The 134,166-nt window shown below is 42.7% G+C and overlaps 1 protein-coding gene across 2 annotated transcripts; it reads right to left on the bottom strand.

The window, feature by feature from the left end:
* Window positions 1-40,894: 40,894 nt before the first annotated feature.
* Window positions 40,895-128,275, bottom strand: LOC125450022 (cardiomyopathy-associated protein 5-like). Of its 2 annotated transcripts, XM_048525956.2 has the most exons (13): window positions 127,670-128,275; window positions 97,210-101,923; window positions 93,853-93,948; window positions 88,363-88,593; window positions 74,560-74,582; window positions 71,856-71,977; window positions 64,954-65,103; window positions 59,167-59,316; window positions 57,488-57,635; window positions 52,716-52,849; window positions 48,793-48,907; window positions 44,771-44,947; window positions 40,895-42,886 (listed from the first exon to the last, which is right to left on the bottom strand). In XM_048525956.2, the coding sequence occupies exons 1-13, from the start codon at window positions 127,798-127,800 to the stop codon at window positions 42,634-42,636; spliced, it is 6,444 nt and encodes a 2,147-aa protein (XP_048381913.1). In that variant the 5' UTR covers window positions 127,801-128,275; the 3' UTR covers window positions 40,895-42,633. The 2 variants fall into 2 exon arrangements, with proteins under 2 accessions (XP_048381913.1, XP_048381923.1); XM_048525966.2 differs by lacking the exon at window positions 64,954-65,103.
* Between the last annotated feature and the right edge of the window lie 5,891 nt (window positions 128,276-134,166).

The following is a 134,166-nucleotide window of genomic DNA, read 5'->3' as shown; positions in this document are numbered from 1 at the left end:
CAATTTTGTAGCATTTGACTTGAAGATCTATGATTAACAACATGGGCTATTTTTGTGATGGTTGCAAAAGGTACTTACACCTTAAATGATTGATCGGGAGCTGCCAGCATGCCTGGGTCCTGCTCCCATACTGTAACCTCGGTGAAGTTGAGGCACAGCTGTTTGTGCCAAAGCCACATCTGTTCATTAAATTTACTTGTCTGTCTCCATAAATTATGTGGGCACTACTCATAAGATTGTAAGAAATTCCCTTTCAGTTCATTGATCCTCTCCTGCCATTCAGGAAGATCATGGCTGATCTGATGGTGGTGTTAACTTCTCTTCTTGCCTATCCCCATTACCGTTGACTACTGTGTCAATCAAAAATCTGTCCAGCTTGGAGAGACCCAGCATCCTCTGCTGTCCAAAGGCTCCTGACCCTCTGAAAGGGGGCATTCTTCCCTTTCTGCAACTTAAATGGGAGACCCCTTATGTATAAACTTTGCCATCTAGTTCTAGGTTCCTTGAGGAGCCAATATCCTATCTGCAAGCCCTCGCAGAATCTTATTTCAAAAATACCAAACCTCACTTTCTTTTAAACTCCAACTTTCAATCTGCACAAACTTTCCTCCTAAGATGGCCCTTTCATCCAGTAATCAGCCGAGTGAACCTTCTGTAAATTGCTTTCAATGTCAGTGTTTCCTTCCTTAAGTAAGGAGACCAGACTGTCTGCAGTACCTCGGGTACAGGCTCACCAATTCCCCTTACAGCTGTAGCAAGAATTCCTTATTGTACTCCTATCCCACTTGTAATAAAGGCCCACCTTCCATTTTCCTGCATAATAATTGCTGTGCTAGCATACTACATGATTGAGATTCATGTGCCAGGATATTCAAATCCCTTCATACCTAAAACATTCTGTGGTATCTCGCAATTAAATATTCTGCTTTTCTATGCTTCCTGCTCAAGTGGGCAACCTCACATTTTCCCATGTTAAACTACATCTGCCAACTGTTTGCCCACTCACATTATCCATCTGCTTTTGCGGACTTTGTAGCCTCCTCACGTATTGGTTTTCTACCTGCCTTCATGTTGTCACAAAATGTGGTTACAACATAATTGGCCCCTTCATTAAAGTCATGAATATGGATTATATGTCGTTAAGAGACCACCCCACCACTTGGAGCTGTACATATGCATTCACATAGGCACACATATTCAGCATTTGTCTGTATCTCAAGCAAATTATTATCCATCCCTAGTTGCCTGAGTGGGTGGAAGTGAATCACCACTTTAAACCATTGGTCATACATTATGATGCTTACTGTTCCTTTATCGCGATTTGACGCAACGGAGTGGATTGCTTTGAGTTTGAATTCACATTCTCAAACTGCCACGTTGGGATTAGTCCAGGTCTCTGGATTTTATTCCATTAACAACTACTACTGAGCCCATATATTCTCTCTCCAACAGGATAACATGATAGGCAGTGCACTGTTATCTCAATTGTTTTAGTAGTATTATGGGCCTTGGATATGTTTAAAATGTCATAAGAGGTCTTGTGTGAAAGATCTGGAGAGCCAAAGATTTCCATATTAAAAGCCTGCATTGTAGGTGCAATAGCTTGAAGTTGAATTTTTTTAAAAATGTCATTAATGTGGTAGAGGGCAAATAGTAAAATACTAAAATTAATTATTTAGCTTTAGTAGAAAGATAACAAGTATTTTGATTGTAACAGTCTTCTAGTTGTGAATTGTTGTCAACTCTTTGAGTAATGTTTCTTAGATTTAGGCACTTAGGGTGCATTAACATTCTACAGGAGCCTATTTGAATATGGAGGGTGGATCAGATAATTTCTCAGTTTTGTTACTGTGGAGTATCAACAATTGAAGCTGCCGTTGATCATATCAAGTAAGTCAAGGGGCGGTGGTGCAGAGGGATTGACAGCCTTCTGAATTCCCTCTGAGCAGCAGAAAAATAAGAAATTGTAGCAGACGTGCTAAGTCACAGAATGATGCAGTGCAGAATGAGGCTATTAAGCCTCTTTAAAAGAGCTTCTCCATTAGACCCATTCCCAACCTTGCTTCCCCATCAACCAATGCATTAATGGATGACACATCTAACTCCTAAGCTGAATTTGCAGGATTGTGTTGTCCTGCATTTCTGCTGAAAGTGGGCTTGTATCCATTTCAAGTTTGAATAAAGCCCCGGTGAGATCAATCTGAGTTGAGTTTCTCTTGGGTTCATGAACAATTAGAAATCTCAACCCAAGTAAGATGCCTGGCTTGGTTTTTATTTAAAAAGTTGCTTCAAATCACAGGTCCTTGTGGCATATTTCCTTACTATTTCTCTGTTTATTTCAAGTACGTGCAACTCCTTGTAAGTCAGAGCATATGGTAATGACAACTTTATTTCATGTCAGACTGTGGGCCAGCGTTTCCTGGTGAGCCACTGGTTTAGTGGAATAAGGGAGGCTGGGACTGGGACTGAGCCGTGATCCCATTGTACTGCTTGGAAGCCAGGAATTTTAGCATTTGAACCTATAGATTTCAGAAATTTTTTCATTAGTGTCTTCAATTTTGCATTTTCCCACTTGGACATGAGATTTACAATTTTTTTTCTCTCCCATGAGATGTTGGCAAGAATAACTATTGTCCATGCCCTCTGATCATTGTGATACAAGTCCAGATCCACACAATCAATGATCATAAGGGACGTCATGACACTGAGTTAGTAATAAGAACCCGAGGTTAATGTTCGAGGGACGTGGGTTTGAATTCCACTCCAGCAGATGGTGAAATTTGAATTGTTTAAATATCTGCATAAAAAAGCTAGCATTAAGGTGACCAGGTAACCAGTGCAAATTGCTGTAAAAACCTATCTATTATCTTACGTCCTTCAGGGAAGGAAGTCTGCCATCTTTACCTGGTCTGGCCTGCACGTGGCTCCAGACCGCAGCAATCTGGTTGACTCTTAACTGCCCTCTGGGCAATCAGTGATGGCCAATAAATGGGGCCTAGCTGGCGACTCCTAATTCGTGTGAATAAATGAAAGAAACTTTTATGGCCATCACTACTGAGACTAGCTATTTTTGTTAATGAGACCCAGTTTTATTTATTAGTCAAAATTAAATCCCACCTGCTATGGCTGTGAACCCTTTTCCCAAGGCATTTTTGTGGTCTTTTGGATTAGTCCATTGACATTGCCACTATCTCACCATCTCCTTAATGACGCTACTTGGCTCAGAAGCTTTTATCAAGATGGACACCCTCTCATATCCTTTCTTATGTTAATATATTGTGCATAAAATTATGCATTTAATAATTTGCAGTTATTGGTTTTCTCATACAACCCTACTTTTATTTTAGGTGCCATTTTGTTTTTTCACTAAAATTTATAAACCATTCAACGCTAATACAGTAGTCAACTTTCCCAGAATAGCTGGAATTAGCATCAATCTCTTAGTAGCTAAAGAAAGCATTCTGGGCATGGTAAACAGGACAGCTTGTATTCTTCCACTGTTTTTCAGAGTTTGCACATGCTGATGGCAGAGTTTTTATCTCTGTCCATTTGTTCTGTCTGCACCACTTTTAATGCTGGGAGGGGATACAGCATGTAGGGGGCCCTGCTCCCTCAGTGCTTGTTGTTTTAACAATTGCAGCCCCCTTAGAACGTGCATGTAACACACCGTCTATCTGTGATGTCACTTCCACTCACATCTCCTGGAATATGTCCAGCCGGAGTTGGCAACCCTTTTCACTAACTTGCCGTTCATCAATTTCACTATTCAGCTGGTGGCAATGGGCAGAAATTTAAAATAGTTGGCAAAACAACCAGATTGGAGGGGTGTTTTTAGCACAGCAAGTTACTTTGATCTGGAACACACTTCTGCTGTGAAGGAGGTGGAAGGAGGTTGGCAACTTTCAAATGGGACAGGACAAATATTTGAAAAGGTACGAGCAGAGGGCTAATTGGATAGATCATTCAAAGAGCTGACAAAGAACACAAGAAACTCTATGGCCTCTTCCTGTGCTGCAACATTCTATGATAACTGTGTCAATAACAGTGCTCATTCAGGAAACTTTGTTTTGTTTGCAACTTTGGAATGTAAACTGTTTTTGAAGGTTGCACTTCTTATTATAACGTATTTTTCTAAGCCTCCTCAGCAATTGCAATATTGAATGTACAAAAAAGTCACAACCAAATAAAGATTTCAAGTCTTTTTTTCCTGTGTGTGTGTGTGTAACTTGTCACTTCCGATGCTTGTTATTATTGCTACGCTTCTGACATTTATTCATTGATGCAGACTTTAAAAAGCCCCCTAGAGAATCCACACTGGGCCCAATAAAGGCCAGTATAATAGACAATGATCTACATTCTTCTGATAGTTCTTTGCCCAGCGAGAGTTACAACAAACTTTCACCCACCACCGCCAACTAAAGGAGGTAGGTTCCAGCGGGATCTCTTCCACCGAGATGGAGCTTCCTGCTGTGAGGGATCAAAGGGTAGCTGTAGCAGGTCCGCCTTCAGAACTAACCGGAGAGGAGGAGGAGACCCCTTTCAAGAGAAAGGAAGAAATCATGGCATGCTGTCCCTGAGCTAAGGGGCCTCCATCAGGAATGTGAGGCCTTTAAGAGAGGGATAGTAGCCCTTTCTCAAAACTTCCCTGTGTGGACCTGCCAGCACTGATTCCCGGTGGGATGGTTGGCAATTTTAGTCTAAGGCAGGATTATTGTCTCTAACCTGTGAATATATACCCACTATTATTTGTATACAAGAGTTGGCAAAGTACTACAGTTGGCAAGGGTTGAGGGATCTATTGCAGCATTGATTGAGATTGTGATGTGGTGTAGGTCACCCACCTGATTTCTGTCGTTCTCTTGCCTAGTATTTGGGAAATAAAATTACAAGATATTTACTGCAATCGATCAAGAATGAGCAGAACTACAGGAGCTTGTCTTATATTTATACAGGTGGCCTTAATGTATCAGATTAAATCAAATTTTCTAGAAATGTCTTAGTCTGAAAAAAGTATGAGCCCACAAAATTTAATAGAAGGTCAAATGCATGCAAAAGACAAAGTGCTTTTAAAATGTATATACTATTAGATGTATTTATAATTTATAGACTTCTTTTCATTGAATTACTACACTGTTGGTTTGGCTAACAGTAACGTCGACTAGCTTGTTTTTCTTTTAAGAAAAGGCAATTTAATTGGTCATTATTTAATTGCTGCTTGTGGGATCATGTCATGCACAAATGGGCAGTTGCATTTGCCTGGAAAAGTGGCAGCTCTTCAGAAGAGTCCCACTGGCCGTGAAACACTTTGAGGCACACTGAAAACATGGAAAGCATTCTGTATAGATGAAGAAAAGTCCTCATGGCGATGTACAGTCATTAATTCACTGGTAATTTATTTTTAACCAAACCTATTGAGCCAGGGGTGGTTTTCAGATGTTTCATGTGGAATGTACCCTTCTGAGAAACAGGTCTGGAATCTTTGTTCATGTGTACTACTTGCCATCCATGATGTGTCTAGAACAACGTGCATGATTTTCCTACTGGGCATGCTTCTGTTCTGACACTACACTTAATTGGCAGTTGTTAGTTCTGTGATATGGGACAAAAGTAGAGTACAGATGTTTAATTTTATTTTTTTTAGACCCTTTTAAAAGTCAATTTATAACTAATTGCACAACAGGAGCAAAAATAATAATTTACTCATAGGGAGATAGCAAGAACTGCAGATACTGGAGTCAGAGAATAACACAATATGGAGCTGGAGAAACACAGTAGGCCAGGCAGCATCAGATGAGCAGGAAAGTTGATGTTTTGGGTGAGGATCCTCCTCCCCATTTCTGAAGAAGGGTCCCGACCGGAAACGTCAACTTGCATGCTCATCAGATGCTGCCTGGCCTGTTGTGTTCTTCCAGCTCCACACCTTGTTATAATTTACTCATATGGTCCACTGTCTCACATAAAGGGTAAATGATGAAAAGTGGACACAATTTAATTAAAATAAGGCTGTCTAGTATGCCACACTTACATGGCATTTGACAGGGATAATTGTCTATCTGTTGATTCCTTCATCTTGAACAGAGTATGGTTAATTGCAGCTTAAATAAACTTAAAATGCCTGACAGTTGATTCTTGTGTTTCATAACTCAGCATAGGGTGTTTGAGGTGGAAGGTTAACAACAGGCATCTGCTGGATGACATTTTTCAATACTCAGCCCTCTTGACTGCTTTCCAAAATTAAAAGAGGTATGTTTAACATACATGCATCGTAACGGCTCATTTAACCAGGTGAGGGGCTGCTGAAGAAAACACAGGAAAAAGATAATTGGTTAGAATTACAGAATCCAAACCACCCTTTAATAAAATTGACCTGATGGATTGAATATCCATACTAGCTTGGTGTGTCTGCCCAGAAGTGTGTGCCTGCAAAGGTGGGATTTTCATTCCTGGAGTGGGAAGGCACTGATGGTAAGGATGGGTGTGTGCTGACTGGAATTGGGCCTGCAGCCACCTGGAAGAGTTCAAAGGTAAAAGGGGTGTTGGGGCAGATGCATTAAAAAGCCTGCTTCAATGCTCAAGGACTTAGCCCCAGTAGAAGTAAAAGCAGTAAAGGAGAAAGCAGTCCTCCAGCCCTCACCCTACACACCCGTGTTTGTCACGTGGCTCATCATATCAGCTCCAACTGTGCCCACGGCCCATTGCTTCTTCATTGCCAACCTATGACAATCCATACCTAATTACCCAAAATACACACTGCACTGAGTAAATTAACAGTAATTAACAGTTAAAAAGTTTCAAAAAAAGCTTGCTTCCAAAGAAAACATGTCACTACAGCCGTTTAACAGTGTCAATCAACCAGACATTTAAGCTATCGATAGCAGAAAACGTTATTCCTTGGCATCTCTGTTTTGTTAAACATGACATCAAATTATTAAGAAATAAATCCAATGGGAAAAGCTATCAATAAAACAATGAGGAGATAGTAGGAACTGCCAATGCTGGAGAAACTGAGATGACAGGGTATTCCGAATTAAATAGAGAGAAGTGGGGAGGCTGATGGAAGATGGGTAAAGGAGCAGATGGGTGGCGACGAGATAGACAGGTCAAAGAGGCGGGGATGGAGCCAGTAAAGGTGAGTGTAGGTGGGGAGTTAGGGTGGGGGTTGGTCAGTCTACGGAAGATGGACAGGTCAAGGACGTGGGGATGAGGTTGGTAGGTGAGAGGAGTGAATAGACAGGAGAAAGGGCGGACAGGTTAGGGAGGCGGGGACGAGGTGGGCTGATTTCGGGATGAGGTTGAGGGAGGGGAGATTTTGAAGTTTGTGAAGTCCACATTGATACCATTGGGCTGCAGGGTTCCCAGGCGAAATATGACGTGCTGCTCCTGCAACCTTCAGGTGGCATCGTTGTGGCACTACAGGAGGCCCAGGATGAATATGTCGTCCAAGGAGTGGGAGTGGGAGTTGAAGTGGTTTGCGACTGGGAGGTGCAGTTGTTTGTCGCAAACCAAGTGTAGATGCTCCACAGAGTGGTCTCCAAGCCTCTGCTTGGTTTCCCCAATGTAGAGGAGGCCACATCGGGAACAGCAGATAGAGTATACGACATTAGCAGATGTGCAGGTGAACATCTGTTTGATGTGGAAGGTCTTCTTGGGGTCTGGGATGGGGGGTGAGGGGGGAGGTGTAGGTGCAGGTGTAGCACTTCATGCGGTTGCAGGGAAAAGTGCTGGGGGTGTTGGGGCCAGCCTCTGCACATCTAATGTTGTATACTGTATCCGCTGTTCCTAATTTGGCGTCCTCTACATCGGGGAAACCAAGCAGAGGCTTGGAGACCACTGTGTGGAACATCTACACTCGGTTCGCGACAAATAACTGCACCTCCCAGTCGCGAACCACTTCAAACCCCCCTCCCACTCCTTGGATGACATGTCCATCCTGGGCCTCCTGCAGTGCCACAATGATGCCACCCGAAGGTTGCAGGAACAGCAACTCATATTTAGCTTGGGAACCCTGCAGCCCAATGGTATCAATGTGGACATCACAAGCTTCGAAATCTCCCCTCCCCAACCACATTCCAAAACCAACCCAGCTCGAACCTGCCTCCCTAACTTGTCCGTCCTTTCTCCCATCTATCCACTCCTCCCACCTCAAGTCCAACCCCCACCTCTAACCTAATAGCCTCATCCCTGCCTCCTTGACCTGTCCATCTTCCCTGGTCTTTATCCTCCCTAAGTCCCCACCTACTTTCACCTTTACTGGCTCCAAACTCACCTCCTTGACCTGTCCATCTTCTCTCCACCTATCTTCTCCTTCATCCATCTTCCATCCACCTACCCCCCTCTATTTATTTCAGAAACCCCTTCCCCTCCCTCGTTTCTGAAGAAAGGTCTGGACCCAAAACGTCAGCCTTCCTGCTCCTCTTGATGCTACTTGGCCTGCTCTGTTCGTCCAGCTCTACACCTTGTTATCTCAATAAAACAATGAGCTGGATTTGCCCCTTTATTTAAACTGTTATTTTCAGTGACTTTCATGGAGTTTCCCACTGTGGCACATAGTGAATTTTCTCATGTCATCTTTCACTGCTAACATGATTAATTATGGATTTGGACTCCATGTCATCCTTCTTGTTCAATCTTGTGGTCGAGGTGGAGTTGCTCACTGCTGCTAGGCCCCACCTGTCTTCATACCATGGCTGTTCTATATATATGTTAGCTATGTGCCACCTTAAGCTCTGCAAGCCAGGAATTACACCTTATACTGTGTTGCTCAACTTCATTGCTAAGGAGATGGCCCAGGAAGGGAATCTGACACCCTCCTTCCGTGAAGGGAGGTGCTGCTGGGTGGGGTGGTGGAGGGGGCAGCTGTTTGTTTTTCCGTGCATCAGCAAAGAAGAATGCCATTTTTCTAGACACAGCCAGAGTGGACTCAGCTAGTTTTTGGGTCAATGTTTTATCTCACATTATGAGGATTCCTGCACAGCAGCACCACAAAAAAGGATAATGATCTAATGTACTTGACAATGGTAAGTCTTAGTGTCTTCTCTCTGCTATATTACACTCACTCTGACTCTGTCCATAAACTTATAAGATGTCAGAGCTGAAATAAGCCATTCGCCCCATCGAGTCTGCTCTGGCATTCAACACTATGCTACTGCCTTCTCCACGTAACCTTTGATCCCATTACTAATCAAGAACTTACCTATCTCTGCCTTAAAGGCTTGGCCTCCTCAGCCTTCTACAGGAATGACTTCCATGGATTCACCATCTCCAGCTGAAGAAATTCCTCCTCATGTCAGTTCTAAAAGGTCATCCTTTCACTCTGCGGCTGTGCTGTTGGGTCGTAGTCTCTCCTTTTCGTGGAGATATCTTTTGCAGATCCATTCCAATCCAATTCAGGCCTCTCAGTATTCTGTTAAATTTCAATCAATCCTTCTAAAGTCCATCAAGTATGGACCTAGAGTACTTAACTGCTCCTCATATGACCATCCCTTCATCTCAGGAATCATTCTCATAAACCTCCTCCAGACCCTCTCAAAGGACAGTGCATCCTTCTTTAGATACAGGGCCCTAAACTGCTCACAATATTCCAAATATGGTCTTATACAACCTCAACTGTATGTCTGAGATAATGGGAACTGCAGACGCTGGAGAATCCGAGATAACAAAGTATGGAGCTGGATGAACACAGCAGGCCAAGCAGCATCTCAGGAGCAGAAAAGCTGATGTTTCGGGCCTAGACCCTTCATCAGAAAACGTCAGCTTTTGTGCTCCTGAGATGCTGCTTGACCTGCTGTGTTCATCCAGCCCCACACTTTATTACCTTAACTGTATGTCTCTTCTCTTGTGTTCTTGCCCTATTGAAATGAATACCAAGATTGCATTTGCCTTCCTAACTGCCAACTGAACCTGCATGTTAACCTTAAGAGTATCCTAAACTAGGACTCTGAAGTCCCTTTGTCCTTCGGACTTCCAAAGCCATTCCCCATTTTAGAAAATAGTTCATCCCTCTATTCTTCCCATCAAAGTGCAATTTCATCTGTCACTTCTTTGCCCACTTTCCTAGCCTGTCCAAATCCTTCTGCTGTCTCCCTGCCTCCTCAACACCGCCTGTCCTTCCTTTGTGTCATCTGCAAACTTAGCAAAAATGTTTGTTCACTCAGATCATTAATGGATAACGTGATTAGTTGTGGTCCCTGAACCCTGTAGAACTCCACTAATCATCAGCTGTCATCCTGTAAAGGATCCTTTTTATCCTCGCTCTCTGTCTTCTGACAGCCAGCCAATCCTCTATCCATGCCAGTACTTTACTCCTAACACTATGGGCTCTTATTTTATTTAGCAGCTTCCTCTGCAGCACCTCGTCAAAGACCTTCTGGAAATCCAAGCTGATCACATCCACTGGCTCTCCTTTGTCTAACTTGCTCATTACAGCCTCAAAGAATTCTAACAGATTTGCCAAGCATGACACCGCATTGACGAAGCTGTGCTGACTCAGCCTGATTTTGCCATACATATTTATCTCCTTCAGAACTCTGGGCGTAGTCCTTCTGGTCCAGGTGATTTATCCACCCTCAAACCTTTCAGCTTCCACGGCATCTTCTCCTTTGCGATGGCTACCACACCCACCTCTGGTCCTGACTCTCTTGGAGTTCTGGTATGCTGCTAGTGACTTCCAAGGTGAAAACTGATGCAAAGTACCTATTCAGTTCTTTCACCATTTCTTAATTCACCATTATTACTTATCCAACTTCACTTTTCAGTGGCCCAATGTCCTGTCTTGCCTCTTTCTTGTCTTTTGTATATTTAAAACAAGCCCTTGCAACCTTATTTTATATTATTAACTAGATTACCCTCATTTTCATCTTCTCCCTCACGCTTTTTTCAATTATCCTCTGCTAGTTTTTAAAGGCTAGCCCATCTCTGGCTTCCCAATAATCTTCACTACATTGTGTGCTTTTTCTTCTGCTTCTATGCTGTCCCTGACTTTCCTTGTCAGCCCTGGTTGCCTCACCCTCCCCTTAGTATGTTTCTTCTTCCTTGGGATGAATTTCTGCCTTGCATTCCAAAATACCCCAGAAATTTCTGCCTTTGCTGCTCTACCATCCTTCCTGCTAGGCTCTCCTTCCAATCAACTCTGTCCAACTCTGCCCTCACATCTCTGTAGTAACCTTTACTCAGATGTAATACCGTTACATCTGAACCAATTTCTCCCTCTCAAACTGCAGGGTGAATTTTATCATCTTAGTGACACTGCCCCCTAGGGTTCCTTCATTATATGCTCCCTAATCAAGTCTGTCTCATTACACAGCTACTCAAGGATCATTACACATCACCAAATCCAGAATTGCCTATTCCCTAGAATCATAGAATCCCTACAGTGTGAAAACAGGCCCTTCAGCCCAGCAAGTCCACACCAAACCTCAGAGCATCTCTCCCTGACCCATCCCCCTTTAAACCACCTAATCAAACCTCCCTGAACACTCTGGGTAATTTAGCATGGCCAATCCACCTAACCTGCACATCTTTGGACTGTGGGACAAAATTGTAACACCCAAAGAAAACCCACACAGACACAGGGAGAGTGTGCAAACTCAACACAGACAGTCACCCGAGGCTGGAGTCAAACACGGGTCCCTGGCGCTGTGAGGTGACAGTGCTAACCACTGAGCCACCGTGCCGCCCATAGTGGGCTCTACCACAAGATGTTTCAAAAAAATCATCTTGTAGATTATCCATGAATTTCTTTTCCTGGGCTCTGATACCAAACTGATTCTCCAGTTCACTTGCATATTGAATTCCCCAAGATTATTATAATTATGCCTTTCTTACTCGCTTTTTGTACCTTTTTAATTATTTTCTTCCCCAAATTCTGATTACTGCTAGGAGGCGTATACACAATTTTGATCATGATCCTTTTTCTTTTGCTATTCATCAACTCTGCCACCCAGATTCTATGCCTTCCAACTCTATATCTCTTCTTGCTATCAATTTAATTTCATTTTTTACAAACAGGGAAGCCCACACCCCCTTTGCCCATCTGTCTGTCCTTTCGATAGGATGGGCATCCTTTAGTTCCCATCCCTCATCCCCTTGCAGCTACATCTCTGTGATAGCCACTAAATCATACCTCCCACTTGTAATGTGTCCCCCCCACCTCTGAGCCAGATGGCCAAGGTTTAAGTCCCCTCTGTTTCAGAGATTTGTTATACTAGCAGCAGCCACCTCAGGGCTAATGCTCTTCAGGAGAGCAGACAGTCTCTCTCTATTGGCCAGCAGGATCTCTCAGTGAAAGGAACTTCCCAGGGATGGCCATCCACCTTCCTATGAAGTGGCATGAGGAGTGGTGAACTCAGTGGGACTTGCCTAAAAGATGTGACAGTGATCTTTCACCAGTTCTTTAGCCATCAGGCAAGACTCCCACTGCTTCCATTAAATACCAGGCATTGTCTCCAAAGACCAGTTTTGAATTTATTCTCACTTTAAATGCATACCATGTCATTCCTGTTCTTGGTACAAATTAGAAAAGCTTGTCATGGTCCATGTTATTAAGTCTTAGATTCCTGAAAGCAGCTGTTCTATCACCTCTCATTCCCCTTCTCAATGAGGTACCTATGCATTTTTCCTTCCACTGAGCAAAGTCTTACATCTGCCCACACAGAAAGGACACAAACCACTTAGCAGATAATTGCAGTGTACAGTCTGCTACATTTCCTGATTCTCACCTCTAAAAGCACAGAATGCCATCCTAGTTAATATTTTAAAGCAGCAGAAGAACTTGTTGCTCTGATAACAATAACGTGAGACCTAAGACTGAAGATCAGGCTGGAGAATATTACTCAACCAGAGTCAAACCTAGTCACACAACAATTCAGTACTATGGGACTTCTCAAACAGGAGAAATTTCCAGAAAAGTAGCCATGAAATAATGGGAATGTCAGGAAGTGTTACAATCTTTAAGGGTCTTGCAGGGAATGTTTTTCATATGAACTAATAGTCATATAGTCGATACAATGATGCAATCTGGTATTCATTTGACACAGTAAAAGTAAACCTTCCAGAATTTCAGTTATTCAATCCCAATTCAGAACTCCCAAACACATGGAAAAAGCATTGAGACTGCCCTAGTTATTAGCTCATGGTTCTAGTGAGACGGATTGCATTCAGCTCCTACATTTGTTGTGAATAAATTGGGCATTAGGCACCTGTAAGTTTTCAATAGAATTATCATCTGGCTTTTAGATAAAAATGGGCTAATGTAGTTTTGTTGAAGTATTAAAATTGACTGTTAAAAAGCATTGGATTTTACACAGTACAAACCTCACTCGTCAAAAAGGTACATTTCAATCCCAAGCTTTGTTGAATCAGCCTTTTGGGTGGCAAAAGGCGCATTTTGGAATTCTTTTTCACTGCTGTTTTAGTGCACTCATTACTCCATATAGCTGTCGGTTTTGCTGGACGATTTTCAAATTATCATTTTGTTTTTGTCTTCCACTTATATTTTTCTTATCACTTTTAGCTTTGATGTTCTTCAAAGAGATGTGGCTGGATATACTTTTGCTAATTTCCTGCATTTTCCATAACTTTCACAAAAAAGCTACATTTGTTGGGGTTGAGAATGTGCGGAAGCAAAGACTCTTCAGGATCTTGGTGATACTAATCTAGGACAGGTTCCTGGGCATTTCACAGGAAAACTGCTCTCTCCATCTCAATCCATAGTTATTATGCACCAGAGATAGCAGGGAAAATTTGGTAAAGCAGTTAGCAGAATGGATTCCATCAGTTTCCTTCAGGTGGATTGGGTTTAAATCCCCCTCTGGTTACCATCTGAGGTAATGGTTTATTGTTACAGTACTGGGCTGCAGTTTGACAGCTGATTAAAATATAGTGCTGTGACGTATTCAAGCTGACTTTTCCTATTCCAACACCAGGTAAACTGAAATAGATATTATAACTGCAGTTGGTGGGATTATTCTTTAATTTTGTTTCCCAGTAGCCTGTTCGTTCTTGGTCATATCCATAAGACCATAAGACCATAAGACACAGGAGTGAAAGTAGGGCCATTCGGCCCATCGGGTCCACTCCACCATTTAATCATGGCTGATGGGCATTTCAACTCCACCTACCCGCACTCTCCCCGTAGCCCTTAATTCCTTGTGAGATTAAGAATTTATCAATCTCTGCCTTGAAGACATTTAACATCCCGGCCTCCACTGCACTCCGTGGCAATGAATTCCACAGGCCCACCACTCTCTGGCTGAAGAAATGTCTCCTCGTTTCCATTCTAAATTGACCCCCTCTAATTCTAAGGCTGTGGCCATGGGTCAAATATCATTCAATTCCTTTCATGTTGGACAGACCTTGAGGAGTCTAGTGGAGCATTACTTACTGCAAAATTACTAGCTTCTGATCTATGCTTATTGTTATTCTTGCTGTGAGTGTCACTGAAATTGTCAGAATTTATTTCCTAGCCATTGTTGCCTTTGAGAAAGTACTGATGGAGTTTCTTCTTGAACTACTTCAGTTTATGTGGTGAAAGAGCTTGCAGAGATAAGGTAGGGGTTCCACGTTCAGACCAGCAACAATGACAGAATAGTGATACTTATCTAAGTCCAAATAGAGTGTCATATGCAACAAAAATGAAGTTTCTGGGAAAGCTCAGCAGGTCTGGCAGCGTCTGTGAAGGCAAAAATAGAGTTAACATTTCGGGTCTGGTGACCCTTCCTCAGAACTGGAACTTGCAGATCTGAGGAAGGGTCACTGGCCCCGAAACGTTAACTCTGTTTTCTCCTTCACAAATGCTGCCAGACCTGCTCAGCTTTTCCAGCAACTTTGTTTACGTTCCTAATTTACAGCATCCGCAGTTCTTTCGGTTTTTTTATAGAGTGTCATACAGATAGGATCCTGCATGTGTTACTGATCCCATTTTCCCACTTCCCTTGTAGAAATTTATGGATGTGTAAAGTGCTCGAGGAATACAGTTACAGTCATGGTGAACATTTAGAAATAGAAAGAATCTTCTGGAGTAATACATACCAGTAAAAAGCAAGTTCAGGACTGATCTTTAAAAGCACTTCTCGACACAGAAAGTGATTAACATTGAATGTCCTACCAAGTAGGGTGGGGAAGGCACTAGCTCTGGAATCAGTGAAGGGACACTAGGAACCAAAGTTTTTATTGGAACCCTGAAATCCTCATGATCATTTGTGATCAGCGGTATGCCAAAAGGATCAATGCTGGGTCCACTGCTTTTTATCACTTAGGTAAATAATTTGGATGTGAATGTAAGAGGCATGATTAGTAAATTTGCAGATGACACTAAAATTGGCGGAGTAGTGGGCAGCAAAGAAGATTACCTCAGAATACAATGGGATCTTGATCAGATGGGCCGAGGAGTGGCAGATGGAATTTAATTTAGATAAATGCGAGGTGTTGCATTTTGGTAAGGCAAACGAGGGCAGGACTTATATAGTTAATGTTAGGGCCCTGCGGAGTAATGCTGAACAAAGAAGCTAGGGGTGCAGATGTATAGTTCCTTGAATGTGGAGTTGCAGGTAGACAGGATGGTGAAGAAAGCATTTGCCATGCCTGTCTTCACCAGATAGAACATCAAATGCAGGAGGTGGGACATTATGCTGTGGCTGTACTGCGTGCCATTGAGGCTACTTTTAGAATACTGTGGACAATTCTGTCTCCCTGCTACAGGAAGGATGTTGTTAAACTTGAGAGGCTGCAGAAAAGATTTACAAGGATGTTGCTGGGACTGGAGTTTTTGAGGCATAGGGAGAGACTGAATAGGCAGGGTTTTCTTCCCTGGAGTGTCAGTGCCTGAGGAGTGACATATAGAGGTTTATAAAAGCAGTAAGGGGATGGTGAGGGTGAGTAGCCAAAGTCCTGTTCCTAGGGTGGGGGAGTCCAAAACTGGAGGGCATAGGTTAAAGGTGAGGGGAAAGATTTAAAAAGGACCTTAGGGTTAACTTTTTTGGCACAGAGGGTGGTGCAAGTAGCCAGAGGAAGTGGTGGAGGTGGGTACAATTAAAACATTTATAAGATATTTGGATGGGTACATGAATAGGAAGGGTCTACAGGAATACAGGCCAAATGCTGGCAATGGGATCAGATCAGATTGGGATTTCTAGTTGGCAAGGATGAGTGGGACTGAAAGTCTGTTTTCTTGCTGTATGACTCATCTTTCTATTCATTCTCTCAATAACCTTGTTATGCCTGCCAATGATCAACTATCAAATTATATACTTAATTAAGTACATTTACATTTTATGTGACATGGCTAGGATTTGCCTATTCCCCTTTAGTTCACTTGAGTGGGCAGGTCAGCATTACCTGGTGCATGCGTAAATAGAGGACCTATAATATGTCGCAGAATCTCTAAATATCGCCGTGCACTTCTATGCTGCACAAAAACACAAACAAATGATATAGGAGTAGAAATAGACAATTTGGTCCCTTGTGTGAAATCCACCATTCAATAACCATTGCAATCAATCTGTTTGTGAATTCCACATTCCCATCTACTCCCATAAACGCTTGATTCCCTGAGTCTACCATCTTCTGAAGCAGAGAGTTTCAAAGTCACTGAACCCTTTGAGAGAAAATGTTTCTACTCATTGCTGCCACAAAGGGCAAGCCTGAATTTTAAAACAATGCCCTAACCTCACTCTTCAAAAGTCTAGTGGAAACAGTCTCACATCTAGTCTAAGCTGTCTCCACAAGACAACCTATTCATTCCAGGTTCATATTCTGCCTTGGAAGCCTATAACCCAATGGTCTCAATCTGGACTTCACTAGCTTCAAGATCTCCCCACCCCCGTCCCTATCCCAAGACCAGCCCACCACTCATCACTACCTCCTTGACCTGTCCGTCTTCTCTCCCATCTATCCACTCCACGATCTACCTGCTATCACCACCCCTCCTCTCTCTATTTATTTCAGAGCCCCCTTCCCCTCCCCCATTTCTGAAGAAGGGTCCTGGCCCAAAACGTCAGCTTTCCTGCTCCTCTGATGCTGCCCTAGCCTGCTGTGTTCCTCCAGCTTCTCCTACTCATTCCAGGTGTTAATTTAGTGAATCTCCCTTGAACTGTCCCCAATACATTTACATTCTTTCACCAAAACTGCACCCAGTATTTAAGACGTTTTCCCACCATTACCCTGAATAAGCATAACATCCTGATTTTTAGGTTCAATTACTCTCATAATAAAGGATAGCATTGCAATAGCTTTCTTGATTGCGTGCTGTACCTACATGAGACTCATGTGCCTCAGTCACCTGTAGTCATTCTCCAATTAAGTAATAGGTTTTATTTAAGTGTGTAGCAATATGCTCTTTAATGATCAATTCTAATATCTTCCATGGCAGATGCAGGCTAAATGGTGTGTGGTGTTCTGTTTTCTCCCTCCCTCCCTTCTTGAATAGAGGTGTTATTTTTCTGGTCTTAACTGTCCGATGGAAGCTTTCCTGAATTGAGGGAAGTTTGGAAAACTAACACCAATGCTTCCGTAAGGGGAGGCAATGGCCTAGTGGTATTATCGTTGGACTGTTAATCCAAAGATCTGGAAAACATTCTGGGTTTGAATCCCGCCACGGCAGATGGTGGAATTTGAATTCAATAAAATATCTGGAATTTAGAACCTAATGACGATCATGAATCCGTTGTCGATTGTCGGGAAAAACCCACCTGGTTCACTAATGCCCTTTAGGGAAGGAAACTGTCATCCTTGCCTGGTCTGGCCTACATGTGACTCCTGATCCACAGTAATGTGGTTGACTCTGAACTGCCCTCTGGGCAATTAGGAATGGGCAATAACGCCTGCCTGACCAGCGACACCCTCATCCTTTTAACGAATAAAGGAAAAAAAATTTAACCACCTCTTTCAAGGCCCTACAATAAAATCCACCTGGAGACCTGTCAGTTTGATTAGTATTAATTACTCAGCGAATGTACTATTACTAACTTACTCCCTCCTAATTTACAGCTATTACTGAAATTATTTTGCGTCCTTTGCCTGAAGACCCTTCCTGTGTGAAATCTGTTCTTGTCTGGTTATTTATTTCTGTGGCGAGATTCTTCCAGTGTCTTATATTTGGTGTGAAGCTTTTCAGATGTGCAACATTGGAGAGGCATAAAAACAAAAAAACTGGAGGAACAGCACCTCATTTTCCGCTTGGGGACCCTACAGCCTTCCGGACTCAATATTGAGTTCAATAATTTTAGGGCCTAATCTCCTCATGTCCCAGTCCCCCTCCCCATACACCAGGCCTTGTTATCACATAGCCTGCCACTACAAACCCCCCATTGTTAGTCACTAACAGTCCCCATTAACAACTATTCACCCTCCCAGCCTGGGAGCAACTCCTTTGTCTGTCCAACTGTCTTTCTCTCTCTTTGGGCTCTATCCTATCGCTTACTCCCTACCCCACCCACCTCCCTGTTTTCTGCATATAAACTGACGTTTTCCCAGCCACCGTCAGCTCTGAGGAAAGGTCACAGGACCTGAAACGTTAACTCTGTTTCCTCCTTCACAGATGCTGCCAGACCTGCTGAGCTTTTCCAGCAACTTTGTTTTTGTTCCTGATTTACAGCATCCGCAGTTCTTTTGGTTTTTATTGGAGAGGCATATCTGGGGTTGGTATTTTCCCTCCTGCAGCGCTGTGCTTATTTCACACATGGCAGAATATCAATACAGAGGAGTAGCTTCATAGCGTGGAACAACATAAGGCAACTCATCTGTCTTCATTGTTGCTGTCTATGCCACTCCAGGGAGTTCAACACAGGCTATAAGACCTTACATACTTGAGTAATTTATCACACCTTTGTCTCAGTTGACCCAATACAGCCTTACTTTCCGAACATTGTTCAGTGTTTTGAATCTCATTTCTTTCTTTTTGTGCTGTCTTGTGTATCCGTCACTAATTCTTGTATTAGAAGAGCCATTAAGTAGCCTGTTAATCTTTCATAGTTTCCAGTCTGGGCAGCAGTCCATTAAAGCAGCTGTCAGGAAGGAACCACATGAAGCTTTTGGTGTATAAAGTCAGGATTGTTAGGTTTCTCCATGGTGGGTACTGTGTCAGCTGTCTGCAGACTGTTTATGACAACCTGTTAAAAACACTAACCAGTCTGGGGGCAATATCCCCATTACACCTCCATTCCATTCAACAACGCTGCTCAGCAATCGATAGCATGGAACATTTTAAAAAGTCTGGTCTTACAAAGGAATAGTTTATGTAAAACCATGCAAATTCCTTGAAATATTGGAGAATTAAAAATAGAAAATGCATAAATTAAATGCCTATCCAGTGAGCAAAACTCAGACATGGTCAGACTTACAAGAATGTCTCTGTTACGTGTAACTAATTTAGAACATTTTAATTGCTGCATTACATCAAAGAAAGGCAATTAGAGTTGAAAGCTTACGTAGCTGTGGCATGACCTCCCCAATCAGAAACACATGGAACAGTAGTCTTTTTATTAAAATGGCATCAGGTAAAACGTTCTGCTTGTATTACAGTTATCAGCACCGGAACAGCTGGATGATCTCTGATCAAAGAAACCAGAGCTCATTAGCTAGGTGGGGGACGAACACAGAACAAAAGGCACAATTTTAACACTGATCATTAAAAGACTCCCAGTGTTTGATGTTGGATGGAGTCTGCAGAGAGAATTTGTTATTGTGTGATAGAATGCAGGATCATCAGAACAAAACAGAACTGTAATAACTCCTATTCTAATGGTACCCTGATTGTAGTTACACCCACAAGGACTGCATTGGATTCGAAATTGGCCCAGCCACACCTATTCAAGGCAGTGAGGGATGCTAATGTCACATGAATGAATAAATATGATCTGTTTACCATAAAAATACGTCAAATTCTCTGTCCTTTCAATATTAGCAATAAAGAAGGTCTTAACTAAAGCAGTGTTCTTTATCTTTTTCTCTAAATATCCCCATTTTGAATCTATTTAGATACATTTGCTACTGAAAAATCAGCTGCACAGCCCACATGACTATGGCCCAGCCTTTTAACTTGAGACAATAGATCATCCATGAAATTTAGTATGAATGAGAAAGAGAACAGATTGGTGTGAGGAATTACATGCTGCTCAACTGTAGATGTATATAACACAGTTTCTTTCCCGAGAGTGTTGGTTCAGTGTTTTAAACGATGTGCAAGATCACAATGGCTAATAGGAACTTTCAGTGCAGAATGCCATATAGGTCTCACAGGCAACTGCATCATCCCAGGGCAGAATGATGGCATGACTGGCCTCTAAGTTGTTGCAAAGCTCTGTGCATTAAGCTCATTTTAATAAAGCTGTACAGAGAAAAACGTACAAGTTCTAAACAATCAATAACTGGAGATCCACAGCATCTTGTACAAATTGTGTATGAGCGGAGTCGCATAATTATAGATGATCCATCTTACAGAAATCATTCAGATAAAGCTTGTAGACTTCAGTGTGGAGCTGGATGAACACAGCAGGCCAAGCAGCATCTCAGGAGCACAAAAGAAGACGTTTCGGGTGATCTTCTCTGATGAAGGGTCTAGGCCCGAAACGTCAGCTGTTGTGCTCCTGAGATGCTGCTTGGCCTGCTGTGTTCATCCAGCTCCACACTTTGTTATCTTGAATTTTCCAGCATCTGCAGTTCCCGTTATCATTGTAGACTTCAGTGTTTGGCGAATGTGATGTCTAGTAATGTTCATATTCACTAAAGCAGCTGTACCATTATCTCATGATCTACAGACTTGATGCCAAAGAGATAATCAGATTAACACTGTCTGAATCTACAGACAAAAGTTGCTTTCTTGCCATGTTTGGATTCAACCTGCTAAAACAAATTTGACAGCCAGCTGAACTAATCATTTTAAGTGAAGTAATGGTAATAGTTAGATCAACATACACACCATTTGTATCTGCAGATTATCTGTAATATGGCGCAATATGTTTTGCAATGAAATGCATTTATTTTTCTTTGTATATATTCATTCATGGGATTTGGATGTGACTGGCCTGGCCATGACAAATTGCCCCTATGGCAGTTAATTGGCAACCGTGTGTACGTGTATCTGTCAAAAGATTTGAATTGGTTGTGTCTTAACTGCAAATTAAAAGCTTCCCCACCCTTATTAGAGAGTTCAATAAACAGAGGGGCACAATTTTAAGTTAAGGAAGGGCATAGTGATTAAAAGAAAAACATTTCAATCCTGGGGGTGGTGGGTATATGGAACTCACTGCCTAAAAGGGTGGGAACCCTCAAGACATTTATGTAGTATTTAAGTGACCACTTGAAATATCATAGCATACCAGGCAACAGGCCAAGTGCTGGGAAATACAATTGGAATAGCTAGATGCTTGATGCATCACACGTGGGAACACCTCCCACATAGTATATGGTAGACGCCATGACAACGGGATGAATGGACACCGTGTAACAATCACTGGACAGGAATGTTCCCTTCCAGTCGGGAGGAACACTTCAGCGGTCAAGGACAGTCAACTTCTGATCTTCGGGCAAGCATCCTCCAAGGCAGACTTTGAGATACACAACAACACAGAATCACTGAGCAGATGCTGATAGCCAAGTTCCATCTCCATAAAGATGGCCTAAATCATGATCTTGGGTTCAAGTTGTGCTACGTGAGCCCTCCACACTGCTCTGATTCTGTAAAACTACCCCTACTGTCCTGTTTTGTCACCATCGCCTCGATAAATTGTTATGATCTCTCTACCTTAATTACTTTGTGCAGTTTTGAATTATTTATTACTTGGTGTCAAGGTCTGTCTGCATTTGGCTTGTGCTGTATAGATGTTTCAGAGATAGTAGGAACTGCAGATGCTGGAGAATCTGAGAAAACAAGGTGTAGAGCTGGATGAACACAGCAGGCCAAGCAGCTTCAGAGGAGCAGGAAGGCTGATGTTTCAGGCCTGGGCCCTTCTTCAGACCTGTTGTGTTCATCCAGCTCTACACCTTGTTATCTCTTATCGCTGTATAGATGTGTTGTCCCAGGCGAATTTGCGTCCTTCTTTGTCTGTGTGTATTGAGACATGTGAGAATTGGTCGTGTTGCTTGGTGGCTAGTTGGTGTTCACGTATCCTTATCATCAGTAGTTTCTTGTTTTTAACGAGAGGAACATTACATAGGCCAAACTGGAAGAAAACTGATATTACACATGGACACAGAAGGGACAAATTCAACAAGGACAACCCAGTCATATTAACACAAGTCAAACAGAGACATGTCAGGGAATTCCAGGAGGCCTAGCATTCCAACCAGAACTCCACCAACAAATACTGAACTGGACCCCATATATAAACCACTGAAAAACCGAACTGGATGTGATGCCAGCCACCCCAGCAAACTGAGGCATATAGATTACAAGTGGAACAGAACACCAACGCTGCACTGAAGGCGCACTGATGATGTTACCTAGCAGGGTAACGAAATGTCTGCAATCAAACACACCGACTCAGTGAGTAAATCTAAAACTATAAAATGTGTAGGAACACGCTTAAGAGGGAAATCAGAAGAGCAAAAAGAGGGAATGAGATGGATCTGGCAGATAAGGTTAAAGACAATCTCAAGAGGTTCTATAGCTACATTAAGAATAGGCCCCCTTAAAGATCTGATAGCTCTCTAAGTGGGGAGCCGCAGGAGATGGGGGAGATTTTTAATGAACATTTCCTCCCAGTAATACTGAGGAGCGAATCATGGATGCTAAGTAAATAATGGAAACAAGTGAGGACATTTTAGACCATAAGACCATAAGACATAGGAGTGGAAGTAAGGCCATTTGGCCCATCAAGTCCACTCCGCCATTTAAATCATGGCTGATGGGCATTTCAACTTCACTTCCCTGCACTCTCCCCGTAGCCCTTGATTCCTTGTGAGATCAAGAATTTGTCGATCTCTGCCTTGAAGGCATCCAATGTCCCGGCCTCCACTGCACTGCGTGGCAATGAATTCCACAATCCCACCACTCCCTGACTGAAGAAATGTCATCTCATTTCCGTTTTAAATTTACCCCCTCTAATTTTAAGGCTGTGCCCATGGGTCCTAGTCTCCCCGCCTAACGGAAACAACTTCCTAGCGTCCACCCCGTCTAAGCCACACATTATCTTGGACCATATATTTTGGACCACAAACACATTACCTGAGAGTAGGTGTTTGCAGCCTTAAAGCGCATTAAGATGGGTAAATCCCCTGGGCCTGATCAAGTCCATCCTTGGACATTGTGGGAGGCTAGGGAAGAAATTGCAGAGGCCCTTGCAGAAATTTTTGCTTCATCTTTAGCCACCGGTGAAGTTCTAGAAGACTGGAGCGTGGCTGACGTTGTTCCATTGTTTAAGGAAGGTAGCAAAGACAAACCAGGGAACTAAAGGCCAGTGAGCCTGATGTCAATGGTGAGCAAGTTATTGGAGAGGATACTAATCAACATTTGGATAGTCAAGGTCTGACTGGGGATAGTCAGTATGGATTTGTGCATGGGAAGTCATGTCTGACAAATCTTTCAGATTTTTTCGAAGAGGTAGCCAAGATTTTGGATGAGAGTAGTGGATGTTGTCGATATGAAACTTAATGAAGCCCTCGACAAGGTCCCACACAGCAGGCTAGTCATGAAATTTAGGTCACATGGGATCCAGGGAGAGCTGGCTAATCGGATTCAAAATTGGCTCGATGGTAGGAAGCAGAGGGTGATGGTTGAAGGTTGTTTCTCGGATTTTGGAGGCGTGTGACTAGTGGTGTGCCACAGGGGTCAGTGCTGGGACCTTTGTTATTCATTATTTACATAAATTATCTGGATGTGAATGTACAAGGCATGATTAGTAAGTTTGCGGATGATGCAAAATGAGGAGGTATTGTTGATAGCAAAGAAGGTTATTGAAAATTACAGAGAGATTGTGATCTGATGGGGAAGTGGGCTGAGGATTGGCAAATGCAATTCAATACAGATAAATGTGAGGTGTCGCGCTTTGGAAAGTCAAACCAAGGTAGGACTTATACAGTAAATGGTAAAGCCCTGAGGAGTGTTGTGGAACAGAGGGACCTAGGATTACAAGTGCATAGTTTCGTAAAAAAACACCGTCACAGGTAGACAGGGTGGTGAACAAGATATTGAGCCTTCATCAGTCGAGGCATTGAGTATAGGGATTGGGACATTACATTACAGTTGTATAAGTCGTTGGTGAGGCCGTACTTGGAGTATTGTGTAAAGTTTTCGTCACTCTATTATAAGAAAGACATAGTTAAACTGGAAAGTATGCAAAGAAGATTTATGAGGATGTAGCCAGGACTAGTAGGCCTGTGTTGTGGTGAGAATTTGGCCAGGAGAGGACTTTATTCCTTGGGACATAGGAGAATCTTATTGAGGTGTATAAATCATGAGGGAAAGATAGGGTGAATGCATATAGCCTATTTTCCAGGGTTGGGGAAGTGAAAACTAGAAGGCATAGGTTAAAGGTGAGAGGGTTGGATTTAAGAAGGACCTGAGGGGCACAGAGAGAACACAGAGAACAGCGCGTATATAGCATGAGCTGCCACAGAAAGTGGTTGAGGAAGGTACAATAGCAACATTTTTTAAAAAAAAGTTTGTATAGGTATTTGGATGGGAAGGGTTTAGAAGGATATGGACCAAATGCAGGCAACTGGAACTAGCTGAGTGGGCACCAAGATCAGCATGGACCAGTTTGGGCCAAAGGGCCTGTTTTCACACTGTATTACTCTAAAGCTCTATGAATTTACTTTGGTTAGAGCCCCAGCATGCGACTCTTATATCTATCATGTTGTTCCAGTCATTTACTTTGTCTCCAGCACCATCTTATTTTTAATTTTTTGTAATTATCTCTCTGTCGCGTTTAATCAGATTGTAGGTCATCCCTTCACTTGTTTTTCAGATGTTGACACTTTACTCACCACCTAAAACTCTTGGTCACCTACTGAGACTTGTTATTCGACACTCCACTCACACCAGTTGGATGATCTTTTGATCTCTCTGCCCTTTATCTCTCTGCGCATAAATTCTGAGCCGGTGTGCTCTTCTCTCTCATTTTACCGAACCAAAGGGCTATGCTCCAAAAGCTTGTGATTTCAAATAGAGATGATGTCATGTGGCATCTAAAATTCTAACTTTTAACAGAGGCAACGCTGCTGGAAAAACTTGTAAGTACATTACTACTGTCATAATGCTGGATTCTCTTAACTTCCTGCAGGTGTCTGGAGAAACAAGAACAAACTGCTGCAGCTAGGCAATTGAACAAAGTTTTCATCAAACATATGAAAAAATAGTCCAATTATTCAAATGCATAGCTTGAGATGCAGAGGAATAAATGTCTGCAATAGAATAGGGAAGTAAACATTACTCTCTGCTTGGGAAGAGGTATTGATTGGCTGGTAAGTGGGCTGTGATTGGTAGAGGTATTACCATGGCAAAAGCACAGGCATTTGTAATTCACTGCCAAGCTTTTCTTAAGATTCACCTTCAAAATGCATTGTTCCTCTTCCTTCGTGTGAAAAGTGCCCGGTCCAACTCAGGTTACCATGAGTGACCCACATAAGGTATCTCAAAAATGTGAACATGTCAAGCTAGCCATTTCATGCAGACACTCTGCAGCATGAGTGGTATTCTCCACAAGCTGGATGCTGCTGTCAAGGCAAAAGTGTGTTCTGCTTACCACACAATTGAAGTATTTAGATGTATAGTTGTGATGCCAAAACAGACAAGGCTATGGGCCAAGTGATGTCAAATGGGATTAAAATAGTTATGAACAACACAGGCTCAATGGGTCTAAGGGCCTTTGTCTATGCTGCGAACCCTCTATGGCTTCATAACCAATCCTTGGTCCATTCCCTGTGGCAATTTCTTAACCAATCAGTAACATCCTGCCTACTTGAGTTTAAATAATAGCTTGGCACTTTACTGCTCCCTAGTGCATTCTCCATGGCAGCCCTTCTAAACGTTGGAGTCCACTTGCCAACCAATCGGCAATCTCTTCTATTGCAGAATAGATTAGTGTTCCCTTTGAGATTTGATACTCTGGCAATTCTGTCCCAAAGAGTGCAAGATGTAGAGCTCCCACAGCTACTCTCTTGCCTCCGCAACACTCAAGCTCTGTATCACCAGGAAACCCAACATCACAGATCTTATTGGGGAGGGCTAGGATACTAAGTTATTAGGCTGAATTTTTCCAGCCTCTAAACAATGTGAGCAATGGTCAGTGAGTTGGAAAACTATTGCGAGATCAGAAAAATTAGATTCTCAATGTTGAGAAAGGCTCATGGTATTTCTAACTTGTCTTGATGGTTTGTATAGACATGTGGAAGCTCAGAACTGATCGGGTCAACAGGAAGAAATGAATGTGTAGATTGGAGGGGACCCTAAATTATCAGCCTGAGACTGTGACACACGCTGCTGGGTGTGAATTGTGTTGGTCATCTATCACTATCTATACTGCAATTTGCAATATAAATTAAATGTGGCTGCTGGAGTACGTATTTATTATCTGAGCACTAGGGGCTCAACTTATAAGTGATGTAAGGGCCTTAGAATAGCAATTGCATTGGCCAAGCGATTTCACAGTGCAGGTTGTAAACATCAGTAATCATAGTACCCCTGTGTATGAAACCCATTCAATATAAGTAACAAACCATGGCCTCAAACAATTTTGACCATGTGATTCATCATTATTAATTAATCGCAGGCATTTCTGTGAAGCAGAATTTAGCAGCAATCACCTTAAAAATGGTATCTGTGGCCACGTATTCATTCAGGGAATGTGGGAATCACTGGCTAAACCAGCATTACTTGTCCAACCCCTAATTGCCTTTAGGGCAGTTAAGAGTCCACCATATTGTTATGGATTTGGAGTCACATGTACATCAAGGTAAGGATGATAAGTTTCCTGCCCTAAATAGAGAGTGGAGCTGGCGAAGGTAGGTGGGATGGTGATAGTTGAGTGCAGATAGGGAGTGGTGGGGATTGGTCAGTGGGAAGGATGGGGTGGATAGGTGGGAGAAAAGGTGGACAGGTTGTGACAGGTCGTGGAGGCGGGGATGAGAGGGAGGGGTGGAGATAGGATGAGGCACATATATAACAATTGACAGCAGTTAAAAGGCTATTATCAGACCAACTTTTTGATTCCAGATTTTTATTGGATTCAAATTTCATCATCTGCCATGATGGGATTTGGTCCCATGTACTCCAAGGTATCAAATTACTCATTGAGTAGCGTTACCACTAGACTAACCACCTCCCCATAAATTTCTTCCTGCCTCGAACTGTAAAAGATCACCAAAATGCTGGTCTACGCTTTACTGCCTTTCTTGTGTGATTTATGCAGTGGGATCTGGGCTGCACAAGGCATCAGTAATCTACATGCACAGTCACTGACTCTGCATGTGTGACACAGTAGATCGTATTCAGGCAATGCCAGAGCTCGATAGCCCTTCTTGCTGGTGTCCTCTCTATGTTGTGTGATATGCAGGACTTTGCTAAACTGTCGTTTGTGACTGAAGTAAATGCTCAAGGCCTCCGCCAGTGACACACTGACACCACCTGAAAACTGGAGGAGAAACACCTCATATTCTGCCTCAGGAGCCTATGTCCCGACGGCCTAAACATGGAATTCACCAGCTTTAAAATCTGCCCACCCCTGGCCTCATCCTATCTCCACCCCTCCCTCTCATCCCCACCTCCACGACCTGTCACAACCTGTCCACCTTTTCTCCCACCTATCCACCCCATCCTTCCCACTGACCAATCCCCACCACTCCCTATCTGCACTCAACTATCACCATCCCACCTACCTTCGCCAGCTCCACCCCTACTCTCTATTTATGTCCCATATCCCTATCCCCTCCCCCATTTCTGAAGAAGGGTCCCTACCCGAAACGTCAACTTCCTGCTCTTCTGATGCTGCCTGGCTTGCTGTGTTCCTCCAGCTCCACATGCTGTCGTTACTAAGGGCCTGTTCTGTTTGTGATATTCCCTACACACATGCAATGTAGCTGTGAAGAATGGATTCGGCCTGTGTCACTATGATCATGGTGAACAAATCCGTGGAGAATTTGAGGAGCAACAGATGCAACAGATGGTAGATGCACGGCATGTGGTAGAATTTAAATTTTACGAGAACAATCTGGAATTAAGAATCTAATGCTGATCCTGAAACCATTGCCAATTGTTGGAAAGATCCATCTGGTCCACTAATGTCCTTTAGGGAAGGAAACTGCCATCCTTACCTGGTCTGGACTACATGTGACTCCAGACCCACAGCAATGTGGTTGACCATTAAATGCCCTCTGGGCAATTAAGTATGGTCAATAAATGCTGGCCTGGCCAGTGATGCCCACAACCTGTGAAGGAATAGAAGCACAAGGATGGCCTGCATAATGAAGAAGTCATAGCTAAGGCCCTCTCTGGGATGTGCAGGAGGCACAGAGGGCCAAGGACAGTCGAGAGGCCTTGAGTCCATTTTCTCTGGATAAGTCGGGTGCATTGTCAGCTCAGACTGATGTTATCCCAGGACTTGGTCACAGAACATCGCCCTCTGCTGGAGCTGAACCTGAAGGGACCGCTGACCATCCTATCCCAGCAGCCATCAAGGCAACAGATGCTCGAAATTTTTATGGAACAGGCTGCTTCCAAAGATTCACAGGGCACCTGCATGGGATCTCACAAACCTCAATGGCTACTGATGCAATTTGTGACAGATCACACTGCTTCACCTTTTCTCTCTGTGCTGAAGCCACTGCTGCAGATTTCAGCAGCATTGCTGGTTTCTCTCAGCCACAGTGCGCTCCAGACTGTATGCACATCGCATTAAGAACACCTCAGTGACATCGTCATCGAGACTGTGGCAGCAGCAGAGCCAGGGGGCACCCGGTTGCTGGGTGAGCATGGGTCCAGCATGAGACTTGGCATCAGCGGCTCATTGGCAACATGTGCCTAACCATGTAGAGATGATGACTCTGACATTGGTGGGCCTGGCGCAGGCAATGGTGGTGAGGGGTGAAGGAGGGATAGAGGCGTAGGTGTCACTGGTAAGCCAGTCCAGGGCTCATGGCCGAGGGGACAGAATGAAGATGGACTTTCTTTTAGGCATATCCTTTTATTCTTAAACTATTCAAAATGGTGCCAGTTTGTGGCTTTTCACTGTCTTTTATTGTGTTCATTGTGGTGTACAAGTGACAATAAATTATCATTCATCATAATGCAGCAGATGTCATTGAGGAAAGGGTTGTCTCATTTTGCTGTTTCAGGGTACAGATGCCTCAGAAACATGATGACAGGGAGACAAGGAGCAACTTTCTGAAACCACAACTGATGATTCCATTAAGCAAGCCCCTGTCTGAGGCTGAATGTGCATATAATGTAGCTCATTCTTCCCCTAACGCCAGCATGGAGCAGACTATCGTTTTCATGTATTGAATTAAAGCGGGCAAAGAGATGATGCCATGGATGTTGAAGAGCTGAAAGAATGGCAGCAATCTCTTGAAGATGAAGATGAAGGTATTGCTCAGGAAGCACATTTCCTTCAGTACGATACAGCAGTGCAGCACTGGGTGCAATTAGCCAGACAGGACTTAATTAACGACAGAAGCACAAGTTGCTGGAAAAGCTCAGCAGGTCTGGCAGCATCTGTGAAGAAAAAATCAGGGTTAACGTTTCGGGTCCGGTGACCCTTCCCCAGAACTGGTAGATGGGAAAACATTGGTTTATATGCAGAAAATAGGGAGGAGGATGGGGTGGGGCATAAACAATAGGATAGAGCCCAAAGGGAGAGAAGAGGCTATTTTCTGCACATAAACCGGCATTTTCCCAGCTTCCAGTTCTGAGGAAGGGTCCCCGGACCCGAAACATTAACTCTGATCTTTTCTTCATAGATGCTGCCAGGCTTGTTGAACTTTTTCAATAACTTTGTTGTTTTTCCTGATTTATAGTATTCGCTGTTCTTTTGGTTTTTATTTAGGACTTAAATGACATCTGGTTCTGGTCGAGCTTACAGCACAAGTTTTCAACAGTTTGAGACTTTCCAGCTTGTTCCTAATGACATGATATCATGCTGCACTGGGCATTAGGGAAAAAGTAGCATTCCCTCAGACCTGTTTCTAACATGGTATGGCAACAAGGATGGGGATCTGTGCAGCTTGTAGCTGCAGTTTCAATGTCCACAGTCCTTAGAAAACAGCAATACATTTACAAAATAACAAATTGTGAAGCTGGATGAACACAGCAGGCCAAGCAGCACCTCAGGAGCACAAAAGCTGACATTTTGGGCCTAGACCCTTCATCAGAGAGGGGGATGGGGAGAGGGAACTGGAATAAATAGGGAGAGAGGGGGAGGCGGACCGAAGATGGAGAGAAAAGAAGATGGGTGGAGAGGAGAGTATAGGTGGGGAGGTAGGGAGTGGATAGGTCAGTCCACGGAAGACAAGACAGGTCAAGAAGGCGGGATAAGGTGGTAGGTAGGAAATGGAGGTGCGGCTTGAGGTGGGAGGAAGGGATGAGTGAGAGGAAGAACACGTTAGGGAGGCGGAGACAGGCTGGGCTGGTTTTGTGATGCAGTGGGTGGAGGGGAAGAGCTGGGCTGGTTGTGTGGTGCAGTGGGGGGAGGGGACGAACTGGGCTGGTTTTGGGATGCGGTGGGGGAAGGGGAGATTTTGAAGCTGGTGAAGTCCACATTGATACCATTGTGCTGCAGGGTTCCCAAGCGGAATATGAGTTGCTGTTCCTGCAACCTGCGGGTGGCATCATTGTGGCACTGAGGGAGGCCCATGATGGACATGTCATCTAAAGAATGGGAGGGGGAGTGAAAATGTCACCATGCAACCTATGTGCCCACAAAAGCTTTTCTTTCTTTTGTTACCCTCGTCACTATGCGTATCGTGATGGGCTATTTCTGGCTGACAGCGATTGACCTGCAGCACACCTGGGATTTTAATATGTCAGAGGCATTGGAATTCTCAGAAATTTCCCACAGCAATGAGCACATCCGTAGGTGCATTCATAGGGGCATTGCCCAAACATCATGAGGTGAGCAGCACAAAATTGCTTGAGAAATCTTGCTGGAGCTCACAGAGGGAAGCTGTCCAAGAAATATGCCTGAAATTGGCACTTAATTAGTTTTTGGTAAAATTCAGCCCGAACATTCCCAGTGGGCCCTGATCCCTGCTGACAAGCTGATATATGAGTCTGTAGCCTACATTGTGTGGCATATAGACTCAAATTGTGCTATTTCCCTTGTGCAGTCAGAATGTTGGTCTTTTGTCACTTTATGTAACGGCAGTGGGGCAGGGAGTATACTTAGAAGCTTTCCAGCTTGAGAACATCAGCAAATAATGGCAACAGAAGGTAAGGGAGAGGATTGCTCAAAATAGAGGCACTCTCTCTCCAAATTTTTGCAATTTAAATTCAGAAATGGTAATTAGCAGCCAGGTCACTGTGGGTCTCGTCTGTAAGGAGTTGCAGTTTCACACATCATGTAACAAGGGCTTTTGTAGCACCAGTGCCCCACTCTCTGGAGGCTACACAATGAAATGTTGCTCTCATGCTACTGTTTGTATTTACCAATCTCTCATCAGGACCGTGGCAGGGCTTAACAATCAAGTCTGCAGATGGTCAATGGAATCACAGAATCCCGAAAGTGTGGGAAGAGGCTATTCGGCACACCAAATCCATACTAATTGTCTGGACAGCATCGCACTCAGACCCAGCGTTCCCATAACCCCACAGTTAGCATGGCCAATCCACTTAAACTGTACATCTTTGGGCAATGGGAGGAAGCTAGATCAATTGGCAGAAACCCATGCAAACAGGAGGAGGACACGCAAACACCAACAAGTGAAACAACCCTTGCGTTGTGAGGCAGCAGTGCTAACCACTGAGCCACCTTGCTGCTCAAAAAAACAACACCCTGTTTTGGATAGAGATAATGGGAACTGCAGATGCTGGAGAATCCGAGATAACAAAAGTGTGGAGCTGGATGAACACAGCAGGCCAAGCAGCATCTCAGGAGCACAAAAGCTGACGTTTCGGGCCTCAACCCTTGGATAGTTTTAATTTCAGTGTCAGCTGCAAATCAAACATGACACTTCATGATTGACATTTCAAGCCATTCTTTATTTTACTGTATATATATGTAACGATAATTCACAGTATTCCAGAAGAACAGTTCACATCTCTTTCCAGAAGGGCAAACAAAACTATGTCAAGTTATTTGCACTTATATGATTAAGAGTTAGCATGGAGATCGTTATCAAATTCTTCAAAAGCCTGTGTGCAGCTTCGGCCAGGGCTTGAAAGAGATGCTTCACTTTGAAAATTTGTCAAAATTCAGACAACTGATGTCCGTAAGCAAAGTACATAAATTTATTCATTTAATGTTGCACTTATCAGATCATAGACCATCAAAAGTTTTCTGTTCACTAAGGGACAAGAGCAGGATGACACGTTTTGCCTGCTTTTCTGTATTTTTCACAAAATGAGAGCCCTTTTGAAGGTTCTATTTAAGTTACCATCTTAAAACCTAGATCATGGGGGCATTGGTAGCTGTAACCTATATTATCAATATAAAATGTCTACACTGCACATCATACAACTATAATTTCTATATTTTCAACCAGAGACACTGCAATATTTACAATGTCAGAAACAAGTTAATAGTTCCCTCCGGATGTTATGTCTTTTTCCATATATTTTAAATAGGCTAAAATCAAACTTCATAGATATCTGTGGGTACTTAGGTCAAAGACAAGAGTATTTTACCCTTTCTACTTTTAAAAATCTTTATTAAGATTAATGAACTTATCCAATAACCCCACCACATGTAATTATAATATCCTCAGATATATCATGGTTTCTGATGTGATATAGTGTGGTTATAATTCCCACATTAATTGATGTTTCCAACTCAGCAGGGAGATTTCAGAATAGCTGCAATGCATGGCATTGACATATGACTACTTCTTAGCATTTTTTAATGAAATAAATACAAATTAAATAAATAAATCCACAACAAACACAATTAGTAACGTACATTTTATTATACCTTCCAACAAGGCAACACTCTCCCTTTGATAGAGAAACAATTAGCACTGATCTATAACACTCCTCTTGCCATAATATTCTTTAAGCACAGGTCAGTACCAGTTCTAGATAAGCATTGTATATGCTTTTATTCACAAACTATATCTGGACAGCTGATCCTAGTTCATTCAATCAGAAAAACTTACATTCCCTTATAGTAGCACCTTTTTTTCCTCATTAATCATTGCAAGGTATTCCCTTATAGTAGCACCTTTTTTTCCTCATTAATCATTGCAAGGTTTATTCCATCAATTACATTATCTCGAAGTCAATTCTATATGTTGGTCATTCTTGAAGTACTTCTTGCTATCAGGCCTAAATTTATCGTTTATTAGTTTCTTCCTGACACAATTATGTATTGTTGGAAATTAACCTAATGGCTCCCCTTCCATGTTAGAATATTCATTTCAATATTGTTGACCTCAATGGGTACAGTATTCATGGCGCAATTTGACGTTAGTAAAATATTACTACTTCCTCAGTGGCTTAAAATCTATTCGGCAGTTGGCATCCAATAACATCCCCCAATTGTCTTTCACTTTTATCTTTAATTATTGATTTCATTTTTCATTGAGCGTCAATTAGAGATACATTGAAAGAGGAAAGATTGACAACACTAATAGGTACTTCATTTATATAGTGAGTTCTATGGATTTCTGGACAGCTGCTACTTTAATGAAAACTAACCAACCTTTTGCTCTTTTATTGAAGGCTGTAGTATGATGACATAAATTGTGCCAAAATGGGCCACTGTGTCACATTTGCATTTTGACCATTCCTTCACCATGGGCACAGTGCCTCTTTCAAAGGGAAATCAAGTCCACAGAAACAAATATAATTAAATGCATCTCTCATGACCTTTATTTTCCCTCTGCAGAGACAATAACGCAAGTGGCAAAATTATTTCAAGTATCAAAAGTTTAAGTTACGTGAGAAGTTGTCATTGTTTTTAATGATAAAACAAAACCTAGTAACCAAATTAAAGTTTTCAAGTGAATCAAGGGTATGGCAAAATCATTCAGCAAAGTACAAAAGGATAAGTTTAAAATAGAGTCATACAGACATACAGCACTGAACAGGCCCTTCGGCCCAACTGGTGCACGCTGACCAGGTTTCCTAAACTGAACTAGTTTCATTTGCCTGCATATGGCCCATATCGCTTTAAACATTTCCTATTCGTGTACCTGTCCAAATGTCTTTTAATTGTCATAACTGTACCTACCTCTACTACTTCCTCTGGCAGCTCATTCCATATGCGCATCACCCTCTGTCCCTTTTAAATCATTCCCCTCTCACCTTTAACATATGCCCTCTAGTTTTGGACTTCCCTACGCTGGGGAAAAGACATTGGCTATTGATCGTATTAATGTCCCTCATGATTTTATAAATCTCTATAAGGCCACCCCTCAGTCTCCCACGCTCCAGGGAAAAGAGTCCTGGCCTATCCAGCTTCTCCTTACAACTCAAATCTTCCTGTCTCGAAAACATCCTTGTCAATCTTTTCTGCATTCTTTCCAATTTAATAACATCTTTCTTACAATAGGGCAGTCAGAATTGTACACAGTACTCTAGATGTGGCCTTACCAATGTCTTGTACAGCTGTAACATGATATATGAGAAACTCAAAAGAACAAAAGGCGGATTAAGCAGAATGTTTCATCTAATAAAAATAACATTATGGAATATGATTCCTGGGAGGCCAAGTGAAGTTACCCATATAAGTTGGTTTACCATTTCAAAAGCAATTAGAAATGGGTAAAAATTGCTGGAGTAACCAGAGATTTAAATCTCACAAATGAGCAGAAAAGAGAGATAATTAGATGCTCTTCAGGATAAGCAAAGATATTTGGGATTTAATAAAATGAGGGATCGATGAGGTTGAATAATGATAACAAGATTTGTTGGAACTAACGCTTATTTTCTGCTTAAAATTTGGAAGTGAATGACAGGTCTGGACAAAATGACAGCAATGTTAAAACACCTTCCTATGGGAGATGGCAATTATTCTATATTTATTACTTTAATGTTCAGAATCAGTTTGTGACCTGCCTTAGTATCAATCTGGGATAGAACAGCTCAAAATTACAACTAAACATTTCAACATATCTGCCATTATTGCACATCGTCTTACTTCCAAGTTGCTCACTTTGCAGTGCATCAACTGTTTTTCAAAAGAGAAACACCAGAAAGTTGTAAAAACAGTTATTAAATGCAGAATGAATAAAAATAAAACTGTCCATATTACTCCCACATAAAATCATCTTCAACTGCCTATAAACATTCACACGCTTAAGCAACTATCTGCATCTGACTTGGTGCTTGGTGACTCGAAATTAATTCCAATGCAAAAAAAGGTATGAGTTGGATTCATTAGTCAACCAGCAATTAACATAATACAATATACACAATATTCTTTTAAACGCCAATACAGCACTTGTATTCCTCACTGTCTGACAAACTGTATAAGATAAGCATCCCTGCATAACATGCCACTTATTGTTTTTGTATATAAATGTCAGAATATATATTTCTTTGCCATGCTTATTAGCCTTCTCTTAATTTAGAAAGGTCTCTCCAATTTTCAACCATAGAAATAAACTACAAATAACAGATGTGTTCTTTCAAGTAAAAACATTCTTATGTACATCACAACAGAATTATATAAAGATGCAAAGAATAATCATGCTGCAATGAAGTGGCATTAGAGAAAGGTATAACGCTAAGAATGTTATTTTAACATCATTTTGACAGTAAATATATTACACTGATAAAACAGCTCGAAGTTGTTCTCTTAAAATAGCAGTTATAAGTTAGTGCATGAAGTACACTCTCAAAAACGTTTTAAGCAAATTCTACCACTGAGGTAATTCTATATTATTTGCAATAGTTTTATTGTGCTAAGATATTCCAAATACTGTTATTAGTATCCTTCAAACAAAGAATGACTGCTTTTCAACACTGATTTTCTTGCTTCTTCCATCCCAATTGAACTATTGCAAATTTGTGTAAAATATAATCAGTTCTTTAAGAATGGATAGAATAGGCTTCTATAAGGGTGGAACATTTTTTAAAATTTTGGGTAGGAAGAGGAACTGGAGCCTGTTCTGGGTAGAGGTGCCGATCTCCCAGGATTGGCCTGGCGTTTCCAGGAATTGAAGGCCAATTATGTAATGAACCTTTTTACTTTTCAATTGCCTTAGAAATGTAGTGCATCATGACGATAGATCTACTGGGTGACCATTGACTGCAGCATGGGGAAAGTCATGCATAAACCTTCCAGATTAAATGAGTTGACAATCCTAGAGGTGGTGGGGATCTGAAGTAGAAGTCCACAAACTTTAAATGTAGGGCCTGGAAGAGAACACCTGCTCCTTCTTGCTCCACATTCAAAAACCTACCCAGATGGAAACAGGCGCTCCCAGTCAAGGAAAGACACAGCACTAAAGGTCACCGTTCTGCCTGTCATATATATGCCTGCCATGTGATAGAGCGAGCCAGTGAGACTCACTCTCCTGCTGTTTGCTCTTTGCCCTGCAATTATTTTCACTTCAAGCAATCATCCCATTTCCATTTGCAAGTTAACTCTTAAGGGGAGTTCAAGAATGAGGGGCTTGCACAGCTCAAAGATTAACTCTTTCACCACTGGAGACTCAAGTTCAGATTCCATACATGTAAAGGTAGCTTGAAATTGAATCAGAGATAATGGGAACTGCAGATGCTGGAGAATCCAAGATAACAAAGTGTGAAGCTGGATGAACACAGCAGGCCAAGCAGCATCTCAGGAGCACAAAGGCTGACGTTTCGGGCCCAGACCCTTCGTCAGAGAGGGGGATGGGGTGAGGGTTCTGGAATACATAGGGAGAGAAGGGGAGGCGGACCGAAGATGGAGTGAAAAAGAAGATAGGCGGAGAGGAGAGTATAGGTGGGGAGGTAGGGAGGGGATAGGTCAGTCCAGGGAAGACGCACAGGTCAAAGAGGTGAGATGAGGTTAGTAGGTAGGAAATGGAGGTGTGGCTTGGGGTGGGAGGAAGGGATGGGTGAGAGGAAGAACGCGTTAGGGAGGCGGAGACAGGCTGGGCTGGTGAAGTCCACATTGATACCATTGGGCTGCAGGGTTCCCAAGGGGAATATGAGTTCCTGTTCCTGCAACCTTTGGGTGGCATCATTGTGGCACTGCAGGAGGCCCACGATGGACATGTCATCTAAAGAATGGGAGGGGGAGTTGAAATGGTTCGCGACTGGGAGGTGCAGTTGTCTATTGCGAACCGAGCGGAGGTGTACTGCAAAGCGGTCCCCAAGCCTCCGCTTGCTTTCCCCAATGTAGAGGAAGCCACACCGGGTACAATGGATACAGTATAACACATTGGCAGATGTGCAGGTGAACCTCTGCTTAATATGGAAAGTCATCTTGGGGCCTGGGATAGGGGTGAGGGAGGAGGTGTGGGGGCAAGTGTAGCACTTCCTGCGGTTGCAGGGGATGGTGCCAGGTGTGGTGGGGTTGGAGGGCAGTGTGGAGCGAACAAGGGAGTCACGGAGAGAGTGGGCTCTCTGGAAAGCAGACAAGGGTGGGGATGGAAAAATGTCTTGGGTGGTGGGGTCGGATTGTAGATGGCGGAAGTGTCGGAGGATGATACGTTGTATCCGGAGGTTGGTGGGGTGGTGTGTGAGAACGAGGGGGATCCTCTTTGGGCGGTTGCCGCGGGGGCAGGGTGTGAGGGATGTGTTGCGGGAAATGCGGGAGACGTGGTCAAGGGCGTTCTCAACCACTGTGGGGGGAAAGTTGCGGTCCTTGAAGAACTTGGACATCTGGGATGTGCAAGAGTGGAATGCCTCATCCTGGGAGCAGATGTGGTGGAGGTGGAGGAATTGGGAATAGGGGATGGAATTTTTGCAGGAGGGTGGGTGGGAGGAGGTGTATTCTAGGTAGCTGTGGGAGTCGGTGGGCTTGAAATGGGCATCGGTTACAAGCTGGTTGCCTGAGATGGAGACTGAGAGATCCAGGAAGGTGAGGGATGTGTTGGAGAAGGCCCAGGTGAACTTGAGGTTGGGGTGGAAGGTGTTGGTGAAGTGGATGAACTGTTCGAGCTCCTCTGGGGAGCAAGAGGTGGCGCCAATACAGTCATCAATGTAATGGAGGAAGAGGTGGGGTTTGGGGCCTGTGTAGGTGCAGAAGAGGGACTGTTCCATGTAACCTACAAAGAGGCAGGCATAGCTGGGGCCCATGTGGGTGCCCATGGCCACCCCCTTAGTCTGTAGGAAGTGGGAGAAATCGAAAGAGAAGTTGTTGAGGGTGAGGACGAGTTTGGCTAGGCGGATGAGGGTGTCGGTGGAGGGGGACAGGTCGGGCCTGCGGGACAGCAAGAAGCAGAGGGCTTTGAGGCCATCTGCATGAGAAATACAGGTGTATAGGGACTGGACGTCCATGGTGAAAATGAGGTGTTGGGGGCCAGGGAATTGGAAATTCTGGAGGAGGTGGAGGGCGTGGGTGGGCCTGAAATTGATAGTGGTTAAGAATTTTGAGTCAAATGTTTTCTAATTGGCCAAAAACAACAACAACAATGTGCACTGCTATAGCACCTTTAACATAGTGAAGCATTCTTAGGCATTTCAGAGGAAATAGCTACAAAACAATATGTGATACCACTTAAAGAGATATTAGGGCAGTTTGTTCAAAGAGGTTGTTCAAAGAGGTAGGCATTAAGAAGAGTCATAAAGGAGGAAAGAAAACACAAAAAGTAGGGAAGTGTGATTACAAAATGCCATAGCATCAAACGTATAATTATTCAGGACCAAGAATGTGTATAATTTGTGATATTTGATGACAGGATTTTAAAATTCTGGACTCTCTATCAAAACAGAAATATACTGGTCTTGTGGAATATTCTGCATTATCACAAAATTATGTGATATAACAGCAAATCAAAACATCCAACATCCAACTGACAGAAAACTTCATCTCTAATTATTATACTTTCCTCTTCTAAACTTAAATTGGATCACAAACTGCACTTCTTGTCAGTCCACATATTAAAACAACCAACAAAAAAATTTAAAAAATAATAGACATGCCTGTCATTATCAGTTCATCATCATCAGCAATTCTGCATATTGAGGATGGTTCATTTTTGCAGGTGGCTAGGTGGAAATGAGTTGTTAGTGTAGGCTGTATGTTCACAGGGAGTTTGTGAACTCTATGTTAGCTGTACAGCCTCTCTCACAGTGAGGACACCAGCTGGTATCGCTAGTGGTGAATTGTTGGCTCAAGAAATTGCTGTCTCTTTCCATCACTTTTTCAGTGGCTGGTCTTGTTGAGTAACAAGGTCATCATGACACAGAGGGAAACCATTTGGCCTATTGAGAGCAGGCAACTCTCGACAGAGCAACTGAATTAGTCTCATTCCCACATTCAATTCCTGTAGCCTTGCAAGTTTAATTTGCTGGTGTCCACCCAATTTTCTTTCAAAATGATTGTAAGTTTCTATTTCAGGTCAACACCACCTGCTGCACAAACAAAACACCACACCTCACATCTTCCTTACTGCCTCAAACTTCAAACCTGTGACCACTCCTTGTCCCTGGGCCATCAACAAATAGACACGGCCCACCTTTGTCCATCTGAGCCATACATGTCAGAATCTTGTATATTGCTATCAAATCTAATTGGAAAGTATTGATGAAGGATCACCATTTTGTTTATGTTTCGGCATTTGTTCCCGAGGTTTTGATGTTAACTGAATAGAGGCTTTGAGATTGGCCTATGTTTGAAGGTCGGTTTTGATATAACTTTTGGGTGGTCTTGAGTTTGATATTCTGACAATCTTTCCTCCACATCCCAGCTGATGTAAAATTGCTCAGGCTTACTCTTGGCTTGTCTTTGTCTTGGAGGATGCTCATTTTTGTTTTGTTTGTCCTCCCAACTGATTTGCAAAGTCTTTCTAAGACAACATTGATCATGTTATTCCAGGGTATTGATGTGGCAACTGTAAGTTGTTTCAAGCTTCAGCGCTGTCAGAACTTAGGGGAAAATTATTGTCTGACAGTAATTTGGTCTGTTATCACAATTCCCGAAAATCCAAATACCTAAGGGGTTTACCTCTTCACCATTGTTAGTTTATAGCTTTGAAGATATGGAAAGCCAGGGGCAATTTTCAACATTTCAGATGAATCTCAATTGAAGATGTTGATTTGATTTGGCTTGGTAAAGCGTTTTAGTTTTCGTGATGTTCAGTGCACTGCCCAATCTCTCATTGGTTGCAACAAATACATCAAATATCTGTTGCAGCTCTCCTTCATGGTGAATACTAATGTGAGAACCATCAGCAGTTCTATTACAGAAATAGTTATTTTTCTTGATTGATTGTAACTGACTGATGGTTGAGGCTGAAGAACTTGCCCTATGTGTGATAAGTCATTATCACAGGAGGGGACCTTCCAGTAATAAGTTGCTGCATTCCTGCAGGAAACATTCAGAATAGCATCAACATAATGGCACACCCTTATTTGATCGCTGTTTTGACAGGATGAGGTTAGTGGTGAGCCATTGATTCAACTGTTCTTTCTATATTGCAGAAGATAAAAGATGTTTTTAAATCGAGGTGGAGATTCATTTGACTATGTTGCATCACCTACCTAGAAGCGGTTTGATTTACTGGATCATAGGCTAGTGTGAGCTTGAAAAAGAACACATTTTATTTATGCACACAATATTACCAATCACACACCAGTACTAAAGGATCATTCTGTCATCTTGCCAAGACTCATACGAAGGGCAGGGCAATAAAAAGCAGGGACAAATTATGCAAAAGGTTTAGAAAGGTTTTCTCATTTACTTCAGGAGAAAAGAAACAGAAGTCGTTTATAGAGTCATATAGCTGTACAGTATGGAAACAGACCCTTCAATTCAACTTGTCCGTGCTCTTCAGACATCTCAATCTGACCTAGTCCCATTTGCCAGCTTTTGGCCCATATCCCTTTAAACCCTTCCTATTCAGGTACCCATCCAGGTGCATCTTAAATGTTATAATTGTACCAGCCTCCTCCACTTCCTCGGCAGCTCATTCCATGTAGGCACCACCCTCTGTGTGAAAAAGTTACTCCTCAGGTCCTTTTTAAACCTTAAACCTACGCCCTCTAGCTTTGAACTCGCCCACTTCAGGAAAAAGACCTTAGTTATTCACGCTATCCATGCCCTTCATGATTTTGTCAACTTCTATAACCTCAGCTTCTGATGGTCCAGGAAAAAAAGCCGCAGCCCATTCAGCCTCTCCCTTTCTTCCGTTAGGTGAGGCTGAACTCTGCCTACAATGTATCTGATTCTGTGTAATATCTTCTGAATGCAGGAACAAAAACTTACTGGAAATTGAACCCATGCCACTTGATGAAAACTGAATTCCAACCATTAAATAACCATAGAGCTCTCAAAGGTACAATTGGCTTCACTTTTAGAGTCCGGAGAAGATCAGAAAACTCCACTGAAGGATAAGTCATTTGTGCCAACTTGTCACTTGTAATGCACTGCACTTTTGTGCACATTGTGCGTTTGTCACATCAAGTCCTAATCATTACATCACTAGGAACCTCTCAAAAGGACCCTTTCCTTGCTCTGAAGTCTATTTTTCTCATTTTCAATATCACTGATGATATTTCCAAGTGCATGAAGATTGTGTCATCAGAGATGACCAGTAGGGCAACTGGTCAACAGGTTATAACATGTAATATTGTTTACAGATTGATATCCAAAGTTTGTGTATAACATGTCACTTTGTTAGTGAAGCACAGAGACAAATATAGCTGCAATGTGAAAAGAAAACTTTTCAAGTAAGTCCATCAATGTTAAATAATTTGGAATACCTGAAACAATCCAGACAACAATATTATTTTAGCAAATATGCATAACGATGGAAAAGCAATTGCGAAACGCAAATTAACAACTGAAGACAAATTTCTTATCTCAGTAAACATGATGCAGTAAGATATTATACATCATTAAATAAAACACATTTTAAATCGTTACAGTTGCATGGCTCCTGAGCAAAGCTTTTGCTAACTGAGAGAATCCCTAGCATGTCTTGTATTAAAATGGCCTTTTCTTCCAAAAAGGATTCCATTGAATTGAACTACAGTAAAATCATTCTTAAAACTGGAAAGAAAGTCAGAGCTAATTAATAATGTGTAAAGTCCAGGTTGACTCAGATCAGACTCCAGTTCAAAAGGATAGAGATAAGATAAATAAATAAATATTTCCAACTGACAGCGTCCTTTTTTGGATGAAGGCAGATTTATATACAATTGACAACAATTAACTTGTAAGCAAAATGGAACATGGCTCCCCTTTTGCTTATTTGGATTACAGAGGCCAACCTACTTTGTCAATAATCATTCATACTGAATTTATAATAGCCTGATTCTGACAGGACCAGCATACCTTCAATTATGTACCAGATAAAGTTTGGGCGCCTTTATGAAAAAAAACACTGCAATGGTCATTAGCTACTGTTCAAAAGCTTGGACATCAAAGACTTTAATGACATGAAAAATAAATAGCATTAACTGCATTTTGCAAACTCAGGCAATTCAACTCCAGTGCAGACAGTCAGAAACCCAGGCCTCTCAACCACAAATGCTGGGCAGATGAAGTCAGTGAAGTGGTGCTGGAAGGCGTGAAGTAACTGTCCACTCTGTGCATTAAAAAATGACAACTGACCCATGTCACAGTTCACAAAAACACCGATTCTTGCTGGGAAATCTGTGATAAGGACATCATATGATGCACCATTCTGAAGAAATTCATATCTATGCCTATTAGAAAGAGAAAAAATGTTAACAAGATAACAAATCAGGCATATTCAAAGCAGAAAGAAACAATCTCAGTGGGCGGGGAGGAGCATGCAGCAGTCAGTATCATTGTGAGGAAGTCTGGAAGTGTAGACCTGCATAAGAAGGGCTAAGAGTTTGGATTAGTGGGTCTATTTCACTTTGGAAGGATGTAATTAGTATGGTGCCACAATGATGAGTCCTATGATTTCAATTTTGTTATTTTTTTTAATGAGCTGCAGGAGTTAATGGCGTGTAAAGCATCCAGACATGCTGCAGATGCTGAACTAGGAGGGAGGGTGTGTTGTCATGAGAACATAAGGAATCTACAAGAGGACATAGATAGGTTGACAGGTGGAGTTTTACGTAAAAAAGCAAGAGATCATACACGTTGGTAGGATGAATCAAAAGGCAGACTGTTATTTAAGTCAAGAAAGACTCCAAAAATGTATAACACAGACGTATTTGGAAGTTTTTGTGTATGAAACACAAAGTGCTAATGTGAAAGTGCAGCAAGTCATTAAAGAAGGTAAATGGAAGATTTGAGCCCTTTATCACTGGTGGATTGGAGTTTAAAAACAGTGAAGTCTTGTTCCAACTGCACAGGGTATTAGTGAGGCCACATCTGGAAAACTGTATAGAGTTTTGGTCCCTGTATTTAGGAAAGGATATACTAGAATTAGAGGTAATTGAAAAGAGATTCACTAGGCCAATTCCTGGGATGAAAGAGCTCACTTATCAAGAATGACTAAACAGGCTAGGCCTTTGTTCATTAAAGTTTAAATGAATGAGGAACAACCTTATTGAAACATACAAACTTCTGAAAGGGCTCAATGAATGTTTAAAAATGCTTCCATTAATGGGGAATATCTTGAATGAAGGGACATAGTTACAAAATAAGGGGACATTCATTTAAAAATGAGATGTAAAAGAATTTCTTCTCTCAGAGAGGGGTGAATATCTGAAATTCTTTACCCCAAAGAGTCATGGAGGCTGAAGGATTTAAAGTATTTTAAGACGAGTTGAATAGATCTTTGAAATACAGGAGATCAGGGTTATGAGTAGCTGTCAGGATAAAGAAGTTGAGGCCTCGGGCAGATCAGCCATGATCTTCTGAGACGGCAGGATAAGCTTGAAGAGTGGATGTCTTACTCCTGCCTGTACTTCTCATGTTATTGTGTCACGTGCTGTACAGTCCTCAGACGTGTATTATTACCATAATAGCTCTACTACAAAAATCCATCTACAGGATGGTGAATGATAACATTTAAGTGCTAAGAACATACAAGCACATGTGTTTTGCTAGTTATCAATATTAAGTAGATTACTGCATCTGAAAACAAAACTCATCAACTTACAACTGAAAAGAGAAAAGTACTCAATGTAGCAGGAATCTCATGGGTTTTCACAATTATTCATTACTCAACTCTATGTTGGGGATATGCTGTTTGAAGCTGTAGGCCCTGTACTATGAATTTTCAGATCTATAATAATGTCAGCCAAGTGAAACAAAAACATTAAATGCTGCTTTGACTGTAACCTTTACAAAATGTCTGGATAAATTCCCCTAGAGGCATCCTGAATGAACGTAATTCATGAACCGTACGGGCGAGAAAAGTCTTGGATTTAAATATTTGGATAGGGTTATGGTTATGGTAGAAAGCATGAGCTATATTTGTCTGTTCTCTTCTCCCTACAACTCTCCTGACTCCTATCTATAAAGACTTAGGTAAAGATAGTGAGAGAAAAAAGATGGAAGTCTGAATGCAAATACACATTAAGATTGAGTTTACTATGCATGCTCAAAGGGTATAACAATGGTGTCCTCCATATCTCACTACAGTTTAGAGAATATAAGACAAATTGTACCCTTTTGGTGTCACAAAATATCGTATGAACCATGATTTTCTGTTTCTCCCCAGTGAACTGTTTCTTGTGGTGGGAGGATATGTTACTCCAATCCTGTAGGCCTCACAGCGGTCCACTGTTGCTTCCCAATAATGTCGACCACGAGCAGGCAAAAGTTCTCCAAGAACAGCAGGGCACCTGTGGAAGGAGTGTCCATTCACTGAGCATAATAAGTTACAAAACAGAAATCCAATCTGTGCAGAGTACTCAAAATCTCAAATCACACACCAGAATTAGACTTTTGGATAATTCATGAAGTTTATGCAGAAGCACTTCTGACATTCATGTCTGCACTGATTTCAATGTAATCACTGGTTTGCATCCTTCCAACTACTAAACATGATGTGATGCAGTAAATTTCAGATGGAATCTCTTCACACGGTGCCACTTTTCTGATAGCTGAAGAGGCCAATCTTTAAGGGTCAGCTTCTGCCACAAGTTCCAGACATGAAGTTAGCAAGTGTCAAAGTGAGTTGTGCTTTTCATCGTTGCTGTCTGTTGTTAAGCTGTTTTAGCCAATGGTCAACGTGATGTGCCCACCAGCCTACAGGAGAGACCCCAGTTTCCTCAGTCATTGGCCTGTGACTCCAAATATGATCAGTGATGTCTCGGGGCTTTATGTCATGCTTGCTTCCCTGAAGTGAAGCTTTGGACATCCTACTGGTTGTCAGACTTTACCTACCTCATCATATCAACAACCTGGGGTTGCCCAGCCTTCTGTGGTTACAACAGCAGTTCAGAGGTTGGGAAAACTGTGGCAAATAAATCACCTCTTGTTTCCCTGTTGCCTATGCCATCTGCATAGGGTGTGTGATGGAGCACTCCCATGTTGCCTGGATGAATGCAGCTCCGACAACACTGAAGAAGCTTGGCTACATCGAGGACAAAGTAGTCTATATGATTAACACCTCATCCAACACCTTCAACATTCACCTCCAGTCTACAATGGCAGCAGTGCGTACTATCTACAAGATGCACTGTAGGAACTAAGGCTTTTTTGACAGTATTTTCCAAATCTGTGACCTCTGCTACCTAGAAGGACAAGGGCAACATGTACATCAGAACACCATCACCTGCAAACTTCCCTCCAAGGCATACACTATGCTGACTTGGGAATATATCTGCTTTCCTCCTGGGTCAAAATCCTAGAGCTCTCCCTGCGACAGCACTGCATGAGCACTTAAACTCCAAGTATTGCAGCTGTTTGAGAAGACAGCTCACCGCCACCTTCTCCTGGGCAATTAGGGATGGGACAGTAAATGCTGGCCCAGCCAGCAACATCCACATCCCATGACTGAATTGTAAAAATACAGGAAGTCCTTGGGTATATGAGCACTTTCCATTCCGCAGAAGTGCCTGGGCTATCAAAGCCTCTATTTGATGAGGACTAACAAACCTGTGTGCGCTGCCTTTGAAAGCTGTACAACCCATAAGATGACAGCAAAAATGAAAACACGTTGTGTCTTAATCAGGAATTGCTCGGCTGTGTTAATTGCTTTTAGGAAATCTCCGCTACAAATACTCATGCAGTCTTGCACTTGGGCCTGTAACTCGTTCTTTCTGACTGTAGACATCATTCATGGTTTTTTATGTTCGTAGCAGTTTGATGCATGCTGCAAAACATTGACAACTTAAAGCAACCAGGAAGAGAAGCTCAATAACTACCATTTTAAGTGTCTGTTGTTTATTATAGACAAAATTCACAAGAAGTAGTGGTTATTGCATTCACCAGTATGTTTAAAAAATACCAGGTGTAATTTGGGTAAGGTAGGAATGGACTGCAAATGTACTGATCTTTGATCTTAACCATTCTTTAGAAAGATTCTATGGGCAATCATGTTAAATGTTGCCATCATTTTAACAATTACAATTGCTGTTGCTTCTCCTTAGCTGCAAGTCTGGTTCCAGGGAAACAATTTTGCAGACCCTCATCTCATACAGTTCTTCATTGAGCTCTGCCAGCCATGAGTAGATACATGGCATGGTTTACTGTAATCCAGCTATCCCATTCACATTGCCCAGTGCCCTCAGGGTCCAACTGTGCTCAGGCTGGGTGGGGGACAAGGGACAGGGCCTCTGTACTCGTGAATGGAGCTGCTGCAGTGCTTGGGCTGGGGCCCTGAGCAAAGAGCAGCACTAGGGCCTGCAATTTCTTTCTTTGGCCCTCTACAAACCTCACTGGTCATTCTTTGCTGAACACCCTCCATATTATATTCTGTTCCAACAGGTCCAGTAAAGTATAGCTTATTGATTGACTCATTGTGTGATCAATCCTTCCAACTCTTCAAAAGTTCAGAACCTCTGCCAACTGTCTACAATGTCTGAACACTAACATTATAACAGTATAAAATTACATGGATGCAACTTGAGCCGGAAGGCAAGCATTGAGAAACGCCACACACTCAATAATGGCTTGCAATTAAAACGCTTTTTAAATTTAGAAAAACATATCAAGGACACGAGAACAAAAGGCATGAGAAGAATACATATTAAGTCAAAGGAGTATTGGAAAAAATGACTAAATGTCTGTTCAAAAAATGAGTTTTAAGCAGACCATGTAATGATAGCTAATAGAGATTAGCAAGCAAAGGAGTCAAAGCTGAGCAACACTTGCTGTGAATAGATGCAAACAGTGAAGTTTGAAAAGCTTGAGATTTATTGACAGTAAAATATGGAAGACGAGAAAGGGGAGCATTGGAATAATCAGAGTAAAACTGGTCTATGCCAACATTGTGAAATAGCCTAACTGTGAAACAGTAATGTAATTTATACAGGACCTGATTTAATTTGCACCCAATTCCACTCCATTCAAACTTGGATATGATGAAGGGATTTTGGGAATTTTCTTGCAGAAATGGGCAAAGTTAATAATGGTACACACAGCTCTTGCACACCCAAGCAACTCGTTTAATTGGCAGCATATTGTCAAACATTCACATAAATAGGATGGCATTGAAAGGGCGAGAGGAAGTGAAAGGCCTTGGAGTACAACTCTACAGGTTTCTGAAGGTGATAAGACAGGTTGATAAGGTGGTAAAGAAGGCACAAAGAAAGGATGTATTCCCTCATTTGTTGTGGTATTGAATACAAAAGCACAGATGCAGTGCTGGAACAGTACAAACACTGGCTAAGCCAGAGCTGGAGGTTTGTATGCACTCTGGTCACCACATTACAGGAAGGACATAATTATTCAGACAGTATACAGTGGAGATTTCCAAAAATGATGCGAGGACTTGAAAATTGGAGATATGAGCAAGGATGGGATAGGTTCGGGCTGTTTTCCTTCAATCAGAGGAGGCTGTAGGGTAAATTACTTGAGCTGTACAAAGTAATGAATAGAGTGGATGGCTGTTTCCCTTCAATTACCAGGGGCACAGATTTAAGATCACTGGGAGGAGTGTATTGGAAGACTAGAGAGGACATAAGGGAATGCATTTTCACCTACACGGTGGTGGGTGTCTGGAATTTGTGCCCTGTTTGATGGCTGAGGTGAAGACTCTACACTCATTTAAAAGGATCCTGCAACTGCATATGAAGTACGATAACCTCCAGGGTATAGACCAGGTGCTGGTTAGTGGTGTTAGAATGGTTGGCTAGTTTACTCAACTAGCAAAGACACAACAGTCTAAATGGCCTCTTTCTATGGTGTAACATTTCTGTGGTTCTATTTCAGGAGGGAGTTGCAATGCTCAGTGCCTAGACAGCTGAAGGCTGCCAATGGTGAGACGTTGAGAAATGGGCAAGTCCAGAAAGCAGAATTAGGAATCTCTGCATCTGTCCTTGGCTAAAGAAGGAACTTGATTTGTGGAAGGATCATGAACATAAACCTGGATCCACGCTCACACCTTATACTGGAACATTAATACACTGGTCCATTGCAGTCCTCTTTCAGACTTTATTATCAAAAGTAGGGGTTCAAGCCATCCCACAATTATAATACAATGTTATTGTATTTTGCATGCTTCGATATTACGACTACTCACTCAGGCAGGAGGTTTTCACTTTCCACACCCAGCTCATCAAAGTGAATTACAGTTCCATCTTCAGACAACTGCAAATGTGGTGGCAATGTTTCCTTGTTCAGGCGAAAGTGAGTATCTATTCAGTGATAAATTATTTTCTTAAAAGGTCTTTGCCAACAATCCTACTTTAACTTCCAGCATATACTTATTTCATAAAGGTAGTCAAAAAAAAGTGACAATATTCAACCATCGCATTCAAATTTGGTCTCAAGTCACAGACACCCATCTTCCATCCTCTGAAATCCAGCAGCACAGGCACCTCCAGCAAAGCTTTCGATAATTTCAATTATTCTTTCGTGTACTATCTTCAATTATGCACCCAAATGACAGCTGCCTTACTTCCATTGACAAACTACAAGTTCACAAGAAATTGAAGCAGGGACAGTCCTGCTCTGCCATTGAATAAGTTCACCATTGAGGCACAAATCTATTTTGCCACCCAGTCTCCTTAGACACAAACAACTTGTCTATCTCAGATTTAAATATATTCAATGATGGAACAGCCGTAACACTCTGCAGCAAAAAATTCCAACTATTCACAACCTTCTAAGTGAAGTGATGGAACAGCCATATCAGATCTCTCAGTGTTTACCCTGTCACGCCCTGGTCTAACTCACAAATATAAATGGTAAACAGACAAAGCACAAGCACTAATTTCGTGAAGCTCCATGAGTTAAAACTGCTATCTTGAAAATGCCACATTTACTTCCATTCTGCTCTCTGAGTGTAAGCCAATCCACCATATGTGCTAAAATGTTTCCCCACTCCCCTGAGCTCCGATTTTGTATATTAACCTTTTATGTGGTACCTTATCAAATGTCTTTCAGAAGTTTAAGAGTACTGCCTCTACCAAATTCCCTTTATCCATCATACTGGTTAAATGTTCAAAAACTCTAATAAGTTCAAGTATGGTGTACCTTGACACTGTCTGATCATACCATGATTTTTGAATGTATTCAGATCCAACATATTCTAACATTTTCCCAACCACAGATGTCAGGCTAACTACCGTGTAGTTCAAATGTGCGTTTGTAATTAAAAATATTAATCCATCTTTCTTAGTGCATATTGTGTGATGGATTGTATTTCAGATTTTCACCACTTGGAGTTGTTAACTCTCTACTTTTTAAGTAACGGCAACTTCAGTTTCTTGTATTGTTAATACAAAATTCTATTCTTTGGTTGTAATTTAATTAGTTTCCTTTTAATTTGCATACAATGATTCTTCTCTATTCAAAAAGAGCACTTACCTGCCTCAATTAATATTCAAAAATACATTTCTATGCCTGACTGATTCCCCATGGATCCTAGCTGAAATGTGACTCTTTATTAAGACATAGTTGACGATATCTCCACATTCATTTAAGTCCCACTCAATATTGCAATGCAGCCTTTCTATCCTATATCTTTCAACAGCAATATTAGCTCATTCTACACCATAACTATGCTGCTCCTCGGTTTCACTTCATCCAGTGTCTCATTCCATTTCTTTAAGTACTTTTCTTTGTCCTTCCTGGGAGTAAGAACAAAATGCTCCTCTTCTCCTGACCTTATTTCATTTGTGGCTTCATTCCTATTCATGCTTTTTTTTTAACCAAGTTCTCTAATGCTATGATTTTGGACATTCTGTGCTCAGTGATTCAGCTTCAACGTTTTAGCCATTTACGTAAACAAATTACAAATTTGATATGACGTTGAAATCATATTCTGGCACACTGTTCCATTTTTATTAAAGCATATTAGACATACATGAACATGGATATGTCTAAGAAAGCTAGTAATTGTTGCCTATCGATAAGTAGTTGCAAACTGCCTATAATTGAATGCCTTGCTAGACCACTTTACAGGTCAGTACAGAGTGAGCCACATGTGACTCCAGACAGGAAAGGATGGCAAATTCTTTCCTCTGAAAGGCATTAATGAAATAGTTGAGGCTTTGCAACAAGCTGGTTATTCATGACAATCATTAATTAAAATAGCATTTTCTTCCAGATTTATTACATTCAAATATTTCTAACTGCCATTGTGAATTTGAGCCCATGCCTGTGCAAGAATACTGCAGACTTCTGGATTACTGTCCTTGACACTCCTAAAATGCCCTGTTCATCATTCTAATTCTTCTTCCTGTTCAATCTCTCTTCTCTTCTGGCCTTGTCTTAATCCTTCTCACTGAGAACACTCAATAAGCTATCATAGAATCCCTACAGTGTGGAAGTGGGCCATTCAGCCCATCAAGTCCACACTGACACTCCAAAAATGATCTTACCCAGACCCATTCCTCTACCCTAACCCTATAACCCTGCATTTCCCATGGCATATCCACCTAGCCTGCACATCCCTGGACAGTATAGGATAACTTAGCATGGCCAATCCTTGGACTGTGGGAGGAAATGGAGCACCCAGAGGAAACCTGTGCAGACACCAAGACAATGTGCAACCTCCACAAACACAGTCACCTGAGGGTGGAATCGAACCCAGGTCTCTGGTGCTGTGAGGCATCAGTGCTAACCACTGAGACACCGTGCTGCACTGTATGGATCACCTAAGCCTTGTTTGACTGTGTCAGAGATCGCAGGAACTGCAGATGCTGGAGAATCTGACATAACAAGGTGTAGAGCTGGATGAACACAGCAGGCCAAGCAGCATCAGAGGCCCGAAACATCAGCCTTCCTGCTCCTTTGATGCTGCTTGGCCCGCTGTGTTCATCCAGCTCTACACCTTGTTATCTCTTTCTGTTTGACCGCTTTGGTTTTAGTTACATATTCGATTTCTTTCATTATTTTACATTTGTTTAATTGGATAACATTTATTATATATTCAATAGCTCAAACATGTCATTCATTTTGATTTTGTAACTTTTTAATCTATGTCAATTGTTTCATAATTTTTATTTTAATTTGTAACATGAAAATGCTTCTGGGCGTTCAGTTCAGCCATTTATACTATTTCAAGCTGCCAGATCATAATGGTTATAGAAATAGTCAGCAACCTTTATATATTAGCCTGAAATTACAAGTGATTATTTAAATTATGACATGTACTCGCACAAAAATACTTGGGGAGTTGATGTGGACTTTGTTGCACATGACAGTTCCATGTAATAAAAGAAGGTTAAGATGGTTTATGATCCCTTAGCCTTCCTGTATTTCTTTTGGCCTTGAGGAATTCATATTCCATATGTAACTGGCTGTACAAGGTTACAGCCCTATTTTGTTATTTGGAAGGACTGCTCATCAACTATTGGCTGTTCTTGACCGTCAACTCCTGAACTTTTGCCACAGATGTCGTTATGTTCCTTCTCCTTCAACAGGACATGGTGGCCAATAAAAGGACCAGACATTGGGTTATGAAGATGTCTATTACAATGCCTCTCTTTCACGGTCATGTCCTCTCCTGGATGCTCCTGGAGAGGGAATACATCATGTCCACTTGCATTCCTTAGGACCTCTATGACAAATGGCTACCACAAGGGCTGGAGTGCAAGATCTCTCCCCCAAAGGACATTTAAACTTATTCTGTTGAGTTCCTTTGGGGATTTGATTTTTGAGTTTTGCCCTTCTGAGGGACTGTCGCTAGTTAATTTAGTTCATTTGTTTTATTGATTTTCAAAATAGCAAAAGAAGTCAGTAACTACAGATTTAGTTTCTAATTGGAAAAGCTTAGCAGATCTGGCAGCATCTATGAAGAAAAATCAGAGTTTTGGGTCCGATGAACTGCGGAAGGGTCACCAGACCCAAAACATTAACTCGGATATTTTTCTTCACAGATGCAGCCAGCATATGCTGAGCTTTTCCAGCAACTTTGTTTTTGTTCCTGATTTACAGGATCGGCAGTTCTTTTGGTTTTTATCAACCTCTAAGTATACAGCAATATGAATCTCCTACTTTTAGTGGAAATCACGGCTGGCTTGCTTGTATCACTTGTTCCAAGACTGTTGACAGCTTTCACAAAGAAAAGGAAGTTCTCCAGTGGCTGAAGTGTGACTGTATGCTCACACACTCTGAGTCCTGCCATTGATCTAAAAAGAAAGAAAATGGGACTCATTGAATTGAACGTAGGTAGATCTGCGTGGCAATGTCAGTAAGATAAAACCACATTTTATCCTCTTTATTCCAAAATAATGTGACTCATTCCACCAAGTATGAGTATGAACCCTAAACATTTGATTACAATTACTGAACCACCCTCATTCTTTCATAGCAACAGCATCATTTGAGTCAGTCATCATTGGAGCCAACATGAAGTGTCAGAATGGTTTTGTTGGTAGCGGACTCCCTTCTATGACAGAAGAACATAGGTGCAAGTTCAACTCTGAATATTTGCACTCCAGTACTGTTGTGCAACAATGTTCAAATTGTGTCCCTTTAACTTCTTTGATCTGGTATGCAAACTCTTCAGGTATTGCACACAACACAGGCTTCAGTACCTTCAAGATATTTAAAATTCCAAAAGACTTGAAGATGGAAAATGGCCATTTTCTGATGGGGCTGTTATTAGATAGGACAGCAACATTCATTAGGCTACCAATCCCAACAATTTGGAAGTGCTGAATCATTTTACCCCATTCAGTCAGCTCCTTCGATACTTGTCTAATTGTGAAATACCATCCAGATCACAGGATTCAAAGTCAAATTGCTCATTGATCAGTAGAATTTTCTCAAGATTCTTCAAGGAAGAGGTGGTGTACTGGTAATGTCACTGGGCAAATAATCCAGAGCTCTAGGTCAGTGTTGTGGGGCTGTAGGTTTGAATCACACAGCTGATGATGACATTCATATCCAATACATATCTGGAATTAAAAACCATCCTAATGGGAATCATGTAAGCGTTGTCAATTGTCAATAAAATCCCACTTTTAGGGAAGGAAATTTGTCATTCTTAGCCTAAAAGGTAACTCCAGACCCCACAGCAATGCGGTTGACTCTTAACCACACAGAGAAATGGCCTAGCAAGCCACTCAGTTATATTAAACTACTAGAAAATCTGAACAAAGGAATGAAACAGCATTGTGGTAGACAATGTAACACCACTAACCTTATGAAGTTCTTCTTACCAACAACTTGGGGCTTGTGCTAATATTGGAACACAGACTAGTCAAGAAACCATCTGATATAGTTATACTTACTATATCCTAGGCATTATTACGCCACCCCTGGCTATGTCCTCTTCCATCACTGGGGCAGACCCACCAGATGTGGCAGCACAGTGGTATACAGTTGGAAGGAACTGCACTGGGAGACCCAACACTGACTATGGACCTTGATGTCTCATGGCAACAGGTCAATCACAGGCAAGGAATCCTCCTGCAGATTACTAGGTACTGCTCTCTGTAACAGCATAAGATGTCAGAACAGAAGAAGGCAATTCAGCCCACTCTGCTGTTCAATGAGACGTCGACTAATCTGATAAACTTCAGCTCCACTTAATACCTTTTACCCATAACCCATAGAGTCTTAGATCTTAGAATCCCTACAGTGTGGTAACAGGCCATTCAGCCCAACAAGTCCACACCAACCCTGAGGAGCATCCCACCCAGATCCATCCCCTTGCAACCCTGCATTCTTCAAAGCCAACCCACCTGACCTACACCTCCCTGAACACTATGGGTAATTTAGCATGGCCAATCCATGTAACCTACGCACCTTTGGGCTGTGGGAGGAAACTGGAGTACCTGGCAGAAACCCACACAAACACAGGGAGAATGTGCAAATTTCACACGGTCGCCCGAGGGTTGAACTGAAACTGGGTCCCTGGCACTGTGAGGCAGCACTGCTAACCAGTGAACCACTGCGCTGCTGCCAGTCAGCCTGTCTCGGGTTTGAATATACCTAATGACCTAATACCAACAACTCTCTGTGGTAAAGAATTCCACAGATTCACTACCCTCTGAGAGGGAAAATTCCTCCTCATCTCTGTCATGAATGGTTGACTCTCAGATTATGCCCTAATCTGATCCTAGACTTTCCCACATGGGGAAACCATCTTTCCAAATCTTCTCTGGTCAAATCCCCAAAGGATCCTATATTTCAATAAGGATTCCTCTCATTCTTCTAAATTCCTAGGAGTACAGGCCGATCCACTCAACTTCTCCTCAAAAGAACATCGCTCCATTCCTAGGATCAACCTAGTGAATCTTTCTTACATAAGGGGCAAACTATTCACAGTAATCCAGCTGTGGTCTGATTAGTGCCTCAGAGTTTTAGCAAAATTCCCTCCTTTTTTACACTTAATTCCCTTTGACATAATGGTCAAAATTCCATTTGCCCTCCCTATTACCTTTTCAAACTTGGATGCTAGCTTTTTGTGATTTACACGTGAGGACTTCCAAATCCCTGTGTTGCAGTTTTCTGCAGTCTTTCCCCATTTCAATAACGTTCACCTCTTCTGTTCTTTCCATTGAAGTTTATAACCTTACATTTCCCCACATTACATTCCATCTACAGAGGTTTTGCCCAGTCACTTTACTGTCTACATCCCTCTGTCGTGTCTTTGTCTCATCTTCACCACTTGCCTTCCCACCTAATTTTTGTGTCATCCACAAACTCAGCTATAGTACGCTCACTTTCCCCATCCAAGGCATTAATATATATTGCACATAGTTGTGACTCCAGCGCTAACCCCTGTGTCATCCCTGGTCGAAGAATCAGTACTCTTCCACTTTGAACGCCACTTGAACGAAGCACTGAGGATGGCAAGAACATATACATGAGATGGACGATTTCAGTGCCCATCACCGAGGGTGGTCAGTAGCACTATTACTGGCCAAGCTGGCTGAGACCATAGCTTCGGGACTGGGTCTGCAGCAGCTGGTGAGGGAGACATCATGAGGGAATAGTCTACTTGACCTCATTCTCACCTATCTACCTGTCACAGATCTGTCTATCCATTTCACTATTGGTAACGTGGACCCATTGTACATAGTCATTTTTGGAATGAAGGCCTGTCTTCACATTCAGAAAACTCTCCACCCACCTGGGATGTGGCACACCACTGGATTAAATAGTAACAAAAACAGAATTGCTGGAAAAGCTCAGTAGGTCTGGCAGCATCTGTGGAGGGGAAAATGGAGTTAACATTTCGGGTCCAGTGACCCTTCCTCAGAACTGAGTTACAGCATCCGAAATTCTTTTAATTTTCACTGGATTAAATAGTACTGGCTTCAAACAGATTCAAACACAAAAGTGGCCATCAATGAAGGTGAATTGCATTCTTTTTCTGGGTGTGGCAGATCGTGGCTATTGGCAGCTTAAGTTATGAAGTGGACAGTAAAATATTTGGGGTTGCAGAGGTGCTGGAAAGAAGTATGATGGTTATAATTTCTCTCTTTAGCCCTGGGTAAGGTACATATTCAGCGACCACAATCGCATTGATCGGGTCAGTGATTGTGAAAGTGCCCGGCAGGGCGAGCCAAGGAAGCAAGGTTTCATGTTCAGGTCAAGAATGCTTCTACTAGTGGCCATTTCGTTTTATCATCAGCTTAGCCCCTGTCAGAGGCATCTAGTGAAATAAGCGAAGCGATAGTCTAGTGGTATTATTGCTGGTTGATTAATCCAGAAACTGAGCTAATGTTCTGGGGACCTGGGTTCAAATCATGCCATGGCAGATGGTGAGATTCGGATTCAATTTCAAAAATGTCTGGAATCAAGAATTACCTGATTGCCATGAATCCATTGCTGGTTATTGGAGAAACCCATCTGGCTCACAAATGGCTTTCAGGGAAGGAAAACTGCCACCTCTACCTGGTCTGACCTACATGAGACTCCAGACCCACAGCAATGTGGCTGACTGTCAACTGCCCTCTGAAATGGCCTAGGGAGGGCAACTTGGAATGGCCAAGGCCTGCCAACAATGCCTATGTCCTACAAATGAATAGAAAAACACAAAACTTAAGGAGCCCATCAGCACTGCTCCTGGTATGATCTTTATATTTTCTAAATCAGCCTGTTCAGATGTTATAACACATGACTGGAGCAGGTGAGACTATAAACCTTGCCTCCTGGCCAAGAGGTAAGAACATTACCACTATACCCCAAGAGCTTTAATCTTTATGTTACACATTTGCTCTGATGGTACTCTTGTCATCAAAGGCAACTATACAACAGAACGGAAACATGTTTGTGATCATGTGACCATGGAAGTTATAAGGCTTAAACCTTGGTTGCAACTGATAAAAGTTTTCTTCTCCCATGGTCAGGTGCAACTCTCCTTTGAGAGGAGCGTGAAGTGATTTGACAGTGGAGTTCAAATCATCAAAGGCTCAGGGAGAGAGGTACTAGGCAATGATGAAAGGAATGAGCAGAGAGGGCTTCTGATGTGGATGACTGGCAAAAAAAAGCAACAGAGACAGAAGGAAAACCATTCTTATACAGCAAGCAGTTAAACTTTGGAAGGCATTACCTTGAAGTGTGATAGAGGTAAAATCAATTGTGATTTTCCAAAAAAGAATTGGATCATATTCTGAAGAGAAAGGGTTTTTTGCAGGGCAATAAAGGAAGAAGTATGCAATGGTACTGGTGAGTTGCGCTACAGAGGACCAGCACAGTCACAGCAGGCTGAAATACCTCCTTTTGTACTACAACAAATGTATCATTAGATCTGCTTTTTACAAAACGGCTATTAAATACAATAGACTCCTCGCAACAGGAAGCAGACTGACCTGAATGTTGACTTTTTAACATCACTTTGTCTGTGGAACTCCAGAATAAAGTATTCCACAGCTTCAAGATCAGCTGAGGTCCAGCGGATAGTCGCAGTGTCCCAGCACACAGTACATTCCTCAGTATTAATAACGGGTGCTGCTGGAACTATGGGGAAGACAAATAGAAACTGGATCAGAATTCATCTGTTGTTGACTAATATGGAACAATTTATTATCCTGGGTGCTCCGGTTTCCTCCCACAGTCAAACGATTTGCAGGATAGATGGATTGGCCATGCTAAATTGCCCCATAGTGTCCAGGGATGTGTAGGTTAGGAGGATTAGCAATGGGAAATGCAGGGTTATAGGATAAAGGGGTGTGTCTGGATCTTCAGAGGGGTGGTATGGACTTGATGGGCCAAACGGCCTGCTTCCACATTGTAGGGATTCTATGATCTATGATTCTATGACTAATTCTTAAACTATCTGAACTCCACGCTCCTTCATGTACAGTCCAGAAGGCCACATTCATTATTAACAGCCTGAGAAGATTATCTTGGCCAATTTTAACTGGCAAGTCCAATGCACACTGTAACGACAAATCGTACACACACTGGTGCCACGTTCGCTTTCAGATTTATTAACTGAGATATGTATAACAATTACCTTGATGGGGCAGATTTTAGTTTTTAACCTGGAGTGGTGGGGATTGAGGGAGGACTCAATTATTCACACTGTCCTCTACTTCCTCTCAATTGGTTTCAATAGCAGCCAATGCACAATGCCAGTAGTATAATTCAAATTTACCCAAATGTCGAATTAGGGAGTAATGAAGGAGGAAAATAAACCAGGCTTCTGACATCTTACCATCCTCTGGAGGAAAGCATATACGCCCCAGGCAAGCAGTGGCCAAGACAAAGTTCAAGTGTGATGATCCTCATTGTTAAACTGCTTACTGACGTGCATGCATGAATGACCCAGCAGCATTTTGGATTGGAATCCCAACATTGAGGTTAAATGGGATTCTAACCCTCCACTGTGGGGAAAAACACTCACTTAGCAGTAATTGTCCCTGACCTGACTAACTGGTAGCCTGAGGGTTGGGTCACTGTTCAATTAAATACAGCTAAGGGGGCTCTTTGTATAAACTGTAGCCCCTCGAACACAGGAGGATGTAAAGCCATCAGTTTGGGTGGGATGGATGGAGAGAAATGGTACTTTCACTTTAAGGCATCTGCTCTCTAATGTTTTAAACTCTTAAATAAAGAAAAAACACCCTCAGCAAGCAGGCCTCTATTTGAAGGAGAAACCTTCCCATAAGATGGCCAGCTGCCAGTCATGTGTTTAGGCAGGCAGAAAATGTCTCAGTGCCTGAACTTGAATCCAATCTCTTCTTACCTCACGCTCACACACATAATGTAGGTCACTGAACAGTGATCCAGACTGGAATCCCTGATCTTAAACTGAAGGCACCAATGCCAATCATCTCCCTACTTACGCTGCGAACCCCACCCCCCCACCCCCTGCAAGGATTGGTATGATACTCAGCAGCATTTGCTGAACTTCAGGAGGAAGCCAAAGTCTTGGAAATTAATCTGATGGAATTTCTGGCAAAATGTCATATTTAGCAAATTATCACTTTAACGGCATTACATGGTAGATGTTCCTCATTCAGTTTTATTACTGGTTTCGACTTACGAGTCCGAACGGTCACTTTCTCACTGGGCAAACTGCATCCTGCAAAGTTCACAGCCATCACCCAGACTACATAGCATCGGTTTGGTTCCAAATTGTCCAATGTACAGTAACTTTCTTTGACTGCCATCTTGTATTCTTCAGTTATACTTCCTTTTAAAATAAAAACAAGGTGATCTGTTAGGTTAAGGTGTTCATTAGTGTGGCTCAATTTGTAACACTGTATAATACAGTCCAAGTCATTATCCACTTACTCCATTTCTGTGGTAAGTTACCTTTATCCAGTTCTGCTACACAAGATTCCATGGCACTTACCCGAGGAAGTTTAAAATAAAATGTGACATTCAACTTTCAGAGATTAATTTACCTATCAATACTATAGTGATTGTAACAAGGTCAGCCAGGTGGGCCTCACAGAATGAGTCCCTCAGTTGGGGCTTTTAACCTAGTCCAATCAGGGAGCCCTGGCTGATATATAAGAGCAGGAGTGTCAGACATCCTGCTCACTCAGAGAGCTGGATCAGTGTCAAGGGCTCTCCATGTATAAATAAAGGATGATAGAATACCGGTCAATGGGGGGTTGTTTCAGTAGTGAGAGAGAAAGGCATGCTTCTGAAAAAATCTGCTTGCAACTGTCATCTTTGAGTTGGGGTAAGCATTTCTGGCATCATGCTGATATTTCGACCCAGGAAGAATGGAAATGTCATAGGATTAGACGAGATTCCAGCAGAGATTTTTGAACCTGGAGGAGCATAGTTTACCCGCCATCTCTATCAACCGTTTTCAAAAATCTGGGACAAAGGAAATCCCTGCTACTATTACTGTCTTCAAGAAAGGAGACCAAGTGGACAGTGGGAACTCCAGAGGAATTTCCCTACTCTCCAACTCTATGAAGACCATCGTCCAAGTCCTCGCTAGTTGCCTTACCCCAGTCTCAGGAAATCCTTTTGTGAAAGCTGGTGTTGCTTCTGACCAAACTATGGAATTATGGACATGATTTTTACTGCTTAGCAACCTCAACAGAAATGTCAGGAACAACACCAATCATGCTACATGGCCTTCACTGATTTGACCAAGGCCTTGACTCAGTCAATCAGGATTGGAAGACCCTGTCAAAGGGTGGCTGTCCAGTGAAATTCATCGGCATCCTCTGTCTCTTCCAAGATAAGATGTCGCAATGGTCCTCACATGACAGAGTCCTTTGAGGTCAAGCTGGGGTCAAGCAGGGTATTCCACTGCCCCCACCCTTCTCTCTATCTTCTTTGCCACCTTTCTTTACCTTGTTAGGAATAAGCTTCCCAGAGGTGTGGACATTTTTCTGCCCACGTGTAGAAACTTCTTAACCTCACCAGGTTGAAATCCAGGAAGAAAATGTCATCAGTCTGACTTGTGGAACTTCAGTATGCAAATAACAACATCCTCTCCCATCTCTGAGGAGAACCTTCAAGCCTCACTTAATGCCTTTGTGGAAGAATACCAAAGAATTGGTCTCAGCCTCAACCTCAAGGTGATCCAAACACTTTACCAACTTGTCCCAGATCAAGTTCCAAACCATCTATCCATTAAGGCCAATAAAGAAACATGGAGTACTTCCCCTATTTTGGAAGCTATCTTTCATCTAAGGCTGGCATTAATGCAAAGATTCAACATCACATCCAATCTGTAAATGCCACCTTTGGACAGCCCAATGATGAGAATCTTTAACGATCGTGACATCTGTGCTGATAACAAGATCCTTATGTATGAGGTAGTCATCCTTTTCACTCTTCTATACGGTTTTGAAACTTGGGCTACATATAGACCATTACCTTTAAAGCCCTTCAAGAACTATCAACCCTGCTTGAGACAGATTTTCTGCATCATCTGGAGGGACACACTAATATCCTTGAAGTAGCTAACAGCACCAGCATCAAGGTCACAAATCATCTATAACCAATTCCGCTGGACCAGCCACGTACTTACGCAACCTGAGTTCAGACTACCAAAACAAATCTTCATCATCCAGTTCAATGAAGGCACTTGAACAAGTGGAGGACAAAGGAAGCATTTCAAAGTCCCTGAAGGCTTTCCTCAAGAAATGCAACATTGATATCATTGTGTGAGAGACCGTCATTCAGAAGAAACTGACTTGGAGGATGCTCCTGTACAAGGAACACAATTCTTTGAGAACATCTGATAGCAAGTGAAAGTAAAGAAAAGGAGCGAGAGAAAGGAATGCAATTAATTTGAAGTCCAAGGACCAATTCCACTTCCCAGCAACAGCTGCCAAATGTGTTCAGAGACAAGGCTCTAGGATTAGGCGCAGCAGAAGCACAAGGACCCACAGAACACATGACTAGTGACACGGAATTTCCTAGGTGGACAATCATACTCATTAGCAAGGGATCATAGGTGACTCTTTCGATCTGACTTAACTATTATTCACTATTACCTACAATCATAATATTGTGGTGCTTCTTTGCAGAAATTTGTTGGATTTAAAAGGGACCTGTGAATCTCTAAAAACGTGGAAGTGGAGGTATTGAGTAAAGAAACAAGACTGCAGTGAAATACATTAAATGGGTGGGAATTTAAAACTGGTTTTGATTGTTGCTAGCATTCAATTTGAAATGCAAAATGCCACTGGCAACTTTTCATTGATTAACCAAGATCAGTGAAAGATTGTGCACCTTGAATCCTAGAACTGTACAGTACCAAACAGGCCCTTCAGTCCATCAAATCTGCACCAACTAAAAAAATAGCTTCGATCTGTACTAGTCTCACCTTCTTGGACCAGGCCCACAGCCTTGAGTATTATGACATCTCAAGTGCTCATCCAAGTTCTCTTTGTTTTAGAAGTTGAGGTTTCCTGCCCCAATTATCCTCCCAGGTATTGCGTTCCAGATCTCCTCCACCCACTGGATGAAAATTCTTTCCCTTCAATCCCCTCTAACCCTCCTGCCTTTCAGCTTACAATTATGCCCCCCTCATTTTTAACCCTTCACCTAAAGGGAATGGCTGGTTCCTAGCCACTTTGTCCATGTCCAAGCCCCTCAACCTTATACACCTCTAAGTTCTCCCTTCAGCCTCTCTGCTCCAAAGAAAACAACCCAAGCTTTTCCAGCATTTCTAAACTGCTCTATCCCAGGGAACACCCCAGTGAATCTTCATTGCATGCTTACAGTGCAATCATATTCTTCCCACAGTGCGGATATCAGAACTGCATGCATTACTACACCTGTGGTCTAACTAAAGTTCTGTACAGATCCAACACAACATGGAGTATAACATAGGAAAGTGTGAGGTCATGCATTTTGGTAAGAAGAATAAAAGCATGGACTGTTTTCTAAATGGGGAGAAAATTCAAAAGTCTAAAGTGCTTCGAGACAAAGGAGTTCTAGTCCAGGATTCTCTCGAAGTAAACTTGCAGCTTGAGTCAGGAAGGCAAAGGCAATGTTGGCATTTATTTTGAGAGGACTTGAACATAAAAGCAGGATTGTACTACTGAGGCTTTATAAGGCTGTGGTCAGGCCACATTTGGAGTATTGTGTGCAGTTTTGGGCCCCATATTTCAAGAGGGAATGTAATGGTCCTGGAGCGGGTTCAGAGGATGTTCACAAGAATGGTCCCAGGAATGGAAAGCTTTACATATGAGGAACATTTGAGGATTCTGGGACTATACTCATTGGAGTTTAGAAGGATGAGGGGGGATCTAATTGAAACTTACAGAATACTGAATGGCCTGGACAGAGTGGATGCTTCCATTGGTAGGAGAGACTAGGGCCCAATAGCATGGCCTTAGAGTAAAGGGAAGACCTTTTAGAATGGAACAAAGGAGAAACTTCTTCAGCCAAAGAGTGGTGAACCTATGGAATTCACTGCCACAGAAAGCTGTAGAGGCCAGGTCATGGAGTACATTTAGGATTGAGCTAGATAGATAGGTTGTTGATTATCAAGGGGATCAAGGGCTTTGGGGAGAAAGCAGGAGAATGGGGTTGAGGAACTTATCAGCCATGATTGAATGGAAGAACAGACTCGATGGGCTGAATGGCCTAATTTCTGCTCCTGTCTTAGGGTCTCCCACTTTTTTAACCTATGCAACAAGTAATAAAGATAAATGTCCTGTGTGCTTTTAAGCACCATATTAACCTGCCCCGCTACCTTCAAGGATGTGCAGATAAGCACCAAAATCCCTTCGTTCCTCTTTTGTGTTTATCGATTATTTTTGAATGTTCATCCAAATGTGGAAGAAACATTTGCAACTCTTGAACTAATCAGTTACAAAGACTTATATGCTCTAACTTGGCCAAAAGTGAATTTTCTAAAGCAGAATTTATTTAATTTGGGCCACATTGTGGGATAAGGCCAATCAGCTCCTAACAATACAGGCTATTTAGGATTTTCTTGTGCCTGAAACAAAATGAGAAGTTTTATGGTACATCAAAATGAATGGATTCTATTGAAAGTTTGATCTGAATTTCAACAGTGTGATGGCTCCTTTGTGAAGTTTCTTTTAAAAAAGTGAAGTTTTAATGGGCAAGGGAATGTGATAAGTGTCTTGGATAACTTGAAGGCTGTGCGAGCTACAGCAGCAGTTTTAGTAGCACAGAATCACACTAAGCCATTTAAACTGACCGTTGGTACCACAAAGTCAATGTTGGTGCAGTGATATTGGGGGATTATGAGAGGGGAATCAAGTGATCATTCAGTTATTTTGAGTACATGATAACAGTAATATTCAACTGTGGAATAAAGAGACTTCGAGTTTGGTATTGGCTCTACAATATTTAAAGTTTACATCAAGCAATGCGACCGAGACCATTATAGTAATTTTTAACAGAAAAAAATGAATGTTTCGGTGAGATTCTTCTTGAGCTTAGGAATGGATGGATTGGAACAATCATAAATTGAATAAATCCAAAAATTAGATTCAATATTAATAAAAATCTGGAATCATTTTTGATTGTTGGAAAAACCCAACTGGTTCAGGAAACTGCCATCCTTACCTGGTCTGGCCTACATGTGATTTCAGACCAACAGCGATGTAATTGAGTCTTAATGTGGAGACTCGGGATGTGTACACAAGGAATGGAAAAGGAGAACAAGTAGAGGTGAAAACTTCTGATGCACAAACTCCTTTCACAGAATTTAAATTCCTTACAATAACATTTATTTCTAAACATTAATGCTAGAAAAATTGATCAGTTCAACAGAAAATAAAATCAAATTATTGTACTAAATGCTTTGCTTTCTACTTTAAAATTGCATCAGAAGTACTACATAGGAATCAAATGGAAATAATCCCTAGCATTACACATTCGTTGCTGAATCATAAATCGGAAGTGTTTCAACAAAATGTGTTTGACTAGAAACAGCAAACGCAGGAAGCCATTCATCTTCCAACACCTTTGATTTCTGAATAGTCATACCGGTCTCGAAACGTTAACTCGGTTTCTCTCCACAGATGCTGCCAGGCTTGATGAGTTTCTCCAGTATTCTGTGTTTGATTCAGACTTCTAGCATCTCAATATCTTGCTTTTATAGGAAATCATTCCACTATTACTACTACACAATAGGAAGAGCAATTATTTCTCAGTATCAAATCCTTTTTTTTGAGAGTTTCTGGTTAGGTGAGATGGATAATTACTTGAAACAATTTATCAAGTTACTAAACTTGAGTTTGAATTTCTTTTCATCAAATACAGGAATATGCCATTAAAGAAATTTTGCTGCTTTACTTGATGGTTAGTATTTACCATATTTTTGCAACTGTGATATCTTGACATAATATCAAATGCTCTAAGTCCTTACCACTTTGCTGTCTGTTGCTGTCTGACTCATCCATACAGTACACTTGGAAATAATCAATAACATCTTCCTCCCCTACTGTCCAGTAGACTGTTATTGTTGTGCTTGTTGCTGTGTTTGGTTCCTGAGGAACAATTGTTGGAGACTGAGGAACTGAAAGAAAATTTGAACAAAAATGTTGTGAAAAGATTCAGGCATTCTGCTTGCTCAAAAAGATAGCACTTTCTTAAATGTTGGCATGAATGGGTTAAAATATTTTCCTTTCACATGCGCTTCAGAATGGAATGCGTGAACTGCGATGATGTAAATGCATGATGAACAGTCTATAAAAAGCAAATGCAAGATGGAGTAACTCAAGCGGTGTTTACCAGCGTTTGTTGGCCACTGATTCAGCTCATTTAAGGACTTCCCTCAGACTTGAACTGATTCCTGACACAGTCCTTAAAGTGAGCTACAGTCACTGACAAACCTGTCGAAACACTCAACTTTTCAGATACATTCCAATTCACAGTGCAAAATGTTTGGCATTCATTTTGCTGAGAATTCTTCCAAATGTCAGATGAAAACTATTAATTAACAATGTCTCTGATATGAATGTGGAGGTGGGAAGAGTGTGGGGGATAAAAACTGCCAGGCTGTTCATGCCCCAGGAGGAGTGACGAAAGAGCCCCATACCTTGGTGAGCAGGAGCTGCAACTTCAGATCAGCTGCCAGGAATCCCATAGTTCAGTTCAGTTCGTTTCCCTTCCTTACTTTCTACTGAACCTAAGTCAGAGTGCTGGCACTTTCGCCAGACCTATCTTCTGCAGTCTGTCTCATGATATGTGCACTTTGAAATTTAAAGGGGTGGAAATATGGTCAGGATTCCCCATTCTTTTATTATTTGGATCCTCTCCCGCTCATCGGAAAGGTTAGTTATAAAGATGAGGAGAGAGATAATGGGAACTGCAGATGCTGGAGATTCCAAGATAATAAAATGTGAGGCTGGATGAACACAGCAGGCCAAGCAGCTTCTCAGGAGCACAAAAGCTGACGTTTCGGGCCTAGACCCTTCATCAGATGAAGGGTCTAGGCCCGAAACGTCAGCTTTTGTGCTCCTGAGATGCTGCTTGGCCTGCTGTGTTCATCCAGCCTCACATTTTATTATAAAGATGAGGACTCAGTTTGTTAAGTCCTCCAGAAAATAGCTTGGTCTAACGGGAGGTAGGCTGAGTGCTGCTGCTCAAAGTAGAAATCATGATTCTGTCAAAAATTCAGCTCAGTCTCTTTTGTGCAGGCTTCAAACATCAGAAGGGCTTCTTATCAGGCCTTCACCCACTAATCGGAATGGTGGGGAGAGATAGGATTTAAAGGGCAGTGGGTGCTTAATAGAACCTAAAAGTAAGTGCACAAACTTAATCGATTGAGCACAATACTTAAAAGTGATTGGGTTCCAACCCAATGTAAAAGCAGAAACAGCTGAAGATGCGTGAATGAAAGTTTCAAAATTCATTAGATTTAGGAATTGTGCCTGTGATTCAGAAAATCGTGCATGTCAATTCCATGTGTAAGAGAGCAGTGGAGAAAACAAATAATTACAGGTCAGTTCAAATCCAGTATCGAGACAGAGATTCTCTTCAGGAGGTCACTTAGCACACTGGGCAGGTCAGTGTCTATGGGCACTATCTATATTGACTTCCAGAGAAACTTTCTAAGCCTCTACACAGGGAGTTACTTGCAAAATTTGTGAAAAGAGTGGAGAGAACTGGAGGTAATCCGGTGACATGGGTTAGCAATCAGAGTTTCCTATCTGTGGAACTACTGGTGTCCTTCAGGGTCTGTACTTGGGCTGTTTACAATGTGTTAATTATCTGGGGAAAGCAGTGGAGTTGCAGATTCAAATTTACAGATGACACTCGGTTAGATACCATAAAATTGTTTGATAGGAGCATAAAATTACGAAGAGAAAAGTGAATAAGCTATGACAGATGTAGTTTGATTTGGGTAAGTGCAAAATCATTGTGACTTTGGATCTGAGAAAGAAAAATAAGATTTTTTTTAAATCCTGAGATTAGGAAATCTGGAGGTGCAAAGGAATGGCAGTCTCCAGGTACCCACATCATGAATGGCTAGTTCACACATACTCCAAGAAATCTAAAAGATAAACTTTTCTCCAAGAGGGATTGTACTTCAAAAGTAAGGAAATGATGGTATGGTAGTACAGAGCCTTGTTCACACCCCCCATTGAATACCTGATTCAGTCTTCTTTCATTAGTTTGCAGGATGAGGGCATCAATGGTGGGTCAGCATTTACTGTCCTTCCCTAATGGTCCTGGAAAAGTGGGCTGGTCTTCTTGAACTGCTGCGATCTATGTGGTGTGGATACACTAACTGCACTGTTAGGAACAGAGTTGCGAAATATGGACCCAGCAACAGTGAAGGAACACTTATGTAAGGAACGAAATCTCAGAAAAGATATATTGACTTTGGATTCACCAGAAAGGGTTAGATGAGACCAGTTGCACAAACTTGGCTTGTGTTACCTTGAATTTACAATGTTGAATGATTATCTAACCTAAATGTTTAAAATGGTTAAATGTTATGCTACAGTGGATACAGAGAAACTATTTTATCTACTGGAGGATTCTACAATAAAAGGGAGCCTAATAGTGGGATTATGCGATCAGTCATTTATAGATGAAATCAGGAACAGAGTAAAGACAGTGACGCTGACTGGGTATGAGTTCTATTGCTGCTAACAGCTGTACACTAGTTCACCTTCACTATATAATTCATCTGTGAATATATCCAGTGTGGGTCAACAAGCTATTCAACATTGAAAGCGGCACAGTTTGATTCTGCCCTTATCTGGTATTAAAAGCACACACTTTCCTTCAATTCTAACCGACCAATGGTTGAAAGCAGAGAATTAGTTGATTTATCCTCTAACCCATCAGTATTTAGAACCCTGGGCTACCCTAAAGATAACTATGATGTTAGGTTTAATGGTCAAGTGGACTTTCTTTCCATACTGGTTTGGGGATCTTATGCTTTACTTCAGTCCTCAAATATCCATATATGTGAGAAATGCAGTGCACAAAAAAACACAGTCCAAGATCACATTTAGCATCTTACTCTGTTGCTCAACATCACATTAGCTGCGTATAATTTCTCAGTCATGGACAGTGATTTCTAAATAAGTATTTTACTAGTTTGATTTATTCTCACCTGTACCACAATACAGTGAAAATCTTTGTTTATGAGCGCTACCGGCAGATCATAGCAAGCAAATGATATACAGATCAAAAAGATTTAGAGACATACAGGTTACGTTGCACAGGGTGTGCTTTAGGCAGGATGAACATTAGCAAGAGCAGTGTTATTTGAGACTACAGAGTCCATTCATCAGTCTGATAATAGACGGAAAGAAGCTGTTCCTAAATCTGCTTGTGCATGTGTTCAGGCTCTGTATCTCCTCCCTGACAGAAGAAGTTGGAGGTCATTACCAAGGGGCGATGGATTTTTGTTGACCACATTTCCGTGATGGTCTGGACAGTGCACATTTCCTTCTGTAGTTTCTTATGGTCTTGGGTAGAGCAGTTACCATCCCAGGCCATTATGCACAAAGACAGTATGCTTTCAATGGTGTATCTGTAGAAGTTAGTGAGGGGCCTTTATGGACATGCCAAATTCCATGAGCCACCTGAAGAAGAGGAGGCATTGTTGTGCCTTCTTGACTGTCACATCTACTTGGTAAGTCCAGTACAGGTCATTGATTATCATCACTCCATGGAACTTGATGCTCTTCACCCTCTCAACCTCAGTTCCATTGATGTAGGTGGGAGTGTGTTCTCCTCCCTTCTTTCTGAAGTCGATGATCAGTTCCTTAGTTTTGCCGACATTGAGAGACAGATTGTTTTCATTGCACCATGTCACTAAGTCCTCTATTACCCTTCTGTATTTTGACTCATCATCGTTAGATATCCATCTCACTACGATTGTGTCATCAGTGAACGTGTAAATGGAATACACTCATCTCAACTGAAGTAAGTCCAAAGCTTTGACTGGTATCTCTACAAGTTATGAGAGGAGTTCTGTAGTGTTCCATAATCTATTAAGCCTTTGACTATGGAACAGATTCTAGAAGATAGCGATGATGATTTTACAGATCTTAAAAGTCTTCCTAGTGAATATTATCACGAAGTAGATGAGAATGTGAGACAAACTCAGCATCAGTCCCAGCAAAGCACTAGCTGCCCTCAAGTCTAGACTGTGAGAATAGATTGAGCAATTGGAAAAGAAGGGATTAATTATGAAAATACGACTGCTACAGACTGGATTAGCAGCTTGATCAGGGTGAAAGCGAACCTGGAAAAACTGAAAGCCTGCATAGATCCAAAGAATCTAAAAGCTTAAAGCTTTAAAAATGCTTGTTGCGTATGTGGGCGTTGCTGGGAGACGTGCAATTTGTTACCCACCCCAGTTGACTTTGAACCAACTGTCTCTCTAGCATTTTCAGAGGGCAGTTCAGAGTTAACCACACTGCTGTGGGTCTGGAGTCACATGTAAGCCAGACCAGGTAAGGATCTCAGATTTCCCTCCCTAAAGGATGTTCGTGAACCAGGTGGGTTTTTGCATCGATCAACAGCAGTCATATGGTTGTCTTTAAACCAGCTTTTAAATTCTGGATTTTGTTGAATTCAAAACACCCAGCTGTCAAGGTGGGATTTGAACCAATGTCCCCAGTGCATTAGCCTCAGTGTCTGGGTTATTAATCCAGTGACATTACCGTTACACCCATGCCTCATCCCATCCCATGATCTCACTACCCTATACCAACCACTGAAGACATGTTGTCACAATTCGATCTTTACTATCCTCAACGTTAATTGATGGTAACTAGCAGGTGAAGCTGGATAAAAACACCAGTTCTCTATGTTCAGGATGTCAATGGGAAGATGCAGATGGCTGTGCTTGCGATTTGGCATCTGGGCTGCTCCAGAAAAAGTATCAAGGCAGGCAGCATGAGGTAGCATTGATCTTCCTGGAGCAGAAGCTATCCAGGATGACCCTCTAGTCTATGACTGTTGAGGCACACAAGAGGAAGCTGCTGCAGATCATGATCAGAATCTAGTGCAACTGCTAGACACAGCTGAATTAAATGAACCTGAAGCTGATCAAGAAAACGGTGCAGTTGAGGATGAAGTCATGTATACAAGTCAGGCATTGGCAGTCAAAGGACCCTTGCCTGGATCCTGACAACTTGAGAACTCTGGCAGAGAAGTAGTGATCAAATGATTTGAAGGCAATCTAATGATCTGTTGGATTCATGAACTATTCTTGTCTAAATTTGTCATCAGAGTGTGAACACCTACACAAGATCACAGCTATGGCTCTGCAGTGGTTTTAGGGCACAAGATAAGAAGTTGCTTTTACTAGAACGGGACATCTAGTAACAACATTGTAGGAATCAATTCTCTTGCCGCTGTAGATAATTTTTCTGATTGATGGAGTTAAAACTAGCTGATGTCACAGAATGCTTGGAAGCACTCTTCTTTCATTACAGTATTTCACACTTTGCCATGAGGGACAATGGCCCTCAATTTATAATTATAAAGTTTTGGCACTTCATATCAAAAAATTGGAAGATTCAACACCATATATTATCTTCTTTGTTTACGAGCAGCACAGGCAGATCACAGTAAGCAAGGCATGGACAGATCAAAGTCTTACAGGCATATAGGATACAATGCACAAGATGTACATGAGGTGAGATCAACGTTAGCAAGATCAGCGTTATTTGAGGCTTATTGTTGAGGAGGTGCAGTTACCTAACTTCACTGATTTTTGGTCAGTTTGGGGTTTCAGAAAGCTGAGCCACTGGCTACCTCCAGTCAAATGGAAGACTGCAAATTGCTTGAGAGATCACTGAACAAATCCAGCACAGATCTGTTTCGGATAATTATAGAATCAAGAAATATATCTACTGAAGGTATCGAAAGTAGTCCAGTTCAGTGACTATTATCACATCACACCTAAATTATTCTTCCAGACAAACCATTGTGGGGAGTAGGAGTGAGTGACAAAATTCAAATGAAATGAAAGAAAACCAAATTTGACTTTGATACAACTACAAATCATTGCTACAACTGAGCATTAGAGAGAGATAATCAGTGTGTAAATGTTCAACACTCTGAACAACAGTCAGTTTCTTTGGAAACTTGCTACCTGTCTAGAGCAGTCATCACTTCAGTTATATTATAGTAAACACTAACAACAGGTATATTACCACAACTACAGGCTTACACATATAAGTAAAGAAACCGTTCTTTCACAATAAAACAACCACACCATCTCTGTACAGTACAGAGCGAGAATCAATCCCAGGCTTTCACCATTCCCCAACAATCAGTAGCAACAATTACCATGGCAGCAGTACTGGCCACAGAAATGACACTCCCTGAAAAAAGAACCCTAGGAATAACCGGATAAATTTTGAGTTTGGTTACCATTTGATAACCTACATGATTTACAGATTGTGAACGTGACATATGTGCATGATGAAAGTGGGACAGACTAGAATTATATACAATTTTGCCATGAATGAATGAGTTATCATTAACTAAAGTTTTTGACCATGAGTATCAGATAACTTGGTTACTTTGCAGTTACAAATGGCAGTACACGCGAATGATTTTTTTTACAGCAAGGGAGATATTTGGGGAAGTACACTTTACATAGTGGATTAAGTTGTTTTCTGTAGTCTTGTGGCCTCTACCTCTGCAGTAATTAAACAGATTTCTAGAAACAGGGAAGATTGTAATGAACAGCCTTCTTGAAAGATCACAAGGTACCTGTTGTAGGTATGTCCAAGGTAGTTTTATTATTGATGGTTTTAAAACAGATAACAAAAGTGATAGTCATACCAGGTAAATTTTTCAGTGACTCAAATCCAGGTCTTGTAGATTTCACAGCAAGATCTTCAAAAGGTGAGCACCAACTTGGTTTTAAATCCATGGAAATTGCACTCTCCAAGGCATCAATCACACTGTACAAATCGATGTTGAATCATTAGTTATTGTAATTCTTTTTGAACAATTTAACTAAACTGGTTATCAACATTAGACACTAAACATAACTATTAAAAAAGACAATTTTACATATTTATTCAGTTACTGTTCTCAATCATAACTCAGGTGTCTCAACAATATTCTCTTATTTGGAGATTAATGTTGGGAAGTGCAACCTGGACCAATTTTAACAGCATGAAGACCACAGAGGATATTGACTTCCTATCCCTACACAGACAATCTAAGCACCCCTAAGGGGCCATCCCTTCTATTTTGAATCCCCTTCAGCCTCTCTCATTCCCTCCAAACTATCACCCTTTCCCAATAGCAATAGGGTGATGTGGTGTGAAAAGCAGACAGCATTGTTTCTCCAGTAACCATCCAAGTGCCAGTGCAATATGATCAAGAGTGGATCACCATACTGAGTGTCTGAAAACAGCCTCCTCTTTCAACTCCATTGTATCTCCAAAAATCTTACAAGATTGCTCATACTTTGCCTAAACTATTTACTCTCTGAGTCTCCTCGCTCTGAACCAAAGAATTTTATTTGTGGAAGGTGCTCTTGTGACAAATTCTTACCATCACTGGCAATTAAAGCCTAGGTTTATCCAAGGCAGATGATGAAAAGAATTTGTCCAAAGAGTACCTTACACAAACAATATGCCTGTCTTCCAGTCTGTCTCTCTTTCTTGCTATTAAGAGATGCTTGAGGGTAAGTTTAGGCCTTTAGCTGCCTCTCAATGTAACTGCACTGCCCACCACTTTGTGCTGGGGTATGGGTGTGCAATTCAGTTTGTTTCTACCTGGGAGGTGAGGAGGAGACGGGACACTTCCCTTGAGGTAGGGATATTCTAATAGTGCTCTTGGAAGCATTCTGATAGTTGCCCACACATCCCATGCAAGGGTTAATAGAGTGTCTTCTTTGTCCCGGTAGTTGGCAGATAAGAGGAGATTCTGAGGGCCTGAAAAGATGAAAACAGGAGCTGTGACACCCTTTCTTAAAAAAAATTTTGGGGAGTTATAACTTCCTAAGATACTGGACTAGGGAAGCCAATTCAAGATCGTCATTTTGTCCAGTTCAGCAAAAGAACTGTCTGACAAAGAAACCTAATTTATTTGAACAGAACTAGAAGCATGGATTACCCCATTCAGAGTAATCAAATCAGCTTTATTCAGGCATACCACAATCTTCCTGAATAACGTTTCCAATGTGCTTTGACTTCCAATAGCATTTTGCTTATACTGCACCCTGAATAATACATCATGCGCTGCATAACAAAACACAAGCACTAAAACTGTGCAGAGTCAATGGGCTCATCCTTTGCATAAAAGCCTGTATTATGTGGAAGCACCAGAGAACTGAAGCCTTTATCTTGAAAGATATGCCTGACTGGCGCATGGAGATACATAATTATAGATTGGAAATGGTGCAACTATTAAATTGAATTAAAGAGAGTGAGGCAAGTGGGCATATTTCTGTTTCAAGATTCAAACTAGGAAAAGATGAATTTACTAATATTAGCAGGAAAGTCTCCTTCACATAAAATGAGTGATCTTACAGGAATTATAAAATCCCGGGTAATGTCTAGTTCATCCATCAATAGGCTTAGTTTGTGAGGGGCTAGAGGCATGGCTCTGCAATGACAGAGACAAGTAGTTATAGCTTAACATGCACCAATTCACACCAAGCATGGGCTGACCAAGAATCTCTCCTTCTCTTACTACCTGCCGCAGTGGATGAGAAGAATTAGCAGGTTGATTATCAACCTGCTTGGATTATGTCAAGAACGCTCCCAGGAAGAATAGTCAGGGTTAAACTTTCTTACACTTTTTAAAGGAACAATTGACAGTAAAATTGGAAGCCTTTGAAATCTCTCTGGATGAAAGCACAAAGGAAGATTTGTCTGTAATTATCTTGTCATCTTCTAATTTATGTGTGTTAAATGAACCAGCAAACTTTTACTTCCTTTTAAGTGGAAGCATTTAATCACACAGAACATATTTGGCTGTACAACAGAGACACCATTAGTTCTGTAACCTAAACATTGCCAGGATAAGAGTCAATGGGCATGAACCAAGAGAAAAATCATGTCAATTTACAAGCGACAGCCTCCTAATCCAACAGAGAATAAGGGTTTATGAGGGACAGAGGAAAAGTTATAATCACATATTTACCAGACACCTTAGAATCTCAGGATTAATTTTACAGCAATATAGGAGGGGAAACACAGACCGTTATCAAGGCAGCTTGTGAAATTAATTTTGTATTCAAAACAATACTTTATTTAATCTTGGTTACGTCAATTTCCAAATTCATTATGCATTTTGATAAAAAGTATGTTGCTTGAAATTATTGACGTTAGGCCGCCCCAGTGTTATATTGCAACCTTGGTTCTGGTCCATTGTGGAAATGCTTCCACAGCCTAAGTAGGGGTTAGCATAATATCTACACACATTAATGAGGAACTTCAAAGCGATTACATAATTCACTCCAACAGCACACTGATCAGTGAGACTTTTGAAAATCACTCTTGAATAGAGAGAGCATAGTATAAAGTACCTGTCATTGATCATCCTGAAGGACTGTAGATGAAGAGAGAAAACAGAAAGGATAGATTAAATGAGAAGAAAAGTTCCTTCATGCCAACAACCACCTGTTCAAATCATTCCTTGAAACAACTCAAATTTCTCATGTGGAAACAGCAGCAGTCATCAAATACCCAACCAAGATGTCTTAATTAAACTAACACACAGATTTAACAAGAAATTAACTTCATCACGTTTCATTAAATGACAGACATTTTATGTACCAACTTGCTTTCAATTAAATTAATAGGGAGAGTAAACATTTACATTAGCCAAAAAATTAAGCAGAGCAAAAGAATGCTTCTTATTCATTGTGACTGATGTTGGGAACAAGAAAATGCACAAGAGCTGGCTCAATCAATACAATACCTAAAGCTTTGAGGTATAAGGCAGGATCAGCCTTCTTCAGTGATAGTGGTCTTACTGAATCAGGAGGTTGTGCCTTCAAAGCCCACTTCTATCTTAGCTGAGATGTCAGTACAGCAATGATGAAATGCTGTGTTGTACTTCATTCAACTGAGACCCTTTCCAGACTTACAGATGAATGTAAAAGATCCAATAGCATTGTTTGAAGAACAGGAAATTACCTCAGCGTTACATGTTTTTCAACATTTATCTCTCAATCAACATTAGTGAATAATCAATTGGTCTGATTTCAATTAACTGTTGATGATGGGACCTTGCTGTGCAGAAGTTGCATTGATTACCTGTATCAAAATAGGGATTGCATTTGAAATTAATTTAATTAGCATGTACAGCACTTTGGGAAGTCCAGCTACTTGAAAGTGCTGTACATTGCAAATCTCTTTTTAAGATGCGAATTGTATTTTTTATGAAGCTTAACTCCACTTATAGGGTAGGTAAAATCCTAGTGGTATTATCATTGGACTGTTAATCCAGAGACCCAAATAATGTGCAGATGGTGGAATTTAAATTCAATAAATATCTGGAATTAAGAATATAATGACAACCATGAATCCATTGCTGATTGTTGGAAAACCCATCTAGTTCGCTAATATCCTTTAGGGAAGGAAACTGACATCCTTATCTAGTCTGGCCTAAATGTGACCCCAGACCTACAGCAATGTGGTTGACTTTGAACTGCCCTCTGGGCAATTAAGGATGGGCAATAAATGCTGCCTGACCTGCAATACTCTCATCCTGTTAATGAATAAAAAAAGTGGAAATATGATCTGAAGCAAGTCATGCACATATTGTGTCATTTTAGAAATAACATTCAGTTTATGTATAAGTAGTAGTAAGGTACAGAATACAGCAGTAACATGCATTTGTACAGTTTCTCAACAATGAAAAAATCTAAAAGCGTTTTGTACAGGAAAGCTCAGACAAAAAGAATGACACTGCTTTGCAAGATTTGTTATAAGGGGGGAACTAAAAACTTGGTGAAAGAAGTGGATATTTAAGTCTGTCTTATAGGCTGAAATGAATTGAAACATCAAAGGGGTTTTGAGACGGACCTGTGCCCACCTCCCACCTCCCACCCCCCACCCCCCAACATCGCCAGTTTATTGCCCTACCACCTGGAAAGTTGGTGGGGATCACTAAAACCCTCTCCAGGACTTCAGCTCAAAATTCAATGCTGACAGTCCAGTGCAGTACTGAAAGAGTGCCGCACTGCTGGAGGTGAAATGTTTTGGGATTTTAAACTAAGGTCTTAGCTGCCCTCTCAAGTAGAGATAAAGGATTCCATTCACTATTTGTGGAACAACAGGAAAGCTACGCCTGGAGTCCAATAATTACCCCTGAATAAAAACTTCACAGAAACAGATTTCCAAATCATTACAATGTTGCTGTTTGTGACAGCTTACTGTGCACAAATTGTCTGCTGTGTTTCCTTCATTGACCAGGCTTCAAAAATATTTCATTGACTATGAAGTGCTTACAGTGTCTAGTAGTCGTGGAAAACAATACATGAATTAAAGCTTTTATTTCTTTAATTTGTAGATCAATACACTGGCAACCAGGCTTTTGGGTGCACTTCTCAAAAAATCACGTAGCCTGGCCACAGATGTAGAAATGCTTGCCACTGGTGAGGTCTTACTGCATACCACACATAGGCCTGGCAGGGTCTGGGCTTAGGCAGAAAAGTAGCAAGAAGCATTCACGTCACACAAATGCCAAGTAATGAATGTCTCCAAAAGAGATTATCTAACCATCACACCTTGATTTTCAATGGCTTTTCCGACACTGAATCTCCCACTGCCAACATCCCGGGACTAACCATTGACCAGAAACTCAATTGGTCTAGCCATATAAATGCCACAGCTACAACAGCAGCTCAGACGCTCAGAATCCTGTAGTTACTAACTCACCTTTTGACTTCCCAAAGCCTGTTCATGTCTAAAAGGCACAAGTTGAGGGTGTGCATTTGCCTGGATGAGTGCAGTTCCAACAACATTCAAGAAGTTTGACACTGTCCAGGACAAAGCAGCCCCCTTGATGAGCACCACACCCACCAGCATTCACTCCCTTGACCACCAATGCTCAGTAGCAGCAGTGTGTACTATCTACAAGATGCACTGCAGAAATTCACCAAAGACCCTTAGGTAGCACCTTCCAAACCTATAACCACTACCATCTAGAAGGAGAAGGGCGGCAGATACATGGGAACACCAGCACCTACAAGTTCCCCTCTAAACCACTCACTATCTTGACTTGCAAATATGTCACTGTTCCTTCACTGTCACTGGGTTAAAATCCTATCATTCTCTCCTTAACATCATGGTGGGTCTACCAAAAGCAAGTGGACTACAGCAGTTCAAGAAGACAGCTCACCTCTACCTTCTCAAGGGCAGTTAGTAATGGGGAATAAATACTGGCCAAGCCAGGAGCACCCAGGTCCCATTAGAGAATAAAAAACAACACACTTCTGCTGACATATTTAAAGCTCTACCTCAGACACTGCAAGCCAGAAACTGGTTCTCACACTCTGAGCTTCGGCTGTTATCAGTGGAGGCATGGCCCAGAAGAAAGGCAAGCAAGCTCCTCATTTTGCTGACAGGGAGCTGAAGTGTAGGTGGATGGGGTGATGGAGAGGAAAACAGTTTATCCTCAGTAGACTGCTGCAGGAGGCCATGCCATCAATGACACAGAATGCAGCTCTGCACTATACCCTGGGAGAGAAGGAATGCCCAGCAGTATAGAAAAGAAGTCAATAATCTTTTACACTCTGTAAGAGCAATTGCCACCAACTTCACTCTGTTACCTCACACTCATAAGATCAGCCCTCGCTCTAACTGTCCCACTGCACATACATCTCAGCAATGCTCATGGATTACAACTCTCACTATTGCATACATCCATCATACTATGCATATGTCCGTTCAATGGCTCCCACGCACCTCATCCTCCCAATCCACTGCCACTTCCTGCTCACTCACTCACTGGGATACCTCAAAGGCACTCCTGCTCATGCTCTTCCATCTACCTCCATCATATTCAATCCCTATTTTGTCTCATTGCAGGGAAATTTGACCATTACCAGGCTGACAGGTCTAAGATTGACTGGCGCATACATCAGGCTCCTTATCTCTACTTGAACAAAGTCATGGATCTGGCTAGAGAAGAGCAGGACCACTTATGTGCAGATGGAGAGACCTCAATGTGCAACCAACCCCTTGAAGTTTCAATGTGTTGTATTACTCTTCCATTAGCACCAGTGTTAACTCATTCTCAGTTTGTACAAGCTTTTACACGTCTTCTCCATGCAATCCCGCTCTTCTCTTATGAAGACACCAGCAACACCCAGCAAACCTCCATAAGGAAGTCAATGTCAGAGATCTTCATTCCAACTCCACTTCTGAGACAGAGGCCAACAGACTGTCACATTATACACTTATTTGCACCATCCAATGGCCCAAAGAATTTCACCTCAGTGGGTATTCTATTTAGGTTAGATATGGGAGCACAATCTGGTGAGCACTTCACTGACATGTCTCCAGAGTTAGTCCGGAGACCAGGCATCTGCTCAGCCTCAAGCAAAAGTCAAGGCCTGTCCTTGATCATGAATGACTTTGTCAAACTGCACAGACAGGTAAAGGGACATCAGGCAGGTTTGTCATTGATGCTTGGTTTGCAGGGCCATCAATGTAATTTGTATCATGGTGAGGTTGATTGCTGCCATAGAATGCCAGGTCCAGAATCTGCTGAATATGTACATGGACCCGCATTCCATCATTCTAGCTACAGGTGCTGAGCCTCAATGGCAAAGGCAAAAATGATACAACAAAATTCAACCTTGATCCAGGTGCCCATTCCTCCTCTGGAGATGGAGTGATAGCAGCTGGTGTTCACATGGAAGAGAACAACCAGACAGGCTGGCCCAGAAACTTCTTCTCAAGTCATTCCAGAAGTGCATCTTCCTCCTCCTTCTGCTCCTTACCATTATTTCAAATCTGTTCTTTCAAGCAGCGTGAGATGATGTATGTGAGTGAGAGACTTTCAGTTGGCCGAAGGCACTGAGAGATGACTGCCAAATTCCTCCATGCTAACAAACCAAATACAGAACTACCACCCTCTACCCAGCTGCAGAGTGCACTCAGCCATACTGCTGGGGGTAGGGGTGGGGGGAAGAAGAAACATTACTGAAGGCAAATGAGTGTCATCACTGTAATGTCCTGTTGTCATGGCCAAGCTTTACATAGTGAGTAGAAGCACAATTACTGCTACTGCACACTCACCCACCCCCAGGAAAACCTCCAATTCAAACATTTTCACTCCAACCCAGAAGGAAAAAACATTAATTTAATTCACCCACTCCGCATGCGGTGTCACCCATTTTATGTTGTCACTACGCCACTGATGTTTGATCTGACATAATAAAGTTCCAATTTTGATCCAGAGTGAGAGACTTGTAGCCTCCACGTTGCAAATTCTCATACCTTTGATGGCCCTACACCCCTGTGTTGTAGACACCAGAGTTAACATGACCTGTTTAAAACTCCACTTCTAAATTTCCCAGACCTTACCCATTCACTGTGATGTCTGGCCCTAATATTCCCAAATGCCCATCCCAGTAAGCTTCCCTCAGCAGCTCAGTTTTAGGAAGCCCATCCCCAGCCTCAGGTTTTCTGCTTTCCCCAGGACTCCACAAATTTGTCCTCTGATCATTATTGATCAAATTCCCAGATGGACTCAGACCCATACTCACGGAGTGACTTGGCAAACCAGCACAGAACAGGCATGGCCCAGTCACCTGTTTGATCTGTCGACCACACCCAAACCAAACGAAGTGAAATTGCTGCACCATTTACACTCGACCTGTAAGACCAATGTGGGAGGCAGTGGTTTTGAGGTCTTATCAGTGGTCGAGTAAACCAGAAACCCAGGCTAATGTTTTCAGGACATGAGACTGAGTCCATCCATAGAAGCTGGGGAAATTTGAATTCAATAAAACCTGAGACTGAAAAGCTAGTCTCATGAAAATCATACAACTATTGTCAAATGTTGTAAAAACTCATTTGGTTCACTAATGCCTTTCAGGGAAGGAAATCTGTCATCCTTACCTGGTCTGGCTTGTATGTGACTCCAGTCCCATAGCAATCTGGTGAACTCTGAACTGCTCTCTGAAATGGTTGAGCAAATTATTCATTCTGAGGGCAATTTAGGATTAGCATCAAATGCTGACCTTGCCAGTGATGCCAACATCCCAAACAAGATTTTTATTTAATAAAGTGAAGTGGCCCAGGGGCTGCAAGGACTCTGATAGGACCAAGTGCCTGACTGAAATAAAACCAGCCCCCTGACTGTGACCGTACCCCCGACTGACTGTGACCAAAACCCCGACTGACTGTAACCGTACCCCCGACTGACTGTGACTGTACCCCCTGACTGACTGTAACCGTCCCCCCGACTGACTGTGGCCGTACTCCCTGACTGACTGTGACCATACCCACATCGCTACCCCTTGACTGACTGTGACCGTACTCCTTGACTGGCTGTGACTGTACCCCCTGACTGGCTGTGACCATACCCCCCGACTGACTGTCACCGTACCCCCGACTGACTGTGACCGTAGCCCCCGACTGACTGTGACCGTAGCCCCCAACTGACTGTGACTGTACCCACATCATTTCCCCCGACTGACTGTGACCCTACCCCCTGACTGACTGTAGTCCTTCTTCAGCCTTCTAAGGACTGCACTCCTTTGGAGTGCAAACATGGCCATAGCCGTAGACACAATGTGTTTGTAGGGTAAGCTGCTGGCACATGCTATCATTCTGGCATTGACGTAGCACAGTGCTGAACAGTGACATCCTATCTGGCTGGTTGATTGACTCTTCAGTGCCATCCGTCGTCACAAGTTTCCTGCCTCTCCCTCTATGCAAGCCAGAGGCTGGCAGCCTGCAAGTGAGCTCTAAAGACCCTGCGTGTGAAGAAAACAGTGTGACTCCTCGTAGGCCTGCTGTCCTGTAAGTCAGTGCTGAAGTCAATGAATTATTACGAAGAAAGCGATGTGAAGTAGATAAAGGTTGGCATCCTCCACATAACCATGAATCTGAGTGAGTAATAAGAATGCAAACTAGGAGCCATGAGATGCATGTATTTATGTGAGTGCAAAACCATCCTGTATGTCTGTTCAAAATGAAAAGTAATCTGGTAGTAGCATACAAGTTATGGTGATCCAAGCTCTAAATTGAAGCGTTGAAGGGTTGACGTAGTGTCTGAGTTAGTCCGAGAGCAGGCATGGTGATGTCATGATGTTGGTGCGTTGCCAATGCCAAACTGCATAGATAGAGCGCCAAAATAATGGATCACAGCTTCAAATTACAAATTCAAAACTTTAAAAACATCTGTTTTTTTGTTAAATTCTAACGATGGCTAGTAATGCAAACTCTAAGAACGTAATTCAGTGATGGACGAGGCAATTTTGGTGTGGATTATACTTAGTCCAGAAAGAGGGAGAGAGAGAGAGACAATGGAATGTCACACCTGGAGGGTGTCAATGATATTCAGACATGGACATTTCAAAGGAAGAGATACAATGTGATGACTAAAACATAATCTCCTGTGGTGGAAGAGAAAATGGAGGCTGATTACTACCTCAGCAGACACGGGTTGTGCGCAAGAATGTAGACACAATGTGAGGTAAAGAAGCATCTAAAGGAAGCATTTAAGGGGGTACGGTCACAATCAGTCAGGGGGTATGGACACAGTCAGTCGGGGGGTACAGTCACAATCAGTCAGGGGGTACAGCCACAGTTAGTCGGGGGGTACGATCACTGTCAGTTGGGGGTATGGTCACAGTCAGGGGGCTGGTTTTATTTCAGTCAGGCACTTGGTCCTATCAGAGTCCTTGTGTTTGTATGTTCTGTTTTCAGGAATACACAACAAAGGAGGTTCATAAAAGCTGTAGATAATAAAATGTGAGGCTGGATGAACACAGCAGGCCCAGCAGCATCTCAGGAGCACAAAAGCTGACGTTTCGGGCCTAGACTCTTCATCAGAGAGGGGGATGGGGAGAGGGTTCTGGAATAAATAGGGAGAGAGGGGGAGGCGGACCGAAGATGGAGAGAAAAGAAGATCGGTGGAGAGGAGAGTATAGGTGGGGAGGTAGGGAGGGGATAGGTCAGTCCAGGGAAGACGGACAGGTCAAGGAGGTGGGATGAGGTTAGTAGGTAGGAGATGGAGGTGCGGCTTGGGGTGGGAGGAACGGATGGGTGAGAGGAAGAACAGGTTAGGGAGGCAGAGACAGGTTGGACTGGTTTTGGGATGCAGTGGGTGGAGGGGAAGAGCTGGGCTGGTTGTGTGGTGCAGTGGAGGGAGGGGACGAACTGGGCTGGTTTTGGGATGCGGTGGGGGAAGAGGAGATTTTGAAGCTGGTGAAGTCCACCTTGATACCATTGGGCTGCAGGGTTCCCAGGCGGAATATGAGTTGCTGTTCCTGCAACCTTCGGGTGGCATCATTGTGGCACTGCAGGCGGCCCATGATGGACATGTCATCTAAAGAATGGGAGAGGGAGTGGAAATGGTTTGCGACTGGGAGGTGCAGTTGTTTATTGTGAACCGAGCGGAGGTGTTCTGCAAAGCGGTCCCCAAGCCTCCGCTTGGTTTCCCTAATGTAGAGGAAGCCACACCGGGTACAGTGGATGCAGTATTCCACACTGGCAGATCGTGGGAGCAGATGCGGTGGAGGCGGAGGTATTGGAAATAGGGGATAGAATCTGCTCCCACGATGAGGCATTCCACTCCCGCACATCCCAGATGTCCAAGTTCTTCAAGGACCGCAACTTTCCCCCCACAGTGGTCGAGAACTCCCTTGACCGCGTCTCCCACATTTCCCGCAACACATCCCTCACACCCCGCCCCCGCCACCACTGCCCAAAGAGGATCCCCCTCCTTCTCACACACCACCCCACCAACCTCCGGATACAACGCATCATCCTCCGACACTTCCGCCATCTACAATCTGACCCCACCACCCAAGACAGTTTTCCATCCCCACCCCTGTCTGCTTTCCGGTGAGACCACTCTCTCCGTGACTCCCTTGTTCGCTCCACACTGCCCACCAACCCCACCACACCCGGCACCTTCCCCTGCAACCGCAGGAAATGCTACACTTGCCCCCACACCTCCTCCCTCACCCCTATCCCAGGCCCCAAGATGACTTTCCATATTAAGCAGAGGTTCACCTGCACATCTGCCAATGTGGTATACTGCATCCACTGTACCCGGTGTGGCTTCCTCTACATTGGGGAAACCAAGCGGAGGCTTGGGGACCGCTTTGCAGAACACCTCCGCTCGGTTCGCAATAAACAACTGCACCTCCCAGTTGCAAACCATTTCCACTCCCTCTCCCATTCTTTAGATGACATGTCCATCATGGGCCGCCTGCAGTGCCACAATGATGCCACCCGAAGGTTGCAGGAACAGCAACCCATATTCCGCTTGGGAACCCTGCAGCCCAATGGTATCAATGTGGACTTCACCAGCTTCAAAATCTCCCCTTCCCCCACCGCATCCCAAAACCAGCCCAGTTCGTCCCCTCCCTCCACTGTACCACACAACCAGCCCAGCTCTTCCCCCCCACCCACTGCATCCCAAAACCAGTCCAACATGTCTCTGCCTCCCTAACCTGTTCTTCCTCTCACCCATCCCTTCCTCCCACCCCAAGCCACACCTCCATGTCCTACCTACTAACCTCATCCCACCTCCTTGACCTGTCCGTCTTCCCTGGACTGACCTATCCCCTCCCTACCTCCCCACCTATACTCTCCTCTCCACCTATCTTCTTTTCTATCCATCTTCGGTCCGCCTCCCCCTCTCTCCTTATTTATTCCAGAACCCTCACCCCATCCCCCTCTCTGATGAAGAGTCTAGGCCCGAAACGTCAGCTTTTGTGCTCCTGAGATGCTGCTGGGCCTGCTGTGTTCATCCAGCCTCACATTTTATTATCTTGGATTCTCCAGCATCTGCAGTTCCCATTATCACTCATAAAAGCTGTAAGCAGGTCTGTGTGTGCCAGCCTACTTCTCTAGGATTGGTGTGTGCTGTAAACCTGAGGAACATTTTTCACATCCCTGCTGCTTTGCAGGTAACAATCTCTCTCTCTCATTGACTTCGGGAAATACGTCAAAGTCAGTGAAACCACACTTTTAAAAAGAACAGGACAACCCCTTTCAGATAACTTTCAGAAGCAAGAATCCCTGGACCAACTGCTCGACTACTGAGGTCAGCACGACCAGAACCAGCCAGTTTAATGGCTGCAACACTTCACCACCAATTGCTCCCCTGCAAGCTACAAACTGGTTCAAGTATCTTTTTTTCTAGCTAACATGTGTTTGCACACTTCTCATTTCTAATCTGTGTGCATGCGTGTAGTGTTTTAATATATTTTCTAGTATCTTTGTAACAAATAAACTCTCTCTTTACTGAACTGGAAAATGCCTGTTTAAGTTGGCTCCAGTATTTACACTGGGAAAGACACCCATAAGGGAAGGGATTCCTTGTGTTAAGAAGACTGACCAACCAAGCTGAGCTTGAATAAAGAAAGGGAGCCAATTCCTCCCTCCTCACCCAAGTGTATAATGAATTTGGGCGTGGTCCATCCAGAATCATACAAATTGGGGATTATTATGCAGGGACTGGTCATAACAGAGGAAGTGTTGAGGGGGTAGCTGGCTTTGGAGCCTTCAGGGGCATTGCTCTTAAAAAGCAACTGCAGTTGGGTCAGGACACGCACTTGGCAAGGTGCAGGCACCAGGTAGCCACTCTGATTTACAATGTCTGGAATTTGTGCTATCCAGCTTCTTGCTAGAGGAGAATTGGATGCAGCAGGTCAATAAAGGCGCAATGGGGTTTTAATGACATGCAAAAGCATGGACCTAAGGCTGTTGCTCCTCATGTACAGGCTTCAAAGAAAAAGACAATTAGGAATAATTTTCTCAAAATCGAGAATATGATTTATTCATTCCCATGTATTTTCCAATCTTTCTGGCCATTATTCAGGCTACATCAGGGAAGGGAAAATTCTGCCTCATTCTCAAAGTTAAAATTCACATATAAGTAGCATGTCAAATTGGTAGTAGACGTTGCAGTAAGATCAATAGTATAAAAATTTTATTTGCTTAAAGACACACACATATATATACATTGAAGATGCAAAAACAAAGTTGCTGGAAAAGCTCAGTAGGTCTGGCAGCATCTGCAAAGGGAAAAACAGAGTTAACATTTCGTGTTTGGTGATCCTTCCTTAGAACTGGACCCAAAATGTTAACTCTGTTTTTTTCCTTTACAGATGCTGCCAGACCTGCTGAGCTTTTCCAGCAACTTTGTTTTTGTTCCTGATTTACAGCATCTGCAGTTCTTTTGGTTTTTATACACTGAAGATATTTGTTGCAAGTGTATTGTCAAGTACACTATCTGAACATTAAGTTTACCAGGCCTGGGATTTCAAGCTGAATTAAATCACTCAGCTGCTTTGCTCATTTGTAAGTGATAGAGGGCCAGAGTTATCAGGTAAAAATCAAATAATGACATGATCTACATGTTTAATAGCAAACCAAACTAGATCTGCAAATTTGGTTTTGTAAACTTGATTAAACAAAGGAGACTATGAAGGAATGAGGGAGTAGTTAGCTAAGGTGTAATGAGAGCAAAAACTTTATGGTGGGTCAATTGAGGAACAGTGGAGGATTTTCAAATCGATTTTTCACAGTGCTCAGCAGAAGTATAATCCAGTGATAAGGGTAGGAAAAGAGAAGAGCCAGCCATGGATGTCTAAGGAAATAAAGGAAAGTATCAGATTGAAAAAAAAACACATCCAAAAAAGCAAAGAGTAGTGGGAAACTAGTAGACCGGGAAATCTTTAAAGGCCAACAGAAAGCTATATAAAACGTTATAAATAAAAGTAAGGTAGATTATGAGAGTAAACTGGCTCAGAATACAAAAACAGGCATCAAAAGTTTCTATAAATATCTAAGTTGTAAAAGAGTGGCAAAGGTAAACATTGGTCCTTTAGAGGATGAGAAGGCCAGTTTAATATCTGGGAATGAGGAAATAGCCAAGACATTAAACAGTTATTTTGTGTCAGTCTTCACAGTGGAAGACACAAAGAACATGCCAAAAACTAATGGCAAGAAGGTTATAGCAGGTGAGGACCTAGAAACTATCTTCATCACTAAGGAGGCAGTGCTGGGCAAGCTGATGGGGCTAAAGGTAGACAAGTCTCCTGGCCCTGATGAAATGCATCCCAGGGTACGAAAAGATGGGGAAAATAGCAAATGCACTAGTAATGATTTACCAAAATACACTGGGCTCTGGGGTGGTTCCTGCAGGTTGGAAAACAGCCAATGTGACACCACTGTTTAAAAAAGGAAGTAGGCAAAAAGCAGGTCACTATAGGCCAGTTAGCTTAACTTTGGTGGTGGAGAAAATGCTTGAATCAATCATTAAGAAAGAAATAACAAGACATCTGGATATAAATTGTCCCATTGCAAACACCTGGCATGGATTCATGAAGGGTAGATCATGTTTAACTAATTTGGTGGAATTCTTTGAGGACATTACCTGCATGGTGGACAATGGGGAACCTGTGGATGTGGTGTATCTAGATTTCCAGAAGGCATTTGACAAGGTGCCACACCAAAGGCTGCTACATAAAATAAAGTTCCATGGTATTACAGGTAATGTGTTGGCATGGATAGAGGATTGGTTGACCAGTAGAAAGCAGAGAGTAGGGGTAAATGGGTGTTTTTCTGGTTAGCGGTCAGTGGCTAGTGGTGTACCTCAGGGATCAGTGTTGGGACTGCAATTGTTTACAATTTACAGAGATGATTTGGAGTTGGGGACTAAGTTTGATGTGTCAAAATTTGCAGATGACACTAAGGTGAGTGGTAGAGCAAAGTGTGCAGAAGACACTGAAAGTTTATGGCGGGATGTAGATAGTCTAAGTGAGTGGGCAAAGGTCTGGCAGATGGAGCACAATGTTGATAAGTGTGATGTCATCCATTCTGGTAGGAATAACAGCAAAATGGACTATGTTTTAAATGGTAAAAAATCGCAGCATGCTGCTGTGCAGAGGGACTTGGGTGTCCTTGTGCATGAATCGCTAAAAGTAGGATTGCAGGTGCAGAAGGTAATTAAAAAGACAAATGGAATTTTGTCTGCCATTGCTCGAGGGATGGAGTTTAAAAACAGGGAGGCTATGCTGCAGCTGTATAGGGTCCAGGTGAGGCCACACCTGGAATACTGTGTGCTGTTTTGGTCTCCTTAGTTGAGAAAAGATACACTAGCACTGGAGGGGGTGCAGAGGAGATTCACTCGGTTGATTCCAGAGTCAAGAGGGTTGGATTATGAGGAGAGACTGAGTAGACTGGGATTGTACTCATTGGAATTCAGAAGAATGAGGGGAGATGTTATAGAAATATATAAGATTATGGAGGGTATAGATAAGGTGGAGGCAGGGAGGTTGTTTCCGCTAGCAGGTGAAACTAGGACTAGAGGGCATAGCCTCAAAATAAAGGGAAGCAGATGTAGGACTGAGGTCAGGAGGAACTTCTTCACCCAAAGGGTTGTGAATCTATGGAATTCCCTGCCCAGTGAAGCCATTGAAGTACCTCGCTGAATGTGTTTAAGGCAAGGCTAGATACATTTTTGAACAGTAAAGGAATTAAGGGTTATGGTGTGCGGGCAGGTAAGTGGAGCTGAGTCTCAAAAAGATCAGCCATGATCTTATTAAATGGCAGGGCAGGCTCAAGGGGCCAGATGGCCTACTCCTGCTCCTAGTTCTTATGTTCTTATGTTTAAATGCAAAATATGCAAACTGTGCTTAGTTTATAACTGTGACTTTAGTAAATAAGCTGCTGTTTACGTTTCAGAGTCCATAACACCTTACATTAATTTTGGAGAGGTGGGCAAAATAATATACGTTGCCAGTTGTCAGAAATGTTACTGAATCATAAGTCCAAATCTTCTGGTGCATGCAATCATGTAACAACAGCAATAACAAGTAGATACACATCTATTAGCAATTACAGGACTAGTGGGAATTCAAGGTAGATAAATTATGACAATCCTGAAACTAAATAATTTTGCAGTTAACTCTTTCAACACTCAGTTTTGTTCACAGTGTACTGGATATTTATAAAAGTTCTTTGAACATTATTTGTGGCATTTATCAATCGCTTTGTTTAAGAAAAGAATTTTTTTGTCTTAATAAATTGCAATCAAATTTCCAAAGGTTAGATATGAAGCTTGCTCATCTTATTACTGTGCAATATTACTGTATTGCAATATGAAGTGATTTCTGTAAACATACCTTTAGGAATGCCATGTCATCGAGCTGAAAACATTTCTTTGTCATCGCAATAGTTTCCTTTGCAGAATCAATGTTACGTCGATAATGTGCCATCTGTTCATACAAATGGTCTAGTTTCACCTTCTTCTCCTCCTCCAGGACTTGTGACAACTCTGTGTACTGGGACAGCAGCAAATTCATTACCTCCTCATGCTGCTCCTCAAGAAATTTTTCCTCCTTGGTACAGTTTTCCTGCCATTGTTAATAAAGAATTGTTAATGATATTGGTCTTGTGTCCCTTTCATCCACAATGATGTTTGTTTCTGATCTAATGTTCTGAGACTTAGCATCCCTCCAATATTCTACAAAAGATCACCAAAAGTTCATTCGTGGAGTTTGCAGGTGTGTTTTCATTTCTTTCAACAACGCAGTAAAAACAAAGTGTAGAACACATCAGAACAAAAACAGAACCTACTGGAAAAGGTCAGCAGGTCTGGCAGCATTTGTGAAGAAAAAATCAGAGTTAACGTTTCAGGTCCGGTGACCCTTCCTCAGAACTGATGGTGGCTGGGAAAACGTCGACTTATAGGCAGAAAATAGGGAGGAGGATGAGGTAGGGAGTAAACAATAGGATCAGGCGTAGCGCCTGAAGAGGGAGAAGAGCAATTGGATAGACAAAGGACTCGATAACAATCAGGCTGGGAGGGTGAATAATTGTTAATGGGGACTGTTAGTGACAAACAATACGTCGTTATGTCATGGCAAGCTATGTGATAACAAGGCCTGGTGCGTAGGGTAGGGGGCTAGATCATGGGAGACTTTAGGCACTAAAATTTTTGAACTCGATATTGAGTCCAGAGGGCTACAGGTTCCCCAAGTGGAAAATGAGGTGTTGTTCTTCCAGCTTGCGCTGGGCTTCACTGGGGCACTGCAGCAAGCCAGAGACAGAGATGTTGGCCAGGGAACAGGGTGGTGTATTAAAGTGGCAGGCAAGTGGAAGCCCGGGGTCTTTTTGTGAGCAGAAGGGAGATGTTCTGCAAAGTGGTCGCCAAGTCTACGCTTCATTTCCCCAGTGTAGAGGACACCACATTGTGAGCAGTGAATGCAGTAGACTAGATTCTGGGAAGTGCAGGTCAAGTGTTGCTTCACCTGGAAGGTACGTTTTGGCCCTTGGATAGTGGGGAGGGAGGAGGTAAATGCACAGGCGTTGTACATTTGCTGGTTACAGGGGAAGGTGCCATAGGGCTGTGGGGGGTGTTGGGGGTGGAAGAATGGACCAGGGTGTCCCGGAGGGAATGGTCCCTGCGGAAGGTGGTCAAGGGAAGGGAAGGGAATATGTGTCTGGTGATGTCACCTCACTGGAGGTGGTGGAAATGGCATCTGATGATCTTCTGGATGTGGATGTTGGTGGGATGATAGGTAAGGACAAGGGGAACCCTATCACTGTTGCAGGATGGAAGGGAAGGGGTGAGGGCTAAAGTGCTGGAGAATCCTCGGTTGAGGAAGAGGGTGGACATTATGGAGGCTCCCTTGTCGAAGTTGGCCTCATCTGAGCATATGCGATGTAGACGGATGAACTGAGAGAACTGAGGACAGAGACTTTACAGGAAGCAGAGTGTGAGGATGTGTTGTCCAGGTAGCTATGGATATTAATGGCCAGTCTATTCCCAGAAATGGAAACAAAAATGTCGAGGAAGGAAAGAGAGGAGTCAGAGATAGACCAGGTGAAAGTGAGGGCGGGGTGGACATTGGAAGTGAAATCGATGAACTTTTCGAATTCTGGATGAGAAAGGGAAGCAGCACCGATGATATCATTGATGTATCGGAGGAAGAGTTGTGGGTGGGGCCCAGAATAGGAGTCTCCCACCCCCAAACCCCCCACAGTCCTATAGCAACTTCTCCTGTAACCAGCGAAGGTGCAAGACCTGCGCATTTACCTCTTCCCTCCCCACTATCTAAGGGCCCAAACATACCTTCCAGGTGAAGCAACACTTGACCTGCACTTCCAAGAATCTGGTCTACTGCATTCGCTGCTCACAATGTGGTCTCCTCTACATTGGGGAAACGAAGCATAGGCTTGGCGACTGTTTGGCTGGACATCTACATTCTGCTTGTAAAACAGACCTTGAATACCTGTTGCCTGCGACTTTAACACACCATCCTGCTCGCTAGCCAACATCAGTGTCTCTGGCTTGCTGCAGTGTTCAGTGAAGCCCAACGCAAGCTGGAGGAACAACACCTCATTTTCCGCTTGGGGACCCGACAGCCCTTCGGACTCAATATCAAGTTCAATAATTTTAGGGACTAAACTCTCCCATGTCCCAGCCCCCTCGCCCACACACCAGGCCTTGTTATCACATAGCCTATTAGTAGTCACAAACTCCGTTAACAACGACACATCCTCCCAGCCAGATCGTTGTCAACTCTTTTTCTGTCCAACTACTCTTCTCTCTCTTGAGGCTCTATCCTATTGTTTACTCCCTGCCCCATCCGCCTCCCTATTTTTGGCATATACACTGACATTTTCCCAGCTACTATCAGTACTGAGGAAGGGTCACCAGGCTTGAAACATTAACTCCGACTTTTTAATTCACAGATTCTTCACAGGCCTGCTGAGCTTCAAGCAGCTTCTGTTTTTGTTCCTGATTAACAGCATCCACAGTTCTTCTGGTTTTTATCACATCAGAACATTTGCTTCACTGCCGACTGCAATACCCAAGCCACAGTGCTCACCTCTGACCCCAAAGATCTAGTGATCTCTGTGGATCTCATGGGTTACAACTTTCGGGACATCATCTGAATCTGACACCAAGATAAAAGGTTTCAGAGATAGTAGGAACTGCCGATGCTGGAGAATCTGAGATAACAAAGTGTGGAGCTGGATGAACACAGCAGGCCAAGCAGCATCTTAGGAGCAGGAAAGCTGACACTTCGGACCAAGACCCTTCTTCAGAAATGGGGGAGGGGAAGGGGGTTCTGAAAAAAAATAGGGAGAGAGGCGGAGGCGGATAAAAGATGGATAAAGGAGAAGATAGGTAGAGAGGAGACAGATTGGTCAAAGAAGCAGGGGTGGAGCCAGTAAAGGTGAGTGTAGGTGGGGAGTTAGGGAAGGGATAAGTCAGTCCAGGGAGGACAGGCAGGTCAAGGGGGCGGGATGAGGTTAGGAAGTAGGAGATGGGGTGGGGCTTGAGATGGCTGCAATATGATACAATGATGCCACCTGAAGGTTTCAGGGACAGCACCTCATATTCCGCTTGGACTTCACAAGCTTCAAAATCTCCCCTCCCCCAACCCTCCCAACCGCATCCCAAAACTAGCCCAGCTTGTCCCCACCTCCTTAAACTATCCTTCCCCCCACCTATCCCCTCCTCCCTTCTCAAGCCCCACCCCCATTTCCTCCCTACTAACTTCATCTCGCCCCTTTGACCTGTCCGTCCTCCCTGGACTGACCTATCCCCTCCCTAACTCCCCACCTACATTCACCTTTAGTGGCTCCACCCCCACCTCTTTGACCCATCTGTCTCCTCTCCACCTTACTTCTCCTTTATCCATCTTCTATATGCCTCCCCCTGTCTCTCTATTTATTTCAGAATCCTCTTCCCCTCCCCCATTTCTGATGAAGGGTCCAGGTCCGAAATGTCAGCTTTCCTGCTCCTCTGATGCTGCTTGGCCTGCTGTGTTCATCCAGATCTACACCTTGTTATCTCTTTATCAAGTTAAAGGGAATCTCCCGAAATCCAGTAGTACTGATGTTCTCTAGAAAAGAAGCAACCAATCATATTTAAGAATTCTCTCATTTGGCAAACCAGGAAGTAAAATGCGCCAAATACTGACAGCGTACCATAAAATGCGATTAAGGCAGAAGTTGAATTATTAAAATATGTTTTTTAAAATGAATTTTTATTGTAATATAGAAATTTGATAATTCTCAAATGTAAAATTGGTTTTCAAAGGGCTAGTTGGGGAGTTCAGCAATAATTCCAAATTTAGAGTGCTGCTAAAAATCCAATTAAACCTTGTTCGACAAAATATAACTTTTTAAATGAATTTTACAGCAACCATAAAAGTGTAAAAGAGCAATTCAATGATTTTACTTGATTGGTGCCTAGTGGGACTTCAACATTGCACCCTATGTAGAAATATAGGACCTTTGGATTAACACAGTGAACTGCGTATATGTGGACCCTCTCAGTTTTTATCAATTTTACAGCAGTTTCTCCATTCATTCTGCTGCAACATCTATATGACTATGTCAGTTCTTATCCATCCATACCTCAGGGGAAACTGAGGTATGAAAGAAGGTACAGAGGAAGGCAGACAGAATGACATGTTATACTAGTTATCAGCATGCGACCAAAGAACTGGTGTCCTTTTCATTGGAGAAATGTGATGCTTAAACTGTCATTTCTCAAATAATGAAGAAAATACATATTCTGTTTGAATGGATGGTTTATCATGGGCTGGATCAGAAGAGGGAAAAAGGGGGCATTAGTGCAAAATAGAAAAAGATTTGTTAAGTACCACAGAAATGTTGTTTTTCAAGGAGAGTCATTGGTCTCTAGGGTGTCAGTTAGTTCAGTTGGCTGGATAACTGGTTTGTAGTGGATAGTAACATCAACAGCATGGGTTCCATTCCTATACCAATTGAGGTGACCGTGAAAGGCCCTAACTTCTCAATCTCAACCCTTGCCTGAGGCCTGGTACCCCTCAGGTTATAATTCAACACAAGTCATTTCTCCCTAATGAGAAAGTAACTTCTGGAACTATGGGGACTTTACCAGACTAAGTTTCTACACTTGCAGTAAATATGCATTACTGATACACCCATGCTTCGAAGTAAAGATATCTTCAAATTCATAATACTGTCATCAAGTGTTCTGCAGATCGTATGGAAAATATATGGAAGCGTTTGATCAGCTATGATTATATGAAAATGACTCCTGCTAAGTCTATTTAATTGCACTTTAAATTTTTCAACCCTCCTGCAATATAGCGTAACAGACCGAACTAAATCAGAAAACCTCATGAGCTTCCCCTTAAATAGCCATTGACTTTAATAATTGGTTTCTTACCAATGTATTAGAAGAAGTTAAGGAGCACTGACAGAAAACTGATGGCTGATAGAGAAGAATTGGAATATTTATACATATGTGGAATGGGCAATTTACTCAGAGTCATCATGTGACTAAATATGAGGAATGGAAGTCATCATTTAAGAGAAAGATTATGTGATTGAACAATGAGAGCTAAGGATTCAAACACATAAGACCCTAAATTGTGAGTGCACTCAATGAAATCACATAAAACTAATAATATTTGGGTTTTATGAGTAGAGAAGTAATGATGAATTAACACCAACCTTTATTCAAGCAACAGTTAGAATACTACAGCTGTCCCACTGCAGAAAGGAGGCTAAAACCATATTGTAAGCATACCTCCCTTCTGAGCCCCATATTTTATGATTATAGAATTCAGAATGGAAAATCTTACATTGGGCACACATTAACTCACCTCAACAGCATTGAAAACATCTTCGAGTTCAATCACAAATTCTTCTGTTCTTTTTGTCCTTTCTTCTGCTGCTTGCACACAATCATCCAACTTTTCCTGTGAAGAGAAACATTCTATTTAAAACCCGAACTGATTGCAAACAAATCAACTTTTCTAAAAAGTCCCAAGTTCAATGAGGAGCATTATTTCTCATAATTGTCCACAATCAGAAATCAGACTGTCATTGACTTCTCTTTATGTAATTTTCTCTCAGTGATTTAATGGATGAAATTATCCTCTGCCAAGTATTAATGCCTGCTAGAATACTCGGCTTACGTTTAAGATGGAATGAGAGAATGTACAAGTATTTCTTTTTTACAGATATGTTGCATTTCTAAAAGATCAATCAACCTGCATATCAAGCTCAGAAATGCAATGCCTCTTAGTTCCCATATGACTCATACTTGTCCTGGATAGCGAAGTGTGAAGCTGGATGAACACAGCAGGCCAAGCAGCATCTTTGGAGGACAAAAGCTGACGTTTCGGGCCTACACCCTTCATCAGAGATGCTACTTGGCCTGTTGTGTTCATCCAGCTTCATACTTTGTTATTTTGAATTCTCCAGCATCTGCAGTTCCCATTATCTCTGATCATGCTTGTCCTGTGTAGTTTTACACGTAACATGTTTATGCTACTTGTCTATGTGCTTGACACCTGTGAGCACATTTAAGAATTTTATTGATTATAGGACAACTCAGGCATGTTGGCTCAGTGGTTAGCTCTGCTGCCTCACAGCACTGGCTTCAATTCCACCCTTGGGTGACTGTCTGTGCATTATACATTCTCCCCATGTCTGCATGGTTTCCTCCAGATGCTCTGGTTCCTCCCACAGTCCAAAGATGTGCTGGTTAGGTGGATTGGCCATGCTAAATTGCCCATTGTGTCCAGGGATGTGCAGGTTGAGTGGATTAGTCAACTAAATTGTGGTTACAGGGATGGGGTAAGGGGATGTGTCTGGATGGGATGCTCTTCAGAGGGTTGGTGTGGACTCGATGGGCTGAATGGCCAGTTTCCACACCACAGAGATTCTATGATTCAGCATAAACAATTATCAGCTGACCATTAAGGTGATCAGCAACTGGAGGTTAAGCATCCAGATGCTGACTCCAAAGCGTTTAATGCCATACCAGGAAAGGGAGGAATGTCGGTGCTCAGCTTGGGTCTTAACAATAAGTTGGGACAGAAAGTCTTTTGCAGACTGCTTTCAGAGCTGATTATGTGATTATTTACAAAGGCAGAGTTCTGTTGATCCTAGAAAACTGAAATAGAAGCAGAAAATGTTGGAACCATTGTATCATACTCAACAGATAGCATTTTTCAGATAGAGAAAGAATTGTTTCAGACTGATCATCTTCCAGTAGAACTCAGTGATGACAATATATCAGCTAAAAACATTAGCTCTTCCTCTTTCCACAAACACTGCCCAACCCCCGTTGATTGTGTTTTTATGGTTTTATTCTAGACTATATATAACTTGCTCAGTTCACATAAAATACTACAAGTACGAGATTAAGAAAACAAAAATATTCATTGGAGATAAAGTAAAATAAATGGTAGAAATTTTGAAGAGTCATACAGTTAATTCTTCAGGCCTCCAATCCAATTGATAGTTGTTAGCTGATCTCATGTGAGTCATACACACTGTCTAAGCTAAAATGGATGACTCAGATAAATATGACACAGGCAAGAATGAAAATTTCAAGAAATGTCCAGCTAGTAGAAACATTTTACCAACCAATCATTCAGAACTGACGATTAGCATTTAATGCCCAAAAGTAATCTTTGCTAGTCATTTACTTTGCTTTCCTGTCGGAAAAAAATGTTATGAAGCCTTTTTCATTGGAAAAGACCTTTTCAGTTATTTTTCACAAAGATATTGTGAAGTAAATATCAGCTTTATCCCTATATGATATGCAGATTATATAACTGCGAAATGATACATGTCCACTGTACCAATGAAATTACATTTTCTAATTTGAGCCTCCTGCATCATTTGATAAGATCATGGCTGATTTCCTTGATGCTCTTTGACCCCCTTGTTAGTGAAGAATCTACCTACTCTGCCTTAAAAATGACACTGCCTCTCCCAACACTCTGGGAGAAAGTATTTCTCCTAAGTTTTGACATTAATGGGAAATCCTTTATTTTTAAACTGTGTCCCCTATTTCTAGTCCTTTCAGCATCCATCCTGTGAATGCCCCTCAGGATTTTATATGCTTTAATAACATTTATGGAATTACAGGCTCAATGCACGTGGTGTCATTCTATAATCACAGATTATAATGTAGCCATATTGGGCTACTCATGGCACAAACAACAAGGTGTGGAGCTGGATGAACACAGCAGGCCAAGCAGCGTTTTAGGAGCACAAAAGCTGACGTTTCGGACATAGACCCTTCATCAGAAATGGGGGCGGGAGAGCGTTCCGAAATGAATAGGGAGAGAGGGTTATTACTATGGCTTGTGGATTCAGATAGAACAGACAAAACAAGTTACATGAGCATTTGTGATTGATGGGGAAATCAAACTTTAATGGATGAACAGACAGCATGATCTTACACTCCTTCGTGTATAAACGTTTCATCAGTTCATATGAAATTTCTAAGCCTTCTATTTTAATACGTTATTTATTAATAACGAATTTAAATTGACCTTCGTTGACATTGCTGCATAATCTGTTTGCATTGATATAAGCTAATATAAGATAGACTTTGGATCCTGAAATTTAATTAAAATAGACAATATGCAGTTTTATTGGTTTGTTGTTATGTGCTCCATAACTCTGATTCCCAGCCACTTACGTCTTATCTGCCTGCGTGTCCCGCATGCACTATTCCCACTTAGTATGGAATTAGGCCACTCTTTCTGGATGTGTACACAAGACGTGCATTCAAAAACATCTGTATTCTACTCTGCTCTCTCACTTGAGCAATAAGAGAAAGATTCAAGAAACAACGTAGGAGCTGAATTTCGCCCAACTACCCTTAGTCACTGCAAGTGTTTATTGTCACTGTAGGTTTCAGGGCAGACGAAAATACATAGTAAAATAATATACCCTCAAAGACAAATCTCTATATTAGGCAGTAGGATAATTAAAAAATGGCTCAGCAAAATATTCTGCCAGGACATGTATTCCTTCTATTAAAAAGACAATTTGAATTTCAAGTTAAGTTCATTTCATAAGTGTTGGATAACTTAGGTCAACCTAAATGTGAAATGACACAAGTTAAATTGTATCTGGAAGATTGAGGTTTGGACTAATTCTTCAATGTTGAGGTTAATCTAAATGTGCATGTTAATTAACATGAAAGCTCTTACCTTTATTCTTAGGACAGCTGTATCGATTGCTATGACATCGTGATCTTGGTGTTCTCCAAATAGCTTATCAATCGCAAAAATTGAAAGGCCACAGGTAACGCAAAAGGTATCAGTAAGTTTTGCAGGTTTCTGTGAAATCAGTACATCTAAACCTTCTTCTCCTATCTCTGCCTTCACATGTGTATCTTCCACTTTTTCTTGAGTAAGGTCATGAAATTCTTTATCTTCAATATTCTGACCTCTGCCACAGATTTCAAATTCAGTGTCTTGTTTTGCTATTGTCACATTTTCTAATAAAGACAAATCACTAGATTCTCTGATGTCTTTCACAAATAAATTCTCTGAGTTTTGGTGAAGATGCATTTCTATATTGTCGACCAGACTGGGAACAATTTCTTGTGGATAGTGCAGCTGCGGAGCCTCTTTTTCATTATCTTCTGACTCACTGACTGTTTTATGGGAATCTTGCTCAATTTCCAGCTTATACTCTGTTTGAGAATCAGTGGAACAAAGCCTTGAATCTTGCTCATGCATTATTATGTCAGTAGGTGTTTCATGTGTTGCTGCTTCAGATAGCCCACATTCACTTTGAAAGGGTTGCACAATGTCCCCAGCAAAGCATCCTTCCTCCTGTACCTCTTCAGCAGAATCCAAAATGCCTTCAAAAAGATCAGGTCCTGGTATAGTCTGGTCATTAACTATTTGAGAATTTGCTTTATTTGTTGTCATTTCTTGGTTTTGACTTTCTGGAACAATCTCTTCCTTTCCCATGCATTCAGCAGCCTGTTGAGTTTCAATATCTCTCAATTCCATTTCATCATTTACTCCAGAACCCTTTGTTAATCCTAAAGGTAATTTCTGATCAATGAAAACTGGGGTTGCTTTCAGAACGCCTTCGTAAATTTCTTGTTTCATTTCCACAGAATGATCTACTTTCCCATATTCTTCAATCACAATCTGCGGAGCTATTTTATCCATCTCTAATATGATCTCATTGTTATTTATTTGGTCACACACTTTATCATCGGCTTTTATTGACTCTCCTGATCCTCCACTTTTAGCTTCTTGTCCTATTTCAGGAGCATGGTATTCACCCTCTATTCTGTATTCAGATCTTTCCTGTTCAGCAGATTGTCCTTGCTCCGATTTTTTGGCCTTCAGCTGATAAACAGATGTTTCTTCATTGAACTCACCTCCCTGGCTATCTTTGACTTCGACAGATGCCAAAGTATTGCTCACATCTTCTAATCCTGCATCACCTGGGGGCTTACCATATTCTTCAAAGGAGTCACCAGCATTGGCAAGCTGTCCTGTATCTAAGTGATCTTCAACATTAGAGGCAGGCTTCTCTATGTCTTCTAGATATAATGTTTCTTTAAAAGGTGCTGCACGGCTGGCCTGAACTTCTTCACTCATCAATTCATTAATGTCCTCTTCCACTAGCTCAATTGGCTTACCTCGTTCTCCAGACACTTCCACATATTTTACAGATTGAAACTCTGACAAAATGCTACTCTCCTCACCTGCATTCTCTCCAGTCTCGGACTTATCTTCAGCCTTTTCCTGTACCTCCATTTTTTCTTCAGAGTCTGATTTTTGTGTAGGAACTTTTGCACTATCAATTATTATTTCAGGAATGTGGTGCTCACTTTCTGAAAACAATATATCTTCTGAATCAATTGCATCATTTTGTGACACTGTTTCCAGCCGATAAGGTGACTCCTCTGCTGGAGGCTCTTTGGAAGACTCGAGAATGTCATCCCTCAGAACATACTTTTCAAAGTATAACCCATTTCCGTCATCTGTATCAGATGACTGACAAGGGAATGAAAGTTCAGGATTACTGCTATCTTCATCTGATTGTTCGTTGTTTTGACCTTTCCGTCCCTTTGCCTCCTCATATAGATCTTTGTAGTAAAATGCTAATGCAGGTGGTTCTTCAAGAAGTGCAAGATCGATCAATTTGGTTGATATAGGAAAATTGTAGGAACGTGATAGGACTCCTTCATCTGTGCTAAATAACAATGAACCAGCCTCCTTTTGATTTAGTACATCTGTAATATTTTTATTGATATCTTCCTGCTTTCTTTCATTGCATGGTTCAGAAGTGGTTATTTGTCCAGAAAGTTCTGGTGTTTCATACTTTCTGGTCATGCCATCAAATGTTCCAGGATTTCCTGATAGGTCAAATTCATCGAAATCAAAAACCTCTACGTCTTCAGGAAATGAAGTACTTTTCAGTTTTGACGCTGGAGTGTTGTCCGCCTCTGGAAGTGCTATTTTCTCAAATTTCAGTTCTGTTACATCCAGATCGACAGGGACTTGTTCATCCACCAAAGTATACTTTTCAAAATAATCATCATCCCCATTTCCAACTTTACTTACAGATGCACAAACTGCAGAGGGCTGTTCAACAGAACTGGGATTAAAGTCTATGATGGAAGGATTAGATGCCTCAGTTGTAGAAGGACTAGATCCACCTGTATGGGAGGGATTGGTTCTAACCCCCTGGGAAGTGTTACATTCAACAGCATTGGAGGGATCTGACCCAATTGTGTCTGAGGGATTGGATTTGAATGCACGGGAAGGATTAGATTCAATAGTGTCTGATGGATTGGATTTGAATGTATGGGAAGGGTTAGATTCAATAGGGTTAGAGGGATTGGGTTTGGATGTATGGGAAGGATTAGGCCTGATTATGTTGAGGGGTTTGGATTTGATTGTATGGGAAGGATTGGATCCAATTGTGCCAGGATTGGATTCAACTTCATGGGTGGGATTGGATCCAACATTATGAGAATGATTGGAATGTATCACAGTGAAAGGATTGCACTTCCCCCCACTGAAAGGATTGGAACTCCAGGAATTAGACAGATTTTCAGTTTGCTCTAGCTCACAGTGCTCTGATGCATCCATTAATCTCAATTGCTGCTCATGTACCTCTCTGTTAAAACAACTTCCAGAAAATCCATTTTTTCTTTGCTCAATGGGATTTGTTTGCAAATAGATCAAGTTGTCCTGCATTTCATGACATGCCTCTTGATCCACTGAATAAACTTGTGCTGGAGCAACAATGTTTAATATCTCAGAGCCTTCGGCCACAATGTTGAAAATGGCTTTCTGAATTTCAGTATCTTCTTTATGGTTTAGCTCATCCACCACTTTTTCAAGCTCTATTAACTGTGACTGAGATTTATCCTTGGCTGTTCTGCAAGTTGTACGGAGTAAGGAACCATTCAGTTGTATCACTTCTGATTGTTCAGGATACCCCCTCGGAGAGAACATATTTTCATTTATAGTGGCGTCTTGACTTTCTTGACAATAAGGTGATATTGTATCAACAAATGTTCTATCAGGTGGAGAGCAAGATAAATTTTTCAAATTGAAATCGATGGTTTCTATACCCTTATCTTCCATTGCTAAAATAGAATTATCTTCATCTTTACTAGTTACTGGCTGTAGACTTCCCACTGGATTGGTAAACTCTGAACTGCTGTTTACAGAACTACTTGAATTTGGAGCTGTGGGATCTGCCATTGAATAAGATTGATCTTGGTTTACAACAATTTCTTGTATTGCTGGAAAACAAGAAGTCACTGCTTTTGCAAACATTTTTCCAGCTGGACTTTCATTCACATAAGAATTATCCTTTAATGGAACAGGTGTTGGATCCATGTCAAATGCTAAACTTTTAAAGTCCCAAATACATTTGCCTTCAGGTGAGGACTGATCTGAGCCAACATCTGCAGTTGTTTTCAAGTTGTCAGTGTGTGCTTGAACTGCCCCATTAGAAGTTATTTGTTTTATTACTGAATGCAAGTTCTCTGCATCTGTACAACTCTCTCCTAACTCTGACACCGGGACAAGCTCTAAACTGATTGTTGTAGACAATCGCGAATCTTCTTTGTTTTCTGGTAAAGATGTATCAATTCTTTGCTCCAAAACGTGTGTTGCATTAGTTTCTAGTTCTTCTTCTTTTCTCGGTTGTACTGGAGAAGCACTTATTTGTTGCTCATCAGTTGAAAATGGAGTGTTTAAACTGGGATTTGTCAGCAAAATGTTTTGCTCATTCTGTTCCACTGTAATAAATTTCTTCTGACAGTGTACTGGACCATGTTGTTGCACACTGTCTTGAACAGAGGAAAGCACCTCAGACACGTCATTTCTATATTTATTGGGCCCTTCTGCTACTTTTGATACTACTGGGCTGTGCTCCATTAGCAACTGGAGATCTGTCTCTGTTTCATAAGAGTCCTGTAATGGTTTTGATTTTGCCATTTTGTCTATTGAAGTGTTGAGTGGTGCATTTGGTTCACTTTTTTCTGGTTGTGTTCTCAGAGCACATGAATTATTTCTTGGTTTCTTCAGGGCATCTTTTAATTCACCTGGCTTCAGATCTGTTTTCTCATGACGGCGTTTTTCAGATTTACTCATTTTACTGCTGTGACGTCCATTCACAAACGGAGACTCGGGCAGTTCATCCATTATGAATATTACTTTTCCTGGTGGAGCATTTACAGAGGCACTTTCCACACTGTAAACATCAGAGGCTGTACTTTCTGATGCCCATGGTGTGGAGCAGCGGCTACTTGAAACAGTCTCCCAGATAATTCCACTGTCCTCACTTTGGACTGTCAGCATAGAGAAGGATGAACTTGACATGATGTAATTCACTTTAGGTTTTACTGACTGGTCGTTAATGGCATTTTTTAGGCTATCAGGAAAAAAAACAAACAAAAAGCTTTAAGATAAGGTTCAGGTATATGTTTCCAAAATACTGCATATAGGCATAAATGTAAAAACAAATACTTCGCAAAAGTAAGACACGTACATATATGATTAAACTGTGACAGAAGTGTCAGCTATGTGTCAGCTATATCAGGGGGACCAGCTTTCTGGCAGGCAGGTTTGCCACTGCAACACAGGTGTGTTTAAACTAAGTAATGGGGGGGGGGGGGGGGGGGCAAACTGGAAATTTAAGAATAAAGTTAAAGGGAAAGTGAGAATAAGAGAGGTTAAGAAAGACGACAGAATCAACAGAGCAGAAAACTCAAGAAGGGATTGTACAGTATGACCAAGTGAAATAGGGATGGATAGGAAGGGTGAGGGGAGAAACAAATTAAAAATAATATATATGAATGCACGAAGCATAAGAAATAAGGTGGATGAGCTTGAGGCTCAGTTGGAAATTGGCAAGTACGATGTTGTGGGGATAACTGAGACGTGGCTTCAAGTGGACAGGGCCTGGGAAATGAATATTCAAGGCTATACGTGCTATCGAAAGGACAGACTGGTGGGCAGAGGGGGTGGGGTAGCCCTGTTGGTGAGGAATGATATTCGGTCCCTTGCGAGGGGGGACATAGAGTTAGGAGATGTAGAGTCAGTATGGATAGAGCTGAGAAATTCTAAGGGTAGAAAGTCCCTAATGGGAGTTATCTACAGGCCCCCAAACAGTAGTCAGGAGATAGGGTGCAGGTTCAATCAAGAGTTGAAATTGGCCTGTCACAAAGGTATCACTACAGTTGTTATGGGAGATTTCAACATGCGGGTAGACTGGGAGAATCAGGACGGTACTGGGCCCCAAGAAAGGGAGTTTGTAGAGTGCCTCCGAGATGGATTCTTAGAATAGCTTTATTGGAGCCTACCAGGGAGGAGGCAATTCTGGATCTGGTGCTGTGCAATGAACCGGATTTGATCAGGGACCTCAAAGTAAAGGAGCCATTAGGAGGTAGTGACCATAATATGATAAGTTTTAATCTGCAGTTTGAGAGGGAGAAGGGACAATCGGAAGTGTCAGTATTGCAGTTGAATAAAGGGAACTATGGAGCTATGAGGGAGGAGCTGGCCAAAGTTCAGTGGTACAATACCCTATCAGGGATGGCAGTGGAACAACAATGGCAGGTATTTCTGGATATAATGCAGAAGGTGCAGGATCAGTTCATTCCAAAGAGGAAGAAAGATCCTCAGGGGAGGCGGGGGCGGCCGTGGCTGACGAGGGAAGTCAAGGACTTTTATAAAGATAAAAGAGAAGAAGTATAACATAGCAAAGATGAGCGGGAAGCCGGAGGACTGGGAAGCTTTTAAAGAGCAACAGCGGAAACCTAAAAAGGCAATACACAGAGAAAAGATGAGCTATGAAGGAAAACTGGCAAAAAATATAAAGGAGGATAGTAAAAGCTTTTTTAGGTATGTGAAAAGAAAAAAAAATGGTTAAGACTAAAATTAGCCCTTGGAGTCAGATACGGGTGAATTTATTATGGGGAACAAGGAAATGGCAGAAGAGTTGAATAGGTACTTTGGATCTGTCTTCACTAAGGAAGACACAAGCAATCTCCCAGATGCAATAGTGGCTGAAGGACCGAGGGTAATGGACGAACTGAAGGGAATTTACATCAGGCAGGAAATGGTGTTGGATAGATTGTTAGGTCTGAAGGCAGATAAGTCCCTGGGACCTGATGGTCTGCATCCCAGGGTACTTAAGGAGGTGGCTCTAGAAATCATGGATGCGTTGGTAATCATTTTCCAAGGTTCTATAGATTCAGGATCAGTTCCTGGGGACTGGAGGGTGGCTAATGCTGTCCCACTTTTCAAGAAAGGAGGGAGAGAGAAAACAGGAAATTATAGACCGGTTAGCCTGACGTCAGTGGTGGGAAAGATGCTGGAGTCAGTTATAAAAGATGAAATTACGACTCATTTGGATAGCAGTAACAGGATAGGTCAGAGACAGCATGGATTTATGAAGGGGAAATCGTGCTTGACTAATCTTCTGGAATTTTTTGAGGATGTATCTATGAAGATGGACAAGGGAGAACCAGTGGATGTAGTGTACCTGGACATTCAGAAAGCCGCATAGGCGATTGGTGAACAAAATTAGGGCACATGGTATTGGGGGCAAATACTGAGTTGGATTGAAAATTGGCTGGCTGACAGGAAGCAAAGAGTAGTGATAAATGGGTCCCTTTTGGAATGGCAGGCAGTGACCAGTGGAGTACCACAAGGTTCGGTGCTGGGACCGCAGCTGTTTACGATATACATTAATGATATAGACGAAGGCATTAAAAGTAATATTAGCAAATTTGCTGATGACACAAAGCTGGGTAGCAGGGTGAAATGTGAGGAGGATGTTATGAGACTACAGGGTGACTTGGACAGGTTAGGTGAGTGGACGGATGCATGGCAGATGCAGTTTAATGTGGATAAATGTGTAGTTATACACTTTGGTGGCAAGAACAGGAAGGCAGATTACTATCTCAATGGAGTCAAGTTAGGTAAAGGGGAAGCACAACGAGATCTAGGTGTTCTTGTACATCAGTCAATGAAAGCAAGCATGCAGGTACAGCAGGCAGTGAAGAAAACTAATGGCATGCTGGCCTTCATAACAAGAGGAATTGAGTATAGGAGCAAAGAGGTCCTTCTGCAGCTGTACAGGGCCCTGGTGAGACCACACCTGGAGTATTGTGTGCTGTTTTGGTCTCCAAATTTGAGGAAGGACATTCTTGCTATTGAGGGAGTGCAACGTTGGTTCATGAGGTCAATTCCCGGAATGGTGGGGCTATCATATGTTGAAAGATTGGAGCAACTGGGCTTGTAAACACTTGCATTTAGAAGGATGAGAGGTGATCTGATTGAGACATATAAGATTATTAAGAGATTGGACACTCTGGAGGCAGGAAACATGTTTCCACTGATGGGTGAGTCCAGAACCAGAGGACACAGTTTAAAAATAAGGGACAGGCCATTTAGAACAGAGTTGAGGAAAAACTTCTTTACCCAGAGAGTGGTGGATCTATGGAATGCTCTGCCCCAGAAGGCAGTGGAGGCCAAGTCTCTGGATACTTTCAAGAAAGAGATGGATAGAGCTCTTAAAGATAGTGGAATCAAGGGTTATGGGGATAAAGCAGGAACAGGATACTGATTGTGGATGATCAGCCATGATCATAATGAATGGTGGTGCTGGCTCGAAGGGCCGAATGGCCTACTCCAGCCCCTATTGTCTATTGTTTATTGTCTATTGTCCTCGAGATTCTGTGTTTAAGTCCCAATCCAGGGTTTGAGCACAATCGAGGCTAACAGACTGCTGCAGTACTGAAGGACGCTGCACTGTCTGAGTGCTGAGGTCGCCTTTTGGATAAGGCATTAGACTGATGTGTCTTCTGCCTCCTTTGCTGGATGTTAAAATTCCCAATGACATTATTTTGAAGAACAGCAGGGAATGATCCCACATATCATGGCCAATGTTTATTCCTCAAACATAATCCTAACAAAGCTGTTATGCACAAAGTAGCTGTCGAGCTCCATACATTACAATGGTGACTGCATTCTAGGAAAAGTACTGCACACTGGACTTAAAGCACTTAGAGATGTTCAGTAGTTTGTACAAGTATCTTATCAATGCAAGTTTTCTTTACCAACAGTGTTAACATGACAGTAAGAAACTTGCAGAGCATGGTGTTTCATGTCCTTCAGGGTGATAGAGGCTGTGACAGAGTTAGGTTAGGGTTAAGCATGTTTACATTAAAGTGGATCTGTGGTGTGTGATGGACACTCTAATTTTTTGGACAAGCCACATCCTGTGCCAAGATAATAAAGTGTGAAGCTGGATGAACACAGCAAGCCAAGCAGCATCTCAGGAGCACAAAAGCTGACGTTTCAGGCCTAGACCCTTCATCAGAGCCAACATTGCTCAGCTTAATGGGATCCTCACCAGTGATATTTAAAAGGATCACGCAACGTTAACCGGTTCATTGCTAGTTCACCAATTTTCGCCGTTGCTTAACATTTTTTGCATAATTGTATCACAGGTCAGACTTCACTTTCTGTATATGCAAGGAGACTATTTCCTCTATATTGATGTAGTTTATCTCACAGCTTGACTGGCTACAAACAGGGGTGGACTGGCAGGCCTATCTCTGTGGGGGACATGATTGTAAGCACCAAGCAAGCCATCAGAAAGTGAAATAATTTGAGATCAGGAGGTGAAGAACAGCACTGAACTGAAGGCCAACTTCACACAGGGCTCACTGATGAGAAATACACAAGGTGCCTTTCCTTCACCCAGGAGGTTGTTGCTGGGCTTTGTCAGCTCCGGCAGGCACAATGAGAGAGTCGAGCCCAGGTGGACAGCACAGCCTGTGGCTGTTAACATTATCATCTTACTGAACAGCTATGAGTCTATAGTACAACAGGTAACATCAACACTGTTTTACAGTTTGCAGTACGCAGATATATCAAGGAGGTAACCAAGACTCTCTACTTATACCTCCCTCCCAACTTACAGAGGGAAACACGATATAGAGAGCACAGGATAACACAGTGTGAAGCTCGAGGAACACAGCAGGCTGGACTGCATCAGAGGAGCAGGTAGGCTGATGTTTTGGTTCGGGACTGTTCCTCAGAAATTTCTGGGATTCAGAGGTTTCTGGAGAAGGGTCCCAACCTGAAACGTCAACTTTCCTGCTCCTCTGATGCTGCCTGGCCTGCTGTGTTCATCCAGCTCCACACTACGTTATCTCTGACTCTAGCATCTGCAGTTCTTACTATCTCCTAGACAGCACAGGGTTTTGTTTTCATGTCAGCAATCCCCATGGTGCTTTGTGGCATTGATTTCACACACAATCATCTTGTTTGTGCAACATCAGCACTCTGGATTTCTACTTCATCGATGCAAACTGGTTTGTGACCATAGTCCACACAACATGCGGGCTTTTGGGGAGTGGATTGGGAGGCAGATACTGGAAAGGTGCAGAAGTCACAATGTTGTAGTCATGGGGGCTTCAACTTTCCAAATATTGATTGGAAACATTTTAGTTGTAATAGTTTAGATGGAGCAGATTTTGTCCAGTGCTTTCAGGAAGGATTCCTGACACAGTTTGCAGATAGACCAACACGAGGAGAGGCCACTTTGGATTTGGTGCTTGGCAATGAACAGGGCCAAGTGTTAGACCTGTTGGTAGGAGAACATTTTCGGAATAGCGATCATAACTCTTACTTTCACAATAGTCATGGAAAAGGGTAGGTATATACAGCCGGGTAAGGTTTATAATTGGGGGAAGGGTAATTATTCTGTGAGGCAAGAACTGGGTAACATAATTTGGGAACAGATGCTGTCAGGGAAGAGCACAATTGAAATGTGGAGATTGTTACAGGAATACATACTGTGTGTGCTTGATATGTTTGCCCCTAGCAGGCAGAGAAGATGCGGTCGAGTGAGGGAGCCATGGTTCTCAAGAGGTCAAATGACTGGTTAAGAGGAAGAAGATGCTTATGTAAGGTTTAGGAAACAAGGATCGGAAAAGGCTCCACAGGGATACAAGTTAGCCAGGAAAGAGCTGAGGAGATCTATAAGGGGCATGAGAAAACCTTGGCAGATAGGATCAAGGAAAACTCCAAGGCTTTTTGCACGTACTTGAGGAATAAGAGAATGACCAGAGAAAGGGTAGGGCTGATCAAGTATTGTAAAGGGAATTTGTGCACAGAGCCTAAAGAGGTAGGAGAGGTCCTTAATCAGTACTTTTCTTTGGTATTCACAACTGAGAGGGACCTAGCTGTACAGGAGAACAGTGTGAAACAGGCTGGTCGGCTAGAGGAGGTGGATGTTAGTAAGGAAGATGTGCTAGGAATTTTGAGGAAGTTGAAGATAGATAAGTCCCCTTTGGCCTGATGGGATTTATCCTACGATTCTATGGGAAGCGAGGGGAGAGATCGCAGGGCCTTTGGCGATGATCTTTTCGTCCTCACTGTCCATGGATATAGCGCCGGGAGATTGGAGAGAGGCAAACGTCATTCCCTTGTTCAACAAAGGGAATAGAGATAACCCCGGAAATTACAGGCCAGTTCGTCTTACGTCAGTGGTGGGCAAATTATTGGAAAGGGCTCTGAGAGAGAGGGTTTATGATCATTTGGAAGGGAACAGTTTGATTTGTTATAGTTAGCATGGATTTGTGAGGGATAGATCTTGCGTCATAAACCTTATTGAATTCTTTGAAGAGGTGACCAAATGCATGGATGAAGTGGATGTGGTATACATAAATGTAAATAAGGCGTTTGATAAGATTCCCCACAGTAGACTCATGCAGAAGGTAAGGAGATGTGGGATAGGGGGAAATGTGGCAGATTGGATTCAGAATTGGCTGACCCTTAGAAGACAAAGGGTGACAGTGGATGGAAAATATTCAACATGGTGCCCAGTTACCAGTGGTGTACCACAAGGATCTGTTCTGGGTCCTCTTCTATTTGTGATTTTTGTATATGAATTGGACGAAGGAGTGGAAGGGTCGATTAGCAAGTTCGCGGACAATACAAAGGTGGGTCACGTTGTGGACAGTGCGGAGAGCTGTTCTAGGTTACAATGGGACATTGATAGGATGCAGAGCCGGGTTGAGAAGTGGCAAATGGAGTTTAACCCTGAAAAGTGTGAGGTGATTCATTTTGGAAGGACAAACTTGAAAGCAGAATACAGGATTAATGGAAAGATTCTTGGCAGTGTGGAGGAGCAGAGGGATCTCGGGGTTCATGTTCACAGTTCCCTGATAGCTGCCACCCAGGTGGACAGAATTGCTAAGAAGGCACATGGTGCGTTATCTTTCATTAATAGAGGGAGTGAGTTCAAAAGACATGAAGTTATGCTGCAGCTATAAAAAAGCCTGGTTCAGCCACATCTGGAGTATTGTGTCCAGTTCTGGTCATCTCATTACAGGAAAGATGTGGAAGCGTTGGAAATGGTGCATAGGAGATTTCCCAGGATGTTGCCTAGAATGGAGGGAAGGTCTTACGAGGAAAGATTGAGAGAGCTAGGGCTTTTCTCTTTAGAACAACAAAGGATGAGAAGTGACTTGATAGAGGTGTACAAAATGATCAGAGGTATAGATAGAGTAGACAGCCAGAGACTTTTTCCTAGGGTGGAGGTAGCTATTACAAGGGGACATAGTTTTAAAGTGAGTGGAGGTAGATGTTGGGGAGACATCAGAGGCAGGTTCTTTACTCAAAGAGTGGTAGGGGCATAGAATGTTTTGCCGGAGAGGGTAGTAGAGTCGGCCTCATTAGGGGCATTTAAGCAGCTATCAGATAGGCATATGGATGATAGTATAAGGTCGGGGTGAAGGTTAGATAGACCTTAGGTTTAGGGTAAAAGTTCGGCACAACATTGTGGGCCGAGGGGCCTGCACTTGTGCTGTACCGTTCCATGTTCTATGTTCTAACATGCAGGGCTCTGCCTGACATACCAGCAGCGATCATGACTCTTTCATTCTCTGCCAGTCTTTGGTGTCATTATTCCAATGAAGCCTGAAAGTTAAAGGCCTGTCTGCTGGCTGACAAAGAAGTCCAATACAGCTGCACAGTGGGCATTCCACACGGATTATCAGCAAACAGTCAGGGGATGGACTCAATGCCTCAACTGCCCGCGCTGGCTCAGCTTTTTTGAAGGCCCTGAATGTCGATCCAGGTTTATGCTGCTCAAATACATTCTACCATCATTAGCAGGCAGCTTTTACCATCATCTACAAATTCAGGAAGTGGATCAAAATGTGGAAGAGGACAAGAAGAAGGGGTAACAGCAGGAGAAGAGGCAGCAATTGACAAAGCCTACCTGTGCACAGTTCATTAAGGACTAAGGAACGTTGAGGCCAGATGAGTGCCATCCAATGGTTAAAAACATATTCCAATATTGAAGATAACAAGGTGTGAAGATAGATGAACACAGCAAGCCTAGCAGCATCATATGAGCAGGAAAGTTGAAGGCCTAGGCCCTTCTTCAGAAAAATCCCAATTCCTGACAAAATTTCTCAAAATAAGAAGCTGAGCATTTTTTTTACGGAACGTATGTATGATCACTCAAATTTAATAAAAACAGAAAGAACTGCGGATGCTGTAAATCAGGAACTAAAACAAAGTTGCTGGAAAAGCTCAGCAGGTCTGGGAGTCACTCAAATTCAAATACCTGTCCTCCATGTTGCTGTAGCCACGGTCAATGTTTGCTCTAGCTGTGTGATCATATGCAGTAATCTCATTATTTTTGCACAACCAACGCAAATAACTCCCCTGAGTTATGACATATGGATAGCTAAGCAAAATAATTTCAAAGGCCCACGCTCTTAAATGAATTGGTTGTGGAATACAACATAAAAAGAATCAATGCCCTTGATCTCCTTAATTTGAGATTTGTTTTTGAAGTGATTGACAAAATTACCCAGAAGTGACATAATGAAGGAAGAATTATGACCTGGATTTATGATTCCTTTTTTAAACATCATTCATGGGAATGTTAGGTGTCACTGGCTGGACGCACATTTGTTACCGATCACTAACTGCCCCAGAAAGTTTGCTGGTGTGCTGTCTGCTTGAAACAGTGCAGTCCATGTGCTGTGTGTTGACCCACAATGCTGTTAGGGAGGGAATGATCCAGTAACAATGAAGGAACAGCAATAGACTTATAAGTCAGGATGTTGAGTGGCTTTCAAGGGAACTTGAACGTAGTGGAGTTTCAATGTACCTGCTGTCCTTGGCTTCTGGATAGAAGTGGTTATGGGACTGGAAGAAACTGCCTAAAGATCTTTGTTGACTTTCTGCAGTGCATCTTGTAGACAGTACACCATGCTACTGTGTGTCGGTGGTGGAGGGAATAGACACTTGTGGAAATGGTGCAAATCAAGTGAACTGCTTTGTCGTGGATGGCGTCAAACTTCTTGAGTGTTGGAGGTGCATTTCCAGGCAAGTAGGGAGTATTGCATCACACACCTGACTTGAGTTTTGTAGATGGTAGACAGGTTTTATGGAGTCAGGAGGCAAGCTTATCACTGCTTTGGTAACCACAGTATTTAACTGATGGTCCAGTTCAGTTTCTGGTCAATGCTAATCCCCAAGGAAGTTGATTGAAAGACAGATTCAAGCGTAACTTTCAAAAGTTAATTAAATGAATATTTGAAAGGGTTAAATTAGCATGGTAATTGTGCCAGAGCAGGGGGTGGAATATGCTCTTATAAATAGTTAGCACAGGCACAATGAGCCAAAGCAGCCCTTCTACGTTGTCTCATTCTGTTCTCACGCTCTTATCAGATTATTTTTTATTTACCTGTGGGACACTTGCTGCCTGTCCAGCATTTGTTGACTGCCCCTAAAGAAAGTCAAAATGACTTGCCTTCTTGAACTGCTGCAGACTTTGAGTTCTAAATACCACAATGCCATTAGCGGGGGGGGGGGGGGGGGGGGGGGGGGGGGGGATTTCCGAGATTTTGGCCCAATGACACTGTGGCAATTTCCAAGTCTGAATGGCGATTGGCTTTGAAGGTAACTTGCCCTTGTCCTTCTAGATGGAGGTGGTTGTGGGTTTGGAAGGTGTTGTCTAAGGATCTTTGGTGAATTTCTGTCAATAGTAATGCCCGGTTGCTACTGTGAGTCTAGGTGTTGGAGGGAATGGATGCTTGTGGGTGTGGTGCCAATCAAGTGGGCAACTTTGTCATTGATGCTGTCAAGGTTCTTGGCTGTTATTTGGTGTATGTTTGCAGTTTAGGAGGTAGAAAGGAGCAGAAATGCAATTAAGGGTAGCTGCAGACATTCCAAGAGGACAATCCAGAATACCTGGGTCTAGAAGCCACTGACTCAACCTGGACTTCAGCAATCTCCACTCATGTTGTAGTCTGAGCCAGTGCTGAGGCCTGGCAGGTTCAGAGTCTGTGGCAAGGTGCTGTTGTTTGGGTTGGGGGTGGGGAGAGCTGTAGTCTGGGGGGTGCAGTCTGTGGGATGGAACAGTTATTGCAGTGGGTGCTGGAGGGGTGCTGCAGTCAGGATGGTCCAATCAGCGGATTGCAGTCTAGGAGTGGGTGTGCACCCTGGGGGTGGGGACAGTCTGGGGGCAGGTGTCCACCCTGTGGCGAGGGTGCAGTGCAGCCTATGGGCGGGTGGGGTACAGCAGTCTGGGGGTTAGGTTCCAGTCTAGGGTGGGGGCAGGTGTTGCTGCAGTCTTGGGGGGGGGGGGGGAGCCTGAGAGGCGTTGCAGTCAGGGTTGGCGCAGTTGCTAGGGGGGGGTAAGTTCCAGTCGGCAGAGGGGTTACTGAAGTCTTGGGGGGATTGCAGACTGGAGAAGCTGGCTAAAGGGCCCTGGCAGCGACACTAGCTAAATGGGTGGTTGGGGAACTGGCATGCCATCTTTCAGAGAGACAGAGGATATCTGTTATGGAACCAAGGTCACTCTCTCAGCATGTTCCCCAGCAACTCTGGTGGCGAATAGCATGCTGGAGTGATGTGAAATCCTGGAAGCCTTTTACAACGCTGCCTTAATGGCAGCCATTTCAGTTTCGATGGCAGCAGTAACCTGTTACAATCGACAGGGTGTAATTTTTAACAGGATTGTCTTGTTGCTATAGAAAACAGACTGGAGGATATCGCAGCTTAGAGAGTGACTGACAGTACAGAATGTGATGGTGATGATGCTATTGAAGTCTCAAAGAGAAAATGGTGAATATGAAACAGTCACTTAAAAAAGCTGTGTAGAAAATTAAACTCTCCCGTCAGGGCCCAAAGTGTCTTTTAAGATGACAAGATTATACCATGAAGAAGGAGAGACAATTGCATTGTCAGAAAGCATTAGTCTACAGAATTGTACCGGCTAGTTTGCAGAAGAATAGGTAGGGAAAATAATTGGTTTTCAGTAGGAAGGTGATGTGGGTGACGGTGAGGGGAGAAGTAGCTGAGATTTGTAACTCAACAAGATGTTGAGTGAAAAGTGTGAGGAAGGTAGTGATAGCTAAACTGGCAACTTCAGCGGTGGAAAAAAAAAATCCATACACTCCTTTCATCAGGCACGAGATGAGAGAGGAAAAAGGAGGTAGTATTTAGTGAAAAGAAAATATTCTTTGCTACACTTATTCTCCACAACGATCCCTGAGTATTACTTTCTTTTCCAAATTCCCTCCGAGACATTTAAACCACAGATGCTATGAGCGACCAGAACGCCCATGAGCTGTGCCATATGACCACAAGTCTCTAGCCATTAAATTTGAAGTAATGCAGCTATCCGGCAAAATTGAAAACTGCCCAGTTATGTCATTAACATGAAAAACAATCCAGATTCAACCCAGCCAAATACCACCCCGACAGTCTAATCTCAACTAACAGTAGAGTGATGGGAATCGTTGCGGGGTGCTATCAAGCAACACTTACTCAACAGTAACTTGCTCACAAACCTGCTCATTTGGGTTCCGCCAGGACTGCTCAACTCCTGACGTCATTACAGCCTTGGTTCAAGCTCAGACGAAAGAGTCAAATTCAAGAGGAGAAGTGAGGGTGACTGCAATTGACATAAAGTAGCATTTGACTAAGTTTGGCATTAAGGAGCTTCAGCAAAAAACTGGGAGTCTGCGCATGTACTTTGACTGCATCCATCCAAGAAGGTGGCTCACCACCATCTTCTCAAGGGCAATTAGGGTTGGACAACAAATGCTGGCCTGGCTGACAATGCCTTCATCACATGAATGAATAAAGAAGAAAGATGAGTGCCACGATGTGAATTGGACTTTGACGGAAATATGGGCACCAAAGGTAGGATTGAAGCTTTTGTTGGGATATGGAGACTCCATGGCGAGCAGCGGGCCAAAGAAGATTACGAAGGATGCTGGTAAGAGAGTAAATGGGAAAGAAAATGGGAGCAGGCGGGTTGTGGGAGGTCAAGGGATGGTAAACGAGATGAGTAGATAAGTATCCAAGGCAATAGCCAAGACATTCACGTGGGCAGGCACTAGTATGTTAGACTTACATAAACAAACCATGAGTTAAAAGATCTTTAAATAGACATTGGAGAATGATAGCTGGAGTTTGAATTCTAGTACGGTCAGAATGGAATAGTCACATATGTTGGGTAATTCTTTTAATATGAAAGTTCTCTCCCAGTCCATGAACATAATGCACGCTGTCGTCTAATTATGTGGTTTTATTAAAATATAGAATTTGCAGTTGTATGGTACTTCTTACAACCTTGGGATGCCACAAAGTGCTACTTGGGCAATGAGGTTCTTTAGAAATATAGACACTGCTGTAATATATGTGAAATAGCTGTAAACATGTGCACAGCAAGGTCCCATAAGCAGAAAATAGTTCACTAACCAGATATCTCTATTTTTAGTGGGGCTGAGTGACAAATTGTGACTACAGTACAAAGACAACTAACTATTCTTCAAATAGGGGATTTTTTACACCTACGAGGCAACAAAATTTGATTAAACATTTTAACCCTATGATTCTGCACTAAAGTATCAGCCTAGATTGCACACAAAAGAGGAGCTTCAACCAAGAAGCTTCTGATTTAAAGCAAAGTGCTACCACTGAGCTGAGATTTATACTCACAACATTTAATATTTACAAAAATTGCTTCCTCATTTTCTTGTGAAAACAAGTTTTGGAATACTGTGGTATGTTATAGCACAGAAATAGCAATTAAATCTATCATAGTTTTTGCTTTTGCACGTTAGTTGGTCTAATTCAACTCTCTTCCATATATCTAATTTAAAACAGTTCTGCATTTATATAGCACCTTTCATGACCACCTTGCGCCTCTAATCCATTAAGAGCTGATGAGCATTTTTGAAGTGCTGCAAAGACGAAAACACAGGAGATTCTCATACTGCAAGCTCTCCGCAATGTTATGTTGACTATATCAGCTGCCTTTAGAATGAAAATGAATTACAATTTGCTTTATTGTCACATATGCTCAAAAGAGTACAGTGAAAAGTGTATAAGTTGCTGTTTATGGCATCAGCTTAGGTACAAAGGTCCCTGGATACAGCTTCTTCAGTTACAGTTCTTAGAAAAACAGCGAAGTGAAAAGGCCAACGTTATAATGGGAGAAAAAAACTTCAGAACAACGGTCTTCCAATCGCAGTCCATGCTTGAGCCGAGCCTCCAGTCTGCACCAGGCCTTGACTCCAGACTTGGTCAGGCTTCACCTCAGGGTTCATGAGGCCAGCAGATTGCTCTGGAATCACCTTGAGAGTGGAAGTCCACATTGAGGCCGTGCCAGGCCAAGAGACCACCATGAGGCCTCCATGCCAGGCCACCATGCCAGGCTGAGAAGATGCCTTGTTGGGCCTGCGCTGAGGCCGGGAGTTCTGAGGTCAGTCATGATGTTGGTTGTGGGATAACTATTTGCAAGGAGAGTAGGGAATGTTGCTTTTTTGGATTAGTGCCTTGGGATCTTTTACAACATCTCTGAAGGCAGACAAAACCTCACATTAACATCTCATCCAAAAGACAGTGCTCCCTCAGTGTTACATTAGTGTTAATTTTATATGTAATGCCTTAGAATAGGTCGTGAATCCAGAACCAGCAAACACAGAGTGATAGCACAGCTTGCATTCTGATCCACAGCTGAAATAGCCTTTAATATTCCATTCTTTCAGGCAACTAGCTAAGTGCCTCTTAAAACTCTGCTGCAATTGTAGTTTCTGACAGAAATGTCTCACCAAACTCGGTGCACCATCTGCAACTTACAAGTTGGGAGTATAATGCAATAATCTCCACTTGCCTGGATGGGTACAGCCCCAGTAACACTTAATACCATTTTCAAGACAATGCAGCCCTCTTGATCGACATCCGACCCACCACTTTCAACATTCAATCACAGCCATTGATACGCCATGGCACCAAGACCTCAGCAAAACCTTCCAAACCTGCAACCACAACCACCCAGAAGAACAAGGATAGCAGATACATAGGAACACCACATGTTCCCTTTCAAGCCACACATCATCCTGACTAAAAAATATATCACCAGCTCTTTCAGTGATGTTGGCTTGAAGTCCCGATACCCATTTTGTGACAGCACTGTAAGTGTAGCTACGTCATATGGACTGTGGCAGTTCCAGAAGGCAGCTCACCAATGTCTTCTTGAGAGCAATTAGGGATGGCCAATAAATGCTGGCCTCGCCAGCAATGCCCACATTGTACGACCAAATGTAAAAATAATTCACTTTAAGATTAAGGTCTGTGAACAGAGTCATAACTTCCATTTATCCATAATTATCTTAAATGTGTATCCTCCTGTAACCAAAGGCAGGTGACGTCACTAAACAGAAAGGCATGGTGTCACAATAAATGAAAAACAGGAGGTTAAGGGCAAGTAAATATGAAAGAATGATGTCTGAGTTTCACAGTACTTAACCCTAACCTGTGTGTCCTTACATAAGAACATGCGATATACAGCAGTGTTAATTTCAAACAGAATAGAGAGCTTGTTGATACATCAAATTGCTTTGCAACTTCCAGCTAATCAAATGTGTTGTTTGCTGGAACTAGCTGAAGCAATAATCTACTTGGAGTCTCTGCAACAATGATTGCGCTTGACATTTATCTTAGAGAGAATGAACAGCAGGCGAAGAATGAACAAGTGTTGCTAAACAGTTGGATAGGGCAATGCAGAGTGAAGACAGCAGGTTTATCAGCCCGTAGGTAAAGCCCCGTGGTTGTAAATGAATATTAGGTGAGGCACAATATGAAGAGTGATTCATATCTCATAGGGACCCAGATCATACAGCACAACCCCAAATTTACTAGTAAAGCTTCAATATTCAATTGATGACCTCCATCTGGCAAATGATGACAAAGCCATGGGCAATGATGCAGTCAACTATAAACAAAAACAATTACTCGAGAAATGTTAACTTGGATTATATAATAAAACAACTCTTAGCAGAGCTATGTGAACAGACTGAACAGATGAGCTGGTACATTAGTCATCGAATGGAAATCCAATATAACAGTATTATGGGAGATAATGGGAACTGCAGATGCTGGAGATTCCAGGATAATAAAATGTGAGGCTGGATGAACACAGCAGGCCAAACAGCATCTCAGGAGCACAAAAGCTGACGTTTCGGGCCTAGACCCTTCATCAGAGAGGGGGATGGGGGGAGGGAACTGGAATAAATAGGGAGAGAGGGGGTGGCGGACCGAAGATGGAGAGTAAAGAAGATAGGTGGAGAGGGTGTAGGTGGGGAGGTAGGGAGGGGATAGGTCAGTCCAGGGAAGACGGACAGGTCAAGGAGGTGGGATGAGGTTAGTAGGTAGCTGGGGGTGCGGCTTGGGGTGGGAGGAAGGGATGGGTGAGAGGAAGAACCGGTTAGGGAGGCAGAGACAGGTTGGACTGGTTTTGGGATGCAGTGGGTGGGGGGAAGAGCTGGGCTGGTTGTGTGGTGCAGTGGGGGGAGGGGATGAACTGGGCTGGTTTAGGGATGCAGTGGGGGAAGGGGAGATTTTGAAACTGGTGAAGTCCACATTGATACCATATGGCTGCAGGGTTCCCAGGCGGAATAGGAGTTGCTGTTCCTGCAACCTTCGGGTGGCAACCCGAAGGTTGCCGGAACAGCAACTCATATTCCGCCTGGGAACCCTGCAGCCATATGGTATCAATGTGGACTTCACCAGTTTCAAAATCTCCCCTTCCCCCACTGCATCCCTAAACCAGCCCAGTTCATCCCCTCCCCCCACTGCACCACACAACCAGCCCAGCTCTTCCCCCCACCCACTGCATCCCAAAACCAGTCCAACCTGTCTCTGCCTCCCTAACCGGTTCTTCCTCTCACCCATCCCTTCCTCCCACCCCAAGCCGCACCCCCAGCTACCTACTAACCTCATCCCACCTCCTTGACCTGTCCGTCTTCCCTGGACTGACCTATCCCCTCCCTACCTCCCCACCTACACCCTCTCCACCTATCTTCTTTACTCTCCATCTTCGGTCCGCCTCCCCCTCTCTCCCTATTTATTCCAGTTCCCTCCCCCCATCCCCCTCTCTGATGAAGGGTCTAGGCCCGAAACGTCAGCTTTTGTGCTCCTGAGATGCTGTTTGGCCTGCTGTGTTCATCCAGCCTCACATTTTATTAACAGTATTATGGATTCTGTTGCTGGTTGTTGCAATACTACATTGTGCCAACAACGCCGTATGGGAACAGAAACATTCAGGAAATTCAATCCATCATTTCTTCTGCATGGTGATTGGAGGAAGCTATATTTAAGGTGTTTGGAGGAAGGTACAGGGGAGATGTCAGAGGCAGGTTATTCACACAGAGAGTGGGCATGTGGAATGCGCTGCCGGCAGCGGTAGCGGAGTCAGATACTTTGGAGACTTCTACGCAACTCTTGGATAGGCACATGGAGGACAGTAAAATGTAGCGTATGCAGGGTAGATTGATGTTAGTAGGATAATAGGTCAGCACAACATCGTGAGCTGAAGGGCCTGTACTGTGCTGTACTGTTCTATGCTCTAAGACAATTTTTCATGGTGCATCCCATAATGAGAATATAAAACTCCAATCAAACAGAACACAATGAATAGACAGCAAGTATACAGGTAAAGATATCATTCAAAATTATGTACTTATATATTTGTCAAATTGGTAGGTTACCATTTTGGTCACTTGTTTAAGTTAATGAAGCACCACAAACATGTCACAGCACCTTGAATGACCAGTCACCTGAAGGCAGAGCACTCCTCAGCTCTAAACAGGTGAAGAAAAGCAAGCTTAGCTTTCTGACCATTTCCTCAGAATTTAGATAACTAATGCAATTCTGATTGTTTATCCCCTGAGCTTTTTCCGATGTATCTATACCCTATTTGAAGTCGACTATACACAAGTAGTTTTCACTCTTCAAGACTGGTCCCTCTGCTGGTCCATACAATGGTAGATTGATTCGTCTTATATCATCACACAATGTTGTCCATGCATAACCCAGTGCGTAATTGCACATAATACTAAATACTTTACATTAATATATTGAAAATTCAGTCAGTGTTTGCTGCTGATTTATAATGTCTGAAACAAAGGAAACTGATAGAATATTTCTTTAAAATAATTAAGCATAACTAAAGTTGAGGTAAGCAAGCTATTTAACTCACTGTGCCACTTGGAGCAGATTTCAAAGAGATGTGGCAACTCTATATCAGGCATCCATGAGGTGTTGTGGCCCTTCAGCAGCAACAGAATCATACTCCAACACAAACTGCGACCTCATGGCCCAGTATGTACCCACATTACCATTTCCATCAAGCCAGAGGATTAACCTGGTTCAATAAAGAGTGCTGGAAGGCATGCCAGGAGCAGCACCAGGCAGATTTGAAAATGAAATGTCAACCTGATGAAGCTACAGCACAAAGCTACTTGGCTGTCACATAGCATAGCCAGAGCAAAGTAACTCCTTACACAATGGATCTGATCTAAAGCCTGTAGACCTGCCCTGCTACATCTGCTTGGTGTGGACAATTAAATAATGTACTCAAGGATGAGGGTGCACAAAGATCCTCACCCTCAATGATGGGGTGGCCTAGCACAGCAACTGAAAAGTTAAGGCTGAAGCACGTGCAACAATCTTCAGTTAGGACTATTGTGTGGATGATCCAACTCATCCTCCTCTGCAGGTCCTCAGCAACACGGAGTCCAGTCATCTGCCAATTTGATTTACTCGCGTAGCATCAAGACATGGCTGAAGGCACCAGATCTACGAAGACCACGGGATCCAACAACATTCCAGCAATAGCAATGAAGACTCATGCACACCAGCCAAGCTGCTCCAGTACAGCTAAGACACTGGCAACCACACAACAATGTGGAAAATTACCTAGGTATGTCCTGTACACAAAAAAAACAGGGAAAATTCAATACAGTTATTTACTGCCCCATCAGTCTACTCTCAATCACCAGTAAAGTGATGGGAGGTGTCATCAACAGAGCTATCAAGCTGTACTTTCTCAGCAATAACCTGACCTGCCACTTGATTCCTAACCTCAATACAATCTTAGTTCAGACAAAGATACTGAATTCCAGAGATGAGGTGAGAGTAACAGCTCTTGGTATCAATTTGACTGAGTGTATCACCAAGGAACCCTAACAAAGAGGCAGAATTAATGGGGAAAACTCTCTGCTGGTTGGAGTTATACCTGACACATAGGAAGATGTTTTTTGTTGTGGAGGTCAGTCATCTCAGCATCAGGAAATCTCTGCAGGAGCTCTTCAGAGTAGTGTCTTAGGCTTCATCAATGATTTCTTTCTATCAGAAGGTCAGAAATTGGGATGTTCGCCAATGATTGCACAACATTCAGCACCAGTGGTGACTCTTCAGCCACTGAAATAGTCTGTGTTCAAATGCAGCAAGTCCTGGACTATATCCAGGTTTGGTCCGATAAATGGCAAGTAACATTCACTTAACACAAGTACCAGGCAATGATCATTTCCAACAAGAGAGAATCTAACCATCATCCTTTGGCATTCAATGGAATTACCATTTCTAAATTTCCCAATAACAACATCCTGGATGTTAACATTGATCAGAAACTGAATAGACTAACACTGGCTACAACAGCAGGTCAAAGGCTAGGAATCATACAGCAAGTAACTCACCTCATGACACCCCAAAGCCTGTCCACCATCTACAAGTCAAGATTGTGATGGAATATTCCTCACTTGCCTGGATGAGTGCAGCTCCAACAACACTCAAAAAGCTTGATACCATCTGGGACAAAGCAGCCCACTTGACTGCCACATCCACAAAAATTGATTCTCACCATTACCAACACTCAGTAGCAGCAATGTGCGGTATCCACTGCAGAAATTCACCAAAGCTCCTTGGATAGAACCTTCTAAACCCACAACTATCCAAACGGACAGAGGCAGCAGATACATGGGATCACTACCTGCAAATTCCTCTCCAACCCACTCACCTGGTGTGGAAATATATCAATGCTCCTCCAGTGTCACTGGAGCAGAATCTTGGAACTCCTTCCCCAACAGCATTGTGGGAGTAGCCTCACCAAATGGACTGTAATGGTCCAAGGAGGCAGATCATCAGCACCTTCTCAAGGGCAACTAATGATGGGCAATGAATTTGTCCTGGCCAGTGGCACCCACCTGCGATGAATGAATATTTTAAAAAAACCTTGCAGATAGAGGACATGTGCACCTCGTTCCCGAGAAGGTAATTTGTGAATGGGGTTGATTTGATTTTTGATCTATCTGTTGAGGAGGGTGAATCTAAGTTTCAAGGGATTTAACATCATGTTCTATTGTTTTAGAGAAATTAGAGAAAGCAATTTCAAGTTTCTGGATGTGGAGGATCTACATGAAGGTAGGTAAGAGGAGGAGGAACAGTGAGAAAGGAGAAATCACAATAAGCTGGATGGATTAAATGGCATTTCTAGATTCCCACTTTGAAACAATCTTTAAATACATTTATATATTTTTGTGCTATTCGATTTTTCAGCTGAGTTAACATTGGAATTGTAATCCATTCCAGTTTTGATCAATACTATGTATCATGAAACACATTCTGATGTCCATCCTAAATATGCTCTACACAACTGTGAACTTGTGCCCTTGTGGTTTACCTTTGTGAAATATGTAACAACGTTGGGTGTAAATTTCATGTCCGTACAGTCTATATAGATCTAACATTGTGCCATCAGCTGCTTCCAATACTACATACATGGCACATCTTCTTCAGGATAACAGAGACTGAGTGAGTGCACACCCTAGCTTGGTGATGTAGAGGAGGGTATCTTATATGGACGAGGTAGGTCCTGACAACAAATTTTCACAATACTCAGCAAACAACAATTGCTGAGCTGCAAACTGGACCTTGCACAGATGCTCCTTAAAGGGCCAGAAACCCCAAATGTAGATAAAATTATTTTGAACATTGTAAAAGCTTCTGGATGTAAACTGGAGTATATTTGGAAGGATTGTTGGATTTGCCCATGAATGCTACAACATTATCTTAGGGAGAAAACATGTTCTATGCACAGAAAGGCTGCAATAGGCAGGGGGACCTTAATGGAAAACAAAGGAGCAGAGATATAAAGAGCGAAATTTCTGCACAATGGCCTGCACTAACTTGGAGCCTGACTACTCATGCTCCTTGCCTGTGCCAGGAAGCTGGGCAGCAGTCTAGTCAATACAGACAGCATCTCAGTGTACATCCCCATTAATATCTTCCTGTATGCTATCCTGTCCAGACCTTGATCTAAACCCTCTGCAGAAGGAGACATCTGAGAGCTTGCCCTTGGTGTGTTGGCAAATGTACATTGCTTTTACAATTACAGATAACACAGTGTGGAGCTGGAGGAACACAGCGGGCCAGGCAGCATCAGAGGATCAGGAAAGTTGATGCTTCGGGTCGGGACCCTTCTTCAGAAATTTGCTTTTACAATTGCCTGGATTCAGAAAATAGAATCACAGAATCCCTACAGTGTGGAAACTGGCCATTCAGCCCATTGGTCCACACCAACCATCTGAAGAGCATCCTACCCAGACCCATCCTGTAAATCTGCATTTCCATGGCTAACCCACATACAGGGCAATTTACAATGGGCAATCCACCTAAGTTGAACATCTTTGGACTGCAGCACCTGGAGGAAACCTGCACAGACACGGGGAGAATGTGCAAACTCCACACAGACAGTCACCTGAGGGGGGAATCAAACCCGGGTCCCTTGCATTGTGAGACAGCAGTGCTAACCACTGAATCACTGTGCCACTCTGATAAAGTTGCTTGTGCCAGATAATTCACCATGCGCTGATTCTATTCAAGCCTCCCAAGGTGCTTGCAATGAAATTAAATGAGCTGGTGGCTTTGACTTTGAGATCAAGTGTCATTACATCAGTAATGTTGTTTTTGCTGTCTCTCTTCCTCCCTGGACTGCTGTGTCTGTGTGTATGACAGTTCTTGGGTACTCAAAAACAGAAATCAGAAAAGTTAGTTTGAGACAAAGGGAGGCACAGTGGGAAAAAGGAAGCCAACGGTCTCATCATCAGCAGCCTGTTCATTCTGCCAGGGTAGGCAGCAGTTTAGGGCTCATAATCATTTCCTTTAAGAGCCACAGGCAGCATTTAAAAACAACAAATAGGCTACAATACACAAACCTGACCTGCTGAGCAGAGACGCATTAGCAGTAGTACAAAGGAAATCAGCAAAACGTACCTCACTGCTATAATCGTTGCATTGAGGGGGTTGTATCAAGTTTGCATGTGGTTCACCTGGAATTGGGCAAACAGGTTGCAAAATTCAACCCCTGTATTCACAAGTTTTTCCTTATTTTCTTAATCCCAATTCTTGTTAATTCCTATAAGGTACCTCAGAAACCTTGATCCTCAAAGTTCTTTCTTCCCATTACACCGTAACCTTGGATCATTATGACGCTTTACATTGTGGTGACAATCAAGCAAGACCATAAAACCTCAGTACAGGAGAAGAATTAGGCCATTCATGTTATTCTATCATATTATGATCATTGTCTCCTTGGGGTTCTTTCACTTTAATCAAGTCTACCTCATTACACATCACCAAATCCTGAATTACCTGTTCCCTCATGGGGTCCACCACAAGCTGCTCCAAAAAAATCCTCTCACAGACATTCCACAAATTCCTTTTCTTGACATTAGCTAATAACTTGACTTTTTCCAGTCTATCTGTGTGTTGAAGCCCCCATGATTACAGTAATTATGCCTTTCTTACATGCCTTTTCTATTTCCTGATGTATTCTTCTCCCCATATCCTGACTACTGCTAGGGGGCTTTTACATAACTCCCACCAGGGTCTTTTACCCTTCGCAGTTCTTCAATTCTATCCACACAGATTCTACGCCTTCCAATTCTATTTCACTTCTTGCTAGCAATTTAATTTCATTTCTTACTAACAATGCAATCCTGTCCCCTCTGCCCATCTGCTTGTCCTTTTGATAGAAGGTGCATCTTCGGACATTTAGTTCCCAGCCCTGATGGAGCACCAAGATAGCGGTAGAGTTAGACTCCTCAGCTGGAGCTCATCTCCACCATGAATTTCTTTTTCCTTTTACGTTTCTTTTTTTCTTCTTTCTTCTTACTGCCCATCTTTGAACCTCTAGTGAAGTCTTTATGGACTCTCCATCTCAGTGCGGACTCTCCATCTCAATGCCGACTCCCAGCCTCCATGACGACTCCTGGCCTTGGTGCGGACTGCCAGCCTCGGTGCGGACTCCCGGCCTCAAGGTGAAGCCTGACACAATCTGGAGGCTGGGTGCCAGTGCGGACTGGGTTGGAAGGACTGTTACTCTGAACTTTTTATTTCTTTACTTTTCCAATTTATTCCTGGGATTTTGATCTTTTGTACCTAAAATGCCACACAGGTCCGTAATAAAAACCAAAAGAAGTTTGGCTCTGTGAATCTGGAACAAAAACAGGAGTTGCTGGAAATGCTCAGCAGGTCTGGCAGCATCTGTGAAAAAATCTCGGGATTAATGTTTCGGGCTTGGTGGCCTTTCCTCAGACGAGTTCTGGGGAAGTGTCACTAGACCCAAAACGTTAACTCTGACTTCTCTTCACAGATGCTACCAGACCTGCTGAGCTTTCCCTGCAACTTCTGGTTTTGTCAAAGTTCTGTAATGCTGGACTTTATTTTTCTGTTTCTTTCCTGAGAATTTGTACTTAAGAATCTGTACCTAGGTACATTCGTACCTGAGATGGTGCTTTACGTGGTCACTTGTAACCTTTTGACTATACCGATGTGAGTACATGTGACATTAAAGTTAAGTAAATTCTAATTCTGATCCCATTGTTTTGGGAATACCTACAACATTGTACCTGCCAGTCTCAATTTGTGCTACAAGCTCATCTACCTTGCTTCATATACAGTGTGCATTTAAGTACAGCACCCTTAGTCCTGCGTTGACTGACTCCCCTTCTTATAATTGTCCGCTCATCTGCCTGAAGTTAGATTCCTGATCCTTTCCAGGCTCTCTGGCTTATTACTTGTTCTGGAAAATGTAATAACCTCTGCTGAGCCCTCCAGCTATGTAAGCTTTTTGCATAATTTTCCATGCAACTGAACCCATCCCAGACCTCGTTAGTTTAAAACCCTCTCCACAGTCTGAGTTATGAGATTTGGCAGGACTCAGGTCCCAGCATGATTCAGGAGGAGCCCACGCCATTGGAACAGTTCCCCCCTTCCCCATTGCAGGTACCGATGTCTGACAAATTTGAACCTGTTTCTCCCATACCCATCTCTGAGACAAGTGTCTTTAATCTCATTGACCCTGTGCCAATTAGTTTGTGGCTCAGGTAGCAATCTAGACACCTTTATGGTTCTACTTTTTAATTTAGCTCCGAGCTGCTCATATTCCCTCAGCAGAACCTCTTTCCTCTTTCTACCTATTTCATTGGTACCTACGAGGACCATGACAACTAGATCTTTCCCCTACCTCTCCAAGCTCCTCGGAGGCCTGAGATATCCTGAATCCAGGCACCAGGTAGACAATATTGCTTTCGGGACACTTGATCCTAACCAAAAATAGAACAATATCTATTTCTCTGGCTACATTTCTACTGACAAATACATTTCTTATTTCTCCCCCTACCCCTACCCTTGAACAGGTGGCACAGTAGCTTAGTGGTTAGCACTACAGCCTCCCAGCACCAGGGACCTAGGTTCAATTCCAGACTCAGGTGACCATCTGTCCAAAGATGTACAGGTTAGGTGGATTGGCTATGTCAAGTTGCCCTGTACTGTGCAGGATAAGTGGATCAGCCATGGTAAAGGTCTGGGTGGGATGCTGGTTGGAGGAGTGGTGTGGACTCTGTGGGCTGAATGGCCTGCTTCCACACTGTAGGGATTCTATGATTAGTATTCCAAATGTGTGCTGATCAATGAATTCTTCTTCAGCATGACTTCTGTGGGTTTTAATCATGCCAGTTAGCAATACAACCCAGTGTCATCAGTTTCAAATTACAATCAGAAGTATAAATTAGATCATTGCTCCTACTTTTTTCAGAGCAAGAGTGCTGGTTTTGTTCATTTAATGTCTCCTGTTTACTTACTTACTATGAGTTTTCCCCTTTATGCTTTCCTTGCCAACCCTCTTTCGCTACCTCTTTGTCTGTAATGCTCTCTAGTCTTGACAAAATATCAACAGCTTGAATTATTAATTCTCATTCCCTGTTTGCTCTGCTGAGCATTTCCAGTATTTTCCATTTGTATTTCAGACTACCAGCAGCCACAGTATTTTTGCCTTTGACACAGTCGTCTGTCTGCTTTGCTGCTTCACACTGGTTAAACATGTGAACAATGTGCCAGTGCTACTTAGGTTTCCTTCTGTATCCCCTTCGCGAGGTTCCATTCCTGCCACATGTCCCCTGTCATTTCCAACATGCAAAATCTCACAGTTACTCACATATACTTCACTTGCTGCTGATCTGCTCTGGTGCGAGCCCTGCCACATTGTCCTTTTTTAGATACTGGCTTGCACTTCTGAGTCTCATCAGCGATATTAGCTATTTGTCCCCAAGACTGAAATTCAGGGACATCTGGATATACCAGAAATGGACACAATGGATGAACAGGCAGGAGATGCAAAGCTTGGATGTTTCATTTTACAGGTAATCTTCTTGGTTGTGATGCATATTTGGACCATAACCCCAACAACCCATGCAAATGAAGCCCTAAATGTTGTTTGTTCCCTTTTACAATTAATATCAGAACTAATGCAGCCTAAAGCTGTAGGGGAAGTGCAGAGCTGCTCACTAGACTTTTAAGTTCTGAGGAAGGGTCACCAGGCCTGAAACGTTAGCTCTGATTTCTCCTCACAGATGCTGCTAGATTGGCTGCACTTTTCCAGCAACTTGTTTTTGTTCATGAAACCTTCTCTGCCCTTTCTTGGCAGCCTGCAAATTAACTTTTTGGAAACTTATCCCAATCCCCGATTAGGAGCCCCACTTGAATCTGCCTACACCATACTCTCAGGCAGGGCACGTTCCAAATCCTTACCATTTGCACCATTAAATAGGTTTTCCTCACATCGCCTTTAGTTCTTTCCCAAATCATTTTCAGCCATTGTCCTCTCCTCCCCATCCACCAAAAGGAATGACTTCTTTCTGTCAATTGGACCCCTCATGATCTTGAACATCTCTATCAAATTACCTCTCTGCCTTTTCTCAGGAGGTTAGAATAAAGGTTGTGGAACAGACTAAAGAAACAACTTGTTTCATTTGCCCGATTATGCCCAACACTCCTACTTAGGTCAACTCCGAAACTTGGCAGGTCTTTTATGCAATAGGAAGGTTATTAAAATCTTTTGCTAACTTGTGCCTTGTTAACTTTACCTATTTCGCAGAATGTTGCTGCAAGGACAGGGAGCTTGTCTTTGCCTATTTCTTGCTAAACCAGAGTGTTATTCGACGACGACGGCATTAAAAGTAATTCAAAATTACTTTGGTTCCAGCAGACAGCTAGTAGGAGGGGCAGAGATGTGGCCGTATCTGGTGTCCCAGTCACTTTAAATAGCCAACAGTGCACACACACAGCCGCTGCCAAACTTAAGGCAAGGGCCGTGAAAAAAAATAAATTCGATCTCCACATATCTGCATGTGTCACCGTTTTTACATTTCCCGGCCCCAGTTACGATGGCAAACTGGCCCAAAACTGTTTCATGCCGAAAGTTGTCTTTTCTAAATTCCGTTACCTTTCTCCAAGTTCCTCTTCCTCCTCCGTTTCCAAAACTCCACCTTCACACGTTTCATCCTCCACAGAGAAGGAGATTTCTGTCTCGATGTTGTCACTTTCTGCAGAAACGCAGGTTTCCAGCCTGTCCATGATCGCTGCTCGCTCCTTTGGCACCGCCAGGCTAATGGAGAGATTCTCGAAGCCAGGTCATTATGGAACCCAGGTTTCTTCACTCAGGACGCTCTTTAAATAGAAATGTCACTGCCAACAAATAGGGACTTCCCTTTACCTCGAATTCACCGTCCCCTGGGTCCTAAAGCCCACGAGAGCTAGATGAAATCAAACCAGATCTTCACCGTGGCACTTCTTAGTTTATCCTCCCAGAGACACTAACACTACCAGTCCTCCTCAATGAGGTGCCCACCCGCTACTGTGTTCAAATCGCTGCTTCCTCCGTTACAGAGGAAATTACAAACAAAAACTACCTCATTGCCTGCAAAGTGCCTTTGCATCTTCCGAGTTACGTGAATGTTCTTGAATAAATACAAGCCTTCCTTTTACTTTTTCGCCTTCCCGGCTCAGAGATTTACTTTGTAAAGAACAATTAATTCGCGACGTGAATCCTGTCACTATTTTGCTGCCAGGGTTCCCAGGCGGAATATGAGTTGCTGTTCCTGCAACCTTCGGGTGGCATCATTGTGGCACTGCAGGAGGCCCATGATGGACATGTCATCTAGAGAATGGGAGGGGGAGTGGAAATGGTTTGCGACTGGGAGGTGCAGTTGTTTATTGCGAACCGAGCGGAGGTGTTCTGCAAAGCAGTCCCCAAGCCTCCGCTTGGTTTCCCCAATGTAGAGGAAGCCACACCGGGTACAGTGGATGCAGTATACCACATTGGCAGATGTGCAGGTGAACCTCTGCTTAATGTGGAAAGTCATCTTGGGGCCTGGGATAGGGGTGAGGGAGGAGGTGTGGGGACAAGTGTAGCATTTCCTGCGGTTGCAGGGGAAGGTGCCGGGTGTGGTGGGGTTGGAGGGCAGTGTGGAGCAAACAAGGGAGTCACAGAGAATGTGGTCTCTCCAGAAAGCAGACAAGGGTGGGGATGGAAAAATGTCTTGGGTGGTGGGGTCGGATTGTAGATGGCGGAAGTGTCGGAGGATGATGCGTTGTATCCGGAGGTTGGTGGGGTGGTGTGCAATAAACAACTGCACCTCCCAGTCGCGAACCATTTCAACTCCCCCTCCCATTCCTTAGATGACATGCCCATCATGGGCCTCCTGCAGTGCCACAATGATGCCACCCGAAGGTTGCAGGAACAGCAACTCATATTCCACTTGCGAATCCTGCAACCCAATGGTATCAATGTGGACTTCACCAGCTTCAAAATCTCCCCTTCCCCAACTCATCCCTCCCCCCACTGCATCACACAACCAGCCCAGCCTGTCTCTGCCTCCCTAACCTGTTCTTCCTCTCACCCATCCCTTCCTCCCACCCCAAGCCGCACCTCCATTTCCTACCTACTAACCTCATCCCACCTCCTTGACCTGTCCGTCTTCCCTGGACTGACCTATCCCCTCCCCTACCTCCCCACCTATACTCTCCTCTCCACCTGTCTTCTTTTCTCTCCATCTTCGGTCCGCCTCCCCTTCTCTCCCTACTTATTCCAGAACCCTCAGCCCATCCCCCTCTCTGATGAAGGGTCTAGGCCCGAAACGTCAGCTTTTGAGATGCTGCTTGGCCTGCTGTGTTCATCCAGCTTCACACTTTATTATCTTGGATTCTCCAGCATCTGCAGTTCCCATTATCTCGGATTACAGAGATAGCAGGAACTGCAGATGCTGGAGAATCCGAGATAACAAGGTATGGAGCTGGATGAACACAGCAGGCCAAGCAGCATCCTGCTCCTAACATGCTACTCGGCCTGCTGTGTTCATCCAGTTCAAACAACAAAGAAAATTACAGCACAGGAACAGGCCCTTTGGCCCTCCAAGCCTGCGCCGATTTAGATCCTCTGTCTAACCTGCCATCTATTTTCTAACGGTCTGTGTCCATTTGTTCCCTGCCCATCCATGTACCTGTCCAAATATATCTTAAAAGACGCTAACATGCCTACGTCTACCACCTCCGTTCAATCCGGGCAAATGCGCTGTCAACACGTTCCAGGCACCCACCACCCTCTGTGTAAAGAACTTTCCACACATATCTCCCTTAAACTTTCCTCCTCTCACTTTGAACTCATGACCCCTAGTAATTGAGTCCCCCACTCTGGGAAAAAGTTTTTTGCTGTCCACCCTGTCTATACCCCTCATGATTTTGTAGACCTCAATCAGGTCCCCCCTCAATCTTTGTCTTTCTAATGAAAATAATCCTAATCTACTCAACCTCTCTTCATAGCTAGCACCCTCCATACCAGGCAACATCCTGGTGAACCTCCTCTGCACCCTCTCCAAAGCATCCACATCCTTTTGGTAATGTGGCGACCAGAACTGTACACAGTACTCCAAATGTGGCCGAACCAAAGTCCTATACAACTGCAACATGACCTGCCAACTCTTGTACTCAATACCCCGCCCAATGAAGGAAAGCATGCCATATGCCTTCTTGACCACCCTATTGACCTGCGCTGTCACCTTCAGGGAACAATGGACCTGAACACCCAGATGTCTCTGTTCATCAATTTTCCCCAGGACGTTTCCATTTACTGTATAGTTCGCCCTTTAATTTGATCTTCCAAAATGTATCACCTCGCATTTGCCCGGATTGAACTCCATCTGCCATTTGTCTGCCCAACTCTCCAGTTTATCTATATTCTGCTGTAATCTCTGACAGTCCCCTTCACTATCAGCTACTCCACCAATCTTAGTGTCATCAGCAAACTTGCTGATCAGACCACCTACGCCTTCCTCCAAATCATTTCCATATATCACAAAAAACAGTGGTCCCAGCACAGATCCCTGTGGAACACCACTGGTCACAGGTGTCCAATTTGAGAAACTCCCTTCTACTACTACCCTCTGTCTCCTGTTGCCTAGCCAGTTTTTTATCCATCTAGCTAGCACACCCTGGACCCCATGCGACTTCACTTTCTCTATCAGCCTGCCATGGGGAACCTTATCAAACACCTTACTGAAGTCCATGTATGTGACATTTACAGCCTTTCCCTCATCAATCAACTTTGTCATGTCCTCATAGAATTCTATTAAGTTGGTAAGACATGACCTTTCCTGTACAAAACCATGTTGCCTATCACTGATAAGCCCATTTTCTTCCAAATGGGAATAGATCCTATCCCTCAGTATCTTCTCCAGTAGCTTCCCTACCACTGACGTCAGGCTCACCAGTCAATAATTACCTTGCTGCCCTTCTTAAACAAGCGGACAACATTAGTAAGTCTCCAGTCCTCCAGGACCTCACCCGTGTCCAAGGATGCTGCAAAGGTATCTGTTACGGCCCTGGCTATTTCCTCTCTTGCGTCCCTCATTAACCTGGGATAGATCCCATCCGGACCTGGGGACCTGTCCACCTTAATGTCTTTTAGGATACCTAACACTTCCTCCTTCCTTATGTCAACTTGACCTAGACTAAGCAAACATCTATCCCTAACCTCAACATCTGTCATGTCCCTCTCCTTGGTGAATACCGATGCAAAGTACTCATTAAGAATGTCACCCATTTTCTCTGAATCAGCGCATAACTTTCCTTCTTTGTCCTTAAGTGGGCCAATCCTTTCTCTAGTTACCCTCTTGCTCTTTATATATGCTCCACACCTTGTTATCCCTGGTGGATTACAACCTGGTGTGGTGTTATTTTTGACCCTATACACCTCAGTCCAACATCGGCACCTCCACATCATGGAATCCTTAATAGCAGGGCTCAGATCTTCACTGATGATTTTCTGTTCTTAAATATAAGACCATAAAACACAGGAGTGGAAGTAAGGCCATTCGGCCCATCGAGTCCACTCTGCCATTTAATCATGGCTGATGGGCATTCCACCTCCACTTACCCACGCTCTCCCCGTAGCCCCTAATTCATTGCGAGATCAAGTAATTATCAATCTCTGCCTTGAAGACATTTAATGTCCCGGCCTCCACTGCGCTCCATGGCAGTGAATTCCACAGGCCCACCACTCTCTGGCTGAAGAAATGTCTCCTCATTTCCGTTTTAAGTTTACCCCCTCTAATTCTAAGGCTGTGCCGACGGATCCTAATCTCCCCGGCTAACGGAAACAATCTCCCAGCGTCCACCCTTTGTAAGCCATACATTATCTTGTAAGTTTCTATTAGATCTCCCCTAAACCTTCTAAGCTCTAATGAATAAAATCCCAGGATCCACAGCTGTTCATCTTACGTTAGGCCTACCATTCCAGGGATCATCCGTGTGAATCTCCGCTGGATACGCTCCAGCACCACTATGTCCTTCCTGAGGTTTGGGGCCCAAAATTGGACTTAGTATTCTAAATAGGGCCGAACTAGAGCTTTATAAAGCCTCGGAAGCACATCGCTGCTTTTATGTTCCAGCCCTCTTGAGATAAACGACATTACATTCGCTTTCTTAAGCACGGACTCAACCTGCAAGTTAACCTTTAGAGAATCCTGGACCAACACTCCCGGATCCATTTGTATTCCTGCTTTACGAATTTTCTCACTGTTTAGAAAATAGTCCATGCCTGTATTCTTTTTTCCAAAGTGCAAGACCTCGCATTTGCTCACGTTGAATTTCATCGGCCATTTCCTGGACCACTCTCCTAAACTGTCTAAATCTTTCTGCGGCCTCCCCACCTCCTCAGTACTACCTGCCTGTCCACCTATCTTCGTATCATCGGCAAACTTCGCCAGAATGCCCCCAGTCCCTTCATCCAGATCATTAATATATAAAGTGAACAGCTACGGCCCCAACACCGAACCCTGCGGGACACCACTTGTCACCGATTGCCTTTCCGAAAAAGAGCCTTTTATCCCAACTCTCTGCCTTCTGTCAGACAGCCAGTCCTCAATCCAAGCCAGTAGCTCACCTCAATCCCCATGGGCTCTCACTTTCATCAGCAGCCTCCCGTGATGCACCTTATCAAAGGCCTTTTAAAAGTCTAGATAGATAACATCCACAGGGTTTCTTTGGTCTATCCTACTTGTTACCCCTTCAAAGAATTCTAATAATATTTCTACTTTCTTGGCACTTCTCGGGGATTTCTTCTATTCATTCATAGGGTGTGGGTGTTGTTGGCGAGGTGAGCAGTTAAGGTGATAACACGCAGGAGCAGAAGTCAGCCATTCAGCCTGTTGAGTCTGTTCAGCCATTCAATGAAATTATGGCTGATCTGATAATCCTCAACTCTCTTGTTCCCCACCTGCTGCCCCCAAAAAAACCCTTGATTCCCTTACTTATTTAAAATCTATCTCAGCCTCTATAGTGAAGAATTCCACAGCTCTACAACCATGTGTGAGAAGAAATTATGTGGAGTTTAGGTTTTGGGTATCATACAACCCTTATTGTGAGAACGCAGGCCATTTAGCCCAAGTAGCCCATACCAACCCACTGAAGGGCATCCCACGCAGACCCACACACCCCTGTCCTATCCCTCTAACCTTGCATTTGCTATGGCCAATCCACTTAACCTGCACATCGTTGGACTGTGGGAGGAAACTGTAGGACCCAGCGGAAACCCACACAGCCACAGAGAGAATGTACAAACTGCACATAGACAGTTGCCAGAGGGTGGGATCAAACCCAGGTCCCTAGTGCTGTGAGGCAGCAGGGCTAACCACTGAGCCACCATGCTGCTGTAGGGTAGGATGCTCTTCAGAGGGCTGATTAGAGTTGTTGGACCAAATGACCTCTACCTGCACTATAGCGACAATAGCTGTTCAGCTTTGCGGCTGAAGATGAGGAAGAATATAAAAATAGCAAAGAATGACTAAAATGTTAATAATGAGGAAAGATTAGAGTGTGAGCTAAAGCTAGCTAAAGATACATGAGCGGTAAGAGTTTCTATACATATCTAAAAAGAGAGTAAACAAAATGAACACTGGTCTAACAGAAATAAAATCTGGAAAAAGTAAATGGAAAATAAAGCCATGATAAACTTAACAGGAAATTGATGTTAGCCTTCACAGAGAAGCTTTGGGGCTTTCTCTGGCTGCTTGCTGTTCCTAAAGCTGCATTGACAGTTCGTTGAAAAAAAAATATATTTTGAATTTTTGTCTTCTCCAGGTGATCTGTTCTATTCTTTGACTTTCTTGGTGTCATTTTTTTTAAAAAGTCGGTGTATGTAATAACTAACACCAACATTAATCATGCAGATTGATGCCATACTGTAAGTTAGAGTTTCTGACACACTGATCAAATAGAGGTCAATATCAAGGACTATCTTCAGGCTTAACCTTCAAAGTAACACTATTTTATTATATATTAATATTAAATAATGCTGTACCTGATGATCTTGGCTATTTTTACATATTTACATTAAGTAACGACAGATCCATCTTTTACAGGTGTGCATGTCCATGTTTTCCCGTG

This window comes from Stegostoma tigrinum, chromosome 3, assembly GCF_030684315.1.
Source record: "Stegostoma tigrinum isolate sSteTig4 chromosome 3, sSteTig4.hap1, whole genome shotgun sequence".
Taxonomy (NCBI): Eukaryota; Metazoa; Chordata; class Chondrichthyes; order Orectolobiformes; family Stegostomatidae; genus Stegostoma; species Stegostoma tigrinum.
Note: the sequence above shows the minus strand (reverse complement) of the source record. Positions and strands in the feature narration are given on the sequence as shown.

Excerpts from the sequence above, each read along its gene's own strand:
- LOC125450022 (XM_048525956.2), bottom strand. The coding sequence starts at position 127,800 with ATGGACAGGCTGGAAACCTGCGTTTCTGCAGAAAGTGACAACATCGAG. Across the intron at positions 101,924-127,669 it reads GAAGAGGAACTTGGAGAAAG|CCTAAAAAATGCCATTAACG; the intron begins GTAACGGAATTT and ends TTTTCCTGATAG. Across the intron at positions 71,978-74,559 it reads TTCAGGATGATCAATGACAG|TGTGATTGATGCCTTGGAGA; the intron begins GTACTTTATACT and ends CGATTTGTACAG.